The sequence below is a fragment of the Sebastes fasciatus genome, chromosome 3, assembly GCF_043250625.1.
Source record: "Sebastes fasciatus isolate fSebFas1 chromosome 3, fSebFas1.pri, whole genome shotgun sequence".
Taxonomy (NCBI): Eukaryota; Metazoa; Chordata; class Actinopteri; order Perciformes; family Sebastidae; genus Sebastes; species Sebastes fasciatus.
The window spans coordinates 36,286,231-36,408,126 of NC_133797.1; the positions used below are offsets into that span (position 1 = coordinate 36,286,231).

Consider the following 121,896-nt stretch of genomic DNA (forward strand, 5'->3'; position numbering starts at 1 on the left):
CTGGCGGGAGAGGGCATCAGGTTTGGTGTTGCGTGAGCCAGGACGGTAAGTGAGAATGAAGTTAAACCTTCCCAGGAACAGAGCCCACCGGGCCTGGCGGGAATTTAGCCGTTTAGCAGAGCGGAGGTAAGAGAGGTTTTTGTGGTCTGTCCAAACTACAAATGGCTGCTCAGCCCCTTCCAGCATGTGCCTCCATTCCTCAAGTGCCAGAACCACCGCCAACAGCTCACGGTTTCCCACATCGTAGTTGCGCTCCGCCGGAGAAAGGCGCCGGGAGAAGAAGGCACAGGGGTGCAGCTTGTGATCCTTAGGAGACCGCTGAGAGAGGACGGCCCCCACACCTGAATCAGAGGCATCCACCTCCACGACAAACTGCAAAGAGGGATCAGAGTGAGTTAGAATTGGAGCACTAGTGAATAACTGTTTCAGAGTGTCAAATGCTATGTCAACCTCCCGCGTCCAAGTAAAGGGGATGGCTGGGGAGGTGAGTTGTGTGAGAGGGGCCGCCACTCTACTGTAGTCTCGAATGAACCGTCTGTAGAAGTTGGCGAATCCTAAGAACCGCTGCAACTGTTTCCGTGTAGTGGGTTTGGGCCACTCAGCCACCGCCTGAACCTTTGCTGGGTCCGTCTTCACCTGCCCCTGCTCGATGATGAAGCCCAGAAAACTCACAGAAGTCACGTGGAAGTCACACTTTTCAGCTTTTACAAACAGTTTGTTCTCCAGAAGACGACGGAGCACTAACTTCACATGTTGGACATGTTCTTCCATGTTCCGGGAGAAGATGAGTATATCATCAAGATAAACAAAAATGAAGTGGTTCAGCATGTCACGGAGGATGTCATTAACCAAGGCCTGGAAAACTGCAGGGGCGTTGGTGAGGCCAAAGGGCATGACTTGATACTCAAAATGGCCCAGGGGAGTGTTAAATGCAGTTTTCCACTCATCTCCTTCTCTGACTCGGATCAGATGGTAGGCATTCCGGAGGTCCAGCTTTGAAAAAACAGTGGCCTTGTGCAGGGGCTCGAAAGAGGGGTCGATGAGGGGTAGTGGATACTTGTTTTTAACAGTTATGTCGTTGAGGCCACGGAAATCAATACAGGGGCGTAGAGTGTGATCTTTCTTTGCAACAAAGAAGAAGCCGGCACCAACAGGAGAAGAGGAGGGTCGAATAAAGCCAGCAACTAGTGAGTCATTGATGTACTTCTCCATAGCCTCCCTTTCGGGACGGGAGAGTTTATAGAGACGGCTCGAGGGAAGGGGGGCACCCTGGTGCAGGTCTATAGCACAATCATAGGGCCTATGTGGGGGCAAGGTTTGGGCCCGCTGCTTACTAAACACCTCACCTAAGCCATGGTACACAGGAGGGACTAAAGAGAGGTCAGGGGGCTCAAAAGTAGGAGCAGCAGTTAAATGAGAGGGAGCTAGGGCTGACTGGAGACAGTGGGAGTGGCAAAAGGTGCTCCAACTAGCAATAGATGCGGTGGACCAATCAATATGGGGGTTATGGAGTTTAAGCCAGGGCTGACCTAGGACCACAGGAGCATGAGGTGAGGGAATAACTAGCAGTTTTATAGATTCGTGATGATTACCTGACAGGATGAGACTCAGGGGAACAGTGTGATGAGTAATGCGGGCCAGGAGCCTTCCATCCAGCGCATTGACATCCTTAGGAGCAGGAAGGGCTTCAACAGGGATCCCAGCTGGGGTAACGAGGGTGGAGTCAATGAAATTATCATCAGCCCCAGAATCAACCAGAGCAAGAAGGGGGATAGAGTCACCCTGGCACACAAGGGATGCATTAAATTGCATTCGGGGGTGAGGGGCTGATGGAGAGGTGGAGGTGTGGCTCATCAGGGCCTCTCCAGTTCCGGATGAGCCTAATCTTTTGGCCGGTGAGGACAAGAAGCGAGGAAGTGGCCAGCCGTGCCACAATAGATACACACACCAGCCTTGACTCGCCGTTGGCGCTCTGAGGGTGAGAGGCGAGCTCGTCCCAACTGCATGGGCTCCTCCATTGAGGGTGATGCTGAGGAACTGAGGGGCTGGCTGGTGAAGAACTGGCTGTCAGGGATCACCCGGGGGGCAGGTTTGGACTGGAAAGGAGAAGTGGGGGCATGCGGGCTGCTGACTCTCTCCCTACGGCGTTCACGAAGACGGTTGTCTAAGCGTATGGACAGGGAAATGAGGGAGTCTAAACTATCAGTCTCATCCCTTGCAGCCAACTCATCCTTAATATTCTCAGCTAACCCATGAACAAACACTCCTTGTAAAGACACTTCATCCCACCCACTCTCTGCTGCCAGGATCCTAAACTCAACTGCATACTCTGCAACTGATCCAGAGCCCTGACGGAGGGAGAGGAGACGGTTAGCAGCCTCTTTACCCTGAACAGGATGATCAAAAACTTTTCGCAATTCAGCTACAAATACCGGGTAAGAATTACAAATAGGAGACTGCCTCTCCCACAAAGCTGTAGCCCACTGAGAAGCTTTGCCAGTAAGTAAACCCAACATAAATGCTATGCGTGACTTATCTGAAACGTAGGTGGTAGGTTGCTGCTGGAACACGAGAGAACACTGGAGAAGGAACCGCCCACAAGCCCCCAAATCCCCAGAGTAGCGTTCTGGAGTCGGAATGAAAGGCTCCCGAGCTAGTGGGGCTGGGGTGGCATGCCCTGGTGGAGGCTTTGGGAGCGCTGGTGGGGGGTCAGCTGGTGAAGCTGCTGTGGCAGATGAAGCTGTGAGATGGGCGTTGACCTGGTCCATTTGGCTGCTGAGTTGGATGACATTGGAGGAAAGAGCTCGCAGATTCTCCACCAATTCACGGAGGATCTTGTCATGTTGTCCAACCAGCGAACCCTGGGAGGCTAAAGCATGGCGGAGTGACTCTGTGTCTGCTGGTCCATGGTGGCCAGATTGTTCTGTGAGGGCTTTGGTTTAGGACCCAGAAGCAGACACAGACACAGCTGGATGGTGGTTGAAAGTCAGGTGGATTTATTATAATTAAAGGTGGTGAGGGCGCTGGAGAAGGCAGGGGACAGGCAGGCTGTTGAGCAGGGTGGAGCAGCTGGAGGAATGAGCTGCGGCGGCGTGAGGATGGCTCGATGGGAGGCTGGCACTGGAATCCAGAAGACAGGAGAACACAAGGTTAGATATCAGAAGCACTAGGAAACATAAGAATAACTCTGGTAAGTAGAATACAGAGCGGCCGAGAAAATACCAACTGGTAGGCAGAACAATCTGGCGAGGACTGGCAGGAAAGCTGGTGTTCTTGTACTGTGGGTTGATTAGGTGATTGTTGACAGGTGCAGAGTGCAGAGTGGAGAGTGAGACCAGGTGCCTGATGAGGAAGCCGCGCCCCTGCCACACCCACAGGCAGGGGAGGGAGAGACCCAGGGAAAGCAGAACACTGAAAAACTCCTGGAGTCAAGGCCAGAGACGTGACACCAAAAGTGTTCTTTTACAATGTGTTGCTTCAATTTGTGTCCAAAACTGCTGTATTCACTTATGTGATACACTTGACTTGCACTTTTGCCCCAAGAAACAACAATTTCAAAAATGTATTGGAGACCTTTCTCAGGGGTCCTGGCCCTTTTTTCATCACTCTGTTTTGGACAATCAGTGCTGTTACAGTACAATAAAAATGGGGAATTAACCTTTTGATCTGCTTGTAAATCTTAACACGTAACATTATAACACTTAATTTTACAGGTCTGCAAATTTCATGGTAATTAGGTGATAATTAGCAAATAAACCTTTTTGAAATTTATTTTTAATTACTGCCAAATTACCCCAATATTTACCTCGAAATCTATCAAAAATGACTGAAATTAGCTTATAATCATGGTCCCAGAAGATGAATCCGATTGGCTAACTCCAGTCAAAATATCAATTTGCACGAAATAAATCTCCTAATCTCATATTAGATTATGAAAATATTAGGTTAACTAAACTGAAATTTGCAAATGATGGTCTGAAGAAGATAATCTTTTTTTAATGTAATGTTATTAAGCTCTACAAATAAAACACTAATCATTTAGTTTGTTGTTTTTCCCATCCAACCCTTTCAAAAGCTTTCAGCCTTTTGTGAACACTAGCTGGGTTTAGTCTGGTTTCTCCTACCTTGACTTTCTTTGCTTGCTGCAGTTCACAACCTCACTTATTATTATACTCTGTGTGTTGGCCTTTCAACTCCAACAATTTGTTGCCACATTTTCCGTACAGTCTGAGAGCCTTATCTCAAAGGATGGACACGCTAAATTGATGTAGTGGGCAGTCGAGCTGCCCCATTTAATTTTTCTTGGTAATGAGATATCATATCCACACAATTTGTCGCGCAATTACATTGTAAGGAGCGGTGCATAGAAAAGGTCAACAGAGCACAATAAAGAGGAGGAAAAGAAATAATATCAGTGCATTGTATTTTATCAAACTGGCCTGATATAACAGGTTTTGTTACATGACACAGTATGGAAGAATCAGAATTCCACATGCACCTGTTGTGTGCCAAGAGATTATTTATTTACACCAGACTGGATGGATATATAAATTCATGCTCATCCCAAATACTCACTCAACTAAACAAAAAAGAAACTTAAAACTTTTTCTCACCAGTGCGATGCGAAAATGCGGTGCGGGAATAAGAAAAATCTGGATGCAATTTTTTTTTTTGTTATTCCGAAACACCAATAGTCCAAAAAATATCCCATAGGACAGAAAAAAATAAATAAAAATTTGTCCGACAGTACGTAATCCTGAAAACTAACGGCCATTAATCCAACGACCCGAAAATACACACTATTCATTCAACAAACAGAAGCACATGGTCAGGCTACTTATCATTTTTTATTTAGAATGGTGGCGATCAAAAGATTTCATTGGGCAAATATTTCCGCACAATACACTGAAATTGAGGTCCGTCCGAGTATTTTTTCCCCACACAAATTTTCCTTAGGGGTGTGTAAGCATACATAAGAACCCCAAAAAATCCATCCATTATCTGTAACCGCTTAGCCTATTCAGGGTTGCGGGGGGGCTGGATCTGATCTCAGCTGACATTGGGTGAAGGCGGGGTACACCCTGGACAGGTCACCAGACTATCACAGGGCTGACACATAGAGACTGACAACCATTCACATTCACACCTAGGGGCAATTTAGAGTCAACAATAAACCTAACCTGTATGTCTTTGAACCGTTGGAGGAAGCTGGAGAACCCGGAGAGAACCCACGCTAACACGGGGTGAGCATGCAAACTCCACGCAGAAGGGACCCAAGCCGGGTTCAAACCTTCGACCCTCTTGCTGTGAGGCGACTGTGCTAACCGCCGCACCGCACCGTGCTGCCCAACCCACAAAATCTGTTTTTATAAATTTCTGTGCAATTTTTTCAGACCAAAATCCGTGCTTGGTGTGAAACGTCTTTGAGTCTAGTTGAGAGCAGAAAGCCATAATTCCTCAGTCATCCAGTTGAGCATCATCTTATTTTTCTTAGCTGAAAAGAACAGAACTCAGTCTGCTGCATCCTGATCCCTGTGTGCTTTGAGATGCCCTTCAGACCATCATTCTTATATAAAACCGTTATTTGCAGGCCACCTATTCACTGAACAAGTCTCTCCATTCTCTTTTGACCTCCGCCGGAGATGCATTTTGGCCGCTTCTATGTGCAGATATGTTTCGGTTATTTAATTAAACCCCAGATGCTGCGGAATAGCCGTTTCTGAAATGCTGGAATGGGTTTGTCCGCCACCACTGATCTGAAAATTAACTAACCAAATGAGTGTTTACTAAGGATGACACATCTTGTTTTAAGGGTGAAGAGGGAGTGAATGCAGGTGGAGGAGCGATAGTGACGGTAGAAATGAGATTAATGGCCCACGAAAGGCCCAACGCAAAACACTGTCAGCATGAGGAACCCAAACACCTGTGACCGACTGTGTCTGACATCATTTGACAGCCCGACAGGGGAAATCATGACAGTCACAACACAAATGAATGATCAGATATTCCACAGAGATGGGTGACTAATTCGCGGGTGTGCACTCACACACACAAGCACTGTGCATAGGCCTGACATGTCAGTGTGATAATTGGCACTGATGCTTCAATAATGTGACTATAATAATACTAATGCTGCCCTCACCTCCCATAAACACACACAGAATGGAGAACATTAAAATGACATGACACTCTCCGGGAACCATCACCTTAACGTGGTGGAGAGGTTTGTGTGTCCCTATGACCCTGAGGGCTGTGTTGTCTGGAGCCTCGTGCTCCTGGTAGGGTCTCCCATGGCAAATTGGTCTTAGGTGAGGGGCCGGACTAAGAATGGTTCACAAAAAACCCAATGACGACACGAGGCAGAGGAGGAGTTACCCGGCCCGGAGGAAGCCCGGGGCCCACGTCTGGAGCCAGGCCCAGACGGAGGGCCCGTCAACGAGCGTCTGGTGGCCGGGCTTGCCACGGAGCCCGGCCGGGGATACCCCGAAAAAGGAACGTGGCACCCCCCTCCTCTCCATCCTGTGGGCTCACCACCTGCAGGAAGAACCGCTTGGGTCGGGTGCGCTGCCACACGGGTGGCAGTGAAGGCCAGGGACCTCGACGGACTGGACCCGGGCGGCAGAGGCTGGCTCTGGGGACGTGGAACGTCACCTCTCTGTGGGGGAAGGAGCCGGAGCTTGTGCGGGAGGTGGAGCGCTACCAGTTGGATCTGGTAGGGCTTACCTCTACGCACAGCCTCGGTTCTGGAACCGTACTCTTGGATAGGGGTTGGACTCTATTCTTCTCTGGAGTTGCCCATGGTGTGAGGCGCCGGGCGGGTGTGGGGATACTCACAAATCCCCGGCTGAGTGCCGCTACGTTGGAGTTTACCCCGGTGGACGAGAGGGTCGCCTCCCTACGCCTTCGGGTTATGGGGGGGAAAACTCTGACTGTTGTTTGTGCGTATGCACCAAACAGCAGTTCGGAGTATTCGGCCTTCTTGGAGACCCTGAATGGAGTCCTGTATGGGGCTCCAGTAGGGGACTCCATAGTTCTCCTGGGAGACTTCAACGCGCACGTGGGCAACGATGGAGACACCTGGAGTGGCGTGATTGGGAGGAACGGCCTCCCTGATCTAAACCCGAGTGGTCGTTTGTTGTTGGACTTCTGTGCTAGTCATGGATTGTCCATAACGAACACCATGTTCGAACATAAGGATGCTCATAAGTGTACGTGGTACCAGAGCACCCTAGGCCGAAGGTCGATGATCGATTTTGTAATCGTATCATCTGATCTGAGGCCGCATGTTTTGGACACTCGGGTGAAGAGAGGGGCGGAGCTGTCAACTGATCACCATCTGGTGGTGAGTTGGGTCAGAGGGTGGGGGAAGACTCTGGACAGACCTGGTAAGCCCAAACGCGTAGTGAGGGTGAACTGGGAACGTCTGGAGGAGGCCCCTGTCCGAGAGATCTTCAACTCACACCTCCGGCGGAGCTTTTCTGGCATCCCTGTGGAGGTTGGGGGCATTGAACCCGAGTGGACGATGTTCAAAGCTTCCATTGCTGAAGCTGCGGCGGTGAGCTGTGGTTTTAAGGTCTTAGGTGCCTCAAGGGGCGGCAATCCTCGAACACCGTGGTGGACACCGGTGGTCAGGGAAGCCGTCCGACTGAAGAAGGAGGCCTTCCGGGATATGTTATCTCGGAGGTCTCCGGAGGCAGTTGCAGGGTACCGACGGGCCCGAAGAGCAGCAGCCACTGCCGTGACGGAGGCAAAGCAGCGGGTGTGGGAGGAGTTCGGAGCAGCCATGGAGAAGGACTTTCGGTCGGCACCAAAGTGCTTCTGGAAAACCATCCGGCACCTTAGGAGGGGGAAACGGGGAACCATCCAAGCTGTGTACAGTAAGGATGGGACACTGTTGACCTCAACTGAGGAGGTAATCGGGCGGTGGAAGGAGCACTTTGAGGAACTTCTGAATCCGACCAATACGCCCTCTATGGTAGAGGCAGAGCTGGAAGCTGATGGGGGACCATCATCAATTACCCTGGTGGAAGTCACTGAGGTAGTCAAACAACTCCACAGTGGCAAAGCCCCGGGGGTTGATGAGATCCGCCCAGAAATGCTGAAGGCTCTGGGTGGGGAGGGGCTGTCTTGGATGACACGTCTCTTCAACACCGCGTGGAAGTCGGTGACAGTGCCTAAGGAGTGGCAGACCGGGGTGGTGGTTCCCCTTTTCAAAAAGGGGGACCAGAGAGTGTGTGCCAATTACAGGGGTATCACACTGCTCAGCCTCCCTGGTAAAGTCTACTCCAAGGTGCTGGAAAGGAGGGTTCGGCCGATAGTCGAACCTCAGATCGAAGAGGAACAATGCGGATTCCGTCCTGGCCGTGGAACAACGGACCAGCTTTTCACTCTCGCAAGGATCCTGGAGGGGGCCTGGGAGTATGCCCATCCAGTCTACATGTGTTTTGTGGACTTGGAGAAGGCATATGACCGGGTCCCCCGGGAGATACTGTGGGGGGTGCTGCGGGAGTATGGGGTGAGGGGGGCACTTCTCAGGGCCATCCAATCCCTGTACGCCCAAAGCGAGAGCTGTGTTCGGATCCTCGGCAATAAGTCGGACTCGTTTCCGGTGGGGGTTGGCCTCCGCCAGGGCTGCGCTTTGTCACCAATCCTGTTCGTGATATTCATGGACAGGATATCGAGGCGTAGTCGGGTGGAGGAGGGTTTGCAGATCGGTGTGCTGAGGATCTCATCGCTGCTTTTTGCAGATGATGTGGTCCTGTTGGCATCATCGGTCTGCGACCTCCAGCACTCACTGGATCGGTTCGCAGCCGAGTGTGACGCAGTCGGGATGAGAATCAGCACCTCTAAATCTGAGGCCATGGTTCTCAGCAGGAAACCGGTGGTTTGCCTACTCCGGGTAGGGAATGAGTCCTTACCCCAAGTGAAGGAGTTTAAGTATCTCGGGGTCTTGTTCGCGAGTGAGGGGACGATGGAACGTGAGATTGGTCGGAGAATCGGAGCAGCAGGGGCGGTATTGCATTCGCTTTACCGCACCGTTGTGACGAAAAGAGAGCTGAGCCGGAAGGCAAAGCTCTCGATCTACCGTTCAATCTTCGTTCCTACTCTCACCTATGGTCATGAGGGTTGGGTCATGACCGAAAGAACGAGGTCGCGGGTGCAAGCGGCCGAAATGGGTTTCCTCAGGAGGGTGGCTGGCGTCTCCCTTAGAGATAGGGTAAGAAGCTCAGTCATCCGTGAGGGACTCGGAGTAGAGTCCTTGCTCCTTTGCGTCGAAAGGAGCCAGTTGAGGTGGTTCGGGCATCTAGCAAGGATGCCTCCTGGGCGCCTCCCTTGGGAGGTGTTCCAGGCACGACCAGCTGGGAGGAGACCACAGGGAAGACCCAGGACTAGGTGGAGAGATTATATCTCTACTCTGGCCTGGGAACGCCTCGGGATCCCCCAGTCAGAGCTGGTTAATGTGGCCCGGGAAAGGGAAGTTTGGGGTCCCCTGCTGGAGCTGTTGCCCCCGCGACCCGATCCCGGATAAGCGGTTGAAGATGGATGGATGGGACTCTCGCTAACAGTGCTGGCAGCCATGGCTCTGCAGTTACGTTGCCATAGCAGTTATTGCAAGATCCATGCAGTGTTTGTGAGTGTGTGTGTGAACGTGACTGTCTATCTTAGTGTGTGTGAGGCTGTGTATGTGTGTGTGTATGTGGGAGACTGTGTCTGAACAATCGATGCCTCCTACAGATCCAGAAACCAAGAGTGGAAAAGTTGCCGACAGAAAGAAAAACAAGATGTATAAAAGTTATTATGCTTCAATTGGCCGTCCCTCCTCCTCCATTCCTCCACCCCGCCCTCATTTTATCTTTAGTTTTTAGCCATTAGATTATTCTCTCCATCTCCTCCCCCTCCATCTTCCCACTTCAGAAATAAATGAGGGAAAACAAGCACATTTAGTGGTTATTGTCTTTCTCACTCTCCCGTTCTAGCAATTCAACAGGCTAGTGGCAAGACACACACACAAGCATAGATACACTGTCACACTTCAGCACATACATTTTCACATATACACAGCCCTTCATACACATCCACATGCACACGCGCACACGCGATCCACAACTTGGATGGCGCTATAAACACATTGATAAAACCATTTCTATAATAAGCCGTGTTTGTCAAAATGTCATCCCTCGGCCCCGCAGCCATTATCACTGCTTCAACATTTATAGTGGCTCTTTAAATAAACGGCCCAGGCCTTCATGGCCTACAGTGATACCCATCTCAATGCCCACATACACACACACACATTTCTCTCTTCCCACTTCATCTCCAACCGTTACGCTGCAGACTTGATGGGAATATCCTCTTACAGTATAGCTACAACTGAAGCTTTTGTGTTTTCTCTTTGTGTTTTCTTCTTCAACAAGTAGCCGTAATTGACTGTCACTCAATTTCTCAGAACATGCATTGTGAAAAAAACATAGGAGTGTGAGGAAACTGTTGGAACAGGATGGAAGGTTTGAATTATTAAAGATCCCATATTGTAAAAAGTGAGATTTTCATGTCTTTTTTTTGTCACAAAGCAGGTTTAAGTCCTATATAAATACTGCCAATGTATTGAAACGCTCAATCCATGGAGAAATACACACAGCTTGTTTCAAAGGCACAGTTTCTGAGTACAGGCTGTCATGATTTCTGTAACGTTGTGGTGTCATAACTGTCATAACAAACAATCCAGTGCCCCAGGTGGTAAAATCTTTACTTACAGCTGCGTTAATTGATATTTCTATATTAGAAATATCACACAAAACAGAGCTTAAAGGAAAGTGGATATTAGACTTACATTCTCCAGAGCCTGAAAGACGTCTCCAGTGTCTAAATAGACAACCTCATCAACTTTATTAGGGGATTATGTATCAATCTTGTCTTTACAGTTTATTGCGTTGCCCCCAATTGGCCGAAAGAATCATCATCTTTCAGTTCAACATGAAAAATCTTCTCCACCACTTAGTGCACTCAAACCCAACCAGTCAGCTGTTGCTTCTTGTATCTTACTTTTATATTCTATTAACCATAGCAGCTTATTTTACAGCTACACTGTATTTCAAGTATCTTTTTTGTAGAAGATAGTGGCAAGAGAGGTTGATAAGGCCGTTGTCACTCTGCGTAAGCTGTTATAATTTTTGTTTTATGACTACTATTATGTCAATTAATTTAGTTTAGATATTTTTATGTTTTGAATATGTGATCAATGTATCCAAATAATGCTTATTTGGAAATTTGCACCAACATTTTTGTGGTTGTGAGGACTGTGAGACCAACTGGTCATCGCAGCAACTAGCAGCCCGGCTCCGGGATGACTGGCAGGTCAATGTCCGTCATTACCCAGGAGAATAGTCTTATCTCTACAAGCCCTTTGGTAATTTACCGTTGGCAGTGATGTCTCCGTAGTGTTTGATATAAGATGTATTTTCTTTTGGGAGCTACATTCTGGTCTCAGAGATTAAATATAATATTTTTTGCTGCCATATTAGTTTGTCTGAGGGTAAAGTTAAGTATGCAAGTCCAAACTCCAAAATGCACATTCATTTGACCCATCTCTATACTTCATCATGCTTCATGAGCCTGTACCTGTTCAGAAACAGCTTTATGTTGTAGGTAAAATTCAAAAATTGCATATATATATACAGTATATGATTGTATAAATCACTGATGAAATTATCCCCTGGGCTTTAGTATTGGAATTATGAAGCTCATAAATGTTAGGTTCAGGCTGCATTCACACCAGATCTGGCAGTGCGGTGAAAACACCAGTCCTATTCATTTTGAATGTGGGTAGTGTGTTGGGGCTGCAGCGGTGGGAGCTAAAAGAAACGCCTGCGGTGGAAAAGTCAAAACAGAATCAACTTTTGGACAAATGTAACTCAACGTCAAGCTGTGGTAGCCAATCGCGTAACCGGCGATCCAGAGCGGTACATCCCAGCTATGAGGGAACAAAGGTGTTAATTATCATGAGCCATTAAAGTGACACTCCCACAGCGCTGCAAAACCCTAAGTGGCGAATCGCCGCAACACCTAATCTGGTGTAAATGCAGCTTTAGTAACCTGGCAACGCCGCAGACTGATAATTGAGAGCTGTCAAATACAGCGATTACACAGGCCAGTAATTTCTTGCAACATCCCCCAACACCACCATCCACCCACATGCTTCCTTTATCATCACAGACACATACTGATAAACACACATGCATGTCATAAAAATTATTCTTAAAAATTGCACTATCGCCACCCTCAAGCTGTCCAGTTTATTCAATGACAATTTACAATTTTTTTTAAAGGTACGTTTATACAGTATGCTCAGAAAGAAAACAAATGCCTTCCTGTTTTTATTTGTATGCAGGAGTGGGGGTCTTTGAGGAGAGCGGTAACGACAGGAACTCGGAGGGAAACATTCATCTTGTTTGAAGTCACCGTTCTTCATTCCTCACGCAGGCCAAACCAACACAGCTGGAAACCGTAACGGATAATGCTGTAGCATTCTTAAAAAATTATCTGCTGCAATATTCAACAGTATTATTGTTTAATAAATTCTGTCAAGTGCCAGCAACCATGCATTGCATTTACTGTAAAGAGATGAGTTTATTGCCTTTGATGTTAAAGAGATTTACCATATTTATGTGTATGTGTGTGCACATGCAGTATGCATGAGTAAACATGTTTGCTTGTACTGTATGTGTTGTATGTTCGTGGTGTGTTCCTGCACTAGTGTTTTATTACCGGTCCTACTTTACAACTTTATGAGGGCATTATTGGTACCTCAAAGTCAAAATGAGGTCTTTTCAGAGGCTTTGCCCCGAGGTCAAACCTGACGGGATCCTCAGAATATTAACAAAGAGAGACCTCAATGAGAGGCCATAGGGCTGGACGAGAGGTGAGGAAGACCAAACGGAAGAAAAAGTGAATGTTTGAGAAAGGAATGGAAAGAGGAAAAAGTTAGAGACAAAACACTGACTTTTAGAAAATAGGAGGTCCATTATTACCGTGGCGTGAGGTGGTGGAAGAGCAGGGTTCGCTATGTGGCTGAGTGGAATGTAAATAAAAAAAATATCATGAATGAAAAAAACAACTTTGTAAATGATTGAACAAAAATATTTTCACTTTAAAGGCATTGTAATAATGAAATATTTAAATTATAAAACTAAAAAACTGACAAAAATGTCAGCTAAAATCGTCACTGAACTAATACCTTGAACTGCTGTATGAGGTAAGAAATTCCTTCCTGCCATCTTGACAATATTTTCATAGAGTTCATAGAAACACAGGTTTTACAAAATGTGACGTCTGCACTGCATTTGAATGAAGACATGCCTATGGTCATTCCTCCATCTTGTCAACTTCATGAAGGTCACACAAGGCAACCCGGTCTCTTCAATCTGTGTACAAATAACACGACTTTACACTTTCAAATTGCGTGAAGTGCAAGTGCCAAAGTCCAATCTTGCATGCAGGTGATACGCCAATCCTTCCAATTAACTTCTGTGGAGAGCAGATGCATCCGAATATCACGCATCACCTTGAACGGCCGTCTGCCTTGACTTCATGTCCAGCAGCCTCCTACACTGAGTAAGTGAGAGTGAGGGGGAGACGGTATGACCTGGGGATACAAAGCATTGCTTATTTTCTTTCTAGCCTTCTATTAACAAGGGCCTGAATAATGACTTGGATACCAAGTATACTGCTGACTCAATACACTGGTACATTAAACCAAGTTAGGACATCCGATAGATAAACAGAAAGACAGCACTCACTCAAACTATCAATATCTATCCATTATTTAATGGGAAATGTCCATTATCTGGCCACAGACATTATACCCCAAGGTGTCATTATTGCATACACTAGAGGAGAGGTTGCCATATTCTTAAATTTTGAAATCAAAATATGGATCATCTTAATCAACTGAGTGACCACAGTTGAGAACCACTGCAATAGAACAATGTACTGTCTGTGATAAACAGATTCAATGTTCAATGTGTTACTTTTTTACAGGATGTTATTTATAAGAACCAACAGTCAATCATTCAATTTTAAATCGCACCTTTACCTTCCCATCAGACGAGAAAAAAGTAAAAAAGTATTGGTATAGTCTTTCAAAAAAAAATTCATAGTATAGTATGTCAAAAAAATAAAAAAAAACATTGTATGTCCAACAAATTAAAAAGTCATAGTATGTGTAATAATGTCGAAAAAAACCGTATAGTATGTTGAAAAAAAAGTAAAGGTCACAGTAAAGTATTTCGTGAAAGTGATAGTATATTAAAAAATCATAGTATGTAAAAAAATGTCGAAGAAAATAATAAAGTCATAGTAAAATATATTGAAAAAAAATACGTCATAGTATACTATGTCAAAGAAATCATAGAAATCATGATAAAAAAGTAATATGTCATAGTTTAGTACGTCGAAAAAATAAAAAGGTCACAGTATAGTATGTCAAAACATTTTTAAAAAGTCAGTTTAGTATGTAAAATTAAAAAAGTCATAGTATAGTATGCCGAAAAAAATCAATATAGTATGTAAAAAATAAAAAATAATAGTTTAGTATGTCTAGAAAATCATAAAAAAGTATATTTATTATGTTGAAAGAAATACAATTTTAAAGTCATAGTATATTATGTTAAAAAAAGAAAAAAGTCATAGTATTTCGAAAAGATGTATGTGAATGTGATGCTCATTCTAATGTCGTCTTTTTAAAAAATGTCCGAAAAAAAAGTCTGAAAAAAAATATCTGAAAAAAAGTCTGAAAAAAGGTCCAAAAAAAATATCTGAAAAATAAGATCTGAAAAAAGTCTGAAAAATATCGGACAAAAAAAGTCTGAAAAAAAATATCTGAAAAATATCCGAAAAAAATATCTGAAAAATGGCAAAAAAAAAAGACTGAAAAAAAGTCTGAAAAAAATATCTTAAAAAAAGTCTGAAAGAAAGATCTGAAGAGTCTGAAAGAAAAGATCCGAAAAATATCCGAAAAAAATGTCTGAAATAATGTCAGAAAAAAAATATCTTAAAAAAGATCTGAAAAAAAAGTCTGAAAAAAAATATCTGAAAATTGTTTGAAAAAAAAGATCTGAAAAATATCTGAAAAAAAAGTCTGAAAAAATATCCGAAAAAAAATATCTGAAAAAGATGTCCGAAAAAAAAGTCTGAAAAAAAATATCTGAAAAATATCCGAAAAAATGTCTGAAAAAAAGTCTGAAAAAAAATATCTGAAAAATGGCAAAAAAAAAGACTGAAAAAATGTCAGAAAAAAAATATCTTAAAAAAAAGTCTGAAAGAAAGATCTGAAAAATGTCTGAAATAAAAGTCTGAAAAAATATCCGAAAAAAAAGTCTGAAAAAATGTCCAAAAAAAAAGTCTGAAAAAAAGATCTGAAAAAAAAGATCTGAAAAAAGTCTGAAAAAAAAGATCTGAAAAATGTCTGAAAAAAAGTCTGAAAAAAAAGATCTGAAAAATGTCTGAAAAAAAAGACTGAAAAAATGTCCGAAAAAAAAGATCTGAAAATGTCTGAAAAACATGTCTGAAAAAAAAGATCTGAAAAATATGGGACAAAAAAAGTCTGAAAAAAAGATCTGAAAAATGTCGGACAAAAAAACACTGAAAAAAAAGATCTGAAAAATGTCTGAAAAAAAAATCTGAAAAAATGTCCGAAAAAGATCTGAAAAATGTCTGAAAAAAAAGATCTGAAAAATATCCGAAAAAAAAGTCTGAAAAAAAAGATCTGAAAAATGTCTGAAAAAAAAGACTGAAAAAATGTCAGAAAAAAAATATCTTAAAAAAAAGTCTGAAAGAAAGATCTGAAAAATGTCTGAAATAAAAGTCTGAAAAAATATCTGAAAAAAAAGTCTGAAAAAAATCCGAAAAAATGTCTGAAAAAAAGTCTGAAAAAAAATATCTGAAAAATGGCAAAAAAAATGTCTGAAAAAATGTCCAAAAAAAAAGTCTGAAAAAAAGATCTGAAAAAAAAGATCTGAAAAAAGTCTGAAAAAGATGTCGTAAAAAAAAGTCTGAAAAAAAAGATCTGAAAAATGTCTGAAAAAAAGTCTGAAAAAAAAGATCTGAAAAATGTCTGAAAAAAAAGACTGAAAAAATGTCCGAAAAAAAAGATCTGAAAAAAGTCTGAAAAAGATGTCCTAAAAAAAAGTCTGAAAAAAAAGATCTGAAAAATGTCTGAAAAAAAGTCTGAAAAAAAAGATCTGAAAAATGTCTGAAAAAAAAATCTGAAAAAATGTCCGAAAAAGATCTGAAAAATATCCGAAAAAAATGTTAGAAAAAAAATATCTGAAAAATGGCAAAAAAAAAGACTGAAAAAATGTCAGAAAAAAAATATCTTAAAAAAAAGTCTGAAAGAAAGATCTGAAAAATGTCTGAAAAAAAGTCTGAAAAAAAAGATCTGAAAAATGTCTGAAAAAAAAGACTGAAAAAATGTCCGAAAAAAAAGATCTGAAAATGTCTGAAAAACATGTCTGAAAAAAAAGATCTGAAAAATATGGGACAAAAAAAGTCTGAAAAAAAGATCTGAAAAATGTCGGACAAAAAAACACTGAAAAAAAAGATCTGAAAAATGTCTGAAAAAAAAATCTGAAAAAATGTCCGAAAAAGATCTGAAAAATGTCTGAAAAAAAAGATCTGAAAAATATCCGAAAAAAAAGTCTGAAAAAAAAGATCTGAAAAATGTCTGAAAAAAAAGACTGAAAAAATGTCAGAAAAAAAATATCTTAAAAAAAAGTCTGAAAGAAAGATCTGAAAAATGTCTGAAATAAAAGTCTGAAAAAATATCTGAAAAAAAAGTCTGAAAAAAATCCGAAAAAATGTCTGAAAAAAAGTCTGAAAAAAAATATCTGAAAAATGGCAAAAAAAATGTCTGAAAAAATGTCCAAAAAAAAAGTCTGAAAAAAAGATCTGAAAAAAAAGATCTGAAAAAAGTCTGAAAAAGATGTCGTAAAAAAAAGTCTGAAAAAAAAGATCTGAAAAATGTCTGAAAAAAAGTCTGAAAAAAAAGATCTGAAAAATGTCTGAAAAAAAAGACTGAAAAAATGTCCGAAAAAAAAGATCTGAAAAAAGTCTGAAAAAGATGTCCTAAAAAAAAGTCTGAAAAAAAAGATCTGAAAAATGTCTGAAAAAAAGTCTGAAAAAAAAGATCTGAAAAATGTCTGAAAAAAAAATCTGAAAAAATGTCCGAAAAAGATCTGAAAAAAAAGATCTGAAAAATATCCGAAATAAATGTCAGAAAAAAAAGATCTGAAAAAAAGTCTGAAAAAAAAGATCTGAAAAATGTCGGGAAAAAAAAGTCTGAAAAAAAAGATCTGAAAAATGGTACGAAAAAAAAATCTGAAAACAGGTCCGAAAAAAAAGACTGAAAAAATGTCCGAAAAAAAAGATCTGAAAAATGGCTGAAAAAAAAGACTGAAAAAATGTCCGAAAAAAAAGATCTGAAAATGTCTGAAAAACATGTCTGAAAAAAAAGATCTGAAAAATATGGGACAAAAAAAGTCTGAAAAAAAGATCTGAAAAATGTCGGACAAAAAAACACTGAAAAAAAAGATCTGAAAAATGGTCCGAAAAAAAAGTCTGTAAAAAGGTCAGAAATAAAAGACTGAAAAAATGTCTGAAAAAAAGACTGAAAAAATGTCCGAAAAAAAGTCTGAAAAGAAAGATCTGAAAAATGTCTGGAAAAAAAAGACTGAAAAAAAGATCTGAAAAATGTCTGAAAAAGATGTCCGAAAAAAAAGTCTGAAAAAAAGATCTGAAAAATATCGGACAAAAAAATCTGAAAAAAAGATCTGAAAAATGTCGGTCAAAAAAAGACCTGAAAAATGTCCGAAAAAAAGTCTGAAAAAAAAGATCTGAAAAAAGTCTGAAAAAAAAATCAGAAAAATGTCTTAAAAAATGTCTGAAAAAAAAGTTTGAAAAAAAAGTCTGAAAAAAAAGATCTGAAAAATGTCTCAAAAAGATGTCCGAAAAAAAAGATCTGAAAAATATCGGACAAAAAAAGTCTGAAAAAAAGATCTGACAAATGTCTGAAAAAAAAGTCTGAAAAAAGGTCCGAAAAATACATGCATATTCCATAAATATATGTGTTACGTACTGTGAGGAGGTACAATGTGCTGTTTTTTACTGAACTAAAGCAGCTTTTTTCATTTTTCTTTTGTTCATAGATGTCATTCTGTGGTGAATTTCCTGTTCATTGAATATGACTTTACACGAAAGATCAAAGGTATTTTTTTGTCTACTACAGTATTACACAGTATTGACTTTTCTCAGTAAATGCTGACTGTTTTTTGTACTGACCTACTATTGAAATGGGAATGTAAACATCTCAGTGCAATACACAACAGCATTCAGCTGGAAAAAACTTACATTCTGGTTTAGTACAGTAAGCAGTCAGTGCCAACAAATCATAGAATAAAACAGAGACTTGTGTATAAGGAACATTTCCAGGATTTACTGCCATAGTGAAAAAACATCTAAACATTTTGACCAGTACGGCTCACATGATGACAAAACAACTTTTCATTTTGGTGGCCAACTTACTGACACAATAACGAGGTTTTGAAGCATGAATGAAGTGTTTTGGGTGAGTTACTACCTTTTGCAAACATGCAAAAGAATTGCAATGTCCCATCAAACGGTTGTGAGAAATGCACTCACAGTTAGGAGAATGTTAAGAGTTTTTCGAAATAATGAGCCAAAGCGATTGAGAACTAAAACATGGGAACGTTTTAATTAAATTGAGACCACAAATGACTATCTTGTGCACACTAATTAATCAAAACGTGGGAATGATTTCATTAAAATGAGGGAACAAATTGTATCTTGTGCGAACAAATTAGTAAATTGTGTCTTCAGTATCTATATTATTTATATATTCTCTCTATGGCCAACTACCAATAGTTTTTTAGGTAGGTAGGTAGGTAGATAGGTAGATAGGTAGATAGATAGATAGATAGATAGATAGATAGATAGATAGATAGGTAGATAGATAGATAGATAGGTAGGTAGATAGATAGATAGGTAGATAGATAGATAGATAGACAGACAGACAGACAGACAGACAGACAGACAGACACATACACCAATGTGTGAAGTGAGTTATTAGGTGATTAGAATATCACTTTAAGACATTTGCATTAAAGCATCAAAACATTACCTAACCAGATACAACCTGACATTTCCTCAACACAGAATCACTCGTGAGATATGAGGCCCTAGAAAATAAAAACAGCACAGACGTCTACCATGTCTACAGTGACTATGGGTTTGGTGACGACAGCCAATTTGTAGGCTATGTTTAGCAACGCAACAAGCCCTTCTCAGCCATCCTTGTCCAGGAATATGGCTGCCAACAGGTGTTAAATCACCAGCAGGGGCCATTTTATCCCCCCCCCCCCCCCTCTTCCTCTTCCCTCTCGAGGCACCTTCACCCTTTGCTTCCTCGCTTCCCTCTCATCTGACATTCACCTCCTTGCTCGATCCTCCATTACCATTCTGTTCACTGAACTGATATTTGAACTAATGAGAACGATATAAAGTCAGAAGATGAGGCAGTATTCGCTCTGTAATGAGTCTGCATATATACGCCTGTGTGTGTGTGTGTGTGTGTGTGTGTGTGAAGTATGTGTACTCTGTGTGGGTTTGCACATGTTTCTGAGTGTGTATCTTTATGCCTTTGTGGGCCTGTGTCAAGATTATCTTAACTACAGTGTGTGTGCTTTTGACTTAATATTTAGATTCAGCTGGATGTTCTTAGCCGTCCTATACTGTATAACTGTGTGTATGTTTGTGTGGGTAGATGATCATTAATACAGAGTAGGACTGAGATGGTATCCCCGTGGTTCTTGTTGTTTCTCTTATTTTCACACATCATTTGTCATTTGGTTGTTTCTTGTCAGTTTCATTCAAGCTAGATGGCAGCCTGGCCTTAATGTGTGTGTTCTAATCATTTGTTTTTTTGTACTCAAGTATGCACCGTGTGCTGTGTTAACACTCGGAGTTACCGTGAGTCATACGAACACGAATCATCACCAAGATTATAACAAAATGTCAGATTTTCTCCACCGCAGTCTGATTTTTCTTTTACACTTTTTTATTTTTTCTGGAATGATGGTAATTTATTTGAGTGACAGCTACCATGGTGAGTTTGTTTGTTACTATAGAGAGCAGAAAAAAAGGTGGGCTGCAAATGCAATCAGCTTTAAAGTAGCACACACAGCACACACTCCCATGCATGCTGTACACTACACACACACACACACACACACACTGTACATGCGTCTTTAAGGCAAGCCTTGAGCTGGCATTCAAGCACAAATATTATATAGAAAATATTGCTTGGCCCCTAAAAGTAGACTATTAAATTACAGGGTTAAGACTTTTGGCTATGGGTTGGGTTAGAGGGTAACTTTTTCATCCCCAATTCCCATGTTGTTTTATCCAACTGACTAATAGGGACAACAATTTCTGAAATTGGTCCAGTGTGGAGAGAGAACGCTGAAGATGGCAGCTGCTCACTGGCTGCAATATGGTGTTATTGGGGAAAGCTGGCACCGTCATTTATGGCCACTAAAAGTGCTTGTTTTTGCCATGACAAGCTCCGATTGTTATTATAAATGTCTGACATTATAGAAAGAGTCTCACTCAAGGAGAAGTCTTTTTCTGAAATCTCGCGAGGTGACGTGTTACCGGAAGACAACAGTGGAATAGTGGAATGCATCCATGGTGGAAACCAGCCGGGCAGAGTTTGTTGTGTTGGAGTACAGAAAGCGTAGCTTAGTGTTTTCTAAAAGATTTTCAATGTCATGGCTGAATATTTAGATGATTTCAACAATGTGGAATAGGTCTTTGAATTCGATGGATGCCTGTATTTATTTCAGCCAGGGTATATGGATATTCAGAATTCACAACGAGACTTCTCCTTGAGCGGGACTTGGACACAATGACAAGCAGACTGGATCAACAAAAGGTAAGAAAAACATTTAATTTCTCTGTAGGGTCCTTTCCATAGTGTTGTCGGACACTTCTAATAACAATCTGAGTCTGTCAGTGGCAAATTCCAGCACTTTTAGTGGACGTAACGTTACATTGACGCTGTTCATTTGCCCTAGCAGCTTGCTTCACGGCTGCTGGTTTCAGCATTCTCTCTCAATACTGGACCAGTTTCAAAAAGTTTTGTCCCCATTAGTCACTTAGACACAAAAACATGGGAAAAGGTTGAAAAATACCAAAGTTATCCTTTAACTAAAGTTAGGGTAAGACAGGTACTGTGATTGTTAAGGTTTGGGTAAGTCCCACAGAATGAATAAGTCACTACAATGTCCTCCTTGGTAACCAAACAGAAGCTTACAATAAGTCAAGCACACTGCAACATATTGACAAAATTATTTCAAATAATACAATCTATGATCATCTATGGTGTTTTACATTGTAACTGTCTCATGCACATACACATTTCTTTCAAAATTAGCTACTACTACTACTTTGTTTGTCTCTACTGTGTGGATGAGTGAGTGTGATCATGTGTGCTGCATGTGGCGATTCTTCTGTCTTAGTATGATTTCTTTCATCCAGTCAGTTTTGGGTTTGTTTGTTTGTATGTGTGGTTGGCTTAATTCTTTGTATCCTCTGTGTGTTATTGTGTAGTGTGTGTGTGCATGTGTGTGCGTGTGTCAGCAACACTCCTCAGCATCAAAAACAAATGACAAAGGTGATATGCAAATTACAAAAAAATATGCAAATGAGTCCCCGTGTTTTAAGCAGGACTTCCTGTAACTGTGGTAACACATGAGACAAGATTTGTTTTGAAGTGCTGGTCGCCGAGCACACACCATGAATGTTACTTACTCTTAGTATGTGTGTATGTGTGTATGTGTGTGTGTGTGTGTGTGTGTGGGTGGGCAGGTGGCCTCAACCAGATTTGACTCCTTTGGCATAGAAACTATTTTTTGCTCAGCATCTCGCTGTAGGTGTACGGCAACTGTCCCTGCACTGTCTCTGCAACCGCAGCTGTCTCGGTTACCAGGGCCTCAGGGGGTTGTTAAGGAAGCGTCTCCAGGGAAACCGGAGGAAGGAGCCGGGAAGGAGGGAGAGCAGGGTCTCGGAGAGTTCAGAGATGTTTTCTGAAAGTGGAGTAGATGAGGAGAGGAGCCGGGGAAGACACCACAGAGACAGAAGGGAAACGACATTTGGTGTTCTTTATAAATAGTTGCAGATGAGTGAGAAAATATCTGGAGATACTGAAAATATGTTTAATATGTTATATCGGTCAATGTTAAAAATATGAAATTTGCACTGCAAGCAAAGGTCCTAATATGGGACTCCTTAGAATGTCTTTTAGTACAAAGCAAACTAGCCAGGTACGGTGAGCGCAGACACCGATACTTGCTGATTAGTGCAGTAACGTTATTTAAATAAAATTATACTAGAATTTCACTCGCTGAAAAAACTGGTATATGATATATTTCCAATCTAGCAAGATCATCTTGTTCATGTCTAATTGATTATTATGATTGAATTGATTATTACTCTTGAGATAACTTCTGTTGTGATTTGACACTATATAAAAATAAATAGAGTTGAATTGAATTATTATTATTATCATTAGATATGATGTTCAATGTAGGAATGTCACTTTTTCATGCACGTAACAGAGTTTTGGACGAAACTAAATCCTGTCTTTTATGATATATTTGTCAAATTAAAGACAGTAAATACATACTGTAAATAAACAAGTAAATAAATAACTATATGCAGTCATCATCCTTCAAAATCAGCTGAACAGCAGTTATTGTATGTGGCTAGTTTTGGTTCAGGGCGAGTGAACAGGAGAGACTTGAGTGTGCGTCAGGATATATTTAAGTGTCACTATACTTCTTCCACCTGGTTAGTAAATCTGGCAAAGTGTGGGAGAGAGAGAGAGGTGGTGGCTGGTGACAAGAGATACAGTGTTGATATAATTAAAAACAAATTTTGAGGGTTATTGCTTTTTCACCTGATTTCATCTAAGTTTGGCAGCTTGTTGCTGAGGGAGAGACAGTTAAATATATATATATATATATATATATATAGAGAGAGAGAGAGAGAGAGAGAGAGAGAGAGAGAGATGACAACAGAGACTGAAAGTCTCCATGTAATAATTAAAACCCCCTTTGAAGGCTACCCTTTGAAGGGCTCTCTTCTCAACAGCCAGCCACTGCGCAGCTAAAAAAGCACTCCTCTTTAAAGTCGTAACGTTGATGATGATCTCAGACCCCTCCGGTCTTCGAATGAAACGTGTGTTTTGACAGTTTGTTTGTGAGAGGAAAATTAGCTGGTTGCTCCCTCGCAGGACGGCCACCGACTTATCTCATTCCTCCCTTTGAAGTCGTGGAGAGAGTTTGTTTGTGTTCGGGGTGGGGGAGGTGGGTGAGGTGCCGTCACCGCCGTCAGCCCTCTGGGAAACCAAGGGTGGGGTCTGTTTGGGTTCTTCCCAGGCACTTTAATCAATTTATTAATTAGCCACAATTATACCGTTAATTAGGAACTGATGGTGATTTGATGAGCTGTGATTGTTGTCTCCTTCCGCGTGCTTAGAGGGAAGGAAAGAGGAAGTGGAGAGAGAGATTGAGAGGCAGCGATAGTGGGAAGGGGAAGTGAGTTTGAAAGAGGAGTAAAGAGTGACAATTACAGTGTATTACATGTTGCTGTACGACAAGTGCACTTCACAGGAAATGAATCGGGTCTGTCAAGAGCCAACGGTTTGAAACCTAACTTTTCTTCACCAGCTGAGTATCACTGCGACTGAGTGTGAGAGAGACTTGTATCTCTGAGTGATACTTGAGGTATTGCAACAAATGGCAGCCTGACAGGTCTTAAGGCCGTCACTGTAACAGCATGTAATTACAGTCTGCATGGTACAGTGTGTATGTGAGGTGTCTGTACTCAGTTACAAGCGTTGAAGGCTTGTTAGTAGATAAAAAAGCTTTAACACCGGAGAGGAAATCTTGACTAACCCTCTAAGTTTGAGACCGCAAGAAAAGTTAGCTGTGTTAAAAAAAGAGACAGAAAGAAAAAAAAAAAAAACATGTAGAGAAATCCTATTTAAACACAACATAATTAAAAGCTGTAAAAGTTATATTTAGCAAACATGAGAAGAAAATGCAAATGGTGTTTTGGTCGGGCAGCTTGTGTAACCACCTTGTTTATCCTCCCAACTTTCTCCCCGCGTCTCCCATCACTTAAATAATACACAGACACACTCGCTCTCGTAGGCCGTTACTATGCTATAAGTGCATTTCATATAGGTCTGAGGGTACTTGTTGCCATGGAGACGGTGTTGTGGCGTTATAGGGTGGAAGCCCTCGATTGACGGCGACCCCTTCAGATGTCTGCGAGAGGAAACTTTCAGACTCGCTGAGGAAGTTGACTGCTGTCTCTTATTGACGGGTTCAGGATGTTGTTTTGGGGGAAGAAGTGAGGAGTAAAGCAACAACAGTGCGCCGAGAGAATCATGCACAGTCTGTATGTTCCTGTATCTTCAAACTACATGTGTGCCATATACCAGCCCGTTCTCATTCCCAGTGCGTCAAATACCGACGCTTTGTCATTGGCGTTTGATACTCTTTTGCACCGGTGTGTGACGCACTGGGCTTTCCATTAACTACAATGTAAACCCATCCGTGGCAACTGTAAACGCTCAGGGAAAGTGCTGTGGTGACGTAGTTTAAAGAGCGAAAGAGACACACAGAGCAGGCGGGAGGCGAGGTGCATGGGTCCAACAAACACAAGGCTTTTATCAGGAGACCGCTGTTCCTGTCCCGTGCTTTAAGTTACACTTTCACGTTACAATCAGCTGTTTGTTTGTGTCCCGTGTTCACAACGTCAAATTTTCACTTTACAAACGTAGTAATTTTAAGCCCAACCATGTTGTTTGTTCTTAAACCTAACTGTTTTTTTTGCCTAAACCTGGCTTAGTTTAATTTACAACATGAATCACGTGATTACTGCGACCAAAAAGTGACGCCCATTTGTCTGACAAAGCCTCAGCAAAGAACGTATATTGTAAAGAAGTGAAAGTCAAATTGTCAACAGCGCCCAGTAGCAAAGCCACGCTTCTGCCATTTTGGACTGAAAGCAACTATTTGACGTACCCAGTAAAATGTCTGCCTAAAAAGTGCCGTACAAAAGGCACTAAATTATTTCTATTCAATGGTCATATTCTATCCAACTGGCCTGCGTTGAACAATAAAATATTATAAATATTATAAGTGTTTTCAGTCCAAAATGGCGGCAGCGGCTGTTGTCAAAAACGCCCCTGAGTTTTGTCTCTTTGCTTCTCCACTCTTTGGCCTCAGTACGTGATGAGTTGAGATGAGAACATGTCGCAGCCTTGCCCAGCAGTAGGAATAAGACATGCATACTAATAGTACATAGTACAAATTGTCAGTTTAAAAATTAAAAGTCGTGCAGTTCTTCATTCTACAGAAGAAACACAGTGTACCTCAGACCAGCTCAGGTAATTGAATTATTTCCAATAGACTTTAGCCAGTCAGCCTTTTCCATTAAAGAGGCGCAATTAAGAATGTCATTTTCTGCAGCTGCACTTCAGACAACTCAATACTCACCCTTCCTTAACAGACCCACTGAAATTGTAGCTTAATAAAAGTCAAAACGTGCACATTAAACTGGCAGCGCTCCTCTTGCTCGTTCCCAGTCTGCTGTTATTCTCATCTAATCTCTGAGGCGTTGTCTTTGCTTAAACTGAACTCTTCTTTTTTTTAAAAATGTTTTTACCTTTAATTTGTAATTTCATTTTCCATTTTTTTTTTTTCACTATTTAGCAGAGGTTGGACCGAGTCCCAAGTCAAGAACGACAAGCCTCAAGTCAAGACACGCAAGTCCCGAGTCAAGACTGAGAAGTTCCAAATCAAGTCCAAAATCAAGACAGGCAAGTCCCGAGTCAAGTCCCAAGTCAAGACAGGAAAGTTCGAGTCAAGTCCCAAATCTAGACAACCAAGTCCTGAGTCAAGTCCCAAGTCCTTAACTTTGAGTTTCAAATCCTAAACAAGTCATAATTTGATGTTCACCAAATGTAATGCCATTTCCATCTCAGTCCGTCATTTTTGACCCACGCTTTTTTCATACTGCAATTACCACCGCATAGTTTTTGTACATGGACAAAATTTGGTATAATTTTTTTTCCAACTGCTGCTCCGTAACGTAACGTTAGTTCTTCATGGTTCTGTCCTGCATCTTGATGGGATGCTGTCGGATTGGTTCAAACAAAGTGGATCTGGGGAATTAAACGTCGACTTGTTGGGAATGAACAGCGTTACCGTAAATTGATTCCGGAAATGACGGGACATGGAATGATTTGTGGCACACTTTTTAAATAACATACTTTTTAACTTTTGGGCTTGGGGGAAGGTATCAAGTATTTTAAAGTCAAAAGGCCCAAGTCAAAGTGAAGTCACGAGTCATTGTTGTCCAAATTGATTTGCAAGTCTTTTTTGATTTTGTCAAGTTGAATCTATAGTCATTAAATTTGTGAGTCCAAGTCATGTGACACGAGTCAACACCTCTGCTATTAACATCTAAGCAAAGATAAAAAAAATAATAAAAGCTTTGTCAATTTAGTAATTATTATATTATTAAGTTCTTCGACACATGAACTTAGCCCTGGCTGCATCAGTGTTTGGCACACTGGTAAAAAAACAAATCCTGTTTGATGAATGTTTCAGGAACAAAGACAGACAGCATTGTTCTTATCTGGCCGTATTGATCATAAAAGTAAATAAATGTCCCTGTTGCCTGATGAAAGTTGGACAACTTTCGAGAAGTAGAAAGTTTTAATAAGTTTCAATGCAATCTAGAGTTCTGATGTTTTTCAAAAAAGATAATGAAAGTTTCACAAAATAGATAACATTACATCTCCTCTTCCCTCTATTTCACACCCACACCCACACCCACACGCACAATTGCAGATTCTTTCTAAAGATTTTTTCTTACTGTTTGTGATTATGTATTTTTCATCAGAAAAATAGATCTGAACTGAAATCTCTCCTCAAAATGAGTTCCCCTGCAAATAGGAGTGGTAATAGTATATGTGGTAGATGGTACTTCTGAATCTTGCGCTTCTCAAGCTGTCACGCCACAGCATTATCCAGCATTATCAGTAAACGTATCATTTTATTTACGCCTTTTTATGTTCCCATAACAGGCTGTGCAGGCTCTCTCCCCCTCCCCCCTTTCTCTCTCAGGTAATGCCGCTGTGATTGCTTTAATCTTAGTTATTACTTTTCAGGGCACACCCTGGCTTATCCACTGGAAGGATCTGGTAGGAATAGCGATGGTATAGCGTCAGCGGTGGCTGTTGGGTTGGGGATGGAATCAAAGAAATACTTTTCTGAATTATCCTCCCTGCAATGAGTTTCCTGAAGTACCTTTTCTCATCAGTGGCGTGATTATTGTAGGAAGTTGTAGAGGGTGTTCGCAGGCCCTAGAAGATGATTCAGAGATTGGGAGTCACATGAAAATAAATGAGTTTTCACATCAGGGATTGATGTCGTACATGACGCATGCCGATGCTTCCGTGAGTTAACGCGAAGCCTCACATGCTTTGAAACAAACACAGCTGGTCATTTCTTTAAAAGTGCTAAATGTGAGATTGGGAGCATATATATTGCCTCTGCACGGCTCTCAACGTGGCGATAGCTAACAGAGCTAACAGTGCTAACACAGCTAACAGTGTTAACCTGAGGGTGGGTGCTACCAACACATTCTCATCCCGACTCGTAACATACTGACGCTCTGTCAGACCACTCGGCGTCACTTTTTGGTCGCAGTAAACACGTGATTAATGTTGTGAATTAAACAAAAATACTTACTGAGGTTCAGGCAACAAAACCACTATAGTTAGGTTTTGGAAAAAACAACATGGTTGGGCTTAACAGTACTACGTTTGTACAGTGAAAATGACACTAAACGTTGTGAACACGGGACATGAACGGACTTTCATGACTTTCTCTGAGTGTTTAATATTGATGCAGATTTACATCGTAGTTAATGGAAAGCCCAGTGCGTCTCATACCAACGCTAAACGGTGCCTTGTGCGTCGGAATCTAACACCGATGGCCGTGACAAAGCGTCGGTATTTGTCGCCCTGGGAATAAGAGCGGGCTGGTGTTATGCTTTCGTGACGGCGTGGTCGGTTGGGACGGCATCATCAGTTGAAACCACCGTATGAGCTAGCCAGTGGGTGCACGCTCACATGCACTAAAAGCAAGTGCGACCGTCAACAAAGCACGGTGAAGCTCAGATTACAACAAACACAGTGACTTCATTCTCTGCTCAGGTAGACATTACTCCTCTATATCTTTACATAGCAAATAGTTGTTGTTTGCTGCTATATTAATGCTCTGGATATTGTAAAGAGCATCTTTAAGGCCCTTTGATTGACAGTACTTTTCACAAGTACAAGTATTATTCAAAAAAATAACTTACAGAAGTATCATCAACTGAGAAGACGCGATGACACTTTTAAAAAAAATAAAGATTAAAAACTTGTACTTGTGAGGATTTTCTGCTCCGACCGTGACACTGGATGAAAAAACCAACAAACAACAATGACTCATCTTTCATGTGTGTGGGTTTATAAACTGACCTGACCTCTGCACAGTGGTAAAAAAAATATAAAGGGCATCAGCGGCATGCGGTGGGGCACCAGCGCGCAGACAGTTTTCTAGCATGTGGGGCACCCTAGAGGGCCTTGCATCACGTTATCTCCATATGTTTCCTCCCTGAGAAAAGAACTGCTGAACAGAAGGAGCCAGGCGTCATCAGAAAAAAAGAGAAAAAGATAAGAGAGAAGTAAACTCTATTTTAAATCAAGAAACAGTTGTTCAAGAGAGATGAGACACAGAGAGATGTAACCATGTTGTCTTATTCCCTTATTCTAATTCTATCTAATACGACTGTTTTCCTCTTAAATCACATACACAGCATATCACGGACACATGCACACACTTTGATCCACGTACACGCATACAAGCCCAAATGTGCACACGCAAATACAGACACTGATGCAACAAAACAGCAACGACTGGAGCAGCACTCTGATAATTAGCTGTGGTGTGGACGCCTGGAGAAAGTGTTTGTGGACTGCAGATGAGACGAGAGGAGAGGTCGGCCCACAGTGAGGTGGCATCATGCCCCGAACAGACAGACAGCAGAAGAGTTTCTTCAAGGTTTGTCGTGACGCGGCAGGACACCGACACAGAGGTCAGGTAAGGAAGGAACACCAGACACAGCAGGTTGCAGCACCACTGCTGAGAAACAACGCACCAGTAGCTGTGATTTATTCAAAATAAGCTGTAATATATCAAGTTAGAGAAGTGGAATAGAAATTGAAAAGTTCAATAAGACATTTGAAAAGTTCCTCAAAGCTTTTTTTTCTAAAGTTACACATAACGCTTGGCCAAATGATTAGAACAACCTCATTGCACAGCAGTTGATGAATTGCAGTGCTCTGAGTATATAAAGGGTTACAGCATTTGTAAAGGTTGCAAAGTGACCAATGCGCACACCAATACATACTGCATGTTACAACGAGGACGCACTGAACAGGTGCTGTGACAGTGTTTTTCAGTCAGACTGTAAACAAAAAGCTCTTTAACAGGATATCAGAAATGAGAAAGAGGCTCCTGGAAAAGTTAAAGCAGTTTCTGAATTGCCATCTGTAAAATATGTCCACCATCACCCCCATAAATGTCTGTCCTGCTGTCACCATCCAAATGCCAATTACATTTCTTAGATTTTTTTTCTTTAGATGGAAGCATGGAAATAAACATTAGCGGGTATAAACGGAACAATACCAGCTAGACACACGGTACTAATGCATTTTTGAAAGGTTCCTTCTCTTGTGAATGTGTTCTTCTGTAGTTCTGAAAGCCTATTTATTGTTATTTAACCAAGCTGATTTAATTTTGGACCAGCCCCTGTACTCATACTGGGGGACAGGTAATGCCTTTGAATTGTACAACAGATTTTTATTAAATGTATGAATGTGCTCTAGTCACAGGCAGAGGTCTATCCCAGCATGCACTGGACTGAAGGCACATTGAATAGGCGGCTACTACATCACAGGGAGAGATCAGCAGGCTACCTGCAGGTCTAAAAAGTGAAGCCAATGCTGAAGTGCCTTAAACTGTGGGAGCGACTCCTCTGGTTGCAAAAAGAAGTCTGATTGTATAGAAGTCTATGAGACAATGATCCAACCTCTCACTTGATTTATTACCTCAGTAAACATTGTAAACATGAGTTTATGGTCTCAATTACTAGTTTCAAGTCTTCTTCAATACAGCATGATGTTCATTTAGTAAATTATGGTCCCATTTAGAGTCAGATAGACCATAAAGCAGGGGATGCTTTAGGGCGTGGCTACCTTGTGATTGACAGGTCGCTACCACGGCGTTGTCCGGTCTGGGAGTTGTCCATGTTCTCGTCTTACATCTTTAACCCTTTCGCAGTGTTTTTAGTTCATTAAAGTTAATTATAATCTTTTTGGTTGCCTGAAAATGTCTTATTCAGTGTTCGACTGTACTTAGTTCCACCCACTCGTGTCACTTCTGTTTTCAAAAAAACAACAACATGGCGATGGCCAAAATGTCGAACTTGAGGCTTCAAACCAATGTGTGATGTCACGGTGACTACGTCCACTTCTTATATGAGAAAGATACAGGCAATCATACTTATTGTCACATGTTGACAAATCCACCTGATGACATGCTGTTTTATTATTTATTTCCTAAAAAAAACAACTGCCTAAATGTCACTATAGTCTGCCAGTAACTACAAGCTTCTTTTGTAAGCCTGTTTAATTATTAAATGTTGACAATAGTATATGTCTTTGATTCATGATTTTAAACTGATGGCGTGTTTCAGAAGTCTGCTCCAGAAAATGAACTTCTGTTTGTGATGTGAGAGACCTCAGCTGTAAAACATAGTTTAAATACAATGGATTTCCACATGCTCTACATCTGTGATTGGGTTTGACAGTAAGGTTTATGCAGCACTGCCTCCCAAATTGGATTTCTGTTATTGGAGTTTTTCACAGGAGGTCTAAAAAGGAGTGTGATTTCTCTGGGGTCTAATTCACCACAAACATAAGTAACACCACCTTCACCAAATGTGCAAGCTCAGTTTATGGCAAAGGGAAGGGTTATCGCTTCAATCCATTCCTACTAATAGTTTTTAGAGGGGGGAAAACAATATTGATTTTGCAATGCTAGCATTTTTTTTCCACATAAAACAGTGGGGTCTATGGGACCCCAAACAATGAGGAAGTAAATTCAATTGCAAGGGTTAAATCTAACTTAAAGTGTATTGACCGTGATTGGTCTCCATGCTATGTGGCCAATTCCAGCATTGCAAAGTGTGACTTTTTGAAGCAGTGGAGAGATTATTCTATATATCAGTATGCCTTTTGTTCTACAGCTGCCCTCGACCTAATATCTACATCGATTTCGCTCCATTTGCAAATACTTATCCCTCCCTGAAGGTGACATTTGTTCTGCTTATTTCCTCTACACCGTAAAGGCCAACAGTTGAGGGGAAACCGATTCTGCTCTTAGTGCTGACGGTCCATCGTTTCATTCAAATATACTGAAGTACTTTAAGCTTGATACCACAACTCGGCCCTTGAACTAAGGACATTACTTACAAGCATACAGAGTGCAGGTATTACTTGCTATAATTATCTCTCATCTCTTACAAAGTGGCTATGTTTATTGCTATCTTGCCAGCCGATTAGACTGTTGTTGGGCTATTAAATAGGTGTTATAAGTCGTTATAAGCCCCATAGATGTGGGTCAATAGGGGCCTACTACACCCACTAGTAGGTATTATCATCTATTCACCGAAAGAAGGTATAAAAGAACACAACAGAGACATCTAGCGATCACAGTTATTATGAGAAGAGCAGAAGCGGAAGTCAGGTAGTGTGGTATAGACGGAGTGAAACTCCATAAGAGGTCGGGACCCAAAACACAATCTTTTTCCATAAACTTAAGTAGGCGTTTTTTTTTTGCCTAAACCTAAAGGAGTTGTAATTTTGTTGCCTAAACCTAAAGAAGTTGTAGTTTTGTTGTCTAAACTTAAAGAAGTTGTAGTTTTGTTTCCTAAACCTTAAGAAGTAGTAGTTTTATTGCCCAAACATAAAGACATTTTAATTTTGTTGCATAAACCTAAATAAATCGTATTTTATTGCCTAAACTTAAAAAGTTGTAGTTTTATTGCCTAAACCTAAAGAAGTTGCTGTTTTATTGCCTAAACCTAAAGAAGTTGTAGTTCTGTTTCCTAAACCTAAAGAAGTTGTGGTTTTGTTGCCTAAACCTAAAGTTGCTGTTTTATTGCCAGAACCTAAAGAAGTCGTAGTTTAACCCTAACCCGTAGTTTATTGCCTAAACCTAAAGTTGTAATTTTTTTTGCCTAAAGTTGTAGTTCTGTTTCCTAAACCTAAAGAAGTTGTGGTTTTGTTGCCTAAACCTAAAGAAGTTGTAGTTTTGTTGCTTAAACCTAAAGAAGTTGTAGTTTTATTGCCTAAACTTAAAGAAGCCTTTTTGTTTGTGTTCAAAACGTGATGTTTCATTCAGTTTTACAAAATGTTAGAATGTGTTGCTTTCACTTTTACAACGTAGTAAGCCCCTACTGACCCACATCTATGGTGCTTATAGTGACTAATAACGCCTGTTTAATGGCCTGATAACAGTCGAATCAGATGATCTTGCTAAAGGTAGTCATTCTTATTATACTTCCTCTCTCTGTGCAGAAAATAGAAAGGAGTTCTTTTTAACCTTTCATTTATTTCCACTGGCTGAATGTTGTGGCAAATTCATACACACTATTCAACAAGTCAACAGCCAACTGAGTGTAATGATTTTCAGTAAGTTTACTACATTGCAGATCTTGACTACATAAAAAAAGGGAAGGAAAGGATGAAAACTGAAAGTGCTATGCAATTTCAATACAGTGACCAACTCAGTTTCAAATCTCCAGCTCTTCAAACAGCTTGTGTTTTGGTAAGATCAGCTTGCTCACGCACGCAGGCACAACAGTTCAGTCTTCCAGCGATTTGATACAAAAATAGACAAGAATGGGAAGTCTGAGAGGCAATATTTTTATTACATTTGTCGAAACTGGTCTATGAGCAGCACCGTTCCTGTCTGCCCACGCATAGAAGGGTTACATAAATGGTTTCAATGCTCCAGCCCACGCAGTGTTTTAGTGGGCAGTCCGCAAGTGAAAGAATTAGAAATGTATGTATTCTCTAAATGACCTATGCTTCTCACATTCAGCAAGAAAAGTTACAGCACTCGCAGCCAGCCTTCTGTAAACTCACTTCATGTGCTACTGTTTTGCATTAGTATTTTAAGATCGGTGCCAGTGCGGGGAGAAGTTGATGTTCATTTAGTGCAGCAAAAAGTTAAAATGTGGAGGCGGAGTTATTGTTTGTGCCCTATCTCATATTGGTCAATTTTGACTATTTAGTTACTATCAAACTATGACCACAATTTTTATTTAATTTAACCTCATCCAAGCAGTTTTAGATGCCTAACAAACTATAATATTGTTACTTGAAAATACAAAATATATCCAGTTGAAAGCAGTGAACATTATGCAAACACGTATAATATAGGCTTGTCTCGGTCGTCGGTGTTACCGGTGTCACACGGTGGCCGGGCACACACCGATTACATTACGTACCTACTGTCGTTTTGCTTTTTAGTTCATTTTGGTGTATCAGGGCCATGTTATCAATATAAAGTCGGACGACGGATGCTACAAACCCACAATGAATGCATCTGCTCTATAGGGAGTCTCAGCTCAGAGTAGCAGGTGTCATATTTTTCACACACAGGATGAGAGAGAGTTGACAGACAAGACGATGCAAAGCGAAAAGTAAATGCTCCTATTTGGCAATATTACAGATTTAAACCCAATGATATAAGGGAACCATAATGTTAATGAGCCGGTGTACGTGACACATATTGAGCATCATCTTTTCTTGTAAAATGTCCGGTGTAATTGGTAACACTGGTGTGGTCACAAGTTTATTAACCGGTGGGAAAATGTCCTCACCGTCACATCCCTAGTATAAAATGAACATGCTGTGAGATTACAGGGATGGAGACAGGAAAATAAATGATTTTGGTCCTTGTCCAAGAAATCTAAAGCAGAGTCTGGCACCAGAAGGTGTAAACATGCAGTCTAAGAGAGAGAAAGCCCTACGACCTGCGATAAATGACTGGATTTATCCCATATGTGTCTGTCTAAGTCTGCACACTGTTCATTGTTAGAACGAGTCATATTTTAGCTTTCTCAATCCAAAACTGGTCGCAACCGTGAAACCGAGTCTGACTGAGCTCCAAACCTACAGCAGAAGCTGAAGCAGGAATTTACCAGCGGGGGATTAACATCTTTATCTTCGAATGTGTGTGTCTGTATGTGTGTGAGACAAAGATGTGACAAGCATATATGGAGAGATTATACACCTGGTTAATAAGCTTTCCCTACTAACCAATCAAGAAACGTTAGTTCTCTGCCTCTGTGCTCACCATATACCACGTAAACCATCTTTCTAACCTGCTGCTTCACTTCCCGTCCTCTCAACACCCACTTCACTCTCTGTGACTTAAGTTGTCTCTTTCTCTTCCTGCACCTGCAACACAATTCTCAAGATAAAATCCAATATATGGATTAAAAACAGCATACGTACCCCAGTCACAGGTAAACCCGACCACACGGAATATTCACCCAGTGAAAGGAACCATAAAAAAATTAGAAAAAACACAGAGACATGCCAAACACCTTTATTTTCCAGTGTAAGAGGGAATAATTTAGTTTCTATTCAACTAGTTTAAGATAGGAGTCGATAAAAAAAACAACAGACAAAAAAGAAATCCCGCCATGCACTCTAAACTCCTCCTCCTCTTCAAGTATCTTCTCAACTCCTTTTCTCCTCACCTACCGCCTCTTCGCCATCCTCTGACCTCCTCTTCTGTCGTTTTTTCACTTAATAAGGAAGCTGAGAGACAGGGGAGGATTAAAGGGAGTAGAGAGGAGGACAGGAGAGAAACAAAGAGGATAATAGGGAGAGAAGAAGAAAAGGATATAAATAAGAAAGTGTTTGTTTTTGTGACTTGTGTTGCACAAAAAAACATTTTTAGCAGACTACAAAAAAAAGTAAAAACCTGTAGCTACTGATGATTATACCAAAACTAAACTCTCCATCAATATCAATATTGAGATCACGATTATTCATTGATTTTAGGGACAAATTATTTTTATTGTAAATTCACATTTAAATTAACAGTTTCACTTCAATGTTGTGCTTCATCCCACAATCAAAAATTCTAAATGTTATCCTTTTACTTTGTTATTGTTATCTATAGCGGTTATTTGCAAAAAAAAAAAAAAATCAAATAATTAGGAAATAAATGATTGTATTTTTATTTAAAAAATTGCTTTTGATTATATATTAATACAAATCTAGGGATGAGTAGTTCTAATTATATGTTATTAAGCTGCTTAGAGCTAGTGTTAGGAAGTTAACAGGTCAAAATGCTTTCTCTTTTATATATTACTGTGAAAACATTTCCTTCAAACAACTGAATTCATTCTATTTTCCCACCAAAAACTACATTTTACAAGATTACATTTGAACGCATCATGATAAGGTTATAATTTACCATCATCCCATACTCATTTTACTGAGTAGAGCTTGAACACACCATAAGCACCATAATGGAGCTGTATAGCGTGTAGCTCCGACCACTGTGATTACTCTGAGAAGAGCAACCAATGCTGAGGTTCCTTAAACCTGCATTCTATCTAATAACCAGCAGAGGGCGACTTATCTGGTTGCAAAAAGACGTCTGATTGCATAGAAGTCTATGAGAAGATGAGCCTACTTCTTACTTGATTTATTACCTCAGTAAACATTGTAAACATGAGTTTATGGTCTCAATCACAAGTTTCAAGTCTACTTCAATACAGCATGATGTTCATTTAGTAAATTTTGGTCCCATTTACAGTCAAATAGGCCATAAAGCAGGATATGCTTTGGGGCGTGGCTACCTTGTGATTGACAGGTCGCTACCACGGTGTTGTCCGGTAGGGATGTTGTCCGTGTCTTACAACTTTAACCCTTTCACAGTGTTTTCAGTTCATGAAAGTTAATTATAACCTTTTTGGTCGCCTAAAAATGTCTTATTCTCCACCCTCTCGTGTCACTTTTGGTTACAAAAAAACAAGATGGTGACAGCCAAAAATCAAGATGGCAACGGCCAAAATGTAAAACTCGAGGCTTCAAAACGACAGTCCACAAACCAATGGGTGACGTCACGGTGACTACGTCCAATATAAGAGGAAACTCTTCTTTGTTCATATTTGTGAATAAATGTTTTGCAGTTTGAAAAAGGTTTTAAAAGACATTTTTAGTGACAATTGCAAGTGAGATTACTTTTTTAAAGACCCCCTAAAACACTGAATTTGGTCCCATTTCAAGCCACAGGTCACAACAGGGTTAAAGTCCCCATGATAGTAAATGATCTGCCCTGGTGAAGTGCCCCCAACATCATGAATCCCTTCCAGCTCCAGTGGTGAGTTTCTGCAGCTGGAGGTGTGCTGTAATATCTTACAGCTGCTCCAGAGGCGATGAATTGGACCCAGACTCTGAGGACTTGTTGAGTGTTTTCTGTCGCACATTAAATCTTTTTTATGTAGTGGCGACCTTTAGCACAAAGTGGGACCAAATTGCTGCTGTTCTGGCTCACTAAGCTGAAGGGCTTTAGTGTCCAAACACATCCCTTATATGATGACGTACAGAAAACATCCATGATAGAGCCATGATTTCTAATACTCAGCGTAAAGAAGAGAAGACGTGTGAATATTCTTTATATACTGAGTGTACCGCAACAAAGTCAGACTGCAAATCTCTGTTGAAGTTTTAGCTGTCGGATCGGCCTCTAGAGAAAGAGCCTTGGCGCCGTGGCTTGTACATTTTGAAGGGAGTGTTTCCAATCGAACAGCTGTCTGAGGATCAATGAAATAATGGGAATGGATGGATCCGGCTTTGGCCTGGACTTTTTGCACTGTGTCTGCAATAACTTTGCAGCGATTTTATGTCAACTTCAGTGATTTTAAGATTCATTGTGTATTGTGTTTGAATAACTGTTGAGTAAGCTGGATGAAACTTGTGCGAGCATCTGTACGGTGGTGCTGTGTGGTTGCTATAGTTACCTGTAGGGGTATCCGTGGTACTTGGACCTGAAAATGGAGAGCAGGAAGCTGAAGAAAAACACCACCAGGCCAAGGCCAACCAGGCAGATGACTGCAAAAAGAAACACACATTCAGACTGTCATTAAAGGAGCAATATGTAGCACTGACAGTTGGAGACTGACGCTGGAGTCGTGGCTCGTTTGCTCATCCGGTGTGACTGATAGCAGCACACGTTTTCGCAGTTTTAGGGTTACGTTCTATACACGACCGCGTTAGCCTCTAGCCTGTAGTCACAATCACACTGTGTGTCTCAAATACTCGCTGCCTTGATAACCCAGCTGCACATGTACCGATGTACAGACGCTTTTCAGGTTGGGTAAAATCTAACGTTACATTACCTCTGTTGATCCAGTTTGTTTGCTTGCTTCCAAGGCTACAGAAGGCTGTGTTTGCGTGCCAATTTGTTTCATACGTGGCAACGGGGTGTTGAAATGGGCAATGGACGAGATCACACCGGCCAAAACAAAAAGAGACGTTCTGGACAGGAATGGAAATTTCGAAGGAGAACATACTGGCTGTAGCATTGTTGTCAGACTGGTATTTCAATTTAGCATGTTTCCTTAATCTCTGATGACATATCATGGTCATTTTATGATTAATACAGTAAATATATTACATATTGGTCCTTAAGTTAATTAAAACATTAAATGAAGAAACTGCGACATGATCTCTAAAACGTTATGTAACGTAAAAGTTACCACAACTACACTTGATGCTTTTGAGTTTCTATAATTCCCAACTTTTCGCAGGTCCTGTAGACACCCTGATATATGCGTAATAATTATTAGACAATGGCCTGTGGAAATATTTGATTCCTGGCTAAAGGCAACCATTTAAATCATTTCACGCACATTATAAGCGATGATGCAACTCTGTTTGATCTCTGTTCAAATTGAATGTGCTTGCAGGGTTTAGACATGGTACACACTGAAAGCATCCTCTTCTCTTCATGCTGCTGGTTGACACACACAAACACACACACACACACAAGCACCTACACAGACCTACATACACACAGCCAAATGATGAGAAAATTCATATTTGACGTTCCCTAAAATGCCGGTAGAGAGGATGTCTATAAGACATTACCTGGGGCTCTTCATCATGCCAAAAACTTTGAGCTTTATTTGGACTATCCCTCAACGTATGTGCTACGGCCTCTTTTTCATCATCAACCCCGCTGTGCTGCAGGAAATTGTGTTTGCAACTATTATCATCTTATTTCCTCAGTGGCTATTCTAAAGTGAAATATACATAAGCATGATCTTTAATCTGCGGGGGGAATTGTGAGCGTCTGCGTGTGTGGGTGTACGAGTGTGTGCACACACCCTCGTGTAGCGGCTAATCCTTGAGAGGCACTGTGTTAAATTAAACTGTCACCACCGACTGATATTGTTAATCAGGGATTAGGATGAGGACCTCTCCTGGAGACTAAATAGTGAGATATGTGCTTCGTCTCACTGTGTGTGTGTGTGTGAAGTTATGTGTGTAAGTGAGAGAGAGAGAGAGAGAGAGAGAGAGAGAGAGAGAGAGAGAGAGAGAGAGAGAGAGAGAGAGAGAGAGAGAGAGAGAGAGAGAGAGAGAGAGAGAGCAACGTCAGAACAAAAGATTTGGCTTGGAAAATGTATGACAGATTCTCAGTGTAAATTTGAGTGTATGTGCTGTCATTCATCTTCAGGGCTCCAATGGCTTGTGTGTTCCGTGTGTGTGTGTGTGTGTGTGTGTGTGTGTGTGTGTGTGTGTGTGTTGTTCTGTGATCTGTATCGCATGTGTGTATAGGATAGGACTACATTTGCTGTCATTGCTCAGTGTCAGCTCCAACATGGCTGCTCTCCTTTCTTTCTTTCACTTTATACGCAAATCATACATTTACAATTCAACATAAGAATCATCGTACACACACACACGCACACACAATCCTCAGGGGCTGTATTGTGTTGTGTGTGTGTGTGAGAGAGAGCGAGAGAGAAAGAGAGAGGCAGCAATTGATATGACATTCAAGTCCTAATGCATCAACCACAGGCACACACACACTTAACATACACAAACACACGGGAGGCCACTCAGCAATCAGTGTGTGTATGTGTGTGTGTGTGTGTGTGTGCTTCCTTCTACTTCTATTCTTGTGAGGACCAAAGGGCATCAGCCTCAAGGGTAAATTGTTTGAAACATTTCATCATTCTTCACTTTGAATAAATTTTTTTTTGAGAGGTGAGAGGACAAACCTGGGGGTTAAAACAAGGTTACACTGATGACTAATTCAAGACGATGTCCTGGCAAGTATTGTAATATAACGCTGTGTGTGTGTGTTTGACATTGACTGAGTGACTTGATTGAGAGCACTGCAGGCTTGAGAGTGCGTCTCCAGGGAGAGCCCTTATGGCCCCGTGTTCCCTGAGTTGCCTCGTCTACGTATGCGCCCGCAGACAGAACGTCTGTGTATCTTCATTTAGTGGGATGTATTTCCCATAGCTCATCAGTTATGACTGAGAGGGATCTTAGTACGCTTCCATGGATAATGGCACACACACACACAAACACACACACGCACTAAGCATGCTAATGGAAGTGATTTATGACCTTGGCGAAATGACAAGTTGTTTAAGCTGAATGATTTCCCTCAATGACAAAGGTGGTAATCCCTCTTATGACTGTATGACTTGGCTCAGTTCAAATCATGATATATTGGCATTGTAGAAATAAATGCACCTTTTACCCGGCACGAGGGAGCCGATAAACATATTAAGTTAAGCCTACCTCATTAGGAGGACAAATATGAATAGATATTAGGATGCTAAATGGTTCTCCACAGTTTATTCTTTGATTAGCATTCGGCTTCAAGAGACATTAACTGACTCAGCCTCTGGATACAAACCATCCACAGTTGTTTCATTATTCTTATGCCAAACTGCAACAGAAAAGCCGGCTGCCTTTTTTTGTTTGGATTGTTAATGTTGCCCAAATACATGTGAGTCAGAGCTTGTAGGTAAATGTTTAATGGTCTTGAGTTCTCGGTTTCTTTACCATTCCAACCATGCAACAAAAACAAACACACTAGTAACATACTAGTATCAAGTGTAGCACATGTAGATGTGCAGGCTGTGAAAACTAATTCACCTTCTTTAGCTCTCTCAATGAAAGACGACTAATGAAGAAATATCTGAACTTTGATAGCAAACTGTGTTTCCACTTTGTTATTTCAGCTGGATTCTCACGATGTCACAAGATCATGCGAGAATCGTGGAATCACATGTCACATGAAAACCCATCTTGTCAGGCTTCAATGCATTTGTGTTAGAGATGTGACGGTGAGGAAATTTTCCCACCGGTTAATAAACTTGTGACAACACCGGTGTTACCGATTATAACGGATATTTTACAGGAAAATATGACGGTCAATAAGCGTAGCGCATTTACTTTGATCTTTATCGTCGGGTGGCCGTGTGTCTGGCCTCTCCGGTCCAGCTTTCGCTGCAGGGCCGCAGGGGGTCTACCTGGCGTTTTATATAATTTTGCCGTTTCCATACAGCTTTTCTAATGCTATCCTTCAAAATGCGAATAAAGATATGTCAATGGAAACACGTCTATTGTCCTGTGAGGAGCTACTGGCAGCTACGGGAGTAGCTTAGGTGTGTGAGGTGACGACACGGAGAGACGACTGCTCGTTCTAAACAACAACCTCCTGAAGAGGTTAGCGTAGATGCATCAGTTATAACAGAACTGGAGAGAACTTCCTCATTGAAAGAAGAGCAAAGAATTTTCTCGATGAAAAATATGTTTTCCCTTTTCTCCTGACTGGCTTCAAGTTTGATTGAGAGATAGTTCGTCCAATCACCTGCCAAATATTTTTTGAAAGTGCCTTTTCAAAACAGTTTCCAATGACGGCCTCTGAAATGGTTCTGTGTAACAAACCATCCGGCGGGTCAGGTTCATTCTTCAATGGTTCTGTGAGAGAATAGATATTCTGCAGTATCATAAAATTAGGAGCTAAATAAAAATATGCTTTAAGTCTTTGCAATTTGAGGTCATGTCCTATAGTTGGCTGGATTTCATTTTGACTCCTATAAGTTTCCAGCGTCTTGAAATCCGGTACTGCTATACAGTTAGATGGTAATTTTTGGGTTAGGGCCTTGCTTTAAAGTCGTCTACTGTATTTTTTTCCTGACTCTTCATTTTCTCTTTCCCACTCTGTTCTCCCCCTCCTTGATGTTTCACTCTTATTCACTTTCACCTTCCTTCTGTCTATCTCAATCCCCCCCACATCCACTGATATTGCATATGTAGTGATTTTGTAACTCCATTTACTACTTCAGTAACTCCCTTGCTGTGTGTGTGTGTGTGTGTGTGTGTGTGTGTGTGTGTGTGTGTGTGTGTGTGTGTGCTGTGATTTCTGGTGCAGATGCCCATGGAAGCTGCAGATAACTTCCCGTAGCTGCACTCAGCAGTATGGAAGCTATATGCCAGGGATTTAACACCCACATTCAGTGATTACACTACCATTCAAGTCTAATCCTCTCTCTATTACTGACAGACGACTATTCGCCATGCTGCTTTATAATGCACTTATTTAATTTGTGTGTCCATATGTGCGTGTGTGTGTGTGTGTCAACCCAATGACAGCAGTGTGTGGGATATAAAACTGTTTATTCTATGCAAGCTTGTTTCTGGATATTGTGTGTGTGCTTTACGTAACAGGTTTCTGTAAGCATTAGTGTGCTCGCGCTGCGGTAAAAAATTTAATCTGCACGATGTCTTTGCTTCAGTTTATTGAAATTACCAGGTGGAAAGCACACAAAGAAAGAGGTTAAATTAAAGTAAATGATACAATAGAAAAATACAAGTTTCTGCACACGAGAAGAGAAGAGAAGGGCGAGAGAGAAGGAGAATGAAAGGATGAACAGAGACCTGTTGGAAATGATGGAGCAGAGAGAGAATTGATAGATGAGTTGTCTGTGCTGTACACGTGATATGTCACCCTTACACAGGTGACAATTATGTGAGCGCATATGCATTTGTGTCTGTGTGTAGATGTGTGTGTGTGTTCAGTCTGATACTGAGAAACAAGTCTTGAGGTAGTTATAAAGTCATTATCATTTTAATTGCCAAGCTTTAACATCTCAAGGAGAACTCATGGGTAAAGTAGAACAAAAAGTTGATAATCTTGCCTTTAGATTTTTTTTTTTTTTTTTTTAGTGTGTGTGTGAGTGAGTATGTGTGGCTTCACAGATGCAATTGCAGAGCTTCTGGAGTTTCTTTTTCATCACACCCACTCTAATTAAAATCCAGTTGTGTGTAACTGTGTCTCTGTGTCTCTGTGTTTGAGGTAATCATCAGTACGGGCTATCTAATATCCAACTCCCCTTCTCATAATCTAGAGATTATGCAGAAACGCTGCATGGGCGGCAAAGGAAAAAAGGTCATTAGTGCGGTTAAGTGACCGCCTCCCATTTTGAAATGATGAAGTGCGTTACATGCTCAACACTTCCAGACCGGACTCATCAGGAGGTGTCGGGGACCGTCCGCCCTTCAATCAAGAGATGTGTCAATAAAAATGACCCGTCAATGGTCGTACACGTAGCATTTTAAAGCTGTTCTCTGTAATGTCCACTTCAGTGTCTTGTAATTTTATGTATTCAAATCCAAAACACGAGGCCACTGGTGATCACACTTCCCTCAACTGTCATTTTTTTGCCAGTAATTTTGAACCTCTCAGCATCGGAGAGGATGAATTTCACAGAAGCTCCACGACAGCTTTGACATCAATTAATAATCCCCTCTGCGCCCTCCATGCTGTATTTTACATTGTATGCCACCTGCTCAGACTTTTGAGCGGAGCGGCTTGACTGCTTTAAGGAAGGAACTACGTGTTACTGTAAAGCATAACCACAAAAACACCAAGGGCTACTGGTAGGTACAAGTACAAACATCCTCCTCCTTGCTAATGGAGGTAACACGGCTTCTGGAATATCTAGTCTTAATTATCAAAGACTTCCAGTAACTAAGCTATTCATGGTTTATTCAACCGCCCCGGCTAGAACCTTAAATCAACATTTCTACAGTTCAGGAGCCCCATTATTTTTGATTAACTTGTCAAAGTTAACTTGACGTGTTAACGCAAATTAGTTTTAACTCATTTCTTCAATGCATTAACGCAACTTGTGGTTTTCAGATTGTAGCGGGCTCAGTTTTAGGATACTGGCATCATATGTAACTAGAAAACCTAAGGAATCCATTGGTGGCAGCTTGATACTAGCTTGTCGCAAAGGAGGCTAAATAACCCTCCAAAGTTGTGCTAAATTTGGCAAAACAAAAACGGTCATGGCCATATTCAAAGGGGTCCATTGCCCTCTGACCTCAAGATATGTGAATGAAAATGTGTTCTATGGGTACCCACGAGTCTCCCCTTTACAGACATGCCCACTTTATGATAATCACATGCAGTTTGGGGCAAGTTATAGTCAAGTCAGCACACTGACACACTGACAGCTGTTGTTGCCTGTTGGGCTGCAATTTGCCATGTTATGATTTGAGCATATTTTTTATGCTAAATGCAGTACCTGTGAGGGTTTCTGGACAATATTTGTCATTGTTTTGTGTTGTTTATTGATTTCCAATACTAAATATATATATATGTATATACATTTGTATAAAACAAGTATATTTGTCCACTCCTATGTTGTATTAAATACTTTACAAATCTCCCTTTAAGGTACATTTTAAACAGATAACAAATGTGCAATTAATCACGATTAAATATTTGATTTGATTGACAGCCCTAATAAGAGCAGAAAAGGGTGGGCTTGGGCGCACAAGGCTCCAGAAACATTCTATGCCCAGAAAAACACTGGCCTAGAAGTTTGATTGTCATCTGAGATTCACCTTCAGTGTAATCAGCGAAGTGCAAATCTACCACTTACTGTTCCTGTGGTTGATTGTGCATTGTGCTGGACTGACTAAGCCTTCGCAAGAGGGTCAGATTTGCATAGAAAATTCTCCGCCTCTCAAGAGCAGGTGCAAAGCTAAAAACTATGGGCGGCAGAGCCTTCTGCTGCAGTGCAGGAATGCTCTGCCTGAATACCTTAATATCGTTCATGAACATAGAACAGGTGAGGACTGAGACATTAATGCACAATCCAGTCTCCTGAGTTTTAAGAAATTCCTTAAAACATGCTTTTAACAACACCTGTTAAATAACTTGTCAGCTACCACTGCCTGTGCCAGCAATGTTTAACGAGTTTGATGAGTCATTTACAAATGTGAATTTGACTGCTGGTACTGTGGGAATATATAGGGAGATATCAGCCATATCGATTACATCTTCCACCCGCTATGGTATGTGTGATATGTGGACTCTACGGTGGTGGTCCACTACCAGTTGAGATGATTTGTATTTTTCATTCCTTCTGGTCATGATTTTGTGTCATTCCATTTATTTAGCATTATAGTTGCATTTATTTTACTTTGTAATTAAAGTAGTTAAACAATGTTTTAAGTATAATGTTCCCAACAGCATCAATTTAAATTAACATATAAATGAACAGTCATATAAATTATTTTCTTTCCATGATTCAGCTGAAGTGCAGCTTTGAATGTTTCAGAATCTCTGTCCTTCATTAATAAATAGCCTATTTAGACGTCAGGCATAACTAAAATTTGAGTCCTTGATTTCAGATTTTCTGAGCTGAGCTCTGCCTTAAAGCGCTCTTTCACTTGCAAATTGTGGCTAGATTGTGATTGCATTGTTAGATGTTGCTGTAGTAAATCAGATGTTAATTTCAAACAGATTGTAAGTGCAAAAGTTTTGGGGATTTGTTGCCGTTTATTGGATGGATCATGGACAGACCCAGCTGGATCATCAAAACAAAATGAGAATCTGTGCTCTAAATGCAGTCAGTTTGAGAGCATGCGATAACCAACTTTTAATTGTCTCAAGATTAACTTGACTAATTACAAGCAAACCAAATCATTTTATTGACGAGCTAAATTAGGTTAATTGTGACAACGCCTCATAAATCTACCTGCTAGTCAAAGTGGATCAACCATAAAGCATCCACCAGGCATATCTATATACTGCAGTTGTGTATTCAGAGGCAGTTATGGGGGCAGGTCATCAGGGTCATCTCAGTGATTAACTGGAAAGTGAAACAAGTGCTTCTCATTTTTGAAGCTGCTCCAGCTAATTGACAGTTATGCAAATACACGTCATACTAATGGGTCATTTACGCATGGTGAGTGCGAGTATGTGAGTGCAGGAGTCTACCATCTCAATCTTACTCTACAGCACTGCTGTTACATACAGCACTTTGTTTTTACCATTTGAATACTGAGTCTGTTTCTTAATAGTCCCATATACATATAAATACACTCAGGGTGCTTTCACATCAGGGACCCGGGCCCGGATCCGAGTACACTTGACCCCAAAGTCCAGTTTGTTTGCTTCGTACCGTACTCGGGAGCGGTTTGTTGATGTACTCGAGTCCACTTAAAAAGGTGGTCTGGAGTACGGTTCATGTGTACTTGGGTACGGTTCACATCAGGTGTGAAAGCCAACTATACCGAAACATAGAAGTGGACTGCTATTTAACGCAAGTAACGCCGCCAGTCTCCTCTGAAATCTTTACATGCTCGCAAGCATGCGCCGATCTCATCCTCTGCACTGTACGGCTGTAGGTGATAAAGCAGGAAGGCAGGCGAGAGGTTCCTTAAAATATGGACAATAGTAGGCATTAGGGTTGAGCAATGTTTGTTATTTTATTTCACTAATTTGCTAATGGTCTGCCACTGAAGAAAGAGAGACGCTCAGCTGCTCAGTGGGCAGAGAGAGAGAGAGAGAGAGAGAGAGAGAGAGAGAGAGAGAGAGAGACAGCGGGGGGGAACAGAGTGTAGAGCCGGCACATTTTCATCAAACTCTGTGAAATAAGAGTTTATTTCGACCAAACCAGAGTTGGTGATCGTTGGAAAGACTAATCAAGATGGTTTTGGTGAGTTTTATTTCATTTCTGACCAGTTTGAATGAAGTGTGGTTTACGATCCTCTACCGCTAGAACAGCTGATCTCAACATAAACAAATACACGTGGATGATGACGCAAGTCTATCCGGGTACGGAACAACTTTACTAATGTGAAAGTGGAGTGGCGGGGGATTGTAAACAACATTTGATAGGATAGCCCTAATGGCTCTGTCCAATCCACTTTGTTTGTTTCCTATTTACAAAGCCAGGGCCGTGTATCAACACTGGATTTTTTTCAGCGCACACAGAACGGACAGATCGGACTGTGAGGAGATCGCTTAGTTTGACAAAAAGTGAATTGTATTAGAATGACATACTCCACCTTTACATAGGCATATGTGTTATTATCATTAAAAATGAAAATACAGAATTTTTACAACCCTGTCCGTCAGAATGACTCCTGCACATTCTCACATTCGCTTTCTGCTTATTCATTCTCGCTCACGTTTATTTGTGTGTCAGGTGAGGGAAGACATAGAGAGATCACAACTGAAACAAAAAGTGATTGATTTCTGACCAAGTTTGTGTATCCAACAAAGAAAATGCATCTTGTAATGTGCTTAAATCATCTTCCAGTGCGCCTACTGGTCCAACGTTAAAGTGTAAATTACAGATTGCTCAAGAAATAGGACATGTATTCCGACAAAACACAGGCTAGTGAGCACAAAGCATAAGGGGAGACTCAAAAAAAGACATTTATCCTATTCAGTGTAGCCTGGAGTGGTTGGGAAGCCCAGTAATGAAATGTTATTTTCCGGTGATAGAGAGTAGAAGCAAGGGGCCTCGCAAAGAAATAACTGATTATGAAGTTGGTGAGTGTAGCCCAATCGTAAAGACGGAAATCCCCTCAGCACTCACGGTAAGTCTGACAGATAAGATCCTGAGCGGAAAAAGAATTTCCCTGATGTTGCAGTCAGAGTATGGTCTTTTCTAAGAAATCAAGGAGGAACTGTAAACAGCAGCCTGGAGATTTTTCTGTAAATACCTGAACGTGTGGTTTGCCTTCGACTACAGGAAATTTGAATTAGTTAACACATTTATATCTAAACAAAATCTGTGGATGAATGTGTATGTAACTCATTAAAATGTGTGTAAGGTTTTCTCGTGTTGCATTTCATTTTTGCGATTAATTTGAAATAATTAAAAAAAACGCTATTAATGCAGCAGCGTTTTGTTTACTTCCTGTTACGGCTGACGTATGTGACAACTGGGCCGTCAAGCTAAACCATCCTGGCTAAAGATGGATAAGGACAATGATGATGAGTTTTAGGTAGCCTTTCTAGCCTTCACACCACTCAAAGTGCTTTACACTACATGCCAACATCTATCCATTCACACACACACATTTATACACTGATGGCAGAGGCTGCCATACAAGGTGCGAACTTGCCCATCGGGATCTAATCTAAAAACTCATTCACAAACCATTTGGGGTTCAGTATCTTGCCCAAAGACATTTTGAACCACCGATCTTCAGATTAGTGGACGACCCGCCTTACCTCCTGAGCGTCAGGTGAGAAGGTACGTTAACTAATGCTTTGGCTAAACTCTGCCGCCAAATTAACACAGTAAAAGACGATAGACTGAGAGAATTCATTGAAATTGCATTGCATCTTATAATCAACCCTTGAGAGGAACCATCAAGAGTACACACTTCGTATGAAGGCGAGAGGACACGGAGGATGAACATGCTTGAGCAAGCAAATGACGTCGCTCTCACAGGGGATCACTGGACTTCTGTGAGCAATGACAACTACTTGGGCGTCACAGCGCACTTCACTGAATGGAATCTGCAATGATTTACGCCAACTGTGAGTAAACCAGAAGAGCGACACTATTTGCTGATATAATTTCCCTTAATAATGTAAACAGACTGGTCTGTCTCAGTAACTGGCTGAATGGAAAGGACTAAGCCCAATTGTTTCTATGGAGTGAAAAAGATTCAGCACACTGAACTCTCGGTTTTAATCATTTATATTAGTTGTAATTCTAAGCTGGTATTTAATTTTAATGACGTTGATGGTTTTGAAATTAAAATTCAACTAGCACTTTAAAATAAAGGCCTGGGTTTTCTTATTATTTCTGTTATGTGCATATAAGAAATATGACTTTCAAGCTGGCAGTTAATTTTGATGGCCTTGATGGTTTTATTGGAAATCTTAAGCAGGAGAGGATCTGTGATCAAAAAGATGCTATTGAATACCTGAATTTCAATATTCTTCCTTTGTGTTGATTCTACATTCATTCCGTGATTTTACATTTAAATATCCATTATTACAAGCTTCAGTCTTAAGAAGAAAAAAAAAACAATTGATTGTGATTAATCACAGCAAATTGTGCAATTGATTAATTAAGTTCTTTTAATCAATCGACAGCCATAGACTTTCTCCGTTATAAATTACAAGACATCTTATGAGAATTAATACTTTACTAGGATGTGTGTTTCTTCTAAAATAATTTGAACCTCTCCAGCAACAGTGCTGCACCTCTTGAAACACATATTTTGATGCATACACATTGGGTGCTGCAAGGATAAATTACCTACCTGGTAGTTACAAGGTGGCTCTAACATCTTTGCCACTCAGCTTAAACACACACACACACACACACACACCTTGCTTTCACTCCTGACAATTGCTTCACTCAGAACGCTCCAAAATTGAGAAACTGGAGCTTGAAAGGGGAAAGAACAGGGACAATAAGAATGAAAAAAAAAGAAGCTGAAAACAATATTCACTACTTACTTCTCCTCTTTCCAACGTCTCCCTTGGAGGTGGCAGCCTCATTTAGCAGCACCATCCCCATGGTGATTGCAGCATCTGGGACAAGGTTGTCAAGGAAACAACACACTTGCATACAGGGGAGAGAGAAGCTGGAAGTACACACTGCCCCAGGAAGAACTGCCGGACACACATTATGCACTTACAGATATGCACATGTTTGCATAGTAGGAGCACTCAAACAACTTAGCAAGAACATCAGTCACTGGTACTGTGACAGCACAAAGTATATATAAAAGGTGTGGACACAATAACATGAACAAAAACTCCGAACAAATCCAGTACAATAGCTTTACAATAAATACTATGTAATTAAAGGTCACAACCGTCATGTTTTGTTGGGATTGTGTGAGAGGCGTCAATTAAACTGCTAATATTGAGGGACATACTGGTGTGTTGCAATACTGTACATTATATGCTGGGATAGAAAACTAACATTAAAACAGGAGAGACTTTGCTGAAAGGTCATTCTCTCTTGTCCTATTTTTCCTAATATAGTTTTATAAGTTTTATTCCAAAGAATCACAAAGTGTTGTGCTATTTTTTTTTCCCAAGATAGGTCAAGAGATCACATGGCAACATGTGGCAACATGAAGCTAAATCACCCTTTTTTTCTACTATTGAATTGAATCTGCAGCGGTGCAGGTGTTTTTCTTCCAAGGGTCCTTATCCTTGGACGGTAAACATCATAATGGATGCCCAATTCAATGGGTTTTTTTAATTTGTAAAGCCCACACAGTGTGGTGATGTAAATTCCAATCTCTAAACATAATAGACTGACAAAGGCACAGAGAAGACATGTCACAGGTCATGGCCCGCGCTTGTGTAGAAAATGATGCTCTAAAGTAGTGTGAATAGTGATGCATTGCAATAGCACATAGTTGTAGAACGTGAAAAACTATTTATTCTGAGTGGATTCTGAATCTTGTTGACGAGGAGACGATGATATAATTGCTGCAAAGGTGAAAAACATATCGTCAATCGGGCAAGATTTATTGACACAAAGTCGCTGTGACTGTGAGATCTGCTTATTTTAAATTATCTTTAAACTGCAAATACAAAGCACATTGAAACCAATTGTTACCATTGGTACTAGGCACGTGTAGTATTTATCTATTGTTTAAGTTATATGGCTTGTTGAAATAATGACAAACATTCCATCATGAACAGTTCATTCAATATTGTGCACGTCTCTATTTAACAGAAGCGAGCGGCGCTCCATTCAACACTTGAGCTGTTTTAAAATCACTGCAAAGCACAGCCTCAGGTGGCTTATAATTACAGATTCTTTTCTCTCCGGCGTGCGCTGCATACAGATCCACAGAACTGAAGAAAACATGACGGGGTGCACAAACAAAGGCTGCCACATGGGGAGGTGCAGAGCAGAAACTGAGGCATCCGCTTGATGATACGGTAACAGACATGATATGCTGCCGTCACACGAACACAAGAGATATCTCCACACACACAACTGAAGCATGGGAGGTGGCAGTTTGGGTGCTTGTAGGAAGCTTTGCCACACTGTGATAATGACGTCATCATAACAAATGGATATGTATCAGTGTCTATAAGAGCATGCAACTGCACTGATTTGTAGTTCTGCCATCTGTATTTATTGCATCTGTCTTGGTGCACCTTAATCGCCCTGGTACATATTCACACTACATCCACATGCATATCATTAGAATATACAGTATATATATACATACACATATATATATATATATATATATTGATTCCCTAATCATGATTAATCACATGATTGTGATTGATAGTTAATCACTATTAATTGCAAATGAATCAAATTTTTTTATCTGTTCAAAATTTACTAGGGAAATTTGTCAAGTATTTAATACTCTTATCAACATGGGAGTGGGCAAATATGCTTGCTTTATGCAAATATATGTATATATTTATTATTGGAAATCAAATAACAACACAAAACATTGAGAAATATTGTCCAGAAACCCTCACAGGTACTGCATTTAGCATAAAAAATATGCTCAAATCATAACATGGCAGACTCAAGTCCAACAGGCAACAACAGCTGTCAGTGTGTCAGTGTGCTGACTTGTCTATGACTTGCCCCAAACTGCATGTGATTATCATAAAGTGGGCATGTCTGTAAAGGGGAAACTCGTGGGTACCCATAAAACCCATTTTCATTCACATATTTTGAGGTCAGAGGTCAAGGGACCCCTTTGAAAATGGCCATGCCAATTTTTCCTCACCAACCATGGTTGGTACCAATGGAGTCTTTAGGTTTTTGTAGTTTCATATGATACCTCTATCTTCACTTCTAGCTTTAAAACTGAGGCCGCTACAACATTTCACATTTAACAGTTTTGGACAGGACTGGTTTATGGGCACATGACCAAAACAAAAAGTGAAAAGAAGTTGGCCGCTCATCAAATGCTTCTAGTCCACTCCATTGAAACTGCCCAAGGTTAGAGATTTCATTGGCACAAAAAAAACTGTACAATTGGCACAAAGCAGAAAAGAATCTGCAAATAACAAATACAATTCTAGTTTATTGACACAAAAGGCCATGATTCCTAACAATAAGACAACCTTGTTCAGTTTATATGAGTCAATTTTAGAGGCTTTTTTTAAGCATTTTATCCTTTGTGAACATAAACGAATGTTTGATTCAGATTATTAAACATCTGCTTTAAAACTGAAATCCATGTTCTTACATTGATATATTTATATTATATCATCTGTATGGTGGATTGAGGTAAACACTATAGCATGACTGGAGACATTTTCAATCCTCCGGTATTAAGAGGTCTGTCAGGTAACCATGCTGATGCCATCAAACTTCATTTCAATAAATAATAAGTTTGTCTTCCTGTTAGCTGGTCTGTCAGACATTTTCACTGCATACTTACAAACAACAACATTAATCTTCAGAAACATGTGATTTGGTGTCGTCTTTGCTGGAGTTTGAAGGCCTGCAAGCTGCTGATAGCAGCTTTAAGCATTCTTTTGGGAAAACACACAAATAAACACAGGACATAAACTATACGGTAAGAGACTGATAGGATATTGAAATATTCCTGAGATAGCGCAGCGTGACTGTGTCTTCACTGAGTCAGTAGCTGGGATTTTTACCATGGCAAATAGATCTGCAATGTTTTATGTTTGGTTGACGCAATTCATTGATCCTGTCCCTTCTGATTATTTTAAAACATACAGTAGATAATTTAAACTTGGAGAGATCATACGGCTGCTTCTGTCAGAGAGAGATACGTATATCTGTGTTTCTATTTCATCCTAAAATGGGATAATTATGCAACGCCATGTGGTACCTGTGCGCACCCGCGTATGAAGACTTATTCAAGGTTACATCCATAGGGAAACCGCATCTATGACAGTCATAAAATGTGTTTACACCACCTGCAGAAACAACAAGGGGTAGGTGTGTTAGCTTTTCAGCAGGTGTGAATGTGTGTTTCATTTAGATGTAATCAGACGGGCAGAGAATAAAAAAATAAACCGCGTTAGCGTGGACAAACAAATATTGCTCTGCAGCAGGTGCGACCTTGGACCTGCTATTTCCCACGGGGACAAACACAACAGCTAGGAATGAGCGGTATCATTACCCCACACACATACAAACGCACCGGTGCAAGTGCACACAGATACGCAAGCAGACAGAGAAGAAGGCAAACACAAACAGAAACATCTATGCTGCCAAAAGTACACAAGCAAATACACACACGGAGACACACAGACACAGCCTATCATCAGGGGTTGAATTTGGAACAAATCAGGCAAGGAGGTGAAGTTAAAAGAGGACAATCTCTCGTCTTTGTATTGTCTGTTTTTTCAGTCCAGCAGGCAGCCTCCCTATGGAGAATGCACACAGATGACAGAGCATTCGTGTTGGGAAAAGAAATGTAGCAGACGGAAAAAAACTGGATGCTGTTTCAGACGTATAAAGGTGGCTTATGTGTTGTTTGTTCGGCGAAGGGAGAATTAAAGGAAAGTGTTGACAAGATGAGCTGTTGGACAATTCACAGAGACTTAAAATTGCTCTGGATGATTTGCATTTTTGCAGGACCGTGTTTCAATTCATGTCGGACACATGAAACATAGAAACAGACCAAAGCTTTGGTGAAAGGATACTCAGAAGAAGGATGATGTGAGACTCGGCCACAAACTGAGCCTGACTGCTGCCATGAATATAACTCTGTGGAGGAGAGAGAGAGAGAGAGAGAGAGAGAAAGACAGACATTTAGTTTAACATTGTTCATTTCAACTGACCAAAAGGTCACACTAGGTTACATCCACAAAGAAATTTCCAAATTGAAGAACAATACAGTAAGGAAATAAAGGGTTGCTTTATGAATGCTGAAGCACAGTATTGTACAGAGAAGTTGGAAACAGTGAATAAAGAAAGGGATTTGGAAAATCATTAATACAAAGGTCACAACCTTTTGTGACAAACCTCTTCCTTGTATGTAAAGTTACAGAAAAAGTAAATGTCTGGCACTACCCCAAGAGCGAAACTTTTAATGGCTTATGAAGCTTAAAATGATGCCCAATGTCCCTTTATCTTGTGAGTACAATAACTGTCCCCCAATAAAAGCAAACCTGGACTTGGTTGTAGCCAAAATGGCGTCCAGTTCCTGGATTAATCTCATTTTTGGCTTTATCATGACGGACACAGGAGATTGAGAGTGTCCAGTACTTTTTCCTCCAAGATTAGGTATTATATGCAGCATGGCAACAGCAAGATGCTTTTGTGCGTTTGTTTGACGCAACCACACATGATTTTGTCAAATATACAAGCAGGAATATGTCATTTGTGTGTGCAGATCAGTTTAAGAGTGCATGCATGTGTGCAGGCTTGTGTATTTCGAGTCATAAAGATTTCTCGGAGGTAGTGCGTAGGTGTATAGAGGTGCTACCTTTTCACTGAGTGGGCAGAGAGGTCAATCTAACCCTACAGGAACTCTCACACACAGAAAAGATTGTATTAACTCACATTCACTGCCCGACCTCTCAACGGAGACTTCCACTGTGAAAACTTGAAGGTACGGTACAACCCGTTCTTTATGCATCTTTCCAGCATGAATGCCGCTTCCGAATCTTGCCAAGTTTGAATTGTGCTGCTGAGGGCGCACCCCGTTTTGTTAAGACTGTGACGGGAAATGGGTTTCATGAAAAAAAAAACACTTGTGCGAAAAGTTTCATTCTTAAGTGGCACAAACATACCTGTTGTATGAGTCATGTACAGATCCATGTGAAACTCTTCTTTTTACTTGCCCATAACCAAAGCGGAACAGGTTGCCTTATAGGGCAATTTTAAGGGTGATTATGATAATGATTAAATCTCATGAACGTGCACCTCCTCATGAACAGATGGCAATCATTAGGCTGAAAACAAGTGGCAGCCTCCAACGCTGAGAAATGAAGCCGGAACGCGGAAATGCCAAAAACTGCAGTTCTTTGAGTCGCCACTTGAGGCTGGCTCCGAAAGTGAGTCAATCTCCATAGACCTCCCGTGTTAAAATCCCTGACTTTACAGCAGAAATAAACCTGCTTACAGCCTGGTACAAAAAAGGTTTTGGTCTATACAGCTAATATCCTCATTCACGTCAACTGTACGGGGGATCCATTTTTATATAACTCACCCATTTAAATTGTATTAAGGCTTAAAGTCAGGCATAATAGAGGGCATGCCGCTTTGAGTGACAGGTGGGTGCCGTACCAGGTTGCTAGTTGCTAGCTGTCTGTTCTGCTGTGTTATCGGGCCCGCCTCAGCTCCACCGATGAATACCCCTTTGCCCATTTTTTAATTAACTGTGACTTAGGCTGTGTCACACTGCCAAGATGGCGACAGACAAAGCCACTCACTTTCAGCTTCACAACGGCTCTTCAGAAACCTCTGGGTTACGTCACGGAGACTACGTCCATATCTTATACAGTCTATGGCTGAAACAAGCAATTCACAAAAATGTTGTGTAGTGATCTGACTTGGAACACGATCAAACCGCACAGCAAAAAAGTAAGAAAGGTTTAGGATAAGAATATGCTGTTTCATGAGGCCCAATGAACGATAACCCATATCCTCAAAGTATTTTGGTTTAGTCTCTGTCTGTGTCTATTTGTTAACGTAAATTAACTGAAACCAACACCGAGCACAGTGCCCAGTTGTTATTCAGTCAAGTGAGAAACACTGCAGGGAATAAGTGGAGTGACGGCAACAAGCTAGTCAAGCTCAGCAGGTTTCCAGGTAAGCCTGCGATCTTATTGATTGGCAACCGAAGGCTTTTAGCGTATATCCATAAGGCTTAGTGGTACATAAAATCCCCTAGACCTAAAGCAAATAATTTATTATTACCTCTCGATGTTTTTTGCAGGGACCAATAATGCAACCACAGGAGTGTTGTGGCGATAGTTTTTTTTGAGTGACATTCCTTCAATGCACCAGTATGTACTGTATTGAACCATGAATTGAGTGCACCATTAAGACTCCCAAGGATTGTCTATAGTATTAAAGGTGTGTGTAGAATTTGGCGGCATCTAGTGGTGAGGTTGCAGATTGTAACCAACTGAAGCTTCTCCTGTGTGCCAAGCATGTCGGAAAACTACGGTGTCCGACGCAAAAACGCAAGAATGTGAATGGCCCAATCTAGAGCCAGTGTTTGGTTTGTCCAGCTCATTCTAAAGTTACGAAAACACTACGATTCTCATTTTCATGTGATTAAAGACTAAAGAAAACATTCTTATTAATATTACAATCAATTTCTGCCAATAGATTTCCCTAAATGTTACACACTGTTCCTTATAAGCAAGGGTGTCACAACCAGTTTGAGTGTCATTAATACCATAAGGTTAATTACTTTTTGCAAAGGGAGGTCATTTTAGTCAGTTCTTCTTCTTTTGAGAGTTAAAACTTGGATAGGATTCAGATAAGAATCAGTATTTGGTTACAGTTAGGATAAAGGCATTAATTTGAGACTTTCCAAAGTCTTTACATTCACCAGTGACACTTGACTCTAACAATGTATTTATATGTAAATATATTCCAACCAGTCTGACACACCACTTCAATGTGTCAATTTTCTCTGTATAGATCTCTGTTACAGTCAGTACCCATTGTCTCCCACACAGCTGAATGGTTAAGGCTCAAACTCTGCACAAGCAAGCTTCTCTGATAAGACGTCAGAGGCCCAGTTCGACCGGCATCCGTCTGAGTGTGATGGGAGAAAAGCAGAAAGACAGACAAAGGAAGACAAAGTGGAAGTCTTGTGGAAATGAGACAAATAGGAGAGCGGGAAGTCTTTCAGTGTGTTTCACATTGTTGAATCCCAGCAGATTATTAGCGTCTAGGTTTACGGCACATCTAGGGGTCTGTTTTTCCACTCGACTGCCCCAGTGTTCATTTCTTTCCCTATCAGACAGGAATAAGGATGGAAAGATGAATAGGAGATGACAAAGGAGGAGGAGTAAAGGGTGGACAGCTTTTTCTTGCTTCAGTGGAGATAAATGAAGAATTTTTGCACTTGAAAGCAGACATAAAGACGACAAAGGCTCAAGTCTGAAACAGATCCTTTTGTCTTCGACACAAATCTGTTGTCCTGCATTAAGTGGGGTTTTTGAATTGTTATCAAGATGCTTTCCTTATTGACTGACAAACCAAGGCTCCTTTATTACCGACATGAAAAAAGTTTGTTGCACTTTATTCAGAAGTTGGTAAGAGACTGCTTTCTGCATTCCTAATCACTACATGAGAAACTGCGTTGTGTCATGAGGAATTTCTACTATGTTATGTTTGATTCATTAAATTGGTTAAAGTCCAGGTTATTTAAACGTGAAAGCTGCTAGCATAAGGGTCGGGACACTTGCTGGTGCAACAATGGCTGTAAATTAATGTGGAAAAACACGAAACACAAGCAAAGAAACATCTTGTTTTAGCTTGCTGGCACAACATTCTTAATGGTATTTGGCTTTTGGACAAGCATGAACATGAAATTTAGGGGAGTAACTTGATTAACTAGCATTGTTGTGAAGCACTATAGTGCTGTGTATGAGGTGTAGTTGAGCATTAAGATTGCCTCGTCTGTTGAACAATTTGAAAATGGAACTTGGCAGGCGTTTTGCAGGTCCTCCTTTATACTCTGGTCCAGCAATCATTTAAAATGAGAGGCCTTCCTGCCTTTATCTAAGCCTATACATTCACTCAGTTACCAGTTTGTATGGTACACCGAGCCACATTCAATACACTCAAATACAACGGCTCTCTGCAATAAATCCAACCTTTATGGGACTTTATAGGGGTGGACAAAGTCTTAGAAAGTCAACAGCACAACAAACTACAGCCATTCGTAAGCACATAATCACAAGTGCAACATTGAAACAGTGCGACACAATAAGCACAGTGGAATCAAAAGTCCTCTATAAACGCAAACTGAATTGCACTAGGTTTAGCAAGGTGCACCCAGTCACCCGGGTCTGAGAAGTGAAGCCAATGCAGAGGTGCTTTAGACTTGCATTCTTTCTAAAAGCCAGCAGGGGGCGACTCTTCTGGTTGCACAAAGAAGTCTGATTGTATAGAAGTCTATGAGAAAATGAGCCTATACTTCTTACTTGATTTATTACCTCAGTAAACATGGTTAACATGAGTTCATGGTCTCAATCGCTAGTTTCAAGTCTTCTTCAATACAGCATGATGTTCATTTAGTAAATGATGGTCCCATTTAGAGTCAAATAGACCATAAAGCAGGGGGTGCTTTAGGGCGTGGCTACCTTGTGATTGACAGGTCGCTACTACGGCGTTGTCCGGTCTGGGAGTTGTCCGTGTTTTTGTGTTAGAACTTCTCTTTCACAGTGTGTTTTCAGTTCATTAAAGTTACGTAGAACCTTTTTTGTCACCTGAAAATGTCTTATTCAGAGTTTGATTGTACTTAGCTCCACCCTCTCGTGTCACTTCTGGTTGCAAAAAGCCGACATGGTGACGGCCAAATACCAAGATGCCGATGGCCAAAATGCTGAACTCGATTCTTCAAAACAGCAGTCCACAAACCAATGGGTGACGTCACGGTGACTATGCCCACTTCTTATATAAAGTCTATGCACCTTATATACTGGTAACTTGGTGTATATTGTGGTTAACTACTGGTCTATGGCAGCGCACTCATGCAGATGTACATAAATACACTTATCGCAGAGATTTTGAAGAAAACTAGTGTCAATTATTTTGAGACAAGTAATAAGGAACTGGGCTCAAGATTGGATGTTTAAATGTCTCAAACATCCTGACTCTCACTGGGATCGGTTGAATGTATCCCTGATTTTATCTCAGATTCAATGAGCAAGGGCATCGTTGTAAAGGGTTCAATAACGATACAGGAAAAAAAAAATTTAAATACAGGGCAATGAAAGAGAGGTACTTTGAGAAAATGGCACAGCTGTGCCACATTACGAAAGGCTAACTAACTAGCCCATATGCCAACCTTAATTGAATGAGACAAGCTCAGTCCCCTTTTCAGGAGATTGTTGAACAGTCACTTTGGGAAATGATTGCTAAATCAAGTACACTACGATTAGATGAGGCAGGTTAAAGGGAAATTGGGGAGGACGAAAAAATTATAAATATAATTATCGCATAACTCCCGAAAAGCTTGGAAAAAAAACATATTAATGAGAGACATCTGCATCAGTATGCAAAGGAGGGATTTCTCTTTCATTACTAAAACTAAACAAACGTTACTCCATCCTATTTTTGAAGACAACGCTCTCTACATGTTACCTCCTCAACATAAACAGAAACTGCAGATAGAGGCTACTGCAAGAGCAGAGCTTGGGGGATGAAAAATTCCTCAATCCATGGCCGGGCACTTCCAATTAATCTGATGGATTAGAATGCAGGAGTTCCATTCATTAGTGAGCGGAGCCGAGAGTGTGTGTGTGTGTGTGTTTCAGTGTATGTAGCCATGCATGTGTATACTGAAAACCAGTAAGTAAATGCGTGTTTGTGAATGAGACTGTTTAGGGAGAATTTGTCTGTGTGAAAGAAAGTGTGTGTGTGTGTTCATTAGAAAGACGTAAGACATCATGGTGGTCTGGAAGTAAAAGCAGCCGCAGCTCGTGAAACTAACATGGAGATGAATGGAAGCTAACGCAACAGTCACACTCTATAACTCTCGCTCTTACTTAATCAAAAACACACAGGTTACCTATACACAGACCGACTTAGACACTTGAGAATACGCCCAGGCAGTATTTGAAATGTGGTTTGGTGCTGAATGTAGCCAGACATTATGCAAAAATTACCTTTTTTGCATGTATTTAAATTACAACGGAATGAGACAAATGAATCTATTAAGACATACAGATGAAGACAGCTTCCAATGCTTCTGCTACATACAAGAAAACTTTAACCCTTCAATGTGAGGTTAATCTGGAGAATCAGAAGAGAACTTTCCCGGATGTACATCAACAAATCAACTGGGTAAAACGTATAAAGGGTCACACATATAGATCTCACACCTATCTGTAAGTGGTGGAATCAATCCTGTAAATGCTTGACTCGCACCAACTCGCATTATCACGTCTCGCATCCAATCTGTGCCGCAATTACATTCCATCTAAAGATTCCCAGTACTTCACAACAATTATCTGAAAGACTACAAGAATACATGTCTTCAAATGACATCTTTGAGAAAAGTTCCATCTTGCTGTGTGAGACGGTGGTAAATTGTGATGTATTTTATTGATCTTTTAGCTGAATGTTTGCTAACTAAACATTGCTACAGAGCAAGCCAAGTAAATCCAAAATAATGCACAGTTAAGGAAGGCAATGAAAAGGTCACAGCAAATAACCGATTTGAACTTTATAGCTGCAGACCACAGTTTACAGTAGATGTAATCAGACCCGCTGGCATGACTCACTGTGCGTCATAATACAGCAATGCATCAAACAAGCTGCTTGCAGTGGGAACAGGAGGCAAAAAAAGTCTGACAAACTTTGGAGCTCGACTTATTGTTTACCCCGTCTGGAAAGATGAATCCATTCTACCAGGGAACTGGTAAAGTGCTGTCAACTAAATTATTATTTAAGTTTAAGGATGGTGATATTCTATGTTTTCATTACCGTCAACAAATTCCATGAAAAGTCCAAAACCAACAATATGTTTGTCATTCTCTCAATTCTGCCCCTAAGCTCATTGGATCCTACTGAAGACTGTAGTTTTTAGCAAATTGTTGTTAAACAGGAGTAAATATTGTTTATGCTGGTGACTGCTTTCAGCTGTGCATTTGCACACATCTAGTACACTAGTGAGTAGAGCTTTAATAGTTTGTGTATACATGGTATGTAAATTTATGCACGTAATGTGGAACCAAAATTCATAAGCGCGGGTTCCACCCAGAAACGTTTAACTGTACGCCGTTAGTGATGCTGTTAGCATCACCCATTGGTTTGTGGACTGCCGTTTTTGAAGCCTCAAGTTTGGCATTTTGGCCGCCGCCATCTTGGTTATTTGCAACCAGAAATGACACGAGAGGGAGAAGTACAACAAAACACTGAATAAGACATTTTTAGGCGACCAAAAAGGTTAGAAGTCGCCCCCTGCTGGTTATTAGAAAGAATGCAAATTTAAGGCACTTCCTGAATTGGCTTCACTTCTCAGACCCCATAGTTGCCCACTGATTGTGACCTGTTGCCTTTTAGAAACGTTTTTGTTCAGTGTAATACAGAAGTGGTTGAAATGTTCTTTATTTTTTATAATGAAAAGAGTTTACCAAAGTTGCCAGTGGGTAAAATGCTGCCTCAGTCCCCAGTAAGAGGATTTTGTCTGACTTGGATACTTGCGCTACTATTACATGCTGTTAAATGTCACCGTTTTTGATGTAGTTTTAACGCACAGCATGCTGACATATTTTTTTCCCCTTTTAAATAGCCTCACCATGGCTCACCTTCATAAATTCAAGCAGGTTCATGCTGTGGAGCTGTCTGGTACAACTTTAATCTGCTACGGCTCCAATTAATCTGATGGATTAGTTTTGTAAGAGACCCATGTCTACAAATGAGCTCGAAACATCGAGTCACTTTGTCTTTAAATAACATGGAATGATGTATATATGAGAGAATCAGACCGAAATTGTCTCCTATAGTGATCTTCTATAGTAATATAGGGATTTATTGGTCAAAGTCAGTTTACTCCACAATGTATTGATATGTTTTACCACCTGTTAAGGCTACCATTAATTATTATGCTATGAATTTTTCTGTATAAACACTGCATGCCAAGGGAAAAACAGACATTTCCTTAAATGCATGTTTAGTGTAGGTTGTCTAAGGCAATTGTGAAAACAATTAATATTCTATCCACCTATTTATTTACCACATCCTTGGGTATAATACGCATTTAAAATGCACTGAATAACTTTAACACAAAGAAAGGTCTATGCAAAATATAAACTCAGGCATGAGATTATTCCTCCAGAGGACTCAAGAAAATAAATGGGAAAAGGTTAGCTCAATCAAAAATCTAAATATCAACGTTAGAAGCCTAAAATATGTCTAGACCTTTGCCGAACACCTCCCCCTGAGGATAATTTACTATAGTATTTGTTTCATTAGCATGCTCTAAGATCAAGATCTCGGGAATATACGTGTTTACATTCTTTCTAATACGAGAGCAAAGATGTGAACTGCGCCGTGTTTGTGTCTGTGTTCATGCACTCATTTGAATACATTGACATTAAAAAGCCTTGTTTATATAAGAACTGCATGAAACAGCCCATTTGTCAGACTTTGAAGCAAATTAGGTGTCTGCACCAATGCAGGCGTATAATATGCATTTACATATACACACGAGTACACACAGAGGAAGGCCATAGGAATGTCACATGTTTTGTTTTGTATTAAAATGAGGTTGAGGACAGGCTTTGACAAGTAGCTGTTTCCTCATCTTAGTCTGCTACATGTCACAGACAACATACATGACAGGAACATAAGTACCAATAAAAATGTAGCATCAATGGCAAGTTGTGTCAACACTGATACTACAAAGTATATGAGCCATGAGCATCCTTCTCTTGACTCGACTCCTCTCTCTCTAAAACCAAACCGTTGTAGTGTTAGCTGTTAATAGCTGTGGGCCAGATAACCTTTACAAATAGCTATATTCATCCTTTTCCATCCTGTATCATGTATGCGTGTGGGTATGGTGTGTGTGTGTGAATGTGTGTTTGTGTGTGTTTTGTTTTGGTGAAGGTCAGGAGGCACTCAGACAGGAAGAGGGATAAATGAAAAGTCAACAAAGCAGAAAGAACGGAGAGGAGAAAGAGTAAGCAACGGAGAGGAAGAGAGATGGAGTGGAAATATGTGCTTCATTTATATAAACAAAGGATAGGTATGACTGTGTGTGGTGTTGCGGACGGTTCTGATGATAGGCGATCTAGGAAGTGAACCTTGCAAGGTACCCTGGGTAAGAGTGCCGGCTAAATACCTGCAACATAAAGTGAGTGCAAGAGCGTGAAAGAGAAAACCAAGGGAGAGAATGATTGTTTGCAGGATGATACAGCTCGACTGAACCACACCTGTAAACTAAAAACACAACACTAGTACCGATGTACAATAAAGTCAAGAGTCAACTGAAAATGTTTAAAAAGTTGTAGATAATTCTACAGTGGGCAAAAAAGCAATTCATTATTTTTGATTGACAGCTAGTATTAGATATTATAATTTAAATAGTTCTTAGTTAAAAGAGAAATTTGCTGCAACACATCAATGATTTAATGTCTGAGAGCATATGGAGGGTGATTTCTCCAGTACAGCACAGGGACTATGGGCAGGTTAACTGAACCCTTCATTTGTACAAATATGGTAGTCTATTTTAGGGATTCAGGTGATGCTTTAAAATCTCATTATCTACTCACTGTTTATGCAGTTCAATGTTTACACACTCCATAGAGAGTTCCGTTTAATTATCCGAGAGTCAATTAAAGCCATTTAAAACCTGTTTTTATTTTCTTTCTTTTTAAAAAAAAACATGTCAATCATTTAAATGAGATGACTTCTCATTTCCTCAACAGACTGCTTTTCATTTGCGTTTTGTTTTTCAGGGATGTATGGTGGATTGCATCCGGGGGCAATGAGCTGTAAAAGAAAAAGCTTTCAAAAATATGGCATGTTTTGTTATGCCCATTTAATTGAATTGTAACCATGTACTGCATTCAGCAGCAAGAATTAAAGGACTCATGTCTCTGCAGGACTTAAACTTGTCCATGCTTTTATCTTCAGTAGGTTCGATACTGTAATGCTGTCTTTACAGGTCTCTAAAAGGTTGTTCAGACAGCTGCTGCTGGTTCAGCACGCTGGAGCTAGACCAGGAGAGTGGATCACGTCAGTCCAGTTCTCCGATCTTTACACTGTGTGTCAAAGAATTGATTATTTAAATACTAGTTTTGGATTTTTAAAGCACTGAATGGTTTAAAGCCAAAATACATTTCTGATCTGCTGCTCTGCTATGAATCATCAAGGTCAACTTTGAATTTGCGCTGTTGACCAAAATCCCTTTGACACTGGTGGAGTAAAAAACTGCTCCACAAAAGAGGTAAGGTTTGCACAAAGTTATGAGACAGGAGTCAACGGTATAAATATGTCTTTTACAGTAAATCAATTGTGTGAACTTATTGTCTCATTACCAACTGAGATAACTGGCTTGTAAACAGTCAGCTAGCCCAGGACGTATTTGTTTAATATATGGTATGAATATATGGCTCTGAAAGCTGAAGTAGGCGAGATTGGAGCAAATATGATTAAAAAAAGTTATTTTTATAAAACGGTCCCTATATCGTGACAGTAGTACATGAAACAGGTGACCTGAAAAAAATCATGTGCCTCTGTGTCCTCCGGTGCTCCTAACAGCATCTGCAAGATTTCACAGACCGGAGGAAAACAAGCAGTCAGAGCTGATCTGAGGTCTGCTGTCCAGCTGCCGTCTATGAGAGTCTCTAAATGAAATGACCTGTGATTGGTCAAAGTCTCCCGCCACGGGCTACATTTTCTAAAGCCTGAAAACAGAGTCATGAGGAGGTGAAGAAGTCTAGTTTTCTCTCAGAACACTTGAATTACAATATGCTGAAAGGTTATTATGAAATTTTTGCCCAATGATGCCAAAAAATATACTGCCTACTGCCGCTTTAATTACAGCTTTCTGCTAAAAAACAATGGTTCCAATCATTTTGTGTGTGGCTGTGCGTGTGAGCATCTAAGTGTGGAGACAGAGAGGGATGGTCAATGTCTACTGGTCTGAACGAATATCCAGCCTAAAGGACCATTTATTTCACTGCTTCACTACACTGTTCAATTCTCTCCATATCGGCTCAAAACACCCAGATAAACACACAAGCGCTCCCTCACTCAATCAAATGCGCACACACACACACACACACACACACACACACACACACACACACACACACACACACACACACACACACAGAGGTGCAGGTAAAGCAAAATAATAAAGCAGCACTCGCACTCCCTAACACACACCGCATACTGATGCCCTCTGCGAGCCAAAAGTCAACTATTTGCAAAGAGCCAATAAAAGTGACAGCTGTTTCTTTAAAATATGAAAGGTTAGCAGTAATGTAGAGAGGGATGCTGCCAACAGCTGCCAAAAGCCATCAACCAATCATGTGAAATCAGCTGGAAATATGGAAATGTCATCAGCCAATAGTGTGGAAATAAGGAAGTGGTTGGTCATAGTAAAAACCAAGAGAGAAACACTGGCTAAAAATGCTTTAAAAATGTACCATTTGCTTCCTTGTGATTCCTTCCTTTCAGGCAGTTTGTTATATTATAACTTGTTCAAAACAATGTTCAATACAAAACTTCCATCATAATAAACTCCTACTCTTTACTTTCTTTCCCTAACTCTTTTTTTTTTTGTCTTTCGACCAGCTGTTCAGCTGCGTGTGACTTTTGATTTTTTGTGGGTTTTTTTTGTATTTTAAGTGGGTTTGTCATACTGTGCGTGAGTTTGGCTAAATGTGTGTGCATGTTTGTAGCAGAATCTGTGTACGTGGGCTTGTGTTTGGTCCATGTGTGTGTATCGGTTTGTTAAAGCAAAACTGTGTCTATGTCCCATTTTGTGTGTGTGTGTATGTGTGTGTGTGTGTGTGTGTGTGTGTGTGTGTGTCTGAGCAGAAATGAACTAGCAGTATTTTCTTGGCTGCACAGTGAGACGCTCACTACAATTTCATCTGCTTGGTCGTGCCATTCATCAGTTGACAAATCCTTTCAATATAGTCTACCTGGCCTCGCTCGCTCATCATTTTAAAGGAATTACACTGTCTGGGGAGGGAGAGGAGAGTGGGAGATTAGAGAGGGAGGTGAGAGGAAGTAACACGAAAAAGAGGAGGGAAGTAGAACAGGGGAAGATAAGGCAGGTATCTTTGCAATATCATCTGCCCAGTTCAAGCTATTTACTGTTGGAGGAAGGGAGGGAGAAAAAGAAGGATTTAAAGAGAGCACAGGGGGGGGGGGAGGATGGAGGTGGAAAAGGTACGAAGGGAGCGAGGACATAAGAGAGAGACGAGGGCCATTTACCCAAGATCTAATGAAGCTATCTCTGCAGCTATTTTGGTTGAGTGGGTACAAAATAGCAATCTGGCCTGGAAGCTGCAGAAAAATATGTCTGGGTTAAAGCATGTAAGTCACCTGGGTTATCAATGAGGCTACTGCTGTTAAAGAGGAAAGATGAAGGTTAGGCTATGAGGCCTATGGGGGGCTTAACAGGAAGTTATAGCATAATAGAGCCAGCCCTCAATAGGTTTGCATACTGTAATTTCACATAATAGGTTCACATACACTCAGTGGTCCATATATTTAAGTACACTTGTACAATCTAATGCAATACAATACAACAGCCCTGCCATAACATCTGTCTTTACAAAAATCATAATGTGCATATGGGAGGGTACGTCATATAAGCAATCGTGAAAATAATATGTATTTGATCTTAAAATAAGCACGCATTGAAAATGTAATATGCTTCTTTCTTGGTTTAAGGCCGCTGTGATACGATGTTGTCTATTACCATAATGAACCTGGATCCACACTCTAGTGACATAAGTTCTTATTTCATCAGGTGAAAACCTGTTAAAGTCTAGACGGAGTTCGACCCCCATTATCAACAAGTTTCACTTCTACTGATGTTCTGATGTAAGGTGACAGACGTGGGAGTTGTCCTTCACTGTAAAGACTGTCTTTTAAGATAAAAAAAAAAAAAAAGCATGTTTCAGAAGCTGTCTTTGCAGTTTCCAAAACTATAAAAGCTTAACTTTCTGGGTAAACTAGTATAGTCTCCCAACTTCAACAGGGCATACAATGGGCCCTCCGCCAGCCGTTCATCCTTTCTGCTCCTAACTGCTATAATTTGTTTTCTGCATGCTCAGTAATAAATCTTTTATGACCTGCTCACCTTTGCATTTGAATCAGATGCCTATGGCTATTGCGCCACACAGTTAGGGAATTAATTTCTGTCTTTATCTAAAATGCTGTTTCAACACTTCAACTACGTCAAAAGCTTTAATGCTGCCCTCATCGCTCAGCTCAGCTCGCACAAAGCCAAGAGAGGAAGAGAGGATAGGCAGGTAGGAATGTTTCAAACTAGCTGACCGTTCTTACGAAGACTATAACATGGTGGTAGGAGGACTGAAAGAGAGAGGAAGAAGCGAGGGCATGGAGAAGAAGGGGAAGTAGTAGGAGGGCAAAATATGAGAAATAATTTACTGATGTGAAGCAACTGAGATGAAGGACACAGCAGGATATTCTCAGATATATTGTGAAGAGTGTGATAGGTATTCTTTTTGTAATTGTATAATAGTGACAATAGTCAGAGACCAAAAAAGTGTGCAATTCCATTCATTTTCTTTTAAAAACAATTAGGATTTAAGTAGTCATAACTTCAACAATAGTAGCATATACACTCACCGGCCACTTTATTAGGCACACCTGTTCAATTGCTTGTTACACAAATAGCTAATCAGCCAATCAAATGGCAGCAACTCAATGCATTTAGGCATCTAGACGTGGTGAAGACGACTTGCTGAAGTTCAAACCGAGCATCAGAATGGGGAAGAAAAGGGGATTTCAGTGACTTTGAACGTGGCATGGTTGTTGGTGCCAGACGGGCTGGTCTGAGTATTTCAAAAACTGCTGATCTACTGGGATTTTCACGCACAACCATCTCTAGGGTTTACAGAGAATGGTCCGAAAAAAGAGAGAATATCCAGTGAGAGGCAGTTGTGTGGACGAAAATGCCTTGTTGATGTCAGAGGTCAGAGGAGAATGGGCAGAGTGGTTCGAGATGATAGAAAGGCAACAGTAACTCAAATAACCACTCGTTACAACCAAGGTATGCAGAATACCATCTCTGAACGCACAACACGTCGAACCTTGAAGCAGATGGGCTACAGCAGCAGAAGACCACCCGGTACTAGCAAGGTGTACCTAATAAAGTGGCCGGTGAGTTTGTATGACGCCTGTATATGATTGTCCTGGCAGAAAGAAAGTGGTTCAGCAGCAAGTAGGTGGCAAAGAGAGGAGAGTGGAGAGATAAGGAAATAACAGGGGAAGAGAAAGATGGGGGTGAAGGCTGGGAGCTACAGTTGGGAGCTACATAGAAAGAGGGTGTAACCTATTTGTTGTCAAACAGACTGAAAAATGACAGAGAGCCAGCAGAGCCTGACAAATAGAGTGCCTTTTACACAGAACAAGCGAGAGGGAGCGTACTGTATGGAACAGAGGACGGGAGATGGGGCAAGAGGGAGATTGTGATGCTTTTTTTTTTTTTGCTTTTTTAGTTCTTTTCTTTTGACTTTATGAGAGTGTGTTTGTGCACTCCCCTGTGTGTATTCTCTAGGAGTGCTGGCTACAGGGAATAACCAAGCCTTTTTAGTCCCTGCATGAGCTGCATTGACTTTTCCTACAACAATGCTGCTTTGTATACTTGGAGTGTACTTGGTCCCCATGCAGCACACTCTCTGTGGAAAGGTTTGTGTGCATGTGTGTGTGCAAATACACACGTATCAGATGACATAATATTGTAGAAATAATCACATTTCTAAGGCAAATTTCCTTCATTCTATACCTCTATCTCCTCCCTCACTCTTCCCATCCCCGTCTCTCCCTCCTCCCTCATTTTCTCAGTTTTTCTCATATTGTTATTTCAATTTCACACTTGAATGAACAAACTTAAATGATGACCAGCAGAAAGAGAGACAGAAATAAAGAGACAGACAGACAGAAGAAAGAAACTTCATCTGCCCCTCTCTCTCTCTCTCTCTCTCTCTGCTTGGTCCAAGATGACTCTGACGTGTCTCTAAGGTGACATCAACACACGATGACTGCTCCCAGCTGTCCAGTAACACACACACTGCCCCAGCGCTGACCTGTTAGCAGGTGGTAATGGTGCAGAGTGCATCTTACTCGGGGCCTACCGCCTTACAGATGTTCCTACAGTTGATCTAATACTGCCTCACTCACCACAGTGTAAAACAGATTAATCTTAACCCTTACAATATTGTTTTTGCTGAAAACACACATGCCAATTTTAAAGAAAAAATAAGAAAGAAGGGGACAGTCATTTAGGAACAAGGAAAGAAAAGCTGGACAGAAGGAAACCGAGGGGAGGATAAAAAAGGAGGGCAACAAAGAGATGGAAGGTAGGCTTGCCAAGGTAGTCGGTGTTACACGGTGGTCGGGCACACAATGATTACATTACGTACCCACAACGACCACTGTCATTTTGCTTTTTATTACAGAAATAAAACCCATTTTGTTCATTTTTGCACATCAGCGCCGTGTTATAGTCGGACGATGGGCGCTACAATCTAAAAGTGAATGTGACTGCTCCATAAGGAGTTTCAGCACAGAGTAGCAAATATCATAATTCACACCCGAGATGAGAGAGAGTTGACAAACAAGATGATGGCGGAGGATTTGGTGTCAAAGCGAGAAGCAAAAGCACAATATGTGGCAATATTTCAGATTTAAACCCAATGCTATAAGGGAATCATAACGTTAATGAGGCAATTGCCGTACGGGAACAAAGTGTTCACAGCCGGGTTGCGCAGCGGAGCAGCGCCGGGTGGAAACCTGCAGCCTCGCAGCGGAAGCTCAACCGGAGAGGCCAGACACACAGCCACCCGACGTTAAAGATCAAAGTGAGCGCGCAACACATATTGACCGTCATCTTTTCTTGTAAAAGTGTCCAGTGTTATTGGTAACACCGGCGTTGTCACAAGTTGATTAACCGGTGGGAAAAATATCCTCACCGTCACGTTCCCTAATGGAAGGTTGGATGGAAGAACAGAAGTGGAAAGATAGAAAAAAGGAATGAGAGAAGAAATGTAGATAAAGATGGATGAATGCATGGTTATATAGACAGGAAAAAAATGTGACTCATACCACTTGTCCATTCTGGGGGTTCTTGTGGGCGTAGGGAGGACCTCTGATGTGATTCCACATCTGACCGGATGTCATGGCAAAAACTACACACTATCAGAGAGAGAGAGAGAGAGAGAGAGAGAGAGAGAGAGAGAGAGAGAGAGAGAGAGAGAGAGAGAGAGAGAGAGAGAGAGAGAGACAAAGACAGACAGGAGAGGGAGCAAATGAAACATCATTAGCATGGGAACACTAGAACCAGTATTATTATCTTGATGATAGTCTTTGAAATTCCTCCTTCTCAACATGACTCTCTGAGACATAAAAATTAAAGTGTTGTTACAACAGACAGAAAATGTGGCTAATGAGGTGAGATTACTCCACTCAATTTGTTTCCAGAGCAGTTTCCCTTGACTTACAGTACGTCCCTGGCTTGTGAAGGCGAATACTTTTGGCAGCGCATATATTTAACTTCTCACAGTGGATTAAAAGGTTGCCACCCAAAACCCAGTGTGTGTGTGTGTGTGTGTTTGTCATACCAGTGCAGCCATAGCCCATCCCGTCTTGTTGTATATGAATTCCAAGTTGTTCCTCCTCAGATACAGCAGACCTCCAACCAGCGACACTAACAGAGCCAAAGCAATAGTGCCTGAATAATTAGGAGGACGGAAGACACGGATCTGGAGGGACGGAGAGAGAGAGATGAAGAAGAGATGAAGAGCATGTAACATTTTTCAGTTACTGTATCACTGTACAATTGTATTTTTGTATGCATATATTTGATTATCTTATGCAGAGGATATTGTTAAATTGATAACATATTTTCTTGGCTTGATGAAAACTGAATATAAATAAATAATAAATAATCCATTCATCCATTAGTTTTTATATCTATTTAAGCTGTTTGGTTTGCACAGGAGTGGAACCCATAATATATTGTATATTGTCCATAGTTAATGGTGATCAATCGCACATTTTTTATCTGTTCAAAATGTACCTTAGAAGGAGATTCGTCAAGTATTTAATACTCTCATCAACATGGGAGTGCGTAAATATGCTGCTTTATGCACATTTATGTATATATTTATTATTGGAAATCAATTAACAACAAAAAACAATGACTAATATTGTCCAGAAACCCTCACAGGTACTGCATCATAACATGGCAAACTGCAGCCGAACAGGCAACAACAGCTGTCAGTGTGTCAGTGTGATGACTTGACTATGACTTGCTCCAAACTGCATGTGATTATCATAAAGTGGGCATGTCTGTAAAGGGGAGACTCGTGGGTACCCATAGAACCCATTTCCATTCACATATCTTGAGTTCAACCTAGTTTATGTGAATTGGAAGTTTGTAAACAGCTTTGACATTTGACATTTTGAAATTACTTTCTGTGTGCTTCTCCAACAGTCAAGAAAAAATAGTTTCTTAAAAAATACTTATACTTTTGTTAGTTTTGTATCTTTATTTATTTTATGAAGGTTTAGCTTTGTATTTTCCAGGAAACAATTTTTTTCTTAACTGTTGGAGAAGCGCACAGAAAGTCGTTTCAAAATGTGAAATGTCAGAGCTGTTGACAAACTTCCCATAATTCACATAAACTAGGTGTTCAACAAAGGCTCTAACCTTGAACCTTTGAAATAGGTTCAGAAATAACAGGAAGTTGTATATAACTATAAGAAGTAATTCACTTTTGAGTACAGCCTCAAAAGCAAACAACTGACTGAACATCTGCACCCGAAGATCAACTGTGTGGGTGTTTTTTGTGTGAGTCTTGACAAGTGAATCAGACAAACCAACATGAACTCTAACTCAGCAGTGGCTCAGTCTAACTGTATATAGTATATGTAATATATGTAATAGTTAGTAAAACTGTTAATGGACATTAAATGGGTAGTGTTTTCAAAAATATAGCAGCTGTTCATTTATCACCGAACTACACTGAACTGAGCTAGAAAACAAGAAGGAAGCTGAAGTTAGGAATAGACAGGCTTAAAATTCATGATTAAGTCAAAACAAAACAAATATTTGATCTTTGGTACTAGTATATATAACCAAAAACAGCTCAAAGGTCCACTTGAAAGCTCTAAAAGTGAACTAAATGAACATTTGATCAACACAGAAACAGACATTGATTCACTCTTGGACACATTTTGACGCAAAAGAAATTAGGAATCCAAAAAAGTTTCACCTTGCTAAAAAAGGTTAGAAAGACATTCATCTGTAATGAAACCCCACGGTTTAGTGGAATTCTGATGCTATGCACACCAACAAAGCATTAGAGCTCTTTTCCTTTATGTCAAAATGTCCCAACTCTGACCTAAACAGCCAATTCAGAACCATTTTGTCTTTAGGCTGTAAATACAAATGCAACTGAAACAATTATTCCATTTGTTTCCACACTTTTCTGTATAAGGCATCTTTAAAAAAACAGATTAAAGAAATGTAAAATTCCATTGCATAGTTATAAAACAAGTACAATGTTGACCTGTACCAACATTTTAAGAATAACGATATTGAAAAAAGCAATAACAAATAAAACTCAACCTCTCATGGCTCTGCAGGATTTTATTAACTTTAACAACCAGTCCAGGTCATAATATGAAAACCTCTCTGTTGTTATTTCCGTATGTTTCTCACCCTCTGTCTCTTCCTGTCTGTTTGTGTGTGGCCAAAAAGCCAAACTGACAACATGTTGTGTTTGCTATTAACAGATGCGAGGGTAAAATGTTCCAATAGACAGAACACATATGTGACACCAACACCGATTATGTCATCGATGAAAATGTGTGTACCATCTGCTGCTGCTGCTAAGTGTTATTGAATTAAAACTAGTTTGCATAATTCAGGGAGAAAAGGAGAAGGAAAAATATTTAGTTAAAGGCTCTGGCTCATACTGTTTGAGTCTGAGACATGTAAAGATGCATCTCTTCAAAATATACAAGGTACGGGCGCCCCGATAGCTCAGTTGGTAGAGCAGGCGCCAATAAGGCTGAGTCCTACCCGCGGCGGCCCGGGTCCGAATCCGACCTGCAGCCATTTCCGCATGTCGCCCCCTCTCTCTCTCCCTTTTTAGACTATCCACTGTCTTAAAAATAAAGGCTTGAAAACACAAAAAAATTTCTTTAATATACAAGGTATATACAATTGCACAAAGTAGCTATGGTGCTTTACTTTACCTATAGGCTTTTAAATATGCAGTGTACGTAATACATAAAGTCATTCAGAGTTTTATCTATTTAAAGCTGTATTATTCAGAACAGAAAAGACCAGAACAAAACAGCAAGAACTAATGTCTGATATGTACAAGCTCCTCCACAGTCCCCCTCTATCCTTATTGTCACTGTTGGACGCTATAGGCACTAAATGTAAACACTGACTTATCTAACCGATTTCATTGGTAAATGGACTTGGACTTATATAGCGCTTTTCTAGTCTTCCGACCACTCAAAGCGCTTTACACTACATGTCAGTATTCACCCATTCACACACACATTCATACACTGATGGCAGAGGCTACTAAGGTGCCAACTTTGCCCATCAGGATTTAATCTAAATACTCATTCACACACCGATGGCTATGCCTCCGGGAGCAATTTGGGGTTAAGTGTCTTGCTCAAGGACACATCGACATGTGACCCGGAGCAGCCGGGGATCGAACCACCGACCTTCCGATTGGTGGACAACCTGCTCTACCCTCTGAGCCACAGCCGCCCTTGCGAGTTCCTCCATCACACAAATGTATTCATCTCACTGTATTTCACCAAATATCTGTCCCTTCTTTTTTCCTTTTCTGCTCTGTTCCTAATTCATGCGGTTAAGTCACACTGAAGGGCCTGAAAGCCAGCACTTAGTGTAAGTGCTCCCCACCGCCTTCACTGAAAGGCAGCTTTCTGAATCCAGATCCATCAACAGGATGTCAGCTGGACGTTTGGACCTGTCTGCCGGTACTTGGCCTGACAGGTTGTTCAGGGAGGAAGAAATTGTAGTGAGACGGTCGAAGGTTTGATCTCTCAGATACCCAGCAGCTTAAGTGCCTCCATGCATCTAACACCCACCTGCATGTGTTACACCCTGTTCCTACGACATGGTCAACATTGCATCTGCCCTCGCAAAGACTAAGGGTGACCTTCAGACTTAACCTGTTTGGTGTAAAAAATGTAAAAAAAAACAAAAAACACTCTAGTGGGTTTGCCCGTTTGGATCGGTTTCTTTAAAAAGTACTCCACAAATTTAGCATTGCAATCCTATAACATGCAGCAGCACTCCCCGAGGCCTGTAAACAGACTTTGATGTGTAAACTTGGTGGAGTTCCCTTTTAGAGCTGATGTGAAAGCTGTCAATCAAACGCTGTTACGGACTCCCAAACCTGACCGAGACCGCCTTAAAAAGGTGGGTCTCTGACCACCGCTAGGCAGAATCTGATGTGGTTTGTTTGTGCTGCAAAAGTGAAGTAAACCCATCACAAGACTTTATTTAATTTTAGAATTATATATTCAAAAGCTAATCTACTGGTCATGGGAATTGTCAAGCTGGCAATATTATAACTGATTTGTTTAAGCAGTGTACATATTTATGCAAGATCAACACCTCACAATGCATAACTGAACAACAAAGCATCACACTGAATTGTCTTTCTGGAACTTTCCAAATTGGTTTAATTTTCCTTTTAGGGCTAAACTACTCAATAGTTGCAGTGCACCAAGTTGTTCCTTAAAGGGATTTGCTACTTGTATAACACATTTTAGTTTAAAAAACATCTTTAAAATACATATTAAAATAAATTCCCCAATGCTTAGGACTGGCAGGCTTGCAATACACTGGCAGAAACCCTGGGCATGTTTTTTTTATGATCAGCTTTTTATTAATATTTGAACTGTGGAGATACAATCAGCAATACAGCAGTGTATAAGTACTGGTCAGTAAGGTGTAACAGTAATATGACAGACCCACAAAAAGCACACATACTAAAGCTGCAGTGGGTAGAAATGGAGCAAATATGATTTTAAAAAGTTATTTTTATAAAACGGTCACTATATCCTGACAGTAGTGCGAGAGACAGGTAATCTGAAATATGTCCTCCGGTGCTCCTAATGGCGTCTGCAGGATTTCACAGACTGGAGGAAAACAACCAATCAGAGCCGAGCTGGAGTCTGCCGTCTCTGAGCAGCTGTCAATCACTCACAAACACCGATCAAACGGTCAAACTAGGCAGCGCTGATCAAATATGAATCAATATTCTGTTATTGTAATGCCTATTTCTCTCCTCAAATGTTTTAAGAAACATCTTGTAGTGTACTTGTTAGCTGTAAAATGAGAAAGTTTGTGACTTGGCAGCCATGTTGAGATCAGTTGAAGAAATACCAAGCACCGCCCACCAGCCGGAGCACAGCCAATAGGAACGCTCTCTCTCTGAAATGACCTGTGATTGGCCAAAGTCACCTGTCACGGGCTACATTTTTTTAAAGCCTGAAAACAGAGCCATGAGGAGCTGCAGAAGTCTAGTTTTCTCTCAGAATACTTGAATTACAATATGCTGAAAGGTTATTATGGGATATTTGCCCAATGAATGCCAAAAATATACTGCCTACTGCAACTTTAAGTCACTCTAAGTCACTATAATGGATGCAGATGATTATACATGCCCAGACATCTAGACATAGACACATACATATGTATATACATAACATAAACACCTACACACAGCTCACCCACAACCTACGCTAAAGAAAAAGTTTACTCTGGGGATGTTTGTGGAACCGTAATGTTGCATTGGCAAAGGCTTGTATTATGGGGATTTCTTTTATTTTTTATTTACCCTCATTCTCAAGAGAGACCTGATAAAACTTGGTGGCCACAGGGGGCCACCTACAGGGGATGAGATCAACAAACCACTATGCATACATAGAACTGTATTGGGGTTGTATGTACCAATTGTACATGTTTTTTGCAAATGTTTAGACGTTTCTTGCAAATGTGCAGGTGTGAATGTGTGGTGTGGTACCTGAACATCTGTGCGGTCTGCAATCCACTTGGCCAGCTGCTCTGAGGCAAAGCCAATCCTTTGCAGGTCAAACGTATCAGCTCTCTTGGGCTTTCCCTTAGCCGGGAAATGCATGAAGGTCGGAGCGCTGTTCATGTTCAACTAGAGAAAAAGAGGAAAATGAGGGGGGAGGATGTCAAGTTAATGTCATCTCTGACTTGCCAAACACACCAAGTAGCAAATCCTCCAAAGATAAATAAACACCTTCGGTCATAATATCCTAATCAACAGTTTGATGTTTGGGCTAGTATCATAGGTTAACTTCTTGATTGCTTTGCATCATATGTCTCAGAGTTTTAAGTCTCCATCGGTAATCACTCCTTGGCTAAACACTCAATTCTGAGGCTTATTTTCTTTCTTTAAATTTAAAGGTTCAGTGTGTTGGATCTGGCGACATCTAGCGGTGAGGTTGGAGATTGCAACCAACTTAAACGTCTCCCGTGTGCCAGGCGTGTAGGAGAACTACAGTGGCCGACACAAAAACGTGAAAACATGAATGTTTCTTTCTAGAGCCAGTGTTTGGTTTGTCCGTTCAGGGCTACTGTAGAAACATCCGTAAAGAGGACCCGCTACATATGTAGAATGCTCATTCGAAGGTAACGAAAACACAACTATTCCCATTTTCAGGTGATTATTAACTAAAGAAAATATACTTATCAATATTATATTTAATTTCTTTTAATAGATCCCCCTAAATGTTCCACACCAGTCCTTTAAGTTTCTTTTCTTTTTGTTTATGTTTTTTAACCTTCTTACCTGTTTTTTAAACATCAGAGGTTGAATGGCTAAACATGCTCTTCAATTAACAATGCTGGCACTAATGTACGTTAGTGCCTGCATGTAAGAATTTATATTTAAATTACATTATTTGTTTGCATTTCAATCAACGCATTAAACAACTGGTTCATTCTAGGAAGTATGTATTTATTACTCTGTGCTTGGAATAATGTAATTCTCTTTCTGCCTGCCTAACGCACTCATATTTACATTTTTATAACTTTTTAGAACATTCAGCAGCCAGCTAACACTCCAATAAATTAAAGCATATCACTGTTGTGACATAAATGTTGACACATTATGCATTCTAACAGTGTGCCATTACGAACCTAGTCCCGACGCACACACAGCTTTGTAAGTGAGTGATCCCCAAAGCAGCAACGTACAACTAAAACTCAGCCAACAGTTTGAATGAAGATATCCGTACTGACAGCGAGTATCACAGAGCAAAGCTGCACTCTGCTTCTACATCAGTGGCATTCTGCAGGTGCGCCACGTCTATAAAGTGCTGCTGTTGGCTCAAAAGTGCATTTGCACTTGAATGAAGAGATGCTGTCCAAATCCTGTCCACACGTTCCAGCCACAGCATCTCCAGATGTCACGTTATGTGATACAAAGGATGCAGTAATTCATTTATTAAAAACATCCTACATCCACATCTGACTGGTTATACCAGGGGTGTCAAACATACGGCCCAGGGACCAGAACCAGTCCACTGGTCCAATAAGGTCCACTGGATGACTTTGCAAAGTGTAAAAATTGCAGAGAAGTTATTAATTCCAATTTTATAATAACATGCACTGCTATTTCTATTTGGGGTTTGCGCTGTCCTATTAGCGCCCAAGCTACGTGACACAACACTGTCAAGCTACTGTTCATGCAGGAACCACTTGTGGAAAATGTCTTTGTCAAAAAGGACAAAATGGACACAGATTGTCGGGTTTTACAAGAAAATGGGAAGCCAGTGTGCTTGGTGTGTTCCCAGCACCTTTTAGTGCTCAAGTTATAATTATATTTGGGGCCACTATCAGACTCATGGTGGAAAATACAAGAACTTGCCAGGAAAACTGAAAAGATAAGAGGTCAGCGAGACATCTCATCATCTCTTTTGTAAATGTATTATTCATTAATCGTTAACGTTTTCCGAATGCACTTATTTCCACTAACAGGAAGGGACAATTTGGAGGTGTTGTTATTTATAGGTTACTATGCAGTGGTTTTACTGGTCCGGCCCACTTGAGATCAAATTGGACTGTGCGTGACCCCTGAACTAAAATGAGTTTGACACCCCTGGGTTATACAGTCGCACTACGCAGCTGTACTTTGTTTCTGGACTCTGTATTGGTCAGATACTCAATATCAAATGACTTGGCACAAGAGAGGCGACAAAATATAACCCTCAGAGAACATTAGATATAAGAAACTACATCAGGGTATTGCATTCCCATCGTGTTTTGTGCTTTTCTGTGTGTATTGACCTAATTACAAGACAGTAAGTGGGTGTGTGTTAGCTATCACAGCTACTAACTGGATAAAGACGACATCTCCAATAATTCTATATTTGCATAAATATATTATTCTGTACAAATGCATTACCCTGTTCTCTGTTTCCTCCCACACACACACACACACACACACACGCGGCTAAATAAAGACAACTGGTAGAACTTTTTCTCTCCCTCCCTCCATGTTTCACACCGATTTAACTCCAAATCCCAGGACTCCCTACAATTATCAACAACAATAAAGTCAACTGGTTCGCTCTCTCCTGTTTTCCCCAAGACACCTGGAGAAAAACAGAAGAGGAGGGGAAAAGGAAGGAAATGAGCAGAGAAAAGGGAGAAGACAGAAATGAGAGGAGAGTTGTTATGCAGATTATTCATCTCTGTTAGTTTAGAGCTACGTTACACGTAGAGTAGTGTTAAAGGTGAATGAGGGATTAGATGCATGTGTGCATGCAAACATATGCATATGAGAACATGAAGACATACATGTATAAATGCCCATGAACACAAATACAAAAAATACACATTAAGGCATGGACTTGCAAACACTAAGAGGAAAAACAAAAACAAAATGATGTGAATGTAATTAACTTTTAATTAAACTGCACTTTTTTTTTACATGACAGAAGTGGACAGAATCGTAAAAAGCACAAAAGCCTTGAGGAAAAGTACGAAAGAAGTCAGAGGAAAGCCAGAGGGCAAGAATTAACAATTAAATCAATAAAAAGGAAAAAGGCGAAATGGCTAGCAAAATAGCAAGTAGGAAGAAAAGAAGAAATAGGTTTTAAGGACAATGTGGGACCATGTTTTAATGCTATCGTCTGGATTAATTGGTCTAAAATAAATCACGATAAAGCTAAAAGAAGCAAAACCAGGCTATTTCTAACCGAGCAGAGCTATTTAAAGTTCTAAGAGTATAAAGTGTAGAATAACAAAAAGGACAACTGGGAATTTACCTCTGTATTTTGTGTCTTTTTTCCTGTATTTAGGTAGACAGCGGCCATTTGCTGGTGTTTAAGATCTTTTTAACTTCTCTGGCATGTCTGATATCATAGAAGCCACGCCAGAGGAAAAACACAGAGGAACAACGTTTTGTAGTTACAAAAATATCTCTAACGCGAATAATACTTTGATACCAGAGTAAAAAGACAATGATTTAATTTAAACTCATTTATTTGTGTCGTTGTCACTACTGGTTTGTGGGAGAGCCCAGCCATTGTCTCCATTTTGGACTCAGGGGTACAACACAATGCAAACGTATCTATGACAACCATTGTGTATCCCTGTCAAAACCGCCTGTAGACCATCAACATCCCTGCACATCAGAATCTGTAATTTGTGTCCACTTGTCCACCCTTCAAAGCCTGTCATTGGATCATAAGTAGATACATAATAAATAAAAATGCTGTTTTCATGATATTTAACACTGTTTAAAGAAATAGTCACGTATTATAAATAGGTGGGTTTCAATTCAGTTAACAATCCGTTTCATCATAGTGAATCTCATCTACAGTCCAATACAATTAATATGGAAATGATGGGTTACAGTTTATGGCAAAGTAGAAAAAGAAGGATTAATGACTCGTTTATGTTGAAGCCAGAGACTGAAGTCCCATTACGCCAGTGGTTCTCAACCTTTTTCACGTCAAGGACCCCTAAATTAATACACATTAAGTTAGGGATCCCCATTTGATACGATTTTGCTTCACGGACCTCCAACTAAAAAGATTGTTAAATATGATTAATACCAGAATTCTATAGTTGAGGAGATAACCATGGAGGAAGGGAAACCTACTATCAAAAAAAGTCACTTTGTGAATCTTAATCACATTCGGCTCACTTTTATAGCGAATTAAATAGTGAAAATAAACCATTTCTTATTTGTCTGGGGAACCCCTGGAACTTCCCCAAGGACCACTGGGGGTCCCCGGACCCCTGGTTGAGAAGCACTGCATTGCAGCCCTACGTAAATAAGTATGGGTGACTATGACAATTAAACCTACTTACCCACCCATATATATATATATATATATATATACTATAAGCAAAGAGTATCAAATATGAACCAGATTTGAACATTTGGACCAATTCTTTGAAACCATTACATGCAGATTATTATTACTTTTTAAGGACCCTTTTTAGAGTTGGACTTCCCACAAACTAAATTCAAAAGACAAGGAAACCAAAACAGGACTGAACATGATGTTAATGTTTCCTGTATGCGTGGAATAAATGCAGCTACCTATCTAACATATATAGACTCATCAATGCCTCTGCTTGAGACTGGAGTGCATATTGTGTGTTTCCACATGTTCCTAAGCATATTTTTAGCTTTTTGCTTGAATGCTTGCTTGTTTGTCCTTCTAAATAGCTTTGCCCATGTGTGTTTGTGTCCATATTACCCTGTGTGCTAGTTCAGTGTGTATAAATAGTGCATGTACAGTATGTTTGTGTTTATATGTCCTTGTATGCCTTTCTGCCTTTGCAGGATGTTGTGTGTCATTGTACTATATGTGTGTATATTTTTTCCCCTTTTTCCTCTAAGGTTTTCTGTAATGTTATTTGCTGAAGTTCGAACGAAGGAAGGGACTCTAGGCCATGTGTGGAAGCAAACTGGCTTTGTCCAACAGTAGTTAACCACAGTGGGAAGGAGGAAGGGGATTGGTGAAGGGAGAGAGAAGCCACATTTGTAAGTTATGATATTACCCCTGAATATTTGCCCCATAATGGCACCTTCTTTTTACAGCGAGTTTTCTTTTCCTATTTTTTTTTCAGCCAAAGCAACCAACATAGGGAGTTTACCACCTACTGTTTGCAGCCGGCAAATTACCTTCAGCATTCTGCGAAGGCCTGTGATAAAAATAATCCTATACCAACACAACAGTAATTAGCCTTTGGTGTCAAACATGTTTTTCTGGGTCTCTTGGCTTCGTCACATAAACAACAAAATAAGAAGCCAACTGATTTTAAACTCAAGCTACTGCATTTGCAACATAGGGCCAGTGGTGTTGTCTGTGGCATGTGTGAATGTGTTTCATTAAAGTCATGGGTTGGGTGATGATGAGGGACAAATATAATGTTAGAGGGAAAAAATCGGTGTTATGTGCAAGCAAATGTAAATCAAATCATAAATCGACTTTTATTGTCACACATTGGACACAGCGCAGCACAGCTCACAGTGAAATTTAGTGTCTGCATTTAACCCATCCTAGTATACAGTATTATGAGCAGTGGGCAGCTGCTATACAGCGCCTAGGGAGCAGTTTGGGGGTCCTGAACTGGCGACCCTCTGGTTCCCAAGCCAAGTCCCTACAGACTGAGCTACTGCCGCCAAAGAGGGATGAGTAGGGGATGGAGGGAGAAAAAGAAAGGATACAAGGTGCAACTTGCAGTGGGTTTGGGTGAAAACAGTTTGGATTGATGAAACTAGTTACCTGTTGGAAAACATCAGCTCCCTCGTCGTAGTCCACTACCGTGAAGAAGAGCTTGTTGGAAAATGCCGATGAGTAACGCCACGAGTTTGCCAGGACCTGGTACTCCTCATTCGCCTGCCTATAAGACGGCAATGAGACAGACAGAAGGAATGAGAAACAAAAATCTGAGACAAAATATCACACACATAACATGTAGACAAAAAGTGACTGATAATCACTTTGTCTCAGATACTCTTTGAGACATTTAATTTAGAATTAAAATAAAAATGTAATTAGGGGCCGGATTAGCTATGCTTCCCTTCCCATTCATGAAAATAAATGAAAATTTATAACAAATCAGCCGTACGTGCTTCAACTTTGCAACTTCCACCAAAATGTTGAACTGTAAAATCTATTAAACCTATCTCCTCCCACATTTTTTGCTCAATTGACACCAGCCTTGCTCCGTAGCATCTTCAGACGGTCCTCCACAAACTATCCATACAGATTTTTGAATTATCAAAAATGTAGCCCACCGTGCATCAAAACGTTTTAGTGTAAACAGTGCTGTACACAGCTACTGCAAATTCTCACTAAATAAAGCTGCAATTTTCATGAAAATAAATGACATAATTCATGGTCATGGTAGATGTAGTGTGGTAAATTTCTGAATTTTATCTCAAAAACTGTATTTTTGACAGTATTTTGAATTCTATCCTCATGTGAACCACTGCAGTCAGTGGAAATCGAGCATATTTTAAAAAGAAAAACAACACATGTTGATCATCTGAAGATGATAAAAAAAAGACAATGATAAGTTAACATTGCTTTGTTTCATTCATAAACAAAGAATAAAATCAGAAAAACTTCATAAAAAAAGAATCCTTGGGACTATTTACAACTTCTGTACAGGGATGGCGAGGGGGAGTCTTCCCCACTCGATAAAGTACACAAATTCTCAGAATTTCGTCTCAAAAACAGAATTTTTGAACTCTGCCTTTACATGCAACCCTGGTGATTGCCTCAGTCACAGTGTGAAGTGGTAGTTTCCCCCGGGGCAGTAAGCTAAACCAACATAGTGACTTGTCTTTGGTGTCTGAAGTTGAGAGTTCACGACCCGATTGAGGCAGATCGAACATGTTAATGCCTTAAAGGATTAATGATGACGGACTGTCATGCACTTCTCATTTGTCTTCCTCCTCAAAATGCCCGACCCCGACCCACAGCTGCGCAGCCAGCAACACCAATTTTGTATCATGTTTTGCAAACCTAGAGGCATGAAGTATTGCTATCAGAATAGAACCAATACCGTGGCAGCCAAAAGAGAAAGTGTTGTGTACTCAAGATGTCTCATCTCACATTGTTGTATGTTTTTACAAATAGCTTTACTTTGACTTTTCAGGGGGGAGTTTCAATTTATTAACCTGCTCTTTTTTATCCCAGAGAAGGTATACTTTTGATTCCAAGCCATGCTTACAGTCACTGCACAAGGGATGAAATTAATGCATTTATTCATGAAGAGACAAATGGGGGTAGAAAAAAAGGGACAATATCACCAGATGTGACCTCCGAAATAGAAGGTAAAGAAGGAGATAGAAAAAGAGGAAATAAACAAAAGGGGCAAAGTGAAGGAGACTGTGCTAGGCTCGAAAACGTTGAAAATGGGGAGGAAAAAGAAAGAAGATGAAGGGAGAATGAAAAAGAAACAGACCCATAGTGATCTTCATGACATGTGAAGATTCTACATCTCATTTCTCCCATCCCTAAGCATCATTTTATTTCTATTTCATACAATCGCAGCCTAATGAAGGTGTTATTCTAACCAGCCATGGTCAATCCAGTCTATCACCTCATCCTCCTACATGACAAGATAAACACTTTCTCCCTTTCTATTATCTCTCTCTCTCTCTCTCTCTCTCTCTCTCTCTCCCTTGTCTCTGACATTAGCTATATGTCTCTTTTCTTTCTGCTAAACTTCACTTTGACATTGTGTCTTATGTCAACTGCCTCTTGTGCTGGCTTTAATTAGTGGGAAATTGTCTGTCAGGATGTGTTATGTGCGGTGATGTTACATTGTTATCTTTGCAGCTAATGTTAGGACGGTCTCTTTGAAGTGTCTACCGTTTCAAAAAGTCCGCGGAGATGAATTTGAAACTCAGGCCAGCAGACTGTCAGGGATTACAGTGGCGCTCTTCTCTGTCTGTAAACACCACTTTGCTGAAGTTGGTGTCACTGAGATATGGTTCTAACTGTCCTGAGAGTCCACGTTATTTATCTATTCATTGTTTATTTAGCTTCTGACAACTGTCCTAATCATAAAAGTTTTAGGTTCCTGGAGTTTTTCCTTTTCATATATATACCTGGGAGTTTTACACGCTATCTAAATTGTATAATTTTAATTGAACATTATCTGATTATTCATAGGAAATAAAAGATGTGTAACTCTAAACATTACACTATTCATTTTCAACACTTAATTTATACATGCAAAGGAGCTTTACATGGCGCCAGCCACTTACCCGTATCTATTAATCTGCATTCAATACAGCAAAACATTTCACTATTGTTCATTTCTAAGTGTGTTTGGGTTTATTTGGTTTCATTTCAGCTCGGTGTGAGTCTTTATTGCGTTTTTATTGTTGAATGGTTATCATGGAATTTTTGCCCAAAGAAAAATATACTGCCTGCTGCCACTTTAAATACATAAAAAAGAAAACACACTCAGGCAAAGAAAGTCAAGAAAACTTGGGAGTCGGCAACCTTGGGCGTTACTGTACCTAGGTTTCTACCCTACAAAGCTAACTCTAGTTTTCTTGTTAGCAGTTATTAAGCAACAATGATACAGAATGACATTAGTCAAAACATTTTGGCCCCACAGAAACCTGCTAAACGTAACCTAGAAACCAAAGTAAAGAAACATCTCTCCTGTTAAAGAGAAGACACTTTTCTAAGTTTCATCCAGAATAAAACTCTTTCTGTCCTTGGATAGGGGTTAAGCCTGAGCTGTCTCTGAACTGGTGCATCACTGTCAGTCTTTGGCTTGACCATTTGTACGCCATGGTGCATTGTGTGAAAATACAGGCCATCGATGATACGCTTGCCCAGTTAGAATAATTATGTATGGAACTGGGACAAAGCTTAAGAGTGATGTGGCTGTGAGGACCTCAGTGATTAGCCATCTTTTTCACTGCCTGATAGTCCTCTTAACACAGACGCTTAGGTCACCATCTAACATCCATCTCTCACTCTAACTCTCCCCCTCGCTCTCTTTTTCTAATGAGGTGATGCTATCGTGATGTTAATAAGAGAATGCCTGTGGAAATGGAGAGAGAGAGGAAGAGACGGAAACAAAAAAACAAACTGACAGACAAAATGAGAAGAAGAAGCAGACAGATAAAATAAAAAAGAAATGAAAATAAAGAAATAAGGGCGACTGCTTTGGCCATCCGCCAGACCACAGGAATCAACCTCGGGGAAACATTGACGTGTGTGTTCTTCCAGTCTTCAATAAAAATATATCTTATGAAGAAAAAGAGAGAGAAAGAGGGGGGGAAGCTGAGGGGTGCTGATATAAATAAGTGATATAATCAAGTGACTGATGAAGTAGAAGAGTGATGATTAGGCTGATTAGTGTAACAGGGTCAGGACGGAGAAGGTCAAGGCTGATATCATCTACTAGCTGGACGTCCAGACACCAGGACATGGGTCAACTACTTGGTTTATACTACAGAGTACAAGGCTGCTAGTCTGATTTACCATACAACATCCAGCAGTCATGAATTCCTCAAGACCAGACTGCAGAATATATACCATGCATACCAATGTGATGAATACCAATTAGGGAACATGACATGTCATTTTCCACACCCTAACAGTGAGCCACAAGCCTGGTATCCACATTAGTCTATTTTTTTTATATAGAAATAAAAAACTCAAACCTGGGTTTACCAAATAATAATAGAGCGAGAGTGATTTGTGTGGGAGAATACAAGAAATATTCCTAAACATTAGACCAGCCTCCCCCCCGCCCACCCCCGCTTTTAGTTGCAACTCTGTCCATTCACAGTTACAAAGCACTTTGAGAAGGCTTAAATATGAATGCAAAAAGGAAATAAACAGCAAACATGCAATGAAAAACAATCAAAGAAAAATAAAAACAAAAAGGATAGCGCTAACTGTAATTCATACGACCCTGAGAAAAGCACTGCAAAAATAATGAAGTCGGTTCCCTTTGTGTGCTGTATGCAATCCAAAAAAAAGGTTCTGTACATTTTCATCATTGTATGAGGTAGAGTGTTGTGTGAAGATTATCAACATATATAGGTCTATGACAATGACTACATTAATAAGACTTGGTCAAAACCGAGTATATGGCTGGACAGGATATGGTCATTATGTGCATTTGTGGCAAAAGTGTTGCACAAATAGTCAGTGGTCATGTCTATAATGTTTTGTGAACAGTTTTTTTTCCACTTATATCTTAATGTTTGATTGAAAGACAACTTATAATTAAGCAAATGACATCCAGCAATAGTAAATGGTAACATTTACTAGTCAGTATATTATACATTTTATACAAGCTGAAAAGGTATTAGCATGACATACAGTATGCAAGGTTAAAAGTATTTTAGTTTTTTATAAAGCATGTGTATCAAAAGCATTCATCATATAAGTGGTGTGTAACAATATATACATTCTTCGCGAAAGTTTGTGTCATCACTGACGTTGTTGCTGCCGTATTTATTTCTAGATGGAGTGTTAATGGAGCAGCTACAATGTTAGCATAGTCTGGCAGTGATTGATCCGAACTCCGTTCAGAAAACAAGCATTGTAAAAGTTGTTTGCATGTTGTGTTGCAGACAGACTTGACAAAGCATGAATTCGGTCTTTTTTTACAAATCAACATCATAACGTCGTTATTTCGGCATCATATTAATCGTTTATTGCAATTAAATCACAGCCCAGTCGGTTTAATTTGGGTTCATACCGCAGTAGCGATGTGTGGCTTGCTAGATACAGATACAGTATGTGAATACAGCTCGCCGCCGGGTGATGTTATGAACCCATACACAACGGCGTTTGGTTTTCTGACATATCTGGGACTTCCACAACATGTACAAAGCAGCAAGAGTGGTTATTTCTGGAGGAAGCGCTTGGTGTGAATGCACGGTAACACAATACGAAGCAACAACATAACGTAACTTAAACGAACATAAACAATAGCACATGTACAACAGCAGCACTGTGTAATGATACACTGAAACACTGACACGCTCCCCAGTAAACGTAACCACGGAACTAGGGATGTCACGAGAACCGATACATCGGTACCAACTCGGTACCAAAATTCTAAAATGTATATTTATATTTACTGCTATGTTTACTACTACTCGTCATGCTGCAGTCGTCTTTTCAGTAGCCTTGGTTTCATTTAGATCGGAGAGAAAACAGTGTAGTAAATGTACTAATCTGGTATTTGAGACATGATGATCTTAGAAAACCTGTATACCCGACACTGGTTCTCAAGACTGCACTGGCTAATCCAAATAGCTTCCAGGACCATGGACAGCTCCAGAGGGAGCTTGAACCAGTGCTGTGTGCAGAGCTGTCCATGGTCCTGAAATACTAGGATTGTCAGGGAGTTCAAATTGTTCCATTCAAATGGGAATTTATTTGAACTCTGAACTAAACATTAAAATCAAACTTCTAATCTTGTATTATCATTTGGGGTGGTGCTGCCGCGTTGCATTACAATTCTGCTGCAAACATGACGCAAGTCTGGTTTTTGAAATAATAATCCAATTTAAAGCTTGCTATTTGGATTTTGGGAAAGTCTCCTCATGCATTAAATGCTTTGAGTTCGCAAGTGGGTAAGTAGGTCTTGTTGGCCTTGTTATGCAGAATTTATTCATTCCCCTTTGGTGGCTGGAGTCCCTTTGATCCAAATGTCAACGTGACCCACAGGTTTCTGTTATGCAACGCTGTTTTCTGTTTCCCAAGGTGTGCAAGTCTATAAGGAGGGCACGTGAAATATCAGATAAGTTCTAGGACATTTGTGTTTGTGTGTCTGTGTTTCTGTATGAATGTGTATGTATGTGTGTGTGTGTGTGTGTGTGTGTGTGTGTGTGTGAGTTCACAGACTCTTCCACTGTAGGTGAACTTCGATGCACTGAGTAAACTTGCAGAAGTACAGAGGAATGGCTGTTAAGGTAGGAGCTATGCAGATCATGGCCTACACGAGGAGCATTGCGTGTGTTCTTACCTGCAAACAGAACACTGCCTTTGAGGCTGCAGGGCGGTGAACATGACGATGACAGAGTAGTTCCTAGGCGGGGCCTTGACGAAGCGACGGAACTTGTCCCCGTTCATCCGGACAACCGAACGGCGAGAGGACCACTCCATCATCTGGTCAACCTTCTCTGACAGCAGATTCTGAACACACAGACGAGGAAAAAGACAGTGAGGACAACGCATCCCACTTTACTTGAGTATTCCCATTTTATGCTACTTTACAGTGTTGTAGTCAAGACCACCTAAACTGAGACCAAGTCATGACCAAGGTCAGAGTGTATTGAGACCGAGACAAGACCAAACTTTGAGGGGTTGAGACCAAGTCGAGACCAAGTCAAGACCAAGCCCAGGCCAATGTGAATCCCACACTGGATGACACACGATAAAATGTGGAACATGCAAAGCAGACGCACTCCTCAAATTGATCAGAAAGATCCACAATTCCATAACAAAACCCACAAAAAACAAATGAAGATTCCTCTTCATTCACCTCTTTTATTTTACATATATACTGTATATATATATATATATATATATATATGTGTCTGGTGTGTGTGTGTGTATGTCTGTGTGTATGTATGTGTGTGTACCATGAGAAATGTCTTGATAAAATAATCAAACAGCATTGCAGAAGTTCATTTTATGTGTGGGTTTTTTCTTTCTTTTTCTTTGAGCAATCACACATATACATACAAAACATGTGACCACCACATAAAATATGACACATTTTTTAGATCTATTCAACAGTATGGAAATGTTATGTTATGTTACAATTTAGCTCCACTGTGAAATATTAAAATGCTACTTACACATTAATGCATCAGTAATAAAAAAAAATACAACAATACAATAATATAAATGATAAATCTAACACTCTTAATGGTGCCATTTGGCATGATGAGTATTTTTACTTTTGATACTTCAAGTAGATTTAGCTGCTAATAGAGCTATGTTTACTGAAGTAAATGATTGCAATGACTTCTTCTACCACTGCTCCTGTCATGGGTGGGGGAGGGGGGGGGGGGGAATGGGGGGGGGGGGGGGGGGGGGGGGGGGGGGGGGGCGGACGGTAGAAAGATGTTGCAGAGTCATTCTGGTACACTCCTATAAAATGACCCATTTGAACAATCGCTGAATATCACCCGGCCTTAAAACAGGCAATGTCTCTTAAATTCTGACATTCAGAATATTCAGTGACCGGCCAGCAGCCGTGCTGTATATATGCTGGCTGCTTTGAAAGTCCAATGCTGTTACAAAGCAAGGTGCTGCTGGATGCCAGTTACTAAATCTAAAATTTAATAGGTTTGACTCCTGGCCTGTTTTGACTAATGGGATCCAAACAAATAATCTGGAATACAACAAACATAACCATTATTCACCGAGAAGGAGCCCTGCCTAGGTGTGAGAGTGTGTATGTACAGAAAAGCCACAGTTCTTGTTTGTGTTTGTGTGTGTGTGTGTATTGTAGGAGCCTGCTGCTGATTAAATCTGGTCCGGCTTAGCTGAAAGGTCACGACAGAGTCAGCGTCGGAACACGGCGCTAAAGGTACAACAACAACACGCAGCATACAGCAGCTAGTGCCTTTGCAAGGTTTTTAAGCTGAAATGCTTATAATAGCAAACCCATATGGCGGGGTACGGTAATGATTCAGGGTGGCTGTGTGTGTGAGTACTTGCGAGTCTCCTTGGTGCTGTGTGTGTGTCTTTAAATGTACTCTGCCAGTGTAAGTTTTCAGCAGGACACTGCTTAGCACCTACCAGCAGACTTGAGCTCTGAACTGATGAGTGATGAAATACTGAGACTGCTGATGTAACACTTGTTGTTTTCCAACCTCTGCTGATCAAACTGTACAGCAAGAAATCTGTACAGGAGGCATGATTCAATTTACACCATAAAACTTTTTTTTTCTTTGTGAACTAGACTGCGCTAAATTTATGCTGAGGGTTTGTCATGCATTTTTCATTAAAGACTTTTAAAGACTCTGAAACAGATACAGAAACACTGATAAATGCTTTTTCTTCCCTTTTCTTAACCCATTTCTTTAAAACAACTACTGCAACTGGGAATACAGGGTACATCTTGTTAATGTTTTTACAAGAGCACTGTAATCTGATATTAATTTCATGCCTTGGGTTGATAAAAATCATTCTACCTTTGTGTGATGGATCTGTTCTAAGCAGCTTCCCTTCCAAATCAGAAAGGCAAAAAGGATTAACACCCCGGTTGAAAAAGAATGAATGAAGCAGGCACACCTGTCTGTAATAGTGATAATATAGAGTGCTGCAGGGATGATGTATTTTTGTACGCTCTGTGGTAAACAAATGTTTATGATTAACATACTAGGGCTATCAAAGTTAACACGATAATAACGCATTAACGTTTCATCTGCGATTTTTAGATTGTAGCGGGCTCAGTGTGAAGAAACTGGTATCATATAAAACTAGAAGCTGAGTAATACATTGGTACCATGTCATACTAGCTTGTCGCGAAGGAGGCTAACTAACGCTCCAAACTGACGCTAAATTTTGGCAAGGAAACACTGGCATGGCCATTTTCAAAGAAAATGGGTTCTATGGGTACCCACGAGTCTCCCCTTTACAGACATGTCCACTTTATGATAATCACATGCAGTTTGGGGCAAGTCATAGTCAAGTCAGCACACTGACACACTGACAGCTGTTGATGCCTGTTGGGCTGCAGTTTGCCATGTTATGATTTAAGCATATATTGTATGCTAAATGCAGTACCTGTGAGGGATTCTGGACAATATTTTTCAATGTTTTGTGTTGTTAATTGATTTCCAATAATACATATATACATATATTTGCATAAAGCAAGTATATTTGCCCACTCCCATATTGATAACAGTATTAAATACTTAACAAATCTCCCTTTGAGGATAATTTTGAACAGATGAAAGATGTGCGATTAACCATGGACAATCATGCGATTAATTGTGATTAAATATTTTAATCGATTCACAGTCCTAATTCTTACACATTTTGTTCAGCAAGACAATCTCCACTCCACTTTTATGATTTCTGAGTGTGAATGCAATCACCAGAAGTAAAAATCTAACATTAAGCTATAAAAGAACTACATCACGGAATATACACAAAGAGGCTGTAAAGGCTTTTTGTAGTGTCGTTTAGCCACTTGTTAGCAACCGCCTTTTCTAAGACACGTAAAAGCTTCAAAACTTACAAGTGGGATATTTACTGATATATTTTATATAGTAGAAAAAAAAATTTAATCTCTTAAACGTGTGTTAACCACAGACCTTATTTAAGGCATCTAACTAAGAACCCATTCAAAAAATTGGGGAGGAACCGGGAGTGCTAAAATGCTAACTCATTTCCAGGTTTTAGGACTCATTCCTGCAGCACTCTATTAGCTAATGGTACGAATCTGTTTAAATGTCAAAGCATATCATTGGTGCATGTTCTGAAATTTTCTTCTTGATGAGTTTGTCTCTTGAATGAGAGAATAATACTTTAAACATTAAAAAAACTACTGATTGCTCCATTTTGCTCGGCCAGTAACTAACATAACTGTGCCCATTTTAATGTTGACTTCTTCTAAATGTATTATTAAAATGTATGGCCAACTGAGCCAGCTGAGTGTGCCGACTTTCTCAACAAGGGTACAGCCAAATTCATACTTCTCTTGTTTGGACAGCAGGGCATTTGACGCAGGGCTGAAGTGCAGCAGAGAGGAGAGGTAAGCTTTTTGTGATTGAATTTTTTGTTGATGAATTTACACCAGTTATAAGGGGGTAACGCATTCTGGTGGCAGCGTCCTAGGGTACCCCATGTACAGCAACTTTCCATCTCCCCCTCTCCATCCCTGTGTCTAACCAGTAGTTCGCTAGTATTGGATCAAGTAGGCAGTAGCTAAATTATTTAGCACCGCGTCTCACTCCGACTGCTAATCGGGCACAAAATCTCTCTCTCTCTCTCTCTCTCTCTCTCTAACACACACACACACACACACACACACACATATATATATTAGGTCATAGGCTTCAGACACAAAGCAGAGCGGTAGACTAAATCTCTCAAGTAAACTGCCTGTAGACAAGATCGACACAGACAAACAAAAGAGAAAAAGTTGAAGAGATAAAGAAGAGAGCGAGACAGTGAAAGAAGCACAATAGTATGTAATGTGTTTCTGCTATACTGCTCACTTCAGACAACACACACTCCAGCATTAATGGGCCATGTATAATGAGAGACGAGATTCACTAAGAAACACACAGCACAAGGAGTACAACTCACAAACATACACACACACACACACACACACACACACACAGACGGGTGTGCACGTCCATAGGAGGTACAAAGTGCTTTTTGTACACCTTTGCTGTTTTGTCTTTAATTTATCTCCCAAGCTTTTGCCCCGTGTGCATTCAGCCCCAAAAGCAGAGCTGTCAGTCCTGGATGCCAATCACACTTGCAGTAATGATGCACTGCCTTACTCATATTCTGCGCGCGCACACACACACACACACACACACACACACACACACACACACACACACACACACACACACACACACACACACAAACACCAGTGTTGAAAATATACAGGAGTACTACTTGTGAGGGAATTTCAAGAGATGATAAAGGTGCTGAAAAACAATGGAGGGCAGGGCAGCTGCGAAGAGAGAATACTTGCTATTATGTAGTGCATGTTTTGCAGTATAAGCTGTCGTTTGGGAGGGCGGGGGGTATTAAAACTCTACTAGACACATCATCATCCATCTAAGTTTGGGATTTTAACGTTGTATTTAACTACATATTTCCTATATCTTCTACCACAACTGCATGAGAGGTACATTTATCACCCTACTTTGTGAGTGTATAATGGCTCTACTGTGGAGTATCATTAGTGCCATTGATACATTATTTAACACAAGCTGTAACACCATCAATATTAGTAATAGGTATTACATCTCTATCTGAGTAGTTATTTAAACTAGTGACAACATCAGAAACACTTGTTCAAACACTTCACAACGTATTCTTCAGCTAAAAAGGCACTTCTGAACACTCGTTCTGTCTCCTAAGGACCAAAGGTTGGTGTCATATTATTTATGTTTTTCATTTTTCTTTTGCCAATGTTCCACATTAAAAGCCTCTCTCACCTACTACCTACCTGATGTTGCGTTTAATGAATAGCAGCTTTGTATCGAGAGAAAGAACGGCAAAGTAGAACTAATTGGGACTGATTAATTAGTGTGCGAAACAGAGGAGTGGATATGGCATGAGCGTGTTGTTGCGATGATTCTGTGGACACTGTGTAAATGTGTGCTGAATTTACCATTACAACAAATAATCATGAAGAAAGTGCTGAAATTGTATTACCAGCCAAACTGTAAGTTAACACAGCAAACAGAAGAAGACAAGAAAACTGAAAAAAACTTCTAACTAAAATCTGACCTCATAAAACAGAGGGAATTAACAGCTACTATATTTGAGAGTTCACAGTTATCATTATTGTCTACAGGTATAAAGACCAAATGATGCCTGTGAACTACAAAAGTAGTGCGAAAAAGAAAAAAAAAACATTTCTAAGGCGCAATTCCTGCACAGAGCCATTTAAACACCTTATGTTAGACCTTCAAGTGACTCCCACACATCAGTGTTATGCTCCCTACTTCTCTTGAGCCACACACACAAACATGTACAATACAGAAGCACTCGAAACAACCTAGGAGCATTAAAAACATTTATTTTCTACTCCACTGAGCACGAAGGCCACTAAAATGAATCACATATAGGGTGTGTTTGTGTGTGTGAATAAGATACAGAAAGGTGTGCAGATATCCGGCTTTATCCGTCTGAATTCTTGTTACTCAGTCTATGAATGTCATAACCTCTCTCTTATATATTACAGGACATAAGAGTCAGACTGTATCAGTAGCACTGAACTGTGGTCTAAATCTCTCTGATGTTCACCATTCTTTTTTCTCATGATGTAAGTTTCTATAACATTGGACAGTCTTTTCTCCTTTTTTTCTTTACTCCTTCCTTCGCTCCCTGTCTTTTTCCCATGTCTTGCATCGGAAAGTCACTACGGCAAGCTGAGAACAGCATACCGTTGCTAAATAAAGAATAAAAGGCTAAATGAATAAAATTACTTTATAAGAAAAACATGCTCACTTGCAGAACACCCGCAAGCTGAGAGACAGAGATATGATGAGATCTAACAACTGGAAGAGAAAAAGCACTCCGAGGAGAGCAGGAGACAAAAAAAATAGACACTGATCGGGAGAAGGGATACAAGCAGAGTGAGGAAAAGAGATGATGAGGGCAGAGAAAATAAGAGACAGGAGGATGACACATGGAGTGGAAGGCAGAACTGACTCATGCACTGATGACCACACAGCAAGAGGTTATGGGGGGGCAAGATAAAAGACGGTTAGTTTATCAGCCGGCCGGTTATTCAATCAAACAGTCACTCTGCCTGCCAGCCAGCCAGCCAGACAGCCAGCCAGCCCAAAAACTGTCAACTGATCAGTCCCTCAGCCAGTTTGGTAACTGGTCAGTCAGGTCATTTATTTAGTTAACAAATCAGATAAATAGTAAATCAGTAAGTTTATGTGTCAGTCACTCAAAGAATCACTTAGTGAATTAAGCAGGCACTCAGGTGGTTAGTTAGTTTGTCTGTCAATCAGCTGAGTCGCTCAACCGAATAATTAGTCAACCAAGTATTTTAAAAGCTCGCCTGACTGCAGCCAGAGCAGACACAGATGGTACTTCCTGACACATCACAAACATCTCTGCAGATACAAAACCAAAACCTATTTGCAGAGCTGAAGCACATGCACCTTGATTTTGACTAAATATTTGTCCAGCGCTATGGAGGGTTACCTTTAAACTAGGGATGCACCGATACCGGATTGGATATCTGGCCGATACTGACTCTAATAGCTGGATCGGGTATCGGTGATAATAAAGCCAATCTATTCAGTTCAATTCTATGTTTATATCCTATATACATTATATTCTGGAACTTTAATTCCTGTTTAAGCTTTGACCAATTTGTTGTTGCATTAAACAGGTTTACATTTGTCTTGTAATTCCATTTAATTTTGAAGATTTTGTTTTTACCAAGTTGCTAACAATTCAGTTAATTTATATCTACATATGTATTTATTACATTTTGTTTTACAAAGTTAGGAAAGCAATGTGTAAGTCAAGCCTGATGTTGCCTTACACATAAAAGAATGATCCCAGTCACTTCCACACAGTGAGGCATACAGCTTATTAATTAAACAATGGTATCAGATCGGTATTCGGTATCAGCCGATACCCAAAGCCCAGGTATTGGTATCGGAACTGAAAACGTTGTATCGGTGCATCCCTACTTCAAGCTAAATAACGTTACCCTATCTCCCTTGTAGTTACTACAGAAGATGGGGACGGCAAAAATTTCCCCAGCCACCCAGGGGTTTGATCTCCAAACCATCCTCATGAAAAGCTAACAGTATTTTTTCAATCCACAATCCCCTGCTCTGAGCGGCCTAAACAGAGGTCTATTGTAAGTGAATGGGTCTCGGCTTTGGCCATCACGCTCCCATACAGTTTCCTCCAATTCTCCCATTGAAAGGGGGATTACTGGAAATTGGCTTCGTATAACAAGGAATAAAGACTCATCTCTCACCAACTCTCTCACACACACACACACACACACACACACACACACACACACACACTGAAAGAAGTACACTGCCCTTTGTAAAAAATAACAAAAATGTATTGCACTTTCTTTACCAATTTCTGGTAATCATAGTGTCCGTATGATGACTTGGTGACATTCTGTGTCGAGTTAAACAGAAAATACTTAAAACGCATGCACGCACACACACACACGTACAAAGGACACTCAAGAGGGCAGAACAAATGAGAAGGGAAGGAAGAGCAACATTACTAAGAAGTTCTTTATTCTCTGATAGGATTACATTAAAAAAAGAGGGGAGGAAGGTAACAGAGGTTAAAGAAAGAATGAAGCACAAATACACATGGTGGGAGAAAAATTGTTTTACGTGGATGAGCTGAAGAATCTATGAAGAGTAAAGCAAATGAAGTGGAAGAAGAGAGGAGATGTGTGGAGAAGGAAGGAGTTGAAGAGAGGGAGGGGACATAAAGATGACAGAATATAATTGGAGGAAATAAGTGAAATCCTGTTGATGGGAAAGAACAGTTAATACGGTGTGATGTAAGCACATATACCATCACAAATTTGGACAGTGTGTCTGTTTGAGTCACTTTGCCTGTCAGAGCTTTGTTTCCATCTCTCACCTCCACTGAATCAAACTAAGATGCTTTCATATTGCCAGCTCCATATTTGTCAGCCCATAATCTGCGATTTCCAGAAATATCATGACTTGTCGGTGGAGGGGTTGGGGGTGGGGATTTGTCAGCTTATGTGCCCAATAACAATTATTTGAAATAAATGCATTTTATCCCTGCCTTTGTCCACGTGTCTTCCCGTCCGTCACCCTCGAGTCATTTTATTTTATTTTTTTATCTTTTCTATCTATCATTAGCGCCAGCGGTTGTGTCGCCCTCCATGATGCTTATAGAATATCTAAAGATTTGTCTGCCTTTCTTTTTCTTTTCTTTTTTTTTGCTTACCGATTACAGTTTCTCTCTAAACCTCCCAGGCACATGGTGTGACATTTTAAATCTTCTGTCATTTCCTTTCCCTGGGGCGCCCGTTAAGTCTTTTGTGTTTGTTGGTTTAGGTGTCTGCGAGTTTCATCAAGTTAACTTTTTCAGATGGTTTAAATGCCAGTTAAGAGTAGACTAATACTGAAGCTGAAATAAAGTGTGAAAATGATGAACACACAATAGGCTTTGGGTGTGGGTGGCTAGATTAAATTCTCACATTCATCACATTATAAGACAGCTCAATTAAGACCACAAATTAATTAAGACTTTAAAATTGTCTGCACTGAAGACCATTGTGAGCTCTAAGTTAAGATAACATGTTATAACGTAGGGATGCTAATTTCGATTTTTTTTCTTTCTGACCAATAGCCGACCCTCGTTACCCTTGACTAACAAGATTAGTGTATTGCATGCAGGGGAACTGTGGTTGAAGTGCCTAGAAAGCCACCCAGCTGCAATGACAACCGAGGCACAAACAGGTTAAATTCATCATTTACCAGTTGCAGTGTGTGTATAGTTTGTCGGTGAATAAATGCTACAACTCCTCAAGACACAAGCCAAGTTCCTGTGTCTTGCTTGCAACAATTAGCAACAACTTATTATTATTACATTAGCAACAACTTCGGCTTCACTTAAGGTGGACCAGCTATTCTCCTTTAAGTGAAAAGCGGCTCCTCTGAGTTTTGCTCAGCTTGTTTTAATGTTTTTTATTTCTTTTAACCATTTAACTGAGAGCATTATCGGTCAAAATTATTATCGTCGGTTAATGGTTTAACGGCTAATTATTAACATCCCTATTTTAACGTAAAATTACTGCTTTTTTTGTTCTATTTTTTTGTAGTAGATTTTTTAAGCATTTATTGGTTATTTCCATCTGTACAGGCTGAGCAAGGCAGCTGTTGTGGAGGAAGGGAAGATCATTGCTCATTCACCTTTCCCAGAGAAACATTTGGGAGAATATTTTAACAAACACCGTATGGAGTGACAAAACTACACCCACAGCAGTAACCCCATGAACCATCAACAAACTAGTGAGTGTAATCTCTTCTACTTACATTTTATCAGTCACAGAGTAGGAATAGAATACCGAGGCTCATTTTTTATTTACTCTGCTTGACCTCTACTCACCCCTTCTTTCCCTTTTATTTTTCTTTGCCCTGTCTTTGCAGATATCATTTCTCTGGGGAAGCACAGAGCTCCAATTGGGTTATGGGGCATCAGTGCACTTTGATTTTGTTATAAACGCATCCCAATAAAAACTAGGGATGGACACAGGGCAGGGGGCCAGTCCTACTGTAAAAACAATAGGGAGTCGACGCAAGCACTCAGGGAGCATATGGTCACTATAATGCTCCCCACAATAAAGTCGAGGGATGGAGGGATGGAGGGAGGAGAGGAGAGTAAATGAAAAAAATGGGAGGAAAACATGAGGTGAGGAAGGATGAAGAAAGAAGGAAAATCGCCTCGGCAAGTAAGTTAGAGAGAGAGAGAGAGAGAGAGAGAGGGAGAGAGAGAGAGAGAGAGAGAGAGAGAGAGAGAGAAACAGAAAGCAATAGAGAAAGAAACAAAGACACAAAAGGGCAAAATTAGTTATATAATAATTAAAGATATCGTAGTTGAGATTAAGAGAAACAGAAAGGAAAACAGGACAATATGGTGACAGAGCACTGACATGCAGCTAATGTTTTCAGCTTATGGGATTGTATATATGTTATGCTGGTATTACCTAGGGCTGTGTATTGGCAAGAATTTGGCAATACGATACGTATCATGATACAAGGGTAACGATTATTGCACTACTGTAAGCAAGGCGATATATTTCAATTTCTTTTAAATCTAATTTTAGGAAAACTGTCAAAGTATAAAGACACACCACCATCTGAGTAAAAAAAAAAGTCACTATATGAAATGGCTACTATGGGGACTAACATCATCTCACATAAAAAAAATTCGGCTCCATGGATCCACAAGAGCTTTCCAGTCAGACCCAATTTATGCAATTCTGAGACTGAAAAGACTGTATACAGAAATATTCAAATACACCATTTTAGAATAGGTGAAAATAACACATTTATGCTGCATGCATAAAACTGCATGGTTTTTGTCCAAAACTGCATGTGATTATGTGGGCATGTTTGTAAAGGGGAGAGTGGTGGGTACCCATAAAACCAATTTCCATTCACATATCTTGAAATCAGAGGTCAAGGGACCCTTTTGAAAATAGCCATGCCAGTTTTTCCTCACTAAAATTCTGCGTAACTTTGGAGTGTTATTTAGCCTCCTTCGCGACATGGAAGTATGACATGGTACGAATGGATTCCTTTGGTTTTCTAGTTTCATATGATATCAGTAACTTCACTCTAGCTTTAAAACTGGGCCCACTACAAACTCTGAAATACAGAATAGCATCCTGGTTCGCTGGTGGGCCGTCCTATTTTTAATTAAAAAGCGATAGTGTTTTGGAGAATCGATACAGTATCGCAAAAAATTATATTGTGACACTGGTATCAATATTTTCTTACACGCCTAGTAATACCTATATGACTTAACATGAGTATGGCTGCAAATTGGTATAACAAATCATGTCAACACTGAATTGATGCAAGTTTTCCCAGTGGCTATTAGGCAAAAACGGTATTAGTGTGTGACAGTTTAGGACTTTAATGTCCCTACGTTGCTTCAAGCTCCAGATCAGTCCATGTACATGATCAGTAACATGCTTATCAGTGCATACATGAGGAGAAGTTGTCATACCTGTTGTAGTGAGGGCTGGTCAACGCAATACACAGTGTGCAGTGTGTCTAAAGCCTTTTAACATCATCACATACTCAGCGTTTGTCTTGGCACCAACAACCGGACAAGCATCACTATTACATTTCTGTAATGATCCCAGAGCACAAATAAACAAAATGGTTTCCTTACTTTTTTTCCTTTTTAGTAGCCAGAAGCATGTTATAAAGGGAGCGTATGATTATCTGGCAAAATGCAAGGCAAAACAAATTTGTGTGTAAATTAGTTTCCTCGAGGATTTACATTCGTTGGGGGGGATTTTATGAAAGCTTACAGCAGTCAACGTCAGGTGAAAATTTAATTTAAAAAAATGCATCACAGGATTTAAAAAATAATTCAAATTCCTGGAGGGGCTAGGCAGGAACATCTATGCATGGAAGGGAAGTTAGAGAGGCTGTTTCTGTCTCGTAGAGCAAAATCTGGGGTACCCTTGAGCCAGGCACCAGGGAGGCAAAGGTAGGAATTAACACAGGCAAGCCATGGTACTACTCCACAAAGCTGGTACCATGGATACACATTTATGGGAATAATTGACTTTAAACCCAGAGAAGGTCATATAACGAAATGTTCCTTTGTGTGGCAAGTTAGTTGATATTTTTTTCTAATTCAGGTCAAAACAATCACACTTTAGAGAGCACAGACAGCATAACAACATTATACCCTTCTGCCCTTGGTAAAAGAAAGGAACAAAACAATCAAAACCAACTTTGGAAATAAGGAAAAATGTATTTTCCAAGTTGAAAACGACTGTGAATTTTTTAAATAAATGAGAGAGAGAACATAAATAGAGCCCTAGAGATGTGTTGGTTGCAGCAAAGAGCCATTTTCTTGAATTTGAAGAGAACACAAAGCCAATATGTGGGCTCCTTCATCTCCCCGACACAATGACTAATTCATCACGATGTAGGGGACATGTTACCATCAAGTCGTTCCGTGACTTATTATCATTACTTCAGCTCACTCTTCTTCTTACTCTGAAGAGGGCTAAAGTAAAAGAAAAAAAAAAACGTTTTTCAACTTGCCACTCCGGGAAGAATTATCCTTGAGTGTTTAAGTAATGGCACAAACTCAAGGCTCTGCAGGTTCGGGGTCGCACTCCCACCGTGACTGTGTGTGCAAAGTGTTCATCATCTGCCCGCAATGAGTGTTCAGCTTCAAACATTTATCTGTGCGTATTATGTGATCAAATGATTCAGTCCAAATATTGCATTAGTGATGTTGGTAGCACGGGTCAGCTGTGGGTGGTCTTAGAGTTTAATTAAGCGCCGCAGAGAAAAAAAAGCACAGCTTGATGTACCGCCATATCCTTTTTAATCCATCTTACATCAAATTAGAGAGAAAAATATACTCAAGGACTTCAGTCAAGGATGTCGGAGGCTATGAAAGTTTGTGAGTGCGTGCATGGGTGCGTGTGTGTATTTAAAAGATTTTTGAGCATTAAAGGGTATCATTAACATATGACCGCCTGAAAGTGCACAACAGAGAAATAAAGACAAGATGGAGAGACAAATAATTAAGGGATAATTTACAGCGAGCCAGTCTTTGATCGGAAATAAACCTTGAAACCTTGTTTATTTCGCAACAATGACCCGCTCGCAGTACATTATCCCACTTATTACGCAGCTACTTACTTAAGAAATCAATAATTTGACACTGCAATAGTCCACCAGAGTCCGAGATCAGAACTGCATCCATAGCAGCGGTCTGTTATACATAGCAACGGTCTACTATACAGAAATAGCAAGACCGTGGAACGCCATAATTGGCCAATCAGAATCGAGTATTGAATAAAGCCGTGTAATAAAGGCATGTTAGAAAGATGCAGTCAATTTTGAGGGAGGAGATGAGAAGGAAAGTTAGCCGCATAGACTAATTCTGTAACCTGCGATGAAATATACGTTTTGAGGTGCGACTTGGGAGAGAATGTCCTCTATACTGCAGTAATTTAATATAAAGTGAGGGTTTGATTGTTTTTTTTCGTCTAATCATGACCAAGCAGCCGCTGATCTCCATCAACAACCAGGTAGCAAAGTCGGTTTTCACTCAGAGCTAAAGTTAGGTATTTGTTAATAAGAATATTGCTGTCAACACTTCACAAGCTTTGCATCAGTCAGTTCATTGTAAGGATTTTATTGTGAAGGATCTTTAGCTTCCTATAGCCTTAAGATAGGGACTTTTTTTTCCTGAGCTTTTGTTGTCAGCGGATGCCTTTTAAATATTGCAGGGAGGAAAGGTACAAAACAAAACAAAACCACCAGCTACAGAGAGCTTGTTAGATGAAAAAGGGGACGTAGCAGAACATCCTACCTCCTCGCAGATTAGGGACATCTACTACTCTGTCATCCCTTGCTTACGTTAGGCTGTGTCACAGGTATCCAAACGCACTTTATAAAAATACATTTCATCACAAAAGCAAACACATTTCCAATTCTCTCACTTCTCAGTTTCAATAATCACCCTCGCCTAACCGCTGGGGAGCGCTGTCCAATAAAAAAGTGGAAAAAAGTCTGTCACATCCTCATTTCAAGGTACAGAGGGTAGACTGACCTGAATCCACAACTGTTGCCAACAGTAATGTAACTTCAATAATTGGTGTTAAAAAGAAGTGACAGTGAGATACAACTGCTGGCTTAGGTGTAGAATGTGTGAAGCAAAAGACGGAGAGTTTGGGCTCAGTAAAGGTCACGATGTTGCGAGCCCGTCTGACTACCAGGTCAGTTGCCTTCCTCTTTTCTGCTTCCCAGGTGTGCTGTGTGCCACTACTGTGTGACCTTTAGCTCTGAACCCTCAATTCACTCCTCTCTCTCTCTCTCTCTCTCTCTCTGTCTGTCTTGTAGCTTTCTGCACCTGCAGACTTTGCCAATCTGCCTGCAGAGATCATTTTTAATGGTCAAAGTCAGGGCCAAGCACACAATGCACTTATAAGCATATTAGACATACAAGTGTAATTGGCCTAGTATGCTACCTCATTAGCCTTTGGAACTAACACTAGTATTAGTGCCTAATAACTGTGAGCTTAATGTGCTCCTAATTAGCCTTATAAGCCATTCACATCTATTATTTGCTTCTGCTTAGGTGAGCATTCAGTCTCACTAGACCTATTACATGGAGGAATAGCAGCTTTTGAATGAGAATCTCCAGAAATATCACCAGTATACCTGACTTCATTGTGCAAAGGAAACACTAACTACCCACATGGGTTACCTTAAAATAGAAAATTACCCCAGGTAAATATGCTGCCTACAGCTACAGTATGAGTGGAGTGCCGTTTGTGGGGTGAAATTATTTTTTATCAACAATATGCTTTAATCCAAAGTAGTAAACACTACACATACAGCAAAGTATGGAAACACTTTGGGTTTCCCACATTGACAGGAAAAGCAGAGCTAGACATCACGGCTAAAGCTGCATGCTAACTCTGTCATGACATGAAACGTTATCATGTTGCGGTAACGTGCACTGAAGCCAGCTGTCACTAGCTTCTCTGTGGTCAAATCAGCCGACGCTACAACTGTAGAGCACCCATATACTGACATTTATGTTAAATGCATTCAAACGGCACCGATGGAGCTGACCATGGATTTATAAAGAGAACAGAGCTGACAGGAGAGCTAACGGTGGACATGGCGAAGGTAGAGGAAGTATACACGTGTGACTGCGTCTGGTTGTCAAGATAAGGTGTTAACAAAGTGAACTGTATATACAAAATACATATATGGAAATAAGATTGATTGGATATAATCTATATTTACCAGTAGTATAAAACATTACATGTCCCTTAGAAATTAAAAAGAAATTAACACTAAATGTTGAGGGAAAGTTCATTATTTTTTTATTTTTGGGTTGCTTGAAAAAATGTAATAAATAATTCCTGACAATGACTGATATATTTGACTTCAAGACATCTGACTACATACATGCTGAAAATCAAACATTTTTACTCCAAAAGTGAAAGTCCCTTGAAGTATATGATTCAACTTTTCCGCATTGTCTAGTGGTAAAAAGGTTAACAAAAATCGCAGTAAATTGTATGATCGAATCGCAATACTTCAAAATCGCAATACATATCAAATCAGCACCCAAATATTGTGATAGTATGGAATCAGGAGATAGGTGTATTTTCCATAGTTACAACATTGGTTGTAAAGGGACAACATGAGGACAGCTTCTATGTAAAGAATACAGGGAAATTTGTTTATAGAAGTGCAAGATTTGCTTTTTGGCAAATACCATGATTAATAATATTACTTTGTAGTTTTTATGCATCTATGTTTCACACTGTCTATGCTCTAGTTTTTTTTTAAAAAGTTCACAAGATATATAATTGCATGAACAAATTCAACTTACTTGCATATTTATTTATTCTATTCAGATGCAAACTATTATTTGGTGGCCAGCTTTTGGTCCGACACAAAGTGTTTGATTAGTTCAATGACTCACACAGCTGAGTTTTCCTCTCCCCCACAGAGAGAAAGTATTACCAATTTCAATATGCAGAGGAAACAGTGATTACTCATATAGTCGCCTTAAAATAGAATTTTACCTTAGGTAAATATGCTGCCAAAAACTGAGAGGGGTGTGCAATGTGTGGGAAAAAGTAGGGCTGTTAAGCATGTAGTTATTTTCCATGAGCAATAAATTTGACACAGAGGAGGATGATATGAGACTGCTGCTATGTGAAAGCTGCCTCTATGGATTTAACGTGGCTTTTGTTCAGTTTTCTCTTCATACATATTGTAAAAACTGAGAGCTGAGAGAAGACACTGTATAACATGACATCCTGCGAACATCTTGCATAATGACCAGTAGACACTTGCATTGACATTTTATCACAACCTTGGTTTTATACGCATTTAGACCTGAATGGGCTGGCATACTGACTAAAGAGCTCATTTCAGAATGAGTCGGCAATAAAGCCACTAGAGAAAAGCTGCTGTCCAGAACCTTTCTTGCTTTATTGCCTGGAAAGAAATGCATGCATTAAAGCTTTATTCCCCCTGTCCAAGCACTCCGAATGCAGCCCTACAGGCTGTGATGACAGTAATGTAACTTCTTCTGTGACATCGCAGCAAGCTACGGCTGTCTTACCGCCAACTGCAAAGTGGTGTCAGTCTCACAAGGGAAATGGTGAGCTAGTTGCACTAATCATATCGCGCTCTGAGCTCGGCTGGTGAGACTAATTGGCTGGTCAATAATCTGAACAGCTGGGAAGGGGAGTGACCACCAGTTGCTCAGTTGAAACAAGGGGCGTAACAATCATTACAAATCAGGCTCCTCATTAAAGACATGATCTGTCAGCAGACATAGTTCAAAGAGCCTTCTCTTACTCTCCTTGTTTATTTCTAACTGCAGCAGAATCAGGCTAGGCGTTCACTGCATGCCAGCTGGGGGTTTGTCAACTCTGGGATACAAATCTTGTTCAGTCTAAACAGATTTTGCCATGATTTTATGTAACCATACTCTTTATCCAAAAGTTGTATTATTTCCTGCTCCATGAAGACACTGTAGGTCCTCTTGCAGCAAAGACAGCTGAGAAAATGTCTCCAGTAATGGGAAATGTAAAGAGACATTGAAAGACAATGCAATAAAACTTAAGCCACTTAGTTAAATGCAGTACCTGTGAAGGTTTCTGGACAATATTTGTCATTGTTTTGTGTTGTTAATTGATTTCCAATAATACATATATACATACATTTGCATAAAGCAAGCATATTTGCCCACTCCCATGTTATTAAGTATTAAATACTTGACAAATCTCCCTTTAAGGTACATTTTGAAAAGATACAAAATGTGCGATTAATTTTTGATTAATCGCGATTAATCATGCGATTAATCGTGATTAAATACTTTAATCGATTGACACCCCTAGTTTAAAGAAATACAAACAAGCCAGGGCATTTTTTCTCTCTATAGCGGAAAGATAATGGGTGCAGCCAGACCTTTCTCCCTGGCTATGCGACACTACTTCTCTGATAACTCAATTGATGACAAACGATGGGTCATGACTACACTTGGATTTTACCAGTTTGATTCGAGATGACATTCCCCAGGATCAAAGATAAAAAACAAATGTTGGCATTTAAAATCTTTCACCCATTTGATTGATTTACTGTACATCAACATAAAATGCTTCACTTCCTTTCATTATTTATTTCTCTGCTGGATTGATAAGTGAAGTGATGATGGGCTTGTTGGAGGTGTTGAAAAACAACTTTACCACCCAATGTGATGCTTAAATCATCCATACTGAGGTAATGATGTGAGTGTGCGCCCATGTCTATCTGTTGATGATGCTGAAGAGTTTGCAGCGATAGCAGAGCTGCTGATTCCATCACTGTATGAGACTCGTAATCTAAAATGGGGCTTAAAGCTCTAGCTGTGTCGGGGTCTGTCGGGGTGAGTGAAATCAGCAGCAAAGAGAAACTTGTACAGTATGTGCACATAGGCTTTCACTATTTTAGCCTGAAAAAATCAGAATGAACAGTTGCTGACCAAATACCAAGTCAAATACTTGCTACTACTTACTAAAAAATACTAAAGTTGTACTACTGTCCGTTGTGGTTACTGTCACTCTAGTGACATCAAGCGACTTTCCAAAAGAATTAAAAACAGTAAACACAATTCAGGCGTTTAGAAAAAGAGTGGGAGAGAATGTGAGAGGGAGACAGAAAGAGACCAGGTCTGACAGGAAATAGCATTTAGCATTTATCCTGACTACAGCTTTATGCTAAACTGCTTCAGTTCATCATGTTACATTACCGTATTACTCTCTCTCTGTGTGTGTGTGTGTGTGTGTGTGTGTGTGTGTGTGTGTGTGTGTGTGTGTGTGTGTGTGTGTGTGTGTGTGTGTGTGTGTGTTTAATAACTTATTTTGGTGGCATAAATAACCTGTCAGCTAGACAGGCAAGCTTAGACAGAGTTGTAATTCATAATAAATCTCAATGCAACCGGGAGGAGGAGGATGAGCACTTTTCTAACTTTTTCTTCTGGGACTTTCACTTTCAGGTTCATTTTTCTACCTAAAGCTGGACATGTACTGTAAGATTTTAGAAATATTGTTGTTTACTTCCTACTCCTACTGTACCAGTAGATCGTTTGCAATCTAAAGCCAAAGCTCACGATTTATTTGCTCACACTGTAAATGTAAAATAGAAAAAAAAAACATGCCCCGATGGCCCCTTAGGGTCGTTCTGGCTGTTGGCAGTTGTCAAAAAAGATTTGTTTTAAAGCTCCGAGGCAGGTAAAGTTAGTTTGCTAGCAGAGGTCTGTACGGGTCACAATGCTGACAGGGCAGAAACATGCTGCCTTGATCATCTGTGCCATCCTGTCTGCTGAAACGTCTAAAAAAAGAAGCGCCGGCGTATATGGACTCGCAGGTGGCTAGGAAGACGTGGACAGTATGGCTTGTCCATTTTGCAGAGAGAATTGGAGGTAAGCTAGCTACGTTTTACTATATCTATAGTACATTGCTATCTTTATAGCTACACTCTCACTGATTACTGTTGAAAGAGTAGATAAGGCTCTGACGGGGAATCGGCTCGTGGCTCTGCTTCAACTGTGGGAGACATGTCAGAAATTCATCCGACTCCCCGACGATTGTTCGGGAGGAGTTGATCGATCCTCAGTCCCCGCTGTACATTGACGGCAAACGACCCCCGATGAAGCTGAAATTCGGTCCGACTCTAAAATGAGTCATGCGGCTCAAAATTCGGGCCAGAAACGGGCTAAAAACATACAGTGTATGCCCAGCTTTAATAATCAACAAAGCCAGTAGAGATTAGAGATGCCAGCCCCAAACAACACCCCACCACACCCACCTCCAGCTACATCTACAACACTGCTTTGTGGTCAACGTCTCCCAGGTGCCACTGTGTTTGACTGAGCGAATGAGAAGCAGAAGAGCAAGACAGACCACGGTGATAACTTGACATTCCTTGGAGAAATAAATGCTTTCAAAACGCTATGTTAACATAATTCAATAATTCATAACCAGTTTGGTTATTTCTAGGTGTAGCTTTACCTAACAAGGACTTGCTCTGACCACAAGAGCACTCTCCTCAGGTCAAACAAGGCAAGACAGAACTCTGGGGAAAAGAAATCTTCCTCTCTCGCTTGCTCTCTCCGCCTTTTCTCATCTGTGCTTACCCTCTCATGACAAGTGTTTTCAATAAGGCAGTCTTATGACAGCCTCTCTACCATGCAGAGGAACACAAAGGAACACATACACACAGGGAGAGGCACACATTCAGTCTTTAGTCCTGTGCAGAGTGTTAACAGGCTTTCTGCCAGTGAAGCAGAAAGACTAAGAGTTTAATAAGACAGAATCATCAGATATCTGGGACAGCAACATGAACACACAGCTCCACTATATGGTTTTCAATCTAACAACCTAAGAAGACTGTGTGTGTGTGTACGTATGTGCATATGTATTAACGTGTGTGCTTGTGTGTCTGTGTGCAGCTGTGTGTATGTATGCGAGTTTGTGTGTGGCCCGTGAACCGTCGCAGCGACACAGGTCTGTCTGGTAGGATAAGAGTGAGACGTCTTATCAGCCACAAGCCAGACAGACACACAAACACACATTCTCAGACACACACACACACTGTGGGATAATATGCCACCTCATATCAGCCATACAGCGAGACCTGTCACTGTGGGAAGGGGCGGGGGTGGAGAAACAGCAGCATGGAGCGGAGAGGGAAGAGAGTAGAGGCATGGAGGACAAGGGGGGAAAGTTGAAGGATAAAGAAAGAAAATGGAAAATTGAATGGGATGAGAAGAGAAATGACAGAGAAGAGAAAGATAAAGAGTAAGGGGGCAAGGGAGGGAGAGTACAATTATGACAGCATTTCCCTCTGGAGGTGATGAAAGAGTGATGAAGAAAGGCGCGGACAAATGATCAGACAAGAGGTGCATTAGCCATTAGCAGTTTGACAGACTGCCCAGAAACCAAAAGGTCTCATTATCTCAGCTTTAGTTGTCCTGATACAACAGTCAAACACTGAGGTTTTAGCATGTTTCAGTTCAGTCACACAGAAGTCAATGAGTGACTGACTTGGAGACTAATTCCATGTTCATGACATATGGATGGATAGATAGATGACAGAAATTAGAAAGATCCCCATGTTACTTGCAAAGGTTCACATCACCTGACCACTCCAGACAGTTGTAGAGTGGGTCATGTGAGGGTTAAAAATGCTGCGCATTGACAATATAACAGTATATCCATACAAATTTAGGGCTGGGACAAATACACCTATCTCCTGATTTGACACTATCACGATACTTGGGTGTCGATTCAATATGTATTGCGATATTTTAAGTATTGCGATTCTACAAGTATTGTGATTTGATATTTACTATTTATTGCAATTTTTGTGTTTACTTTTTTAACACTAGACCATGGGAAAAAGTTGAATCATACACTTATAGGGACTTTTACTTTGGAAAATATCTCAATTAATGCAATAAAAATGTCAGCATGTCCTGAAGTCAAATGTATCAGTCATTTTCAGACATTATTTATAAAAAATATTTTCCAGCAACCCAAAAATCAAAGACTAAAGACATTTTCCTCACAAATCAGTGGTCCATGGTCAACTCCAACGGGGCCGTTGGAAATGCATTTAACATAAATATCAGTATATGGGTGCTCTACATTTTGACCACGGAGATGCAAGTGACGGCTGGCTTGGCTGCACGTTACCGCAATATCAGAACGTTAGCTATCCATGACAGAGTTAGCATGCAGCTTTAGCCATGATGTCTAGCTCTGCTTTTCCTGATAATGTGTGAAACCCAAAGTGTTTCCATACTTTACTGTATGTGTCGTGTTTACCACTTTGGATTTAAAATATGAAGGAGCAGGTCGTATCCATGTGGACCCTCTGCCATTTTCTACTTTATAGTTTTGGCTTGCTGCGCCCGGCTGCTGTTTGTTTCGTTGTCAGATACGGAACGGATATGACGTCACATTACTCAGACTACACCAATAAAGGTGGTAACTTCCTTCTACCTCTGCATAGACTCAAATCAAGCAAATATATTGATTCTAGTATAAAAAATATATATTTTAAAATCGGAAGAAAAAAAAATCGGGATACATGGGTGAATCGACTTTTTTTCCCCACCCCTATTAAATTTGGTTTTAATTACCATGAACCAGGGTCTAAAGTTAGCATCCGCCACTCACCAAATGTGAGAAAAAATCTATGTTGGTATATAAAATAAATGAGGTAAGCCTTAAATTGATTGACCATGTTTTGGTCTCGTATGTGGCGGCACATTGCCGGAGTAGATCAACCTAAAAGAAAAAATAGTTATTTTGGGCCCTGTCTTGAATTACTGACTTTGGCTAACGTGAGACATCCATGTTGGATTACAGGCACTTGTAGCAAGTGGGGCATATCAGGGCCTTCAAATAAAATCTGAGTTTCTAAAATCGTAAATACAAACTCGGTAATTACAAGGGCTGTAGCGGCTCGTGCATTCGTGCTGAACTGTCACGGTATGGGGGCCACGGTCTGGTGCACACAGCTGCATGCAGAATATGACAGAGAAATGACTGAATGGTGGTTAAGTGATTGAATGACTGACTGGCTGCATAAATAACTGCATGAGTAACTGACTACCTAATTGAGAAAATGACTGACTCAATGGTTAACTAGCAAAAGAGAGAAGGACATTTCAGAAAGAGCAAGCGCCAATACCTCTGATGAATGGCATTGAGAACTTAATGTTCACAACAACAAGGAAACACGCTGCACTTCTCTCAGATTTAATAGGGCCGGCCGAGAAATTAGCCTCAGAAATGTCAGCAAAATGGCAAGAGTTAGGAGGAAGGGACAAGGGGAGGGAAGAAGAAAGCAAAGAGAACAAGGGAAGGATCTGATGGAGGAGGAAATTAGGGAACAAGGTAAAAGAGAAGAGAGAAATCATTTTGTGACAACACATGATTATAGAAATCTCAAAGGGGTGCACAGAGAAGGGTGGTTGAAAGAAAAAAGTACCAGGGAGGTGACACGGGAAGGGAAAGGGGTGGACAAGGGGATGTATGGAAAGCAGGAGACGGAAATCCTTTTGCCACTCAGAAAATTTGTTATAGAAGTGTTGGAAAGGGGAGGAAAAAGAGGAGGAGGAGAGGGAGGAATAACAGAGGAGGAAAATGACTTGGGAACACAGGCCATCAGTCATCGGGAAAGCAGGCCTGACACTACCGCATCAATAATTCAGATGACTACGGCTAATGAGCGAGATCCAAACAAATCACCCCTGAATTTACTGGGAGAACATTGAAACATTTCACTGCGCAAAATATGGCACCATTATAGCTGCAGTTTGGGCTGTATTGGCAACACACAAGGGAAACGGGGCTGGATACAATATTCATCTCTCTTGAACCCTTGATTCATTCACATTTATTTTCATGAGGAAAAAGGGACAATGAGGATGCACTGGCATGCATACATGCATAAAAGAGGAAAACCAAAAGGAAAAGACCCATTTGGCAAAAGACATAAATAAATGCGGAAATAAACAAACACTGTGATAAAGTAGGTGGAGGAAAAGACGCAATGAATGAAAGGATCATTTGTTGTCTCTGTGAGAGCGTTGACGGTGGTAATGGCTGGAGTGCAGGAGACACACGGAGATGCAAAGACGAACCCAGATAGAACTATTTGGTAGCACTAAGCCTGGATCAAACCCAGTGTGGTGTCTGGCATTGGACAGATGACTGTAACTAACACACACTTACACACACGCAGGCAAACGCAGTAAACAGCTTCCTTCCTCCCAACTCCACACACTGACAACAGCACCTACACAGCATGGGACAATATTCAAACTACAATCTACGTTCCCCACACAGCATGATAACTGGCACTTATTTATGCAGCGTGGTTGTTTAATGGCGACAATTAGTGGGGAAAAGGTATCTTTTCTCATGCAGTACCTGCGTGTACTATAAAATCCATGGGCAAAGACTGTGTAAACTGTGAGCTATGGTTTATTCTCTGATGAACAGGCAAGACAGAAAATTAAAGCTGCCCCCTCTTAGTCAATTGGACAACTAATCGGTTGTTTGGTCTTAAAGATGTCTTAAGTCGATTAGTAATTTTTTTATTTTTCATGCAGAATGACTTATTTATAAGAAACCTATGAGCACATCTCTGGTAAACACAAGATTCAAAGTGGTGCTTTTATGTGATTCTTTGTGGAGAAACTCAGTTTTAGCGATCCATTGATTAAATCAACTAATTGATTAGTCAACAAAATCGCATGAGTGTTCTCATGGATTGGAAGTAGGGATACTAATTTGGATTTTTTTTTCTAACCGATAGCCAACCCTGGTTAACCGATTCTTAACCGTTAACCGTCAAGATTAGTGCATTTTTGATTTTGCAACGATAAGCCGATGCACAAACAGGTTAAATCCATCATTTGTCACCAGATGCAGTGTCTGCGCAAAACAGACAACTGAGTCCCCAGTTCACCCGTCCGGGAGAGTTAGCAGCCACGGTGCTGCGTGCATTGTCATGGACACATGCAGCCACTTTAGTCTCCATCGCATTATTTAGTTTTGCGCCGAGGTTGTCAGCTGTTTGTCTGCCTGGCGTACTCTTGACAGTCCGGCGCAACATTAGCGAATGTTACGACAGACCATGTGTGTGATGGCGAGAATGAAGTTATCAGCAACGTTATAGCTGTGAATGTGTGTGTACAGTTTATTTGTCGGTGATTAAATGCTGCAACTCCTCAAGACCCAAACCAAGCTCCCATGTCTTGCTTGCCAGCCATCTACTGATTGAAGTGAAGGAGGTTAGCCCTGGCGTTAGCAACAACAACGGCTCAGACTCACTTAAGGTGGGCTGTTAAGGTGGACCAGCCATTCTCCTTTAAGTGACAAGCCGCTCCTCTGAAATTTGCTTAGCTTTTTATTTTTAATATTTCTTTTAACCGTTTAACCGTTAGCATTAATTGGTTTAAATTCTTAATGTCAGCTAACAGTTAAACGGTTAATTATTAACATCCCTAATTGGAGGGCTTCCAGCGCTCCTTGTCTCTCCAGATGGTTTAGGGAACTAGTCTCAGGGATACAGCTGGAGAGGCTTCGAAGCAACACACATGGTTTTCAGAAAAGAATTTGAGAGTACCTGGGGCCCAATTATTTGACACCTTAACCTTCCCATGGGTTAGTTTAAGTCCTTACTGCGTGATACCCAGTTTTGCTTTTTTCTAAAATATTTGATGATATAGGCTTAAACATTATAGTATTTATCTCTGTCCAGTCTGGCCTTTTGTGGTTGTTGTCTTTTCTACTATTTATTTTGTTCTGTCTTTGAACGGGGGTTGTCTATGTTTATAAGTTTGTTTGTAGATGTTACTTTCTGTGTGATGAAAATTAAATATAATTCACAAAAAAAAAAAAAAGGTATTAGTTGACTACGAATTTCTTTGGTCGAGGACAGCCCGACAGAAAACCAAGTCAATAGTGCTTACACAGTGTTTGGCTTCATAAGCCCCAGTCTAAACTCAGCAAGTGGCTCGGGTTATGCCCTGAAGGCCCTACCCGGTAGTTTGTTGCGCCTCTGTGTGCAGAGGTAGGCTCTTATTATTCCGATCCACTTATTACACTGGTCCCTGGGTGTGGTAGCAAGCCCACTACTTTGAAATCTCTATTTCTCTGTAGATATATAACTCTCTAGATATATAATTCTCCTTGCCTCAGACCTGCTGCCCTGGACCTTTTTTCTCTCCTTACCTCCCCTGACTCCACAGGCCTAGGTATAGGAAATGCTTACATTGGTTCTTTCTTTGTGCTGTAGTCAGCCTTAAGACAGAAACACAACACAAGCTAGATATAATATCTAGCAGAGCTGGGGTGATGAACGAGGGGGTATTGAAGGGATATAAATATTCTTTCTCTCTCCATGATTATTTCTTCCACTCCCTGAGGGGCAGATAGCAGGTTTCAAAAAGGCAGGGGTCCAACACTGCTGCCCTTTTTTCATAATTTTGTATTTCTTTAAATGTATATATTTCTTCCCCCATGTCTGTCACAATCTTGATCAACTCAACTTTCTTCTTTACTTCTCATTTTCTCAGACTATTTTTATATTTATCTCTCCCCCCACCTGTACATCTATCCTGATTAGGAAAATTAGGAAAATGAAAACGTCCTGTGCTTTCCTAAACATTAAAGTTTCTAGGGCAAAAACTGCCACTATCAGTGTTCTGGGCTCTGGCTCTGACAGTAATACCATATTCCATCTGCATGATACACCACATCTTTGCTGCAATACTACCAAGCCAACCCACTCTGCCCTCTAAGCAGAGCTAAAGCGTGACTGTGCCCATCCTCAACTGAACCTTACTGTCAGTCAAATGATTTGCCAAAGATGTAATTTCATGGTGACGGGCCAGCTACCCTGCTGAACTGGTGGTGTCCACACGTGTGTGAGCCACAGCTGCTGCTCCTGTCAGTCCTTTACTTCCTGCTATTACTACCTTATTTCCACTATTAAAAGCCGGCACTCTATTAATTATGGAGCCACGCAAGTCACTGCATTTTCCACAACACTGTCCTGCAAATATTTCAGAATAAAAGCCTTATGTTAACAAATGAAGGGATTCTGTCCACAGAAAATGCTAGAGGGCTTTTATTTTGAAATAGAAACACCAAGGAGACACCAAGCTGGGTGATTTTGATTTATGGATTTCAACATGATTTCCCCGTTGATAGCACCACAGCAACACTAAGCAAGTAAACAATCAGGCCTTTATTATATTCCACACAGTAACATTGTTTCATTCACTGTGATACGAGCGCTGGTGGGGAGACTGAGCCTTGAATATGAGACTATTCGGTGCAGTCACCATATCAAGTTGTTTCATTCATGAGCTGGCGTAGACGCAACGTGTTGTTTCATTATTGAGGAGGTGCCCATCACCTATGGTGTAGCCTACACAGTAAAAATCCAGCTTTGCTTTGCATGTCCTGCATGATTCTCTTCTACATTGCTGCACAGATAGAAACATGAGTTGTAATGACATCCAGTGGTGCCTCCTTACTTAATGCCTTTGTTAGATTTCACGAGATTCCCAGCAGTGTTTTGGTCCCATTTGACTTTGGTGTATGACAAAGAATTTGTGAATCAACATTATGGAATCAATTTATATTACACAACTAAACAGGGTTTTATTAAAGCAATTGTAACCCCTGAATTACTGGAAGGCTTTTACATGAAGCACATGCAGGCAAAGATAAATTAGCCACCAAGGGCTCCTTACTTGAGAGAAGATTTAAACTCTGCTCCAAAAAAGCATCGATAATAGGAGTAGATAAAAACAGTTAGGCTCCTCTCTGTTATATGATCAGTGACACTATAAGTCAACAGAAGTACACCAAACAAAAGCCATTCCTACGTTACATTCAAACTGAACCCGAAACCTGGCATTAATATTTAAATATCAAAAGTCTCTTCTGCTCTCTCTCTCTCGCAGCCCCTTCCCTTTTTTCACCCTCTCTCTACACTGCAAAGGCAGACTAAAAATGCATTTAGTGCACCGGTGAAATAAAGACACAATCTATTCTGCCATGTAGCTGTCATTCTAACCACGAAGTAACCACAGAACCAAGGAGAGGAAATGAGACAAGGACAAACAAATAAACAATGCTTTGAATACTGACTTAAGATTTAAATACCAATGTAAAAAACACATATTGGAATGTTTCAGGACAGCTTTAATTAACTTAAACCTTTAGCCCTACAAGGCTAGGACAAGACGAAGGGCAGTGAAGGAGAGCAGAAGTTGGTGACATGAATACAAAATGCTGCTTCACAATTTCGTCCATTTCCAGCTAAATAAGATCTTCCTCTGCCTCTTCCACCTCCTCTGCCATAGCCCCAGGCAGGCAACTGGGAAAGAACATTTCTCACATTATAACCCCTCAATATCTCTCCTGTGGCTCGTTGAAAGTATGTCTGTGTGTGTGTGTGTGTGTGTGTGTGTGTGTGTGTGTGTGTGTGTGTGTGTGTGTGTGTGTGTGTGTGTGTGTGTGTGTGTGTGTGTGTGTGTGTGTGCTAGTGTAGCACGTGTGACTATTTCCTGTCTGCTACTCGGTACAGAGTCAAACAGGATGTACTCAAAGTTAAATGTCGTTAAATGACAAAATACTGAACTAAATGGTTTAAAGATAGTGGCAATGTCAATGGCAGAGAAGCAAACTAATAACAGCTGGATACATTTCAGCAAGGTGGTAAGTGATTGAGAAATGCTCTCCCTGTCACTAATTAGATAACGCTGAGGTGTCCTTGAGCCGGTCAGTGCCTAACAGCAGACTGTGGCTATAATAGGCAGCTCCCTGGTGTCATTTTGTGAATGTGAATCAAGGCATTACTGAAAATAAGCACTGATGTCAGCAGACTGTCCCCTGGGTAAAACATGTTTTAAAAAAATAGGAGATTATTCATTAATGGCTGTAAAATTGAAGTTTTAAACTCCTAATCGCAACTGCTGAAGATATTGTAATTTTGCTTTATTCATCCACAGACTGAGACTGTAGGCTTTTTCCCCTCAAAGCTTTGACAGACAGATATTTAAAGCAGAATGTCGGTCAAATGAATGAGAGATTGGAATCTTCTTCAGTGTAGAAATATGAACAAATCTTGCACCAAGAAAAATGCCTAAAATTACTCTGTCTAAGGTTTGTAAAGTTATGAAGCAAAGAGATCGAGTTTGCTTGTCTGCACCATTTAACCATATAAATATAAATAGTGTCTATTTGCTCCCAGGTGAGAATAGTCACATGGGCAGCTATTGAGATATTTACATCCGGTAATAGTAGTAGTAATATAAAGAGCAACAACGTACATGCAAGGAGTAAGTTGTGGTGGATGAATGGGTCAAAATGCAGGACTTAAACCACAGAGACCGAGGTTCCAGTCCCGTGAGAAGCCTATTTTTCACTTAGGTTACCTATTATTTTCTGTTTTCAGTCACAGGTTGGTTAGGTTTAGGCAACAAAAGTACTTGGTTCAGATGTACAGTATACACATACAGTATCTAATGTGTGCCCGGGTCGATGCAAAAAGCATTTTTAGCTACTGACACCTGGGTGCTAATAGCATCTGCTATATATAATGGCCTTTACCTGCATCATCGTCCCTTAACTTGTGTTTTAATTTGCAAGACATAATTGTATATATACACATACATCACATCTTCATAAATAAAGTAATTAAAATCGGAACATTTACATGATGGACTCAAGTGCTCATATTAATTTATGTTCACTGTCCCTTCTTAAATAAAATAAACACAAACATAAAGTAATCATAGCTTTGCATAGGCCTAATCATTTAAACTGTCTCTATAGCTAATTTATACAGTAATATGAAATGAATATGGCTAAAGATGCTGCTGTACTATCAGAGAAAGTCACCTCTCCTGAACGTTAACTTTACAAGTGTGCCCTCATTTTTGCACAGCTTCACTCCAATGGCTGTGACACATTCATTACACATACACCTTGCAAGCCATCAACATTAGTGATAGAAAAAAATGAAGTGTTTACAGCGAACTGGAGGGCAAATATGTCAGTCTCAATTATTCATTCAATCTCTCTCTCATTCAAATGGCTTTTCGGTGGTTAATCTGTCCATTTATTCATCAGTTTAGTCTTCCACTCAGTCAGCTCTTTCTTCATCCATTTGTGGACATGTTCAATTCCTTATTCATTCATTCAAATATTTGTTCCCACTTGACATGTATTTGCCCATGCATTCCATCATTTATTAATTCCGCTGTTTGTCCACTCAATCAATTTTCTATTCATATGCTAAGTCAGCTCCAAGAAAGGTGCAGATGAGGTGGTACAACAGTGAAGTTACAACAGCAGCACTGTGAGTTGGTTAACAGTCCTTGGTCTATAACAAAATATTAAAACAAACCGAGGCTGCCCCCATCTTTTAGGGATAGTAGTGGGCTTACTTTTAAAGCTAGTGAAGTTACTGTCATCATATGAAACTAGAAACCTACGGAATTCATTGGTACCAAACATGTCATACTAGCTTGAAGAAGGCTGAATAATGCTCTAAAGTTATGCTAAATTTTGGCAAGGAAAACCAGGCATGGCGATTTTCACAGGGGTCCTTTGACCTCTGAATCTCAAGATATGTGAATGAAAATGGGTTCTATGGGTACCCACGAGTTTCCCCTTTACAGACATGCCCACTTTATACTAATCCCATGCAATTTGGGGCAAAAAACATTTTGGTTTTTTTGCATGCAGAATATATTTGTTGTTTTTGCCTATTCTAAAATGGTGTATTTCTGGTGTGTTCTTTATAGTATAACAGTTTTCCTAAAAAAAAAAAAATTTGAATCGCAATATATTGCTTGCTTACAGTATCGCAATATATTGAACCGTTACCCCAGTATCATGATATGTATCATAACGGCAGATTCTTGCCAATACACAGTCCTTGACACAATGCGACGTCCAATACAGCAACTTTGTAACATGAATGCTGTATTTCTACGGTTTATCTTGCGATTGTTGTGATAACTTTCCAGAGTTGTAAAATCCCGTCTGTGAGTATTACAAACAGCAGTGTTTTAGAGTCTGATAAGCCTTTAATCGCATTAATCTGCTACTTCAACTGGACTTCCTGGAGTATTTCATTGTATCACCAGCATCAAAACAACACGCCCCCATCAACGCAGCGGCAGCCACCAACGTTGCTTTATCGCAGGGCTGTTTCCGGTCTGAATGTCTGCTAACAGTGCTGTCAGTAGCCATGCGGGATGTGCCCCACAGTGTGTTGGGACTTTATTACCAAACTATGATGAGGATGCATGATTTTTATTATACTTTTTTGACTGTGTTCAAGTCACAAATTATGCTCGTGTTAGATGCCAGCAAAGGCACAACATGTGAGTCACACAGATAAGACCTGCTCTGCAGGTGAGCTGCACTGATTTGGACAAAGGCCACAAATAATACAGTTTGACAAACAAATCTCAGTCTACATGAGATAGTTGAAAACTCCTCTTGTGCCAAAGTGAAAAAACAACACTCAAATGAATAGTATAGTATATGTCATAATTATGGGTAGTAAAAATGCATCTGTAATAATGTTTAGTATTTTTATAAAGAAAACATATCTACAGATAACAAAAAGCAGGAAGGACCAGCACATAACTAAATAAAAAGAATGACGCTGTTTAATGTCACCCCATAAACATAGCCTACATGATAATGTATTAGCTTGTGAAAGATATTGCCTTTGATTTAAATCGTTTTGAAAGGATCACAGCATGCATGAACTGATGATTAAATCGGAGTAATAATCCCAAAGAATCAATTAATTGCACATTGCAGTTCATTATACACTCATGTTGCTGTAAAACAGCTAGAACCTAACCTATCACCGATATAGTACACAATATGTGTGATAATACTAGCAAATCATTAATATAACCAACAACGTATTTAGAAGTTATTTCAGTCGATTGAACACGAAGCAGGTGAACTGACACAGTATGTTAGCAAACCGCAGTTTCAGCTCAGTGACAGATAAAGCCACAAGCGCATCCGTTTCACTTCCCTGTCATCTGAATTAACACCTACACTATCACGTCAATGAAACAACCACATTTAGGTCTCTGACACTGAAACCAGCAGTAGTTATAGGCTCTTCCGGTGCACTAGAACAACCTAATTCAGCGAGCATCTCAGCTATCTCTGTGGTTATTATGAGATTCTCGCCAGCATCGTCTGACGTCACCAGTAAGCTACCGAGAAGTAAAGCACAACACTTCCTGCACTTACGAATTTCAAAATAAAATCCTTACTGGAGACAAAGCAGCAAAGATTTGGAGTAACGATATTGAAGCTAAAATATTATGAGTGTCTATGTAAACACGTAGGGTATTTTAGTAGTGCCCCCAGACCAGGGGTCTGCAACCTGCGGCTCTTTAGCTCCTCTCCAGTGGTTCCTTGTGGATTTATAAAAATGGAAATGAATAACTGTTTTTTGTTTACATTTTAATTTTTAACTATCATTGTTGTAGGTCTATGGTACGACGGAGTATTAGGGCCACATTGAGGGAAAAAAAATAAATCTGAGATTTCAAGAATAAAGTCATAGGTTTACGAGAGAAAAGACGTAATATTACGAGAATAAAGTCATAGGTTTATGAGAAAAAAGTCCTAGTATTATGAGAATAAATCCATAATATTATAAAGTAGTAATTTTACGTGTTATTTTCAAATTATGACTTTATTATCGTAATATTACGACTTTTTTTCTTGTAAAGTTATGACTGTATTCTCGTAGTTATGACTGTATTCTCGTAATATTACAACTTTTTTCTCGTAAAGTTATGACTTTATTCTCGTAATATTACGACTTTTTTTCTCATAAAGCTATGACTTTATTCTCGTAATATTACGACTTTTTTCTCGTAAAGCTATGACTTTTTTCTCGTAATATTACAAGTTTTTTTCTTGTAAAGTTATGACTTTATTCTCACAATATTACAACTTTTTTCTCATAAAGTTATGTCTTTTTTCTCGTAAAATTACAACTTTTTTCTTGTTATACTACGACTTTTTTTCTCGTAAAGTTATGACTTTATTCTCGTAATATTGCAATTTTTTCTCGTAAAGTTATGACTTTATTCTCGTAATATTGCAATTTTTTCTCGTAGTTATATTACAACTTTTTTTCTCGTAAAGTTATGACTTTATTCTCGCAATATTACGACTTTTTTCTCGTAAAGTTATTACTTTTTTCTCGTAATATTACGACTTTTTTTCTCGTAAAGTTATGACTTTATTCTTGTAATATTACGACTTTTTTCTTGTAAAGTTATGACTTTATTCTCGTTATATAACGACTTTTCTTCTCGTATAGTTATGACTTTATTCTCGTAATATTACAACTTTTTTTCTCGTAAAGTTATAATTTTATTCTCATAATAATACAACTTTTTTTCTTGTAAAGTTATGGCTTTATTCTTGCAATATTACTATTTTTTCTCGTAAAGTTATGACTTTATTCTCGCAATATTACGACTTTATTCTCGTTTTATTACAACTTTTTTTCTCGTAAAGTTATGACTTTACTCTCGTAATAATAATAAAAAATTTCTCGTAAAGTTATGAATTTATTCACGTAATATTACAACTTTTTGTCTCATAAAGTTATGACTTTATTCTCGTAATATTGCAATTTTTTCTCGTAAAGTTATATTACAACTTTTTTTCTCGTAAAGTTATGACTTTATTCTCGCAATATTACGACTTTTTTCTCGTAAAGTTATTACTTTTTTCTCGTAATATTACGACTTTTTTTCTCGTAAAGTTATGACTTTATTCTCGCAATATTACGACTTTATTCTCGTTTTATTACAACTTTTTTTCTCGTAAAGTTATGACTTTACTCTCGTAATAATAATAAAAAATTTCTCGTAAAGTTATGAATTTATTCACGTAATATTACAACTTTTTGTCTCGCAATATTACGACTTTTTTCTCGTTATATTACAACTTTATTTTTTTATTATCTTTGGCCCTCACTGCATTAGACTTATATACTATATACTTAGACTATAAACTGTGTTACCTTCATCACAATGCTCAAATGTTTTGCGGCTCCAGACAGTTTTTTTTTTTTGCCTAAAATGTCTCTTTTGATAGTAAAGGTTGCTGACCCGTTATAGACCAAATGGACTTTTCACAGAATACTGTACACTGCATACGTCATATTATACAGTAAGCTAACAAAGCTTAATCACACAGGAAAGAGTCAATCACAAAAAAGGACAACTTGTAAGCAGTGTCTCTTTCATGTTCATCACACGAGGCTTTTATTGTCCCCAAACAGTGTTTAACAGAGCGTTGCTCCGACAACACTTCCGGTCTATCCTAACTGCTGTTCGCTAGCTTTAACGGTCGACAGCAGGTTCAATTAATACTCTCATTTTCATTAAACAGCTCAACAATATTCGCTGAAATATTCATATAAGTGGTTGAAGCGTTACCTCCTTCTTCTTTTGTCCTCCCCCGGGCGGCAGACATAGCAGCAGGAGGAAGAAAACAGACAAGACCGGCAGGTTGATGGAGGATTTAGACCAAAGAGACGCCATGGCTGAAGGATGCTCTGACTGCGAGACACGTCTCCGCCAACTGATTGGATGCTGAGTCGACCAATCAGCGGACAGAGATTTTTAAGTGCGGAAGCTTCTGGGATTTGTAGTTTTTTTTACGCTCACTGGAATCTACAAACACACTGCTTTGAATTCACATCTAGAGGTTATATTTCTTTTTCAACTTTGCAGGAAGCATCTATTAGGAACAATAACCTGATAGTTTCAGGTGGAATTTCATTCATTAATTTCAATCTCACTGTGCAATATCATTTTCCACTTGTGCAATTTTGTTACTAGTCTGTTTATTGTCAATACTGTATTGCTACTCACAAAACAATTACAGTTTATTATACATGTATGTTATATACTCATAATATACTTACTAGAAAAATAGATATTATATTATATATTATTTAGATATAAATGGATTACATGGTAATATATATTTTTTTCAATGTTTCGAGTCATTCCTAACAGCCTTTACTGGCGCAAAATACAGTATATCACAGATCTGTGGTCCCAGTAGACCACAACCAGCACTGCTCCCAGTAGACCACTTACACTTACACACCAAAAACTGACAATAACCTGATATTTTCAGGTGGAATTTCATTCATTCATTCATTCATTCTCACTGTGCAATATCATTTTCCACTTGTGCAATTT

The 121,896-nt window shown here is 40.1% G+C and overlaps 1 protein-coding gene across 1 annotated transcript; it reads right to left on the reverse strand.

The window, feature by feature from the left end:
• Positions 1-34,867: 34,867 nt before the first annotated feature.
• Positions 34,868-121,281, reverse strand: LOC141764948 (dolichyl-diphosphooligosaccharide--protein glycosyltransferase subunit TUSC3). The gene is made up of 10 exons (XM_074630659.1): positions 121,123-121,281; positions 87,569-87,738; positions 81,328-81,445; positions 75,573-75,713; positions 70,104-70,244; positions 69,589-69,678; positions 53,277-53,340; positions 49,110-49,184; positions 37,315-37,405; positions 34,868-35,098 (listed from the first exon to the last, which is right to left on the reverse strand). Exons 1-10 carry the CDS (start codon positions 121,225-121,227, stop codon positions 35,083-35,085), a joined length of 1,011 nt encoding a protein of 336 aa, XP_074486760.1. The 5' UTR covers positions 121,228-121,281; the 3' UTR covers positions 34,868-35,082.
• Positions 121,282-121,896: the final 615 nt, after the last annotated feature.

Bases quoted from the DNA above. Each gene is read 5' to 3' on its own strand.
- LOC141764948 (XM_074630659.1), bottom strand. From the start codon at position 121,227: ATGGCGTCTCTTTGGTCTAAATCCTCCATCAACCTGCCGGTCTTGTCT. The intron at 87,739-121,122 runs GTAACGCTTCAA...CTGTGTGTTCAG, and splicing joins GAGGACAAAAGAAGAAGGAG to AATCTGCTGTCAGAGAAGGT. The intron at 49,185-53,276 runs GTATCCTTTCAC...ACCTTGTCCCAG, and splicing joins TCACATCATCCTTCTTCTGA to ATGCTGCAATCACCATGGGG.